Source organism: Carcharodon carcharias, chromosome 21 (assembly GCF_017639515.1).
Source record: "Carcharodon carcharias isolate sCarCar2 chromosome 21, sCarCar2.pri, whole genome shotgun sequence".
Lineage (NCBI taxonomy): Eukaryota > Metazoa > Chordata > Chondrichthyes > Lamniformes > Lamnidae > Carcharodon > Carcharodon carcharias.
In genome coordinates, this window is record NC_054487.1 from 50,341,822 (window position 1) to 50,486,000 (window position 144,179).

The 144,179-nt window shown below is 41.5% G+C and overlaps 3 protein-coding genes across 11 annotated transcripts; 1 reads left to right on the forward strand and 2 right to left on the reverse strand.

The window, feature by feature from the left end:
* Window positions 1-383: 383 nt before the first annotated feature.
* Window positions 384-80,699, reverse strand: ergic2 (ERGIC and golgi 2). 4 transcript variants are annotated; one of them, XM_041216134.1, is made up of 14 exons: window positions 80,543-80,699; window positions 70,437-70,591; window positions 70,229-70,337; window positions 69,319-69,365; window positions 63,570-63,640; window positions 63,123-63,163; window positions 51,816-51,917; window positions 47,526-47,621; window positions 41,686-41,741; window positions 40,013-40,111; window positions 20,925-21,022; window positions 17,357-17,519; window positions 14,846-14,925; window positions 384-4,885 (listed from the first exon to the last, which is right to left on the reverse strand). In XM_041216134.1, exons 2-14 carry the CDS (start codon window positions 70,540-70,542, stop codon window positions 4,820-4,822), a joined length of 1,134 nt encoding a protein of 377 aa, XP_041072068.1. In that variant the 5' UTR covers window positions 70,543-70,591; window positions 80,543-80,699; the 3' UTR covers window positions 384-4,819. The 4 variants fall into 4 exon arrangements, with proteins under 4 accessions (XP_041072068.1, XP_041072069.1, XP_041072070.1 ...); XM_041216135.1 differs by having other exon boundaries at window positions 80,549-80,692; XM_041216136.1 differs by having other exon boundaries at window positions 40,013-40,087; window positions 80,543-80,692.
* Window positions 80,700-97,014: 16,315 nt separating this feature from the next.
* Window positions 97,015-106,594, reverse strand: LOC121292969 (THAP domain-containing protein 5-like). 4 transcript variants are annotated; one of them, XM_041215473.1, is made up of 4 exons: window positions 106,441-106,594; window positions 102,986-103,178; window positions 102,384-102,890; window positions 97,015-97,335 (listed from the first exon to the last, which is right to left on the reverse strand). In XM_041215473.1, exons 1-4 carry the CDS (start codon window positions 106,521-106,523, stop codon window positions 97,303-97,305), a joined length of 816 nt encoding a protein of 271 aa, XP_041071407.1. In that variant the 5' UTR covers window positions 106,524-106,594; the 3' UTR covers window positions 97,015-97,302. The 4 variants fall into 4 exon arrangements, with proteins under 4 accessions (XP_041071407.1, XP_041071406.1, XP_041071408.1 ...); XM_041215472.1 differs by lacking the exon at window positions 97,015-97,335 and having other exon boundaries at window positions 102,162-102,890; XM_041215474.1 differs by lacking the exon at window positions 97,015-97,335 and having other exon boundaries at window positions 102,162-102,890; window positions 106,370-106,573.
* LOC121292970 (dnaJ homolog subfamily B member 9-like) lies at window positions 106,589-111,812 on the forward strand. 3 transcript variants are annotated; one of them, XM_041215477.1, is made up of 3 exons: window positions 106,589-106,736; window positions 108,883-109,111; window positions 109,981-111,812. In XM_041215477.1, the coding sequence occupies exons 2-3, from the start codon at window positions 108,895-108,897 to the stop codon at window positions 110,418-110,420; spliced, it is 657 nt and encodes a 218-aa protein (XP_041071411.1). In that variant the 5' UTR covers window positions 106,589-106,736; window positions 108,883-108,894; the 3' UTR covers window positions 110,421-111,812. The 3 variants fall into 3 exon arrangements, with proteins under 3 accessions (XP_041071411.1, XP_041071410.1, XP_041071412.1); XM_041215476.1 differs by lacking the exon at window positions 106,589-106,736 and adding an exon at window positions 106,888-106,908; XM_041215478.1 differs by lacking the exon at window positions 106,589-106,736 and adding an exon at window positions 107,876-107,894.
* Window positions 111,813-144,179: the final 32,367 nt, after the last annotated feature.

The following is a 144,179-nucleotide window of genomic DNA, read 5'->3' on the forward strand; positions in this document are numbered from 1 at the left end:
ACAATCCCCAGCAGTACACCAAGGGAGGTATCATTGAAATGTTATCGTTTTATTCCCAATTCTTCCACATTACATCTTCAGTTTAGTCCTTTAAATACTGGTATTGAGATGGTGTCATTTGGATCCTCATCACACCCGCTACACTAGGTGCCAAACTTGCAAGTAAAATGCTAATGACAGGCTGAGTTAAAATGCCAGAGGGACATACTGAACTTACTTCCGAAGTATGATATTCTTGTATGATATTGGAACTGCTCCACCTTACCCCAGCTTTACTGAGCATATGTTAGGGCTATTACTTCCAAACTTCATTGTGTACACTTAAAATGACTGGCAAAACATTTGCTATTTTGGCAGATTTTTCTTTAATTGTACTTAAGTTGAAACAGAAAATAAAGTATTTTCATTGTGATGATTATCAAACATCAGGGAACAGTCTCAAAAATTTTCATCACGTTAAACAAACCCAAGCAATTATGCCAACCACCTACCAAATTTTTAGTAAAACACCACTGCCATCATCGAAGAGATTCTTCCACCCAAAATCATAATCTTTTGCAATGTATGTGGTCAGCAGGGATATAGTATAAAATGTGTGCAATCAATTTCATCTCATTGACAGAGGTTACAAACTACTGACTACAAAAAATTAAACTATAAATTGCAGTTCAAGCTAATAATGTTAACAACCAATAAAGTTAGTACTAAATAATTAACATGCTATAAAATGAGGTAGCACTGTGGTGGTGAAAGGTTGGATTCCACAGAGTTGTATGATGTGGGATTATGCCTACAAGTCTTCATGAGGTACAAGCCTACACATATCGTACAGCCATTTTGAGAAAACCATTGGTTAAATCTGAAGAGTGTGCCTGTCATCTGGTCACCCAACCAGATGGAAAAAGAAAATCAAGTAAAGTCTCTCTAGCTTACCCACAGAATAACCCAGGAAGTAGATTTTAACTTTAAGCAGATTTCTGGAAACCACCCCAGTGAGCAGGATTTCCCACCCAGTTTAAGAAATAGGGTGCCCCACAGATTTTAAATGTTGAGCCTCATTTAAGAGCCATTGTTCCACTTCCCAACAGAACAGGTATGAAAATAGCTCCAGGTGAGTGACGGCAAAGATTGTGTATACTTGTGCCACCTTCCAAATTAGTGGCAGTGATGCAAGGGGAAAGCCTAGGTCAAGGGACGATGCACCTGTCCTCATGGGGCCTACTCCTCCTAGCCTCCACAAATGAGTGTTTTGGACTTAGTTTTTTTTCTGTATTCAGCTCGGTTTCCCAGCTCCAACACCAGTTAAAATTTTATTGGGATCCTACATTTATTCTTGGAGTATGCGCGTCACTGGTAAAGCTGTCATTTATTATTGCCATTCCTAGTTGCTCTATAAAAGATGATGGTGGACCATCTTCTTGAACTGCTGCAGTCTGAGTGGTGAAGGTGTTCCTATAGTAATGAGGCAGGGAGATTCAGGATTTTAAGCAAGTGACAGTGAAGGAATGGCAGTATGTTTCCAAGTTAGGATTGTGTGGGTTTGGCAAATGAATTAGAGGTGATGGTGTTTCCATCTACTTGCTGCCTTGTCCTTCCAAGTGGTAGCCATGGGTTCGGGAAGTGGCAAGTTGTTGCAGTGCATCCTGTAAATAGTACATCTGCAGCCATGGTATACACATCTTGGATGTTTAGCAGATGAGGTGCCATTAAGCAGACTCCTTTGTCCTGGATTGTGTAAAGCTTCTTAAATGTTATTCACATATGCATTCGGGCAAGTGAAAAGTATTCCAAGCTTGTGCCTTTTACGTGGTGGAAAACCTTTGGGAATTAGGTGGTGAGCCACTCACTGCAGATTATTCAGCCTCTGAGCTGGTCTAGTAGCCTTAGCATTTATATGCTGGGTACATTCATATAGAGTTTCTGGTTAATCTAACCTCAGAATGTGGATAGGTAGAAGGTAAGTTGATGGTAATGTATTAGGCTCTCTTGTTACAGTCATTTCCAATATTTGCATTACATGAATGCCACTGGCCACTTGTCAGCTTGAGCCTGAATGTTGTTCAGGCTTTGCTGCACGTGGGTATGGGTTCTTTAATTATCTGCGGAGTTGCAAATATACCTGAGTGCTCTGCAGTCATCAGAGAATAGTTCCACTTCTAAGTTGGAGGAAAAGTCTTTGATAAAGCAATGGGAGATAGTTGAACCTAGGACACTGTCCTAGGGAATCCCTACAGCAATGCTGAGATGATTGGCTTCCAAAAACTAAAACCATTTTCCACTATGCCAGGCATGGCACTTGCCAGTGAAAGATTTTCCCCTGATCATCAAGGACTTCAGTTCTACTAGGGCTTCTTAGAGTCATACACGACTAGTGCCTTAAGGTCAAGAGTAGACATTCTCACTTCACCTTCTGTATCCCACTGATCTGATAGGAACAGAAATTCTAGAATTTACATAAATTTTGAAATGTCTATCTGTTTAAGTAAGCACCTCATGCACCTATTGAACTCTGTAAGGTTAACATCACAAAGTCAGCAATGGTAGGGTTAAAAATTGATCCAGTAATTGTTTTGCCATCCCAAACTCACTTAGATATCAAGGCTAGAATTAAAGTATTCTGTTATTTTCAGCATACTAAAATACAACATTATTAAAATTACTGCCTTGTTTTGTGTCTTATGGTATATATTAAAACTATGCAGCTCTTCTCTGACTCAACTTCATGCACAAATTAAGAGCAAAATTTTTCTCAAAAGTTATATTATTGTATGCTGTTAACAGAAGTAAAAAAAAACTTAATTAGAAATACCAGCACAAAAAATATCTTGTGCAACCGAAGGTTGTGGGTACTTTCTTGTAAAACAGATATAATCAAGACACATTTGATTCAGCACTGAAATAGCATCAAAAATAAACTGTTGTTGAACAACATTTCTTATCTCAAACAGGAAAAATAGCACCAAATCAGGGTGTGTTTGCATCAAGAGTGATCAGTTCAGCCTACACTTCATGAAGAGCAGAATAAAGGGGCTTTAAAATTTATTATATAAAGCACAGCTCAACAGAAATTCTATAGATACTCCTGCTCTGTGTTATTAACTTGCAGGATTTAAGAATGACAAAATCCACAAGCCAACATATCCTGTATGAATATAACAACTATTTCTTGATTTATAGTAGATTGTTGAAGGTTGCGCTGTACTAACCTGGAATGGGATCACACATGTACAAAATCTATGCAGACTTTAGAAAAGACACACAATGAACATTGCTGAATGAAAATGTACAACTCCTCATTATTTTTAGACTTCTCCCATGACAAATCATTTAATACTAAAATGAAAAACATTTTTTAAACCTCCACCAAAATTAATCTTGCAGTTGTATTAATAATGAGATATCACTAAAACCTGCAGTACAGTCACTTTATCTCTGTGCAAAACTTGTAACAATTTAATCGATCTGCGGTATCAGAAAGTAGAATTAAAAGCATGTATAATCATAAACTGCATAGTTGAGCAGGTTTGTCTTTTTAGGTGCACAGTGAAAAGAATGACTATTTCCATGATGAACATGGAGTTTAAAAAATATAATCATTAAGACAGTGTTACCAGCCAGTTTTTTTGTCAAGAGGGCAAGTGGTGCTAAACTGACTATCAAAGTCCAGTGACAGGTTGATCTTCGATTTCAATTAAAAAACAATTATGATTATAAAATCAGAAGGCTAACCCATTATGCAGAATACAATGGATCTACCTCGTTATCCAGTCTCTCAGATTTCACACTCCTAACGGCACAGCATGCTATGCTCAATTTACTAACATATATTGTTCAGTTTATGTATCAAATACGCTGCCTCCTAACTCTGACTGAAGGGATGCTATATTGGTGTGAATGCAAATGCTTATGCATCTGAATCATGACTACTTCCAAGGTTCACATATATAAAGGTCTAGAACCCTGACAGAACTTTCATGCATTGTTAGATCACCAACCTACTATTTTTTAATAAAGAACATTAGAAACATTTAGAAAAAAAATTCTATAATTGAGAGGCAGCTGTTCTAATTCAACTTAATGAAGAGAACAAGATGCTTTTAGCAGCGATAACCAGAGAATAGGTCAGTGATAGACCAATGCACCTGTAATTTTCAATTTCTGTGATTCAGAGACTAATTTACAGACAATTTTTTGCCAATAAAAGAGAAAAATATTTTACAGGAAGGGAGATTGGGAGCATGATGAACTCTTAATATCATGGTTATTCTTGCTATTAACATTATTGCCTTTAAGCAGATAGACTTTAGGGTGTCTTCTATATTTTATTCTTAACAGATGATTCAGTAACAGGATTATCCTGCGCAGTACAACTCCCTGTATTAAATTATTCCTACTATGCTTACACCAAAAAATCTGATACAAACCTGCCTGTGTACACATTTCAGCAATTCACATAAAAATGTAAAAACAAATTCTTAGTCGATTTGTAACATTACAAATTGAATTGTACTGTGTAAATAAATCAGGAGTCAGACTTCCAGTCATCTCATTTGCTGATGTATGACCACAAAATACTGATTGCTTTCCCTTTTTATTTTAAGTGAAGACACTGAATTATTTCAGAACCAGTCCGTCATATGGCAATAATGGTATGACATGTAATGTCTAGACTGGTATTGAATTTGTAAAGAGACTAGAATGTAACTAACGATTTATTTAAACAAAGGCTGTGCAACCCAAAAATGTTTTATTGCACACATTTAAAATTGAGGGAAAATCTAACAGATAGCTTTTATTCCCTAATCATCTCTGCTTGATGTTAATGATCAAAGTCATCTGAAATCGGGAGGGAGTGATTATTCATGTGGCCATCAAGTACTGGGACCTGAAAAACAAAAAAAAACAGTAAAAGAAAACTTTTGACAACCAAGAATTTTTTTCATTTAAAAACAGGAAAGTTAAATATGATTATACAAATATACAAAATTAGGTTGACAGGAAAGTTGTTAACTGTGTTTTAAAATTGGGCCCAGAGCTGTTTCTCCCCCATATGGGCAGTGAAGTTAACTCTGCATTAATAAGCCTTACTCCTTAAATAAATGATATTAATTTTACAGATAGTACTACTTGGCAGGGGGCTTTTCTTCAAACTTTATATTTGTGTATGCAAGTCAACATGAATCAAAGGGATCATTTTGTACAGCTCTAATTATACTCAAATACAAGACAAATGAATTTAGTGGAATTTACCACATGACAGATCAATGCGATAAGAAATCTGTTTAACTATAGCATAATGTGTATATGGATAATGGATCATCTATTTTAGACCTTTAATTTTAGAAAACAAAAAGCTGCATAGTTGCGATATGCTGCATTAAATAACATGGAACCAACTGTAACAGCATTTCCACTCAACTGTTTAAACATTATAAAATTTTAAATTATTAAACCTCTAAGTAGAAGAAAGAAAGACAAAGCTGTGATGTTGGTCTTCAATGGAGTTTATCCTGTAGCTGAAAATTTTGTAATTCCTAAATTACCACACCATTTAATATATATATATGTTTTCTTTTAAGCTTCTTTTAAGAGACATCAAAGAGGGAAACAATGGAAACTGCCTTTCTTTCAGATTAACACCCTTGCTGTTTGAACATGCAATAACAGAATAGCAAATAAATGGCAAGTGCAAATTTAAGAATGTAAAGGCTATAATTTTTTTCAGGGAACAGGGGAGGGGATAAAAACTATTTTCCACTCAAGTTATGTTAATATGCCTCATTCTAATTATCATTGCTTTTTATAAATCTATATCGTTCATTTTGTTTTGCTAAGTGTCATATTCCTAACCAATATTATGCTCAAGATCCACGTTTAGACCCAAACATGCTGTATCAATGAAAATTTCAACTTTGATTGATTTTTGTTAGGTAAGGCTGTTAAGGAATGTGGAAGCAAGATGGGTAAATGGAGTTAAGATACAACTGAGCCATGACTTGATTGAATGGTAGAACATGCACGAGGAGCTGAATGGCCAATTTTGCTCCAATGGAGTAATGCGGTGTGGTTAAACGATTCCCAACAAAGGAGACTATTGATTTCAATCATTTTACCGTGGATAGTTGCTAAGTGGATACTTGGCACTTATGTGTAGAAGTGTGGGAAGGGAATCAATAGTTTCCTTAAAATATGGATCTTAAAGTTAAAAAAAGCTACTTAACCTCTAGGTAATGGTATACTAGTCGTTATTTTCTGTTTGAATCCCTCCTCTGTCAACATCCTAGGATAGGTGAATTATCAATGGTATAATGACTAAGGAGTTACGTTAAGAGTCACAGGTCATGTACATTAGTGACCTTGGAAGCTACGAAGACATTGTGGGCAGAATTTTCCCAGAATTGCACTAAGTGTGGTAGTGGGCGGGTAAAATGGAGTCCTACCTACCAGCAAAAATGGCAGGTTTTCACGCTGTAACTTCCCGAGCCAGCCCTATTATTTATTTACTCCAGGAAAATGCGCAGTTTCCATGGCAAGCGCGCTCTCATTCACCCGCTCGCCATCACCCCGCTGTTGCATCATGCTGGCCACCATCTTTAAAAGGCATCCAGCAGCGAAGTGCTCATCGCCACCAGCTCACCGCTGCTTGGGAGACATGGTCAGCAAAGGAAAAAAGACTGCAGCCCCCCTCTTCAACAACGGGTCCTTTGAGCAACTGCTAGATGCTGTGGAGGCCCAACGGGATGTGCTCTACCCCCACTCTGGCCGCAGGAAGGGCGGCAAAGTCACCAACCCGGTTTGGGAGGCGGTGGCAGCAGTTGTCAATGCAAATGCCCTGCAGAGGAGAACAGCTACTCAGTGCTGCAAAAGGATGAATGATCTCCTCTGTTCTGCCAGGGTAAGTCACTCTTTTCATCACTCCCAACTCTCCCACTCTCAAAACCATCACACATCCACAGGGCCCTCACTCACTGCCAGTGCAAGGGACATCACCATTCACTCTTTCACACACACCTGCATTGTCCTCAGCCCATCCACGGGATCACTCACCACCCGCACAGGCCAGGCATATTTGTCATCTGGCCTGGCAGGCATCCTGATACACACTCCTCACCTCTATCCATGCAGGACAAACTGGCTCACAACAGAAGGGAAAGGTCACAGACAGGTGGAGGAATGTCAGAGATCAAAGTTCTGACAGAATTCGAAAACAGAGCCATCCAGCTGGCTGGCAATGACCAGGACCAGTCCTGTGCTGATGATGAGGTTGGTGCTGCTCTACCAAGTAAGGATCCAGCAGTGCAACATCCATCAGACAACAATGCCGTGAGTGATATGTCCTCTTTCACAGGCCATTGCCATGCACTAATTATCTCCCCCTCCTTTCACAGGCACATCTGCCAAACAGCCAACAGTGTCCATGAGCCAGGGCCTCCAATCAAGCCCTGAAAAGACCTCTGAAGAGGAATCTGAAGGTACCCTCCTGAAGTCATCACAGCTCCCATCCACACCCTCCACCAGCGCAGAGACACACACCTTGGCGGGTCCTAGCTTTAGAGTAGCCTCGGGATCACAATCTGGTGAGCACATTGCACTTGCTGATTCACAGCAGGCAGAGGCAGGGACTTCCCAGATCCCCGGCACTCAGTGGGCTGCTGGAGACCAGACCATTGCTGCGTGCGAGTCAGATGACAAGTTTCTGGATTTGGTCATCACAGTTGGTGGAGCTGCAAAGGCAAGCTAGGGAACAACAGGAAGGGATGGCCGCTGCATTTCTCACATTGTAAAATACGATAGAGGAGTCCCTTCAGGCTGAGGTGATAGCGCCGGCATTGCAATGTATCGAGGTCAACACTGGCAGGGTGGCGGCTACCATGGAGACGTTGGCCCAGGACTTCACTCCTGCACTGCAGAGCGAGCTTAACTCCATCATTGATGCTATAATTGGCCTCCAATAATGTGTATGCGAGAGGGGTGCTGGGCAGCTCAATTTCATGCTAGCTGCCCCTTCCACTCTCAGAGTCAGCCTGGGGCCCTAGGGCACCCACAGGGAGGTGGATTAGCAGGTGCACACGTCGGGGCCATCCACCCAGGTGACTCTGGGAGTGACCGGCCCATCCGAATCCCGTCCTCCTATGACCTCTGTAGTTCCAGCTTCACAGGGAGAGGAGGGTGCCACTGCCTCACTGCAGGTCCCTCAAAAGCAGGCCGGGGCCCACCAGGTCTCAGCCCTCCAGACGACACCCGCCAAAGTCATCACAGACAGGGCATCACAGTCAGCAGGCTGCCTCCACTTCTGCTGTGGATGCCTGGGGAGCACCAAGACCTAGTGGCAGGGTTAGGAAAGTTAGGTAAAAGTAGTTGCACATCCATGACCTCATGGATGCATTTGTGGGTGGCAGATTGTGAAATCCCACAGAGGTCATCAGTGGAGCCCTGAAAGGAGCATAGAAATTGAGCGCCGGGATGCTGAGATTGAAAGCAGCTGTGAGCACCTCCAGCAATGACTGCTACATGGCCAGTGTTGGCGAGGAGATTGCACAATGTGTGCAGTCCAACGGTCTGGTGGCGGACTCAAAGTCTGTGCCGGGAGGGGTGAGATATGGGGCACTTGCTGGCTCTTTGGTACCTACACATTGCTTGCATGAGTAAGCAGGCTAGGAGCCCGGCCCCAAATCATATCACTGAGCTGTGCCTGATCTGTCTCAGTTGCAGAGGGTTGGTCAGTTTATACAGGTATCCCTAAGGCGTGGCCACTTCCCTTGCTTATCCTTTCCCCCACCTCAATAGCCAGCGTGCGGGATGCAGTGCCAGGGCAGCACTTGATGCCCCCACCCCCCTACCGACATCCATCGCTTCTGAGGCTGGCCAGCACTTGCCTCCCTCGTGAAGCAGGTCACGCTATATTTTCTGCATACGCCACCTATCACGCAGGCTGCCAGTAGGCTTGGAAAATCCCGCCCTGTAACTCAATCCAATCCAATGTGTGATCCTTCTTGGAGTTGCAGCCAGAAGGCCACAAATTTTTGACCCCACATCTTATTTTCAGGCTAGATGTTTGCTTTCCAATGAAGGCATTTTTTGGCTACTTCAATAACTCAGACTTAAGAGAGTAGAGTCATTTCTGTTGACCTTAGAATCCTTTCTAAAACCCAAATCGCTTAAAGTATTGCAATCAAAACAATGCTTCAGTATTTTTTCCAATCCTCAATGCTTTCTTAGATTGTCAGCATCACTTTTACTATTACACTCAATGGATCTACTCGTATAGTTTAGCATCCATTCGTTTTGAGAAAGCAAATCCTCAACTTTCTGGCCTCATTTATAATGTACTTTATAATAGCAGTTTTTGGCTTGGAAAGCACACTTTTTCTTTTAGTGACTCGGTATTCGCCATCCCTTTCTTCAATTGCTGCATCTGTAGATCTTTGAATTATAGCCCTATCATAAGGCTACCCTAGTTTTAAAGCAATTTGATATAGTTCATATTCTATCCACTGGTTCAGTCAGTTAGAGTACATCCTTTATATTCACTTGAATACATTTGATACTGGTTTCATAATTCCTTTGATGTTATCATGAAACACTGTGGTGGTGCTTTGTTTGGTCTTTCCTTTGCCTGTGCCAAACTGATGTGATGGCAGTTTCCTCTCTTTAGCAGTTATGAAGATTCAGAACAACCTTATTAACTGAGAGCTGCATTAAGTCCAGAGCATAAAAATTCCAAGATTCAGCACTGGTTGGCAGCTTAATCAGAAAATCCCAAGGACAGATAGTATTAGAAATTATTCTTCTGAAGCTAGAATTGAAGCGTATTACCCTAGATTTTCCAAATAAAACTATCTGTTCTGGCATTGTAAATTGGGCAGCCTGGATCGTAAAACGTGGAGTTCTGTTCCATTAGAACTCGGCCAAAATTAGTACCAGCCTCATTTCCCACCTTCACTCAGTGGCTGGGGGAAGTACCTATCCACTTTTAGATCAGCTGGGTACATGGAAATTAGGTGAAAATGACATCAAATGGCCCATTTTTTGTCAGTTCTGCTTTATCTTCCTTAGTTTTTTGCCAGTATAAGACAAACATCCTGGATTACCAGGTGCTGTAGAGGAGGTGTGAATTTAAAAAATCTAGTGGCTATAATTACAGGATTTGATGAAACCTTATTTTTGACTCATTTTTTAGTGCTTCTTTAAAAAAAAAGTCAGTTAAGTTAGCTCTATCACAGGCCACTGTCAATTACCTTTTTAAATAAGGACTCTCTCCAGATTGGCATTCAGACATTAATAGCATAAATCTATCAGTTGTGAACAGATGCATTGTATTTGTTATGGATGCCAATGTTTGCTGGAGAAAGCAATTTAATTACTTTCCCAAAAAACAATCAGCACCACAATGACAGGTCACTGCTTTTTTAGTGTGACAGGATTCCTAAAGGTATAAGATTTATTAATGTGTTCCCCTTTCTCAATTACACCACCTACATTTAATAATAAAGGATTCTATTCTCTCAATTTACATCTCATTTTCAACCAGCAGAACCAAACACACATAACACCATCATCAAGATTTATTCCTATCAAACCACTAATATTGGACACTGACTCAGCATTAGCACTGAACATCAGGAAAGCAGACCTAACTTCACCAGTGAGCCAGAAAGCCTGGTCTCTCAGTTATCTGTAACCAGCTGCAAAGCCTGCAGCTGCCAGAAGAGGCAAATCTCTCAAATCTAGGGCCACCATGGCAGGAATCTGAGCATATGAAGGAGATAGTCAGATAGCTCTAGTGGTCACTATCATAAGATCTACCACTACCGATGCCTCTGGAGTTGCCACACAATCCAACGTGGCTTGCAACATGTTGCTCATAACATTGATACAGTGCTCCACTTGAGTTGCCGTTAACAGGTCAAATGTGGGCAAAGAAATCTCCTACCACTCTTCCTCAGCTGATGAATAATCATTGCTCCCTGTTGAACATCATTTTGAAAGAAGCATCGAGGGTAGGAAGGGCAAAGAACTTCATTAAGAACTTCAATCGCCATCACCAAGTGGCTTGGTAGCACCACTACTTGCCAAGCCCTGAAGGACAAAGTTGAAAGACTGGGCCTGCAGCAAATGATGAAAGAACTAGCACAAGGGGGAAACCCTACTTGATCTTAGCCTCACCAATCTACCCGTCACAGATGCACCTGCAGCCTGTGTGGTGAAGATAAACCCAACAATGCTGTTAGGGAGGGAAGTCTGGGATTTTGACCCAACAACGATAAAGGAACGGTGATTATTTCCAAGTCAGGATGGTGTCTGACATGGAGGGAACTTGCAAGACATGGTGTTGCCATATTCACCTTCTGCCCATATTTAAAAATGCTACAAGTTGCATGTTTAGAAGGTGCTGTTGAAGAAAACTCAGCCAGTTGCTTCCATTGTGCATTGGAGGTGGAGAAAGTGAATGCTTAAGGTGGAAGATGATGTGCCAATCAAGCAGCTTCTTTGACCTGGATGATTTCAAACTTCGAGAAGTTTATTGTAAGTTCGAAGTGAACTCATCCAAGCAAGTGGGGAGTATTTTATCACACTCTGACTTGTGCCTTGCAGATGATGGAAAGGCTTTGGAGAATCAAGAGGTTAGCCACTCACCACAGAATTCCCAGTCTCTGACCTGCTCTTGTAGCCACAGTATTTATGTGACTTGTCCAGTTAAGCTTCTGATCAATGGTGGCACCCAGGATGTTGTTGATGAGGGATTCAGCAATGCTAATGCTACTAAGTGTCAGGAGACATGATTAGGCTCTTGTGGGAGATGTTTATTGCCTGGCACTTGTACGGCACAAAATGTTAACACTGCATTCAACAAGTGGTAGACTCTATGCCCTGCAAGCGGCCCTACGAGGCTATTTATTTGACAACATTGTTTGGGTCTCCAAAACTGATCATGATGGTATCTCGCAAACTGTCATTAAATGATGCAGCAACACTATTTCCCATTCCTCCACTGACCAGCTCCTGAATAGTGCTGTTCTAAACACTTGGAGTCGACCCTAAGTATTAAAATGATTTTGATCTTGAAAATTATGGTGAGGGCTTTGCTCTCATGGTTCTTACTACTCCCAGTCAGGATAACACTGGTCCAGGAATTTGGGCTAATTTAACAGAATGTATCCAACTCTGCCACACCTGACATTACATTTGGTACTAACACCAGGTGCAAACTACAGAAAGGCGCTCCACTGCCCATCACAGCATACTTTATTTTGATCAACACAAAAACAAATGATGTAAGGAAAAAAATTAGTTACAAGGCAATGTGTGGTGTCATTGATTGGCTTTTCAATTCTGAAATATAAATTCAAATCCAGCCTAGGTTAAAGCGATAGAAGTCAAACATCTGTTGGTTGCAAGGGTCCCACATCTCCTCAGCCCATTTCCTTGAACATGTGGACTCACATCATAAAGTGTTCTTAATTTTGCACATTGGGATTGATTTGATAATCACAAAAGAGGACCACAGGATGGTTTGGTGTAGATAACTGAATCCATCAAGTTGTGCAAATGCAGTGCTGATCACAGACTGGGCAGGATAGAGTGAGCTTTACTGTACATTTAATTGTGCTGCACATGATCTAGGAGTGCTTGATATACCAAGTGCCTGAAATGGGAAGTGTTTAATTTCCTAATACTAATACAAACCTAAAAACAATTCACAGAAACCTAAAATAAGTCATAAAAAATTAAAAAGATGATAATGATGATAGCTTGTAATTATTTACCAAATCTGCTCTTCCTGCAATGTCTCTGTAAATTCACTGGGGTAACCACAAGTTATGCACTTATCTTGGGCTGGATTTTTAGTTTGTTAAATTTGCTCAAGTGTGAGTCTATCATAAGTATGCTCCCAATATAAAATTCAACATACAGACCTGAAATTTTCTTAACATTTCTTATGATGTTTTTAATGAAAATTATACTCAGATTAGTTACTTTTCAAATTTCAGCTCAACAAGCAGTATTTTGTTAAACCACTTTAGTGCAACTTGCAGCTTATACAGTAGGCCACCACCGTAAAAAGTACAAAATCTGCATCCTACTCAGTTTCTTAAATTACTACCTATAATATGGGACTGCAGGGCCCAACTTATTCAAATTTACCAACCAATGAAAATAATTTAGATCTGGTTATTACACTTTTGAGTAAAAAGTGTCCTTTGTGGCTTTCAAATGTAAATATGGAGTCCTGTCATTGATGCCTGCTTTTCTCTATCTTGAATTTTTAAGTAGTATTTTTGTCTGATCTGCAAGCATTCAAACAGCAGTGGATCAGCCTTATAGGATTCACTGCACATAGTAGTGCAAGCTAGGTGAACTAACTCTGCTAATTACAGCTTTTTGCTATGGATTCTTTAAAACATTTGCTTTTTCAGCAGTGTACAAAACTGTGTTCTTTCCTCCACTTCACAGAATACCTGCAAATGAAGAGGATCAATATGCAGCCTGCTGCTCCTTGTATAGGCTGCTAGGGGGTAGTAATGAATATGGCTTCAAAGCTCTCCCACCCTTTCTTCCCCTTGGCGGGAGAAAGCGCAATCTCCACATTTTGGAGTGCTGATAGAATGGCAAAATATATCTAAAGAGCTAGAAGACAAGGCAGTAGAAGTCATGCTTTAGCTATACAAAGCCCTTGATGGGCCGTACCTGGAGTACTGCAAGCAGTCTGGGCACCACATCTTAGGAAGGATATATTGGCCTTGGAGGGAGCAGAGTGTGGGATTTACCTGGGCTTCAAAAAGTTTAAATTACAAGGACAGTTTACACAAACTAGGGCTGTATTCCCTGGAACTTAACGTTAAGGGGTGATTTGAGTGAAATTTGCAAGGTATCAAGAAGAACGGATAGGATAGATAGTGAGAAAATATTTCTGGGAGTCTCAGACATGGAGGTCACAGTCCAAAAATTAGACAGACCTTTCAGGGTGAAATTAGGAATCACTTCTACATAGAAAGGGTGGTGAAGTTTGGAACTTTTTTCTGAAAATGGTAAATGAAGCTGGATTAATTGTTAATTTTAGAACCAAGATTGATCATTTTTGTTACTCAAAACTATTAAGGGATATGGGGAAAAGGCAAGGATATGGAATTAGGAGCATGATCTCATTGAATGCTGGACAGGCTTAAGGAGCTAAATGGCCTACTCCTATCCCTATGTTCGTAATGAAAAAAAAGATTAATTTTACTTAGAATATTTGAAAGAGCAGGAAAAAGACTGCACCCTGAAAGGCTGAAAAATAATTTGCTACATATTTTTAATACCGAATACTGTAAGAATGCTGAGTCAAAGGAAATTCCTTGCATCACATATTCTGAGAATAAACACAATTGAAAATATGCTTGGTGGTGAAACCTTTTATGCAGAAAGGGTCACTTTCTGTGTCTGCTTTGTGATTCTTGTGACTAGTCTTTTATTATAATCCCTATGATTTAGAATTGCACGCTTCCAAATGGTTAGAAAGTTTTTCATAGGATATCTTGAATAATAAAAAAAAGCTTATGAAATCAAACCCTGGTGACATCATTGCCTTAAAAATAAATTGTTTTTACAACTCATGAAATGGGATACACTTTGTGAAAGGGCTCCAGTCTTTTTCAAAGCAAAGGACTCATTCCTGGTGGTGCAGAATGAAGATCACTAAGAACAGCCAACTTAAGTACAGGTGTACCTGGGATTTAAACCAAGAATCTCCGATTTGGCAGTGAGCAATTTGTTACTAGCACACTCTGGACATAAAGTTTAAAAATGGGCCAATAGTTTTAATTGGTGATGAAAATACACAAGACAAATAAAGTCAACTTACAAATTTAGGTTTATAAGCTCCAAGTTTGAAACGACAACAGATGACATCAACTAAAAAACCCACAAGTCCATGTAGCATGCCTAAAGAAGAATAGATCAAGCATGTAAGCTCCATGTTACTACACTAATGCAATAATGCTGAGTTAGCATGTCAAGCAAAATACTACACATTATCCTTTTTCAGTTTATGACCGTAAATTGAAAAGTAATATGCAATTATTTTCCAAAGAAAAAAAGCATTTTTGAACTTTGAACAGGTTCAACTGTCTGCCATATATAAAAAATAATTAACAAGTCAACAATACATGCCAGATTTGAATACACTAAAAAGTCAGCAGCAGAAAATGTAGTATAATTCGTCACAAAGCGACGAAGATTATAAGATTGGCATTTCACCCAAAAGAAAATAGTTTAACAACTCTATAGTCAAACACAAAATACTGCCAATATTTTCAGGACCCAAAGATTAAAAAATAATTTTTGATTATTTAGTTTCATTACTACTTTTTACTAATAGATTTTACATAGTTGACACCTATTAGGAGTATTAAGGTTAACAAGACATATGTGATGGTTTTATCTGCACACAAAAGAATACTAGCTAGAATTTCTGCCATTTTGACATCAGGTTCATTGAGAAGTTTCACCTCAGTTCATGCACACTGTATTTTGACATAAACTAATGCAAATTCCACACCATTACCAAATGTGTCCAGTGAGTGCAGATGAATCTTTCATTTTTGACAACCAGCACAATCATCAAGCAAAAATTAGCTGAAGTCTCTGGACGTGGAGCTCGCTAGAAAAGCTGACATTTATTGCCCATTTATTGCTCGTCCTTGAGGTAGTAGTACTGAGCCTTCTTCCTGAACTGCTCTAATTTGTGTAGTGAAGGTACTCCAATAATGTTAAGTAAGGAGTTTGAGGATTTTAAAACAGCAACAACGAAGGAATGGCAATAGATGCCCAAGGTAGGATGGTGTGCGACTTAGAGGAAAATTTGGAGGTTGTGCTGTTCTAAGCACTTGTTGCCTTTGTCCTTCTAGGTGGTGGTCACGGGTGTGTTTCAGAAGCCGCCTGGGCGAGTTGCTGCAATGCGTCTTGTAGATGGCACACACTGCATTCACAGTACTCTGTTGGTGGAAGGCATGATGCTCAAACAAACTGTTTTGGCCTGGATGGTGTTGAGTTTCTTGAGATTTGTTGCAGGTGCACCCATCTAAGCAATGGAGAGAATTCCATCACATTCCTGACTTCTGCCTTACAAGTGGTAGGAAGGCTTTGGGAAGTCAAGAGGGGAGACATTTGTCATAAAACATTCAGTCTCTGAGCTGTTCTGGCAGCCACAGAACTATTGTGGGTGGTTCAGTTCAGTTTCTGTTGATGGTTGGCAATGCAGTGATTGACTAATACCAATTCCTGCTGCAGACAGACATGAACTGCTTCACTATCTGAGAAATTGCAAAAGGAACTGAACACTGTATAAGTTTCAGCAAACATCCCCACTTCTGACCTCCTGATGGAGGAAAGGATACTGATGAAGTCATTGGAGATAGTTGTGCCCAGGGCACATTCCTAGGAACTCCTGCACCAATGCCCTGTGGTCGAGATGATTGGCTTCAAATGATCACTCTGGTCTGGTTTTGTGGCAGGCATGGCTCCAGCCAGTAGAGAGCTTTTACCTTAATTCCCATTGACTTCAGTTTTATTAGTGCTCTTTGATGCCACACACAAAGTCCAGTATTGCCTTGATGTCAAGGGCAGTGACAGTCAACTCAATTTCTGAAACCTAACTAAGGTTAATATTTGGACCAAGGCTGTAATGAGGTCTGCAACTGAATGATTCTGACAGAATCCGAACCACTTCGGTGAGCAGATTATTGGTGACTATGTAGCACTTCTTTCACCGTTTTGCTGATGATTGGGTGCAGGTTAAAGGGGGAGTAATTGGTTGGATTGGATTTGTCCTGTTGTTGTGGATAAAACTTACCTGTGCAATGTCTCACATTGTTGGGTTAATACCAGTGTTGTAGCTCTACTGGAACAACTTAGTTAAGGGAATAGCTAGTTCTGGAGCACAGTTTTTTAGCACTGCAACCAGAACCCTGTGGTCATTGTTGTGTCTTGTGCACTTAGCCATTTCTTGATGTCACATGGAGTGAATCAGATTGGCTGAAGATTGGCATCTGTGAAGGTGGCATCTCAGGAGCACTCATCCACTCATCACTTCTGACTGAATTTGATTGCAAACACTTCAGCCTCATCTTTTGTACTTGATTGCTGGGGGTGGAGATGCTCGTGGAGCCTGCTATTGTTGAAGGTTATGTATTTCTAAACTTTCTGGTTGTATTAACTAAAATGTGCTGACTTTAAGGCTCCAGGTGTCTATTATGCCTACAGCCTTGAAAATTTAAGACAAAACATTTTTCTGTAAATTGGGAACATTAAAGCAGTAGACTCCAATTGTAGTCAAAATTCTTGCTGTTAATACAAAGGAAGCTATGGTACTTGCCTGTTGTTGAGAATATTCCTCCAACAATTCCACACAATCTCACTAAGAATTGCCCTAAAGGCATGTGCTGCTCAGTCACTGTAACCATCAAGGAACTGATGTCATATTTTATGAAAATACCCGAAACGCCGTGGCTGCCTGCTGCATGGTTTATCACACGTTCCTAGAAAAGAAAAAAGCTCACTGAACGAACAATCTTGATACAATGTAGCGATATAAAAAAATCACATTTAAGTTATCTCTCCCATTGTAATGATTTTTAAATCAGATTATGAGCCACAAAATGTATGAAAACCCTCCACTTAGTTTAGTTTTGAATCAGGTCATTTTCAGCTTCCTTACAAAATTATGACTGAGCCTGTGGAGGAAGCAAGTAGTCACCAACTTAATCAAAGAGATTAGAAGCTCCCAGGCTCAGTCACTGGTAAATGTTGAATTTATTGGTCTTAACCAGGGATCATGTTAGGGCACCACAATGACTTCAGTTTTCCTGGGGTAAAGAGGAAAATCAGTCAGAACTCCCATTCTTGATCACTATCTAGTTGACCCCTGCTAGATAAGGCAGGATTGGTCTCAACTGTCATATTGCCCATACCAGCAATGGTCACAGGCAAAAGCTCTCGCATAAATACTCACATAGGAAATAGGAGCAGGAGAAGACCATTCGGCCCATTCGAGCCTGCTCCACCAGTCAACTACATCACGGCTGATCTTCTACTTCAACGCCATTTTCCTGCACTATCCCCATATTCTATGATGTCTTTAATATCTAGTAATCTATCGATCTCTGTCTCGAACTCAATGACTGAGCTTCTACAGACGTCTGGGGTAGAGAGTTTCAAATATTCACTGCCCTCAGTGAAAAAATTCCTCGTCATCTCAGTCCTACATGGTCTACCCCTTATTCTGAGACTGTGACCCCAAATTCCCCAGCCAAGGGAAAGATCCTTCCTGCATCCACCCGTCAAGCCCTGAAGAATTTTGAAAGTTTCAATGAGATCACCTCTCATTCTTCCAAACTAGAGAATATAGGCTCAGTCACCCCAGTCTTTCCTCATAGGACAATCCCGCCATCTCAGGGATCAGTCTGGTGAACCTTTGTTGCACTTCCTCTATGGTAAGTACATACTTCCTTCAGTAAGACAACAAAACTGTACATAATACTCCAGGTGCAATCTCACCAAGGCTCTACAATTGCAGCAAGACATCTTTACCCCTGTACTGTACTCAAATCCTCTTGCAATAAAGGTCAACATATCACGTGCCTTCCTAATTGCTTGCTCACCTGCACGTTAGCTTCCAGTAACTCATGAACAAGGACACCCAGGTCCCTTTGGATATTGACGCTTCTCAATCTCTCACCATTTAAGGAACACTCTGCATTTCTGGTTTTCCTACCAAAGTGGATAACTTTACATTGTTCCACATTATATTCCATCTGCCATGTTCTTGCCCACTCACTTAGCTTGTCTAAATCCTCATCTACAAGGCGTAAGTCAGGAGCGTTAGCAAATCTCCCTGTAAGGATATTGGTCCTGGTCCTGCTAAGGTGTAGTCCGTCCTCCTTGTACAGGTCCCACCTGCCACAGAAATGGTCACAATGCCTCAGAAATCTAAAGCCCTCCCTCCTACACCATCTCTCCAGCCATTTGCCATATCCTCCTTGTTGTTCTTACTGGCACATGACACTGGGAATTTCTGAGATTACTGCATTTGAAGTCCTGCTTTTTAATCACTTTCCTAGCTCTCTCAAATCTGCTTTCAGGACCTCAGTCCTCTTTCTACCTATGCTGTTGGTACCACCATAGACTATGACCTCTGGCTGTTCACCCTCCCCCATAAGAATATCTTGCAGCTGCTCAGTTACATCCTTCACCCTGGCACCATGGGGGCAACATACCCCATCCTGGAGTTACGCCTATGGCCACAGAAATGCTCATCTGTCCCACTTGAATAAGGTACCAGAGCACAACTAGTAACTGGAAATGTACCACAGGGGGCCAATGCTTTCCAAAATGGAGAAATGGGGCAAATGTTGACAGCAATGAATCCTCAGCTTAACGCTTAAACTCTCTGGGCTTTTACTAACTCATTCTTATTTGAAGAACTAACTGGAGAATATTTATGAAAAGGCTAATCTTAATTTTATTTTCACTTTCTGAGACTAAAAGCCAACAAGCTCCCCGGACCTGATTGGCTACATCCTAAAGTTTTAAAGGAGGCAGCTAGAGAGATGGTGGATGCATTGGTTTCAATCTTCCAGAATCCCCTAGATTTTAGAACGGTCCCTACGGATTAGATAGTAGAAAACATAACTCTAACATTAAAACAAGGGAGAGAAAACGAGGAGCTATAGGCCAAATATCCTGACATCAATTGTAGGAACAATGCTAGAAACTATTATTAGGAACATGACAACGGGACATTAAGAAAATCCTAAATATGATTGGGCACAGCCAACATGTTTGGCAAATCAGTTGCAATTTTTTTTTGAGGACATAACAAGCAGGGGATAAGGGAAACCACTGGATTTGGTTAGCGTATTTGAACTTTCAAAAGGCATTTAATAAGGTGCCACGCAAGAGATTATTGCACAAAATTAGAGCCCAAGGGATGGGTGAATTATATTAGCTTGGACTGAGGAATGGTTGAAGGACAGAAATCAGAGGGTAGGAGCAAAAATAATGTTTTTTGGTTGAAGGCTGTAAATATTAGGGAACCACAAGGATCTGTTGGTTGGCCTCATCTATTTATAATCCATATCAATGATGTAGATGTGGAGTCTGGATAGTGTGTCCAAGTCTGTTGTTGATGCAAAATCAGGTGGGAAAGGAAGCTGTTAGAAGCACATATGAAGGCTGCAAAATGATTTAGACAGGTTAAGTGATTGGGCAAGAACATAGTAGATGGAGCATAACATGGAGAAGTATGAAGTTTTCCATTTTGATAGAAAAAATAGGAAAGAAGAATATTTTCTAAATGGCGAAGAGAGTGGGAATGTTAGTATTCAGAAGGGCCATGGTGTCCTTGTAAATGAATCATAGAAATTTGATATTTAAGTACAGCAAGCTTCCACGCAGAAGCAAAATAAATGTAGACTTCAGAAAGAGAAACTTAACTGTACTAGGGGGGTGGACAGGCTTTATTGCACCAATGGTGGGGTGACAGACAGCCATTATAGGTCAATGGAGCTATTGATATTGGAATTCTCAGTAAAGCACAAGGTGCTCATTACAACTAAAAGTAACAGGTAAGTTAATATTAACATTGAAATTCCAATTAGAAATAACTAAATAGCAGTTTACAAGGAGCTGGCAAATTGTTATCCATGTTTTAAGCTCCATTAAAATGCTAACTTAGCACTTGTTCCCATGCAATTAGTCAAGTACACACCAATAATTGCGTGCGTACCTGAAGTATCTCAAAAAATGAATTCGCACCATGAAAGGGAACAACAGGAAACATCACCCACTGTAGTGATTGCAAAGCAGTTGAAACATGTGTGATCCAGTTTAAGTGGCATACCTGAATGATGAGATAAACCAAACAACTTCATTAATTGACTTACCCTTTCTGTGACTGAATACTGATGAGTGTCTGCTGAGAATTTGTAGGTATTAAGTTTTGTTGGCACAATTGTGATGAAGTATTGAAACATCTGATTATCTAAAATACAAACAATGCATTTGAAAGAACTGCATACACAAAAAATCTCACAACAGGTATCTATCACAAAACTATAAAAAAGTACAAATGTCCATAAACAATTCAAGAGAATAGAAAAGTGGCATGTTCTCACATAGTAACATGCCAATATCAATCCGCATCTGATCAGTGAGATACATGACAATGAGCATGGGTAATTTTCCTCTGAGTTTTTTTTTCCTCGTGGGCAACAGTTAGTATCTCAACTATATAGTCAAGATCAGATCACAAAATTACTGAGTTGAGCCATGGACAAATCACATCCTACCATTCGGTGGCACAGCGTGCTGATAACACTTACACAGTTACTAATTTGGCGTATTACTGTTAGTTACAGATTAAATGTCTAATTCAAGCACAGATTATGCATGTGGTATGCTTGACGTGGGCCTTCCTCTACTCAGGACATCCAGGAAGCAACACATGCATGAAGTGTTGGAAGGTTGTATTGCTTGAGCACAAAAATGCTGAGCTTCAGCTGAATGCAATTTGCACCATATAACAACTTGTATTGATATAGTGTCTTTAACGTGATAAAATGTCCCAAGGCATTTCACAGAGGCATTATGAAATAAAATATGATGCCAAGCCAAAAGTACAGAGGACCAAAAGCTTGGTCAAAGAGGTGGGCTTTAAGGAGCAATTTAAAGGAGGAAATTGAGCTCAAGCGGTGAAGAGGTTTAGGGAGGGAATTAAAATCAGGAATGCTGAAGAGGTCAGAATTCAAAGAATGCAGATATCTCAGGTCAATTGCAGGGGAGAGACAGGTCATAGAGAAATTTGAAAACAAGGGAGGAAATTTTAAAATCAAGGCACTGTTGAGCCAGGAGTCAAAATAGTTTAACGAGCACAGAGGTGATGTGTGAATGCGATTTATTGCAAACCAGGGCACGTCAAGTTTACAGATGGTAGAATGTGGGAGGTCAGCCAGGAGAGCGTTGGAACAATAAAGTCTGGAGGTAACATGCATGGAAGATGATTTCAGCAGTACAAGAGCAGGGGCAGGGGCAGAGTTGGGCAATGTTACAAATGTAGAAATACATAATCCTATTGATGGCACAGATATGTGGTTGAAAGCTCATCTCGATATCAACTATGACACTCAAGTTGCGAATAGTCAGGTTCAGCCTCAGACCGTTGCCAAGGAAAGGAATTGAGTAAGAAGCAGGTGCCGTCAGCATACATGAGGAAAATGACATTTGTTTTCAAACCAAGGGATAGCATCTAGGTGAGAAATAGGAGGGGGCGAAGGAGAGACCCTTCAGAGCACACTAGAGGTAATGGTGCAGGAGTTGGAAGAAGAGCACTGATAATGATTCTCTGGCAACTATTAGATAAGAATGGAACTAGGTGAGTGCAGTTCTACACAGCTGGATGACAATGGAGAGGTGTTAGGAGGAGGATGGTGTGATCAACTGTGTCAAAGGCTCCAAGGAGGGGGAAAATTTACCTTTGTCACAGTCACATGGCTTTTTAAAAAAAATTCTTTCCCAGGATATGGGCACTGATGAGGTCAGCATTTGTTGCCCATCCCTAATCGCCCTTGAGATAGTGGAGGTGAGCCGCCTTTTCGAACTTCTGGAGTCCATGTGGTATAGATACACTCTCAGTGCTGTTAGAGAGGGAATTCCAGGATTTTGACCCAACAACAGTGAAGGAACAGTGATATATTTCCAAATCAGGATGGTGGGTGGCCTGGAGAGAACTTGCAAGTGGTGGTGTTCCCATGCATCTACTGGCCTTGTCCTTCTGGGTAGTAAAAGCTATGGATTTAGAAGCACTGTAACTTGTATTTGGTACTCACTGCTGCCACTGTGCTTCAGGGGTGGAGTGACTGATTGCTTAAAGTGGTGGAGGGGGTGCCATCAAGCTGGCTGCTTTGTCCTGGGTGGTGTTGAGCTTCTCGTGTTGTTGGAGCTGTACTCATCCAGGCAAGTGGAGAGTGTTTCATCACACTTCTGACTTGTGCCTTGTAGATGAAGAGGCATTGGGGAGAATTACTTGCTGCAGAATTCCCAGCCTCTAATCTATTCTTGTAGCTAGTCTAATTCAATTTCTAATCAATGGTAACGGCTCAGGATGTTGATAGTGGAGGATTCAACGATGATAATGCCATTGACTGTCATGGGGAGATGGTTAACTTCTCTTGTTGGAGGAGGTCATTTCCTGACACTTGGGTGGTACAAATGTTACTTGGCACTTGTAAGCTCACATCCGAATGTTGTTCAGATCTTGCAGCACATGGACACGGACTGCTTCAGTATCTGAAGAGTCGTGAATGGTACCGAAAATTGTGGAATCAGCAGCAAACATCCCCACCCTGGATCTTATGATGGAAGATAGGCTATTGATTAAGCAACTAAAGATGGTTGGGCCTAGAATCCTGAAGAACTCCTACAGCAATGTTCTAGGACAGATGATTGACCTCCAACAACCACAACCATCTTCCTTTGTGCCAGATATGACTGCAACCAGTGGGCAGCTTTTCCCTGATTCCCACTGACTCCAGTTTTGCAAAGGCTCCTCAATGCTACACTTGATCAAATGTTGCCTTGATATCAAGGGAACTCACTCTCCCCTTGCCTCTTGAGTTCAACACTTTTGGCCATCTTTGGATCAAGACTGTAATAAGGTCAGGAGCTGAGTGGTCCTGGCAGAATCCAATCTGAGTGTCAGGGAGCAGGTTATTGCTGTGTAAGTGCCACTTGATAGCACTGTTGATGACCCCGTCCATCACTTTACCAATGACCAAAAGTAGATAGTGGCAGGTTGGATTTGTCCTGATTTGTGTACACAAGACTTACCAGGGCAATTTTCTACATTGCCAGCTAGATGCCAGTTTTGTAGCTATTCTGGAACAACTTGGCTAGGGGTGTGACAAGTTCTAGAGCACAAGTCTTCAGTGCTACTGCTGGATGTTGTCAGGGCCTTTGCAGTATCCAGTGTCTTCAGCCATTTCTTGATATCACGTGGAGTGAATTGAATTGGCTGAAGTCTGGCATTTGAGATGCTGGAGACCTCAGCAGAAGGGCGAGATAGATCACCCACTCGGCACTTCTGGCTGAAGATGGTTGCAAATGCTCCAGCCTCGTCTTTTGCTTTGACATGCTAGACTCTTCCATCATTGTGGATGGGGATACTTGTGGAGCCTCCTTCTCCGGTTAGTTATTTAATTTTCCACCACTATTCATGGCTGGATGCAGCAGGACTGCAGAGCTTAGTTGATTTGTTGGCTGTTGGAGCACTTAGCTCTGCCTATCGCATGCAGCTTCCACTCTATGGCATGCAAGTAGTCCTGTGTTGTAGCTTCATCAGGTTGTCCCCTCATTTTTAGGTATGCCTTGGAATGCCCTCCCCCACTCTTCACTAAACCAGCGTGGATCGCCCTGCTTGAGTGATGGTAGAATGTGGCATTTGCTGGGTTGCAGGTTGACACTGAATACAATTCTGCTGCTTCTGATGGCCCACAGCACTTCATGGATGCCCAGTTTTACGTTGCTAGATTTGTTTGAAATCTACTCCATTTAGCATGCTAGTAATGCTATGCAACATAATGGAGGGTATCCTCAATGAGAAGGCAGGATTATGCCTCCACAAGGAATGTGCAGTGGTCACTTCATCAATACTATCATGGACAGGTGCACCTGCTATTGGTGATTAGGTTTTTTCTTCTTGTTGGTTCCCTCACCACCTGCCGCAGAGCCTGTCTAACAGCCATGTCCGTTAGGGCTCAGTGGTGTCAGTAGTGGTGCTACCAAGCCACTCGGTGATAGACATTGAAGTACCCCGCCCAGAGAGCATTCTGTCACCCTCAGTGCTTCTTCCAAGCGGTACTCAACATAGAGTACTGATTCATCAGCTTAGGCCCGGGGGTGGTGGGGGGGGCGGGGGGGGGGTTGAGGTGGTGGATGGTGGTGGTAGGTGGTAATCAGCAGGTTTTATACTTGTGTTTCACCTGATGTCATGAGACTTCATGGCGTCTAGAGTCAATGTTGATGACTCCCAGGAAATTCCTTCCTGATCGTATACCACTGTTCTGCTGGTGGGTCTGTCCTCCCATGCTCACTGAATCATATCTTACAGACAATCTCAGGCTTCACTAGCCTGCGGGACAGCTCTCCCAATTTTGTCACAAGCCTCAAATGTTGGGAGGGCTTTGCAGGGTTGACAGTGCTTTTTAAAAAAAAATTCACTTCTGGGATCTGGGTGTCGCTGGCTTGGACAGCACTTACTGCCCAATCCTAATTGCCTCTGAGGTGGTGGTGATGGTGAGCTGCCCTTCTTTAACTGATGCAGTCCATTGGTGTAGGTACTCACAGTGCTGATGGGGAGGAGTTCCAGGATTGGACCCAGTGACAGTGCTGTTGCCATTTCTGGTGACTAAATTGATGCCAAGTGGTTTGTCTGGCTCATTCTTTTTTGATTTTGTATTGGTTTGGTACAAGTGAGTGGCTTGCTAGGCCACTTCAGAGGACATTTAAGAGCCAACCACATTGATGTGAGTCTGAACTCACACGTAAGCCAGACTGGGTGAGGATGAACAGCTTTCCTTCCCTGTAGGAACTTAGTGAACCAGATGGGATTTTACAACATTCAACAATGATTTTAATTCTAGATTAACCAAATTTAAATTTGAACCCATGGCCCTACAGCATTCGCCTGGGCCTCTGGATTACTAAAGCAGTGTCATTACCACTACCTAACCACCTGCCATTTGTGGCTTTGGTACTGCTGCAGGGGCGGAAACTTGATTGAGGGATTAAAAGATTGAGTTCTGGGAAAGATGGGCACAGATTTGGGAGGCGACAATTCATTCAAGGACTTTAGACAGGAAATGGACATTAGAGTTGGGATGGTAGTTCGCAAAGGCTAGCTGGCAGATTTGAAGGAGAGCGCGTGTGTGCACGAGAGAGAGAGAGAACGAGAGAGAGAGAGCGTGAGAGAGAGAGCGTGAGAGAGAGATAGCGTGAGAGAGAGATAGCGTGAGAGAGAGATAGCGTGAGAGAGAGAGATAGCGTGAGAGAGAGAGATAGCGTGAGAGAGAGAGATAGCGTGAGAGAGAGAGATAGCGTGAGAGAGAGAGATAGCGTGAGAGAGAGAGATAGCGTGAGAGAGAGAGATAGCGTGAGAGAGAGATAGCGTGAGAGAGAGATAGCGTGAGAGAGAGCGTGAGAGAGAGAGCGAGGGGTTTCCAGTGGTTTGGTGTGAATAGGGTAGGGGGGAGCTGGAGTTGAATCCCAAGGACTAGATGAGCTTGGAAAGGGCATAACGGGAATTCGCACTTGGGCAATAAGGAACTTTAGAGGATGCCTGGCCCAGCGGACTAGGGGAAGAGAGAGAAAAGGCTGATCAGATGGTCTCAACTTGATGACAAAGAAATCCATGTGTTTTTCACTCATGTTGGAGGTGAGGGTGGAGAAAACTGGGGAGAGTGGTTTAAGAAGATGGCTTGCAGTAGAGAAAGGAAGCCGAGGTACTTTTGCATTCCAGGATGATTAAGGAGTAATAAAAAGTTTTCATAGACAAGAGCACTACCCAATAATGCTTCGTATGGTTCAGCCAGATCTGGCAGTGAATGACTAAACCAGTTGTCCACCATATCTATTGTCTGCATCCCTTGGACTTAAGGGAGTAACAATGACGGCTGTAACGGGGGGATGACCAGGGTGTAAGAGAATAATTATTTTAATGGGCATGAGGGCACCGTAGGTGGAGGTGAGGTTGTGGCAGATTGGTAGCTGCAAAATGTGAGAAGAATGGAAGGCCAAAGGCTCGACAGTTGGGACTTTGAGAATGTTACTCTAAGCAAAATGGGGAATTATTATTTCCAGGGGAGGATACAGGAAGAAGTAGAGGGGGGAAATGGGATGTGGGTGGAGAGCGCTATACAGGAGGAGGAAAGGTTAATGAACAATTTCTAGGAAGCAGTCACACCAGAAACAGAGGCGTCAGGAGCAAGGTAAATGGGTGTCCATACATATAAAGCAGGGGAAAAAAGGTAACATAGTAGAAAGCCTCTGTGCATTTGAAACTGTTCAAGTGTTGTTCTGTGCTGAATGCATGTAATGAGGACCAGATCAGAGATACTATATGGTGAGAACCATAAGCATTACCACAGAAATTTGGAGCATGGGGTTACCCAGGGGGAACAGAAAGAAAGAGGAAACAAGTTAAGTGGTAAGGGGTTCAACTATTAAATGGAAAGACAACCTATATAGTAGCTGTGACCTTGTAGGGCAAGTGGAAAAACTTTTGGAAAGCGAGATAAAAGCCAAAAGGTGTGGTCAATGTAGGAACAATGATATAGAAAGGACCAGTATGGAGGTCTTTCAAAGGCAGCATGAGGAATTTGGGGTAAGGCTAAAAAGAAATGGCCAAAGCTGAGCAGCAAGACCTCAAGGATAGTAAATACAAAATGGCTTGCTGTGGGCACTCTGGGAAGTTTAGGCAATGGCATATTAGAATCATCAACATGTGGCTAGTGAGATGATGCAGGAGGGAGGGTTTTAATTCCTGGGACATTGGGGCCTATTCTGGGACAAAGGGAAACTGTTCAATGACAGGTTTCATCTAATATAGAGAGGTACCAAAGCGTTTTCAAAAACGATCAGTAAGGCAGTTGAGTGGGTTTAAATTAGTCTAGCAAATGTGGAGGTAGGTGGGTGGGTGGGGGAAGGAAATCAAAAATAACTAGGTTAAGAAAAATTAGAAAAGAGCAAGAATATTAAACAATAACTATAATTGTGCTTATATGAATGGAAATATAAGGAATAAGTGTGAGCTAAAAGTGCTTTTATAAAAGGGAAGAAATAGATCTTGTAGGAATGGCTGCATCCTGACTGTGGAATTAACTTGCAAAGTTTTAGGAAGGACTAGGGAGGTGCATAGCATTTCGTCAGTAAGGATCTAAGTTACAAGAGAGTTGGATGATGGAAGTGGTACTGGATAGAATTAAAGGTCAGCAAAGAGAAAATGTTAAAAGTAATATATTACAGGCTACCAAATAATTTCAATTTTGTGGGAGAGAATATGAGAGATGAGCACCAAGTCATCCGGTATAATCCTAGGAGATTTCAATCTTCCTCATGTTGACACGAGTACACAATGGGACAAGTCTGCATGCAAACACGAATTTACTAAAATTGTGAGGGTCTAGTTTCTATGACAGTGTGTTAAGGAACCTACAAGGGTTATTATAGTATTGGTTTTAGATCTGGTGAATGAGTTGGAAATAATAAGCCAAGTAGAAGTTTGAGCACCTTTAAGATCTAATGGCATAATGTTCTGACATTCTTCTTAGTCACAAGGGTAGAAAACAAAAGGAGGCCAATTAAAAAGCATAATTTTAAACAAGTCGATTTTAAGGGTATTGCAGAATACATGGGAATGGTAAAATTGGAAGATACTGGAAGTAAAAGATGTGGAAAGGAAGTGGAATATTTTAAAAAGGGATAGCTGTCAAGATGTAAAAGAAATTTATACTTAAGTAAGTAGGAACAGGATGAAGAGAAAGTCTAGTTTGGCTTTCTAACAAAGTTGTGAAAGGGATTAGGGTGAAAGGAAGATAAAACGCACATTTTTAACTTTAACTGTGGAGAGTGGTGAGGCAAGGGGCTTTCCACTGACCACAAATAAAGCCTCGCTGAAGGATCTAGCAACCTCTGTGGCAGGAGCTTTAATTCTCTTGATATGCAGTGGATTGTAGCGTTCTTTAATGAGGAGTCCCAGCATCGAATTGCAGAGATGTTATCAAGCTGATCAAGTAGCCAATCAAATTAAAGAACGGTCATAGACAGCAAACATGGAAATGAAAAGCGTTAATAATCACAGAAAATGTTGGAGATCCTCAGCAGGTCAGGCAGTATCTGTGGAATGAGGAAGAGGGATAATATTTCAGATCTGTGACCTTTGTACTGATGATAGGTGACAGGCCTGAACCATTAACTCGGTTCTCTCTCCACAGATGCTACCAGATCTGCCGAGTATCACCAAGATTTTCTGTTTTTGTTTCAGATTTTCAGCATTTGCAATAGTGTACTTTTCTTCTAGCATTAATAATCAAATCACTTTTTAAAAAAATTACACAATGTAAGAGAATTGGGACATACAAATGGGGTGAAGGTAGAAGCTGAAATATCATGAAAAGGCTTCAGATTTTAAAAAATTAACTCCAGTTTTAAAAAAAATCTAGTAATTAAATCATAATTGAGACAGTTAACAACATTTCACATTTCTTCAGGGTCAGTTAACTACTTAGCTAGCTATTAATCAGACTGCTGTTAAAAACAATAACACCACATTGAACATGGCTTGACTTAAGGGGTTTCTAACAGACCTCCAAGAGCAGAAAAGGGGAAATTCCAGCCACCACAATTGCTACAGCTGTTTGCCAGTTCTGTTTTGGGTGAGGGGTCGGGGCACATGGGTACAGAGTGCAGTTTGCACAGACTGCAATTTCAGGACTTCTGTGTTCCTATGTGCTTTCGCTAAATCCTTAAGTTGCAGTCAGATTCATAGGGATATTATCAGTGAATGTTTGCCATAAACCCCAACCGCCCCCCCAACACCCTCACAAATTCCAGGTACAAATGATCAGCAAAATAACAGGACAGGGAGATCTAAAAAGATATGCTGAGGATTAGAGCAAGAAACTGAGAAAGCCTGCAATGAGGGGTCACAACAAAAACATAGCTGAAAACAAAGCCGGACAATAAAGCATTTTTCAAGTATACCAGCAGTAAACAAAGGGTGCAAAGAGACACTGTGCCACTAAAAATGACAAGTGGAAGTGGTTCACAAACAAGATGGAGGAGGGAATACCAGAATTGAGGTTATATCTTATGGGTGAATGCAAAATCACAAGAAAGGGTATATTGGGGAAGCTTAGGTACAGTAATATAGTCATTGTGTTAATGGACTAGTATTCCAGAGGTCTGTACTAATGATCCAATGACATGAGTTCAAATCCCACCAAAGGAGCTGGAAAACTTAATTAATTAAATAACAATCTGGAATAAAAAGCTAGTATTAATAATGCTGACCATGTATCTAGTGGAGGACTGTAGTAAAATCCCATTTAAAAAAATACCATCATTCTTGGGATGTGGGAATTGCTGGCAAGGCCAACATTTATTGCCCATTCTCAATTGCCCTTGAGAAGGTCATGGTTAGCCGTTTTCTTGAACCACTGCATCCATGTGGTATCAGTTCACGTGACAGCCTTTGACCCGGAAACAGTACAGTAAGGAAAATTTATAATTTCTTTAAAATGTCTGTGGTATATGTAATTGTTTTTAAGAATGTTTGAAAAGGATTTTTAAAGGGTTTGCATCAATTGTAAAGGGATCAGTAGTAAAGGGATAATGGCCTATGTGACCTGGCGGCCCTTGATCTAGAAGCAGTACCAACACAAAGGAAGTTAAGATAGAAGTCGTGTGGCCAGACACAAAGGAGAGCTGCAAACACAAAGGAGAGCTACAAGCAAAGGAACTGGAGGGTGAAGGCCCAGATGCAGACACAGAGAAAGGAGATAGAAAGGGAGAGAAAGAGGAACATATACCAAATTCGAGCGAGAAGTAAATCACTCTCAGGAAGAGCCAGTTTTTCTTTGACAGAAAAGGAGGCAGGAGCTTTTAGAGGCAATGTGTGAACTGGCAAAAAAAGGTCTAAAACCTGGAAAGCAATGTGAATAGCTTGGAAGTGCTAAACAGCTGGGTGTTTGCCCCAGAAATGGCCAAACCATGAACTAGGCAGTGATTGGTTAGTCATCTAAAAAGGAACTCTGGAACCCTACATCATCAGGATTGTAGTGACCTGAGGGAGAGGGGATTCCCAGACCCTGGCTGATAATTATTGTAACTGTGAAACTCAGAAGTGAAAACTGTTGTCAGATAGGACTCCTGAGTTACACTGCATGAATAGAGAACAGCATATTATGGAACTATATAGCTACATAATGCCATGCATGCTGAAGGGAATGCTTGTGGTTGTGTAAGAAATATCATGTATAGACCATAAGGTGAAAGCATTATTTGCCTGTTAATTCAGGTTAAAGCAAAAGGCACAAAAAGTGAAATCTTATTGGCAATTTCTTAATTTGCAGGTTGTCTGGTAATATTTGGTTTACGGTTTCCCCACAGGGATTGTAACAACACCCACAGTGCTATAGCAGTTTGATAAAACTGAGCGGCTTCCTGAAGCATTTTAGAGGGCAGTTAAGAGTCAACCACATTTCTGAGAGTCTGGAGTTTCACGTAGGCCAGACCAGGCAAGGGCAGCAGATTTTCTCCCCTGAAGGACGTTAGTGATGAGTTTTTAAGACAAATCTGTGCATCTGGCTCACCAATATCTGAGTGAAGGAATCCACAGTCTTTACCTGGTCTGCGTCTAAATGCGACTCATCTTCCCCTCCATCCTAATTTATGCTGTCTTCCTTCCATTCACTAATTCACTCACCTATCAATTATCTGTATCAATCAACCCTCACACTTACATATGCTTCACTGTCATGAAGCTATTAATGTATATATTATTGGAAAATATTTTTAAAAATAGTCTGTGGGTGTATCTTACCTGGATTACAGACAGCTGGTTTGGGTGCTTTGATGTGTACTAGTTTTGATATGTAAGAGAGATAGCGTGTATTTGCATTTTTTGAATAGAGCATTCAAGAAGTGGGGTGAAAACTTGACACCTATCTAGTGCTACCAAGCAATAGGTCTGTATTACTAATAAAATTGGTACTATGAAAGAGGTTTCATTGTTAAAAGGTGAAGTTCAAAGAGGCTGGTGACACAATGAGAATTTGAATCCAATCAGTGGTGGTAGGTAGGTAGGAGTAGTTTTCGGGTGTACAGAGCAGAGGCAATGTAGGATCAAAAGGCAGCTGGCAAGCCTCCAACTGGCTCCACAGGAACCAAGTGAAAAGAACCTCATTTTGAATTCATAAGATGAAAATGCTTTGCCTGGTGTCTGGTTAAGTTGCTGTTGCCTTAATGGAGATTAGTTTGGGAATGTGTTAAAAACGATAGTAGTAATTTGAAGCCATGTGTACATATATATTTTTAACCTGTGTAAATTATTAAAATGTTTCATTTAGTTTAATGTAAAACCTTGAGAACTGATGTTCTGATTGCTGAATTTAGTCACATCTCAAACATAATACTTAAAATTATCAGTTATGACAGTTGTTTAAAGTTTCCCTCTGGGATTTTTAAATAACTCCGCTTCATCAACTGCATCGGTCATAATATTCACCCTCATGCATTTTAGCACTGCTGCAAGCCTTACAGCTGCAAAATAAAGACATCATGACTGCTGCCAGGATACCAGGCATTGACCTTTTATGATACACTGCCTATGGTCACATACCAGCTGGATATTCGGGGAATGAAACCCCTTTCAGTTCCAGCTGAAAGCAAAGTTAACAGGCAGCACCTGGAAAAGTGATTTGCATACAGTCAATGGCACCCATTGATGGGATTTACTTGTGCTCCTTAAAGAAGCAGACTGAAACTGAGTTGATTGGGTTCTAGAGGTGCATGTTTGCAATGTGCATCTGTAAATAAAAGCTTATAAATGTGTAAAAACTCAGCTCCAGTTCTATTCTTCACCACCTAATTATCTAGAGCGTAGCACTTACTGAAACACAGACATCTCACACACATTTTCCTATCTGAACCTTAGTTAGTAAAATGATTCCCTGAGCACCCTGAGTGGATATGGGCTTCTACTGAAAGCCCTTCTCCCCCTTCCACTTCCAGTAGCTGGTCCTGTGCTGTGGGGCCTCTGTCATTCCCCAGACTTTGCAGTATTACAAGGGGAAATGACTACTCTTGCACCCATGTCTGGGAGCAATCAATTTATGCAGAAGCAGTGAAGGTAACAAGTCTTTTAGCACCTGCTGCACTACTCCTTGTAGACTTTAGCAACTTGAAACAACTATAGAATGAATAAAATGCTTGTAGACTTGTAGCAATGGCCAAAATTATTGAGAATCATTTTAGATAGCGTTGGGAAGGAATCCTTCTGAGTGCAGAGTCTGTGTTCAGCCATGTTAAGTTAAGAGGGGGCATTGACAGAAGCATTGAGCTCCAAAGTGGAACTGGTGAGGTCAAATCAGCAATACATTTTGATTGACGTCCTGATCTGGCCTCACTGCATACCTCGGGTAGATGTTCACTGTGTGCATTAACAGTTGCACCAATATGACAGCACACAATTCACCCCACAAATTGGTGCATGGCATGGATGCTATTTTGGAGCGCTAAGGGCACTCACCTCTCTATCATTGTTGCCATCAAAATCATGGAACTCCCTTCCTAACAGCACTGCAGGTGTACATACACCACATGGGCTGCAGTGGTTCAAGGCTGCAGCTCACCACCACTTTCTGAAGGGCAGTTAGGGATGGGCAATAAATGCTGGTCTAGCCAGCGATGCCCACATCCCATGAACCCAAAAAAATAGGCACCAACAAGCGCAACTTTGTGTCCAGACCTGGCATACCCTGTGAATGATATTACTTAACTTCTGGTATTAAATGCAGGTACATTCCAGGAACTTTAGGTTCACTCTATGGCAAGTCCTTTGCTGATAGTGATAAAGGAATAGGCCTTTGAAAGAAAGTAAAGCAATTTGTAACACAGAAAAGTGTTGAATAGATAGATTTAATAACTTGGTGAGTTTTGTATTATTTTAATGAATTAATAATGTAACATACCTCAATTCCAGCACTAAATCTTCAGCTTTGTTAAGAAGCTAAGTTGACATCTATTATAGAATTATTACAGTACAGGGGGCCATTCAGCCCACTGTGTCCATGTTGGCTCTCAGAAAGAGCATCTCATCTAGTCCCACTCCACCACTTTTTCCCCAGAGCCCTACAGTTCTTCTCTATCTTCAAGTAATTATCCAATTCTTTTTCAAAGGTTTTGAAGAATCTGCCTCCACCACACTCTTGAGCAATGCATCCCAGATCATCTGCACTAGCTGCATTAAAAAAAGCTTTTCCTCACATCACCATTGCTTCTTTTGCCAGTCTCCTTAAATTGGTGCCCTCTGGTGCTCGATCCTTCAGTTTCTTCCCATCAACTTTGTCCAGACTCCTCAACTTTGAGCCCCTCTATCGAATCTTCTCCAAAGAGGACAGCCCCACCTTCTCCAATCTATTATATAACTGAAGTTCCTGATGCCTAGAACCATTCCTGTGAATCTTTTTTGCATCCTCTCTAATGCCTCCTGAAGTGTAGTGCCCAGAGCTGGACACAGTACTTCAACTGAGGCTGAACCAGAGTTTTGTACAGATTTATCAGAACTTCCTTACTGTACCCCCATTTATAAAGCCCAAGATCCTGTATGCTTTATTAACCACTTTCTCAACCTGCCCAGCCATCTTCAATGATTGGTGCACATATACCCACATGTCTCTCTGTTCCTGCATCGCTTCTAAAATTGTGTCCTTTATTTTATACTGTCTCTCCTCATTCTTCCTACAAAAATGAATCACTTCATTTCAAAAACTATTTTATTACTTTAAAAAATATTTATTACTTGCTGACTGGGTATTTTGCCTTTTGATTCGTGGTATCATTCCCACTTGCTATTGTCCAGTTATGATTTGCATGCTGTCAAATAAATATTAAATTTGAGCCAAACAAGTACATGTTTATAAATGTGATAGTATGATGGGCAAAGACATGCAGTCAAAGCAACTGCATCTACAATTGGAGGTATTGTTGATAATTTCTGGCACCTTGTGAACTCCCCCTTTTTTCAGCCCATCATTCCTTCAACCATCATGCTCTGGAATTTCCTCCCTTAAATCGCCTACACCCACCACCACCAGCCTCCCAACACTCACTTTGCTTTTCCGCCTCACTCTATTTTCCTGAACACCTATTTCCTTTACCAAGCTTTTGGTAACATTTCCTATTATCTTCCCCTTTGGCTTGGGATCCATTTTTTTTAAATTTTGCCTCTTTGAAGCTTTTTGGAATGATTTTGTATGTTAAAAGCATTATATAAATTGCTTCTTGTTGTTAGACTGGAGTATTGAATCTCTCACTTACATGTTTCTACTGAATATGCATGCCTGTTTCTCTTGACTTCTCTGCTTCTAGACATCTGTTTCAATGTTGCTCATTGCTATTTCTCGTTTCTGCTTCTTTCCTTTCAGGTGAGGGATGATGGGTTAAGTCACTGGGGAGAGCTCCCTACAGTCTTTCTGGGGGTGATTCTGGGTAAAATGCAGCTTTTCCACTTCATCCTGTCTCTCTTGCTTTCATGCCACCCACTTACAACCACTGCCTTCCCTATCACTTTCCTTTTCTATATCCACCTTCCCCCTCTCATTATAGTATGCCAACATTTTCCCCTTTGTGGTACTCTACCTCACAGCTTGCTGCCCAGTTGCCATTTGCCCCTGCCATCATCTGTGTTACTTTCCCATCTCTAATTTGTCCTATGTTCTTCCCCTCATCAACATACATCACTTCCCTACTGCCACATCTCCTCTCAGTCACATCTTCCTCCCCCCTAGCTTGATGCCAAGCCCTGGTTTCCTATCCATCTAAATTGCCCCAATCTCTACTCACTCAGTCACCCCTCCAGCTGGATGCCAAAGTCAATTTTCCAGGAATAAACTTGGCCATCAAGTTAATGGTTCTCAAAGAATTTATAGCATTACTATCAGAACATAATATTTTAATAAAAGTGATTAGTGCTGGGTTACTGGCAAAAAGAAAGACGTGAGGGTGAGGCAGGAGAGTCAGATGACTAAACAGGGTGGCATATAAAGGCCAGTTAACAGGAGCTAGAGGCAAGCATTGTGGCCCAAACAAATTAATGAAATAGAAGTTGCTTACAACAGTCAAGCAAGACTCTCCAAGCACAGTTAAATGAAATTGCTTTTGGTAGGTGCAGACTTGGCTTCCAATTAATTGATTAAATAAAACAAACAGTTCAGAGATCAATGTTTAAAAGAGTAGAAAATAGTTTGAGAGAGGGGTGACCACAGATAAGTCTGGAAGATTGAATTTGAGATGCTGCGGCGACATCTATCAAAAGGATTGAAAGGCGAGCATAGAGGTAAGGGTACATACCATACAATTAAAAATAACACCAAGCTGTCGATAGTGCAACAAATTTGTGATGTGGGGAAGTAATTAGTAGTACAAAACTGTTGGGCAGACAGATATATAAACAGAGATTTAATGCTTTAAAGTGAGGGAAAGAATTATATTATTTGCCAATGTTTATTCTTTACATTTTTTTTTACAATTTTGAATTGGGTACTTCAGATATCTTAACGTTAATTGTATCAGCAAGGAAAGCGCCCCAGTATTCAGAAAATTTGACTAACATTTGAGCTGCATGAGTTCTATATAAAATAGCCTTCAATCATCTTTCTATGCAGATGTTTAAATTTCTTTCTTTGAGGGCTCTTTTTGAGATTTTCTCAAAAGCTACCTTTGGATTTTCGGGAGCTACTTTTAGCTTTCAAGGGCTCTCTCTTCATCCTCACCAACTCCTTTATTCGATGTTGCACTCACAGTGACATTACCTTCTGTAATAGTGTTGATTTTTTTTTTTACAGCTTCCCTTTTCAGATAAGATAGCACAAATATCAAAGACTGTGAGACAAATGAATAGTTAATCTATTTTAAGTCATTTTGATTGAGGGATAAGTATTGGCCAGGACACCCAGGGAAGTTCCTTACTCTTCCCTGAAAACTGCCGTGGGTTCATTAAGGTCCACTTGAGCAAGTAGATCAGGTTTTGGTTCAACATCTCATCTGAAAAACAGTTTCTAGAATGCTGAACTTCATCAGTATTGCACTAAAGTGTCAGCCTAGATTACGTACTCTCAAGTCTCTGGAGTGAGATTTTAATACAGAACCTTCTCAGTCAGAAGCAAAAAAGTGTCATCAGAAGAGTTAAGTATGTTCCCTTAGAAACATTGTTCCTAACTGATATTGTAATGAAAACAAATGTAAGCACATGAAATTTGTTGACAACATGAAATTGGGAGCAATAGTAGAGGAAAATTGTGTAGAAAAGCTTTAGAGAATTACTTGGGCTTATTTTGAAAATGGGCAAAGTTACATTAAACACAAAGTCTGAAGCTCTATAAACTTGAAGAACAATATCTCATCACTCTGCCAGGCGTCCTGCAAACATTTGGTTTAAATAACTTTAACAATATTCTCATTCCCAAATCCATTTCAACTCGCATTTGATCCCCAGGGTTTAAAATTTTTTAACGTCTTAATATTTCTGTTCATTATTTAACTGAGATTGTCTGTTACATCATTCCACTGCTAAGTGCCTTCTGATTGCGGCATTTATATATATTACTTCTCCATATATTTGCCTGAATGTTTCTTTTTCTCCCTCCACCTTCCCTTTCACTCTGATTCTGTTAATATGCTTGCTTGTCTCTTATTCTCTGTTGCGAAGTAAGACCCAGTGTGAAAAGTTACTTGTTTGTTCTCTTCACATATCCTAATTGACTGGTTGTATGCTTCCAGTCTCTTTTTGGTTTTGTTTCTGTTCTCCCATTGCAATGATCACGCTGAATCAAAGGATGGCTGTTTTAAAGAAATAGGGCTATTATCTAGAAAGCATGATGGGGGATCCTTTCCAGGCATAACGGCAGCGACTTAAGCATGGACTCATGGCAGCTGCCATGACGTCACTACAAGCACCGGGAGCTGGGCCTCACGCACGAGCCGTCCTTGTACTCTTTGTCCTAAGTCTGGGGGTGACTTTTCTCTTAACCCCATCATGGGCTTTTTGGGTGCATCGGAGGGTGAATTTCTTTGCTGCCCCCATGTATTTTGAACTCTGTTCCTATGGTTCTATGATAATATCCAGTGTTCCCAGAGGTTACTTACTTTTCCCATTCCTTCCAATGGCTTCTTCTGTAGACGTTTTAACAAACAAAACAATGCAATTGTGGTATTTTGCCGAATTTATTATTTTAAAAAATACAATGAATCGGGTTACCTTATTTACACAAAGATGCCTCATCTACAATGCACCGAAGGTTGTTGATTTGGTAATACCACATTAGAATTCCGAGGAGGATGCATGTATCTATTGATTTGACTTGACAAATCCAGTAACATCCCAGTCTTGGCATCCACACAACTACTAAAGGGCTTTTAGCAGGATATTAGGACAAATCCTCTCCCCCTCTATACTTCTCAATTTTCTGCAGACTGCCAGCTTTTCCTACAGTAAGTCTTTGCTTTATATCACCTACTTAATGTTGTTCATTATAACGATGATTGTTCTTTACAACCTTTTTTTCTGATTTGTGTTGCCAGTTTCGCTTTTACATTGCTTGCACCCGGGCCCCAAACCCGTGCGGCACACTCAGCCAGCTGCCGGCATGTTCATGCTGAAGACGCGCTGCCATCATCAGAGGCTGAGGCCACAGGGAGAGAGTGAGGCACGAGATCCCGGAGCAGGAGCGCAGGGAAAATGCTTGACCCAGAGGCTTGGCCAGGACAGTCCACCACTACTCAGGTGCCATGACGGCTCGGGATGGGAAGCTGCTGACCAAATGGTGAAGAGCGAGTAACCGCCCCCCCTGGTTCAATGTGCAGCCCCTGCAGACTATCAGGAAGCCGTCCATGCTCTGGAGAGAGGGTGGAAATGGGGGGCAGGTAGGAAGGTGAGAAAGGCAGAGTCTGAAAGGTAAGAGAGAGAGATGGGAGGGGGAAAGTAGGTGTGAGAGAGAGAGAGAAAAGAGAGGAGAGAGGCACACATGTTGGGAAAAGAAAGCATGCAAAAAGTTGAGCCGGGTTTCACGAGTACCCTGTGTGACACAGAAGCTGTGCTGCTCGGGGCGATTTGATGCTCTCTAATTTCAATGTATATAGTATTTCAGTTATATTCAGTGATTAATTTTATTTTGCAAGTTATTCCAGCTAGTAATGCACAGTGCCGCACTCGTATGGTGCAGTACCTCAACTTGTACATTGGTCCATTTGATGCCCAGAGAAACCAAAAAACATAAATGGAGAAAAGTTAAGTGCCTTGTGAAGTTCGCACATAATCAGATTTTGCATCCACCTGGCATGTCAATGAAAACATCAGAGCTGCAAAGTTTTCTTGCACTTTAATGTAATCGATATTCTCATAATAGTCCTGATGTTTTATTCTCGACACTGCAAATCAGTTTTGAATGTCTTATTTGGGCACACGTAACAAAAAAAATAGACAGTTGATGGCAAGTGGGGTAACATTCAGGAAACCGAGATAATATGAAAAATAGCTGTTTCCTTATATGTAAGTGAACTTTTCATAGCTTCCACTTACAGAGTTCTTTCACATAAAATTTCAAACATACACTTTTGCAAAAATGCTCCACCACCATGATACAAAAGTGCTCCTCCGCAAGTATCAGATTCAAGTAATATTTAAGCCTTTCTTTCCAAAATAATAAAAATATTTTTATAAATGAAAGGTAACAAAATGCAGGTTACTCTACACTATATAGAGATATTAAAACGTAACAAGTAACAGAATATTTCCCAACCATCTTGTCACATCCTGTTCTCCTTTATTTAAGGTCAATGGGCTGTCATAGCTTCCCTGGTGCTACATTCATGGATTGATTAGTTCCTGCTATCAACTTCCCATTTCATGCAAAAAAATGCAAGTGCAATATTCTCATCAAATCAGTACAACTGATGTCACAGAAAGGCAAGATATACATTCAAGCTGTGAGTTCTCAACTAAATTGCTGACCTGAATTTCTCAGCTGAAATTATGGCAAAGTGAGAGAGCAGTGAAACCACAAATGGCCGAGCAAGAGTCAGGATAGAGTAGTGAAGAGCACACAGACTAATAAAATGAATGGAAGAATTTCTCCGCTTGCTTCTTACACGCAACATAAAAACAATATTTGCTTGTTAAACAAAAATAGTAAAAGAAACTCACGATCTATGGCAATTTTTTCTGTTCCATCCAGTGGATTGATAAGACCAGGAATTGGTTCTCCAAATGAGTAATGATCTATTCGGTGTGAAAAATTGTACACTAAAGACAAATACAGGAACTTGTTATACAGTCAGGCTGTCCTTCACAACAATTAAACAAGCAACTTTTCAAAAATCTGTCGCTCTTGCTTTCTATATACAAGTGCTTCTTCAAAAATAAATCTACCCAAGTAGGAACAAAACAGAACTAGGAGAAAGCAAATATTTACAGCATTAAGAGGAGAAAATCTTAATGGACTTCAAAATAAATAGAGCATTTGATATTTTTTTCTCCTTGCTATCCCTTTCCCCAACATATTAGTGCAAAAACTTTTTTAAATCCTGGCCAAAATTAAACCCATGAAAAACTAATTTTGATATGTAGCAAGTTCAATTGCAATTTTAAACCCTAAAAATATGCTGAGGCAGAGCGTTTGTGAAGAACAAGCAGTATTTAGGCTAAAGAGCACCTCCATGTGGTTAAAAGCAGTACCTCAGTAATATTGTCCAATTTATTTTAACCTACAATTACAGCTTACAGAACATATAGTTTTAGATCTTAAATATTGTAAAAGTAAAATAAGGAAAACCTAAATAATTCCCTTTAAGCCATTAAGATCAGCAAAATTATAACATTATAGTACATTAAAAGCATCCTTCAATACAAGTGTGAATAGCTCTTATTTTCATTCAAACCTTTGTTATAAAGGCAGCAAAGCGGTACACAATCCTACAGTTCAGCAAACACCCAGGCTTGATAATGTTGAATTTACTGGTCTCAGTGGTAGGGGTGAATATTTGGCCTTAATGCCTTTGGCTTGGGGGAAGGGGAGAGGGCAATCAGTCAAGTTCCCATATGAGATGGCTATCCAATGGTTGCTGTTAGAAAGTGCGTGTAGATTTCCACTAGTCTAGCTATGATGCTTCCCGTGATGAATAGACAAGCAATGCTTAATTCTTATGCTCATATATGAAGGATCATATATTAACTAACTTTCGTTAGTTATGACGGACAGCCAGCAGCAGTGCAACTGCGCCCAGATTGATTCTGTCTTTGAGAGGAAAGTCAGACTTTCTTTTATATAGTGCCTTTCATGATCTCATGTTGTCCCAAAGCACTTTACAGTCAAATGAACAATTATTTGAAGTGTAGTCACTGTGGTGGAAAATGCAGCAGCTAATATGTGCACAGAAAGCTCCCACAAACAGCAGTGTGATCATGATCAGATAATTTGTTTTTATGATGTTAGTAGAGTGATAAATATTGACCAGAGCTCTCCTGCTCTCTTCAAATAGTGCCATGGGATCTTTTACATCCATCTGAGAAGGCGGGGAAAGACTTTGGTTAAATCTCATTTAAAAGGCAGCGGTTCCAAAAGTGCAGCATCCTCAGTATTTCACTAGGGTGTCAGATTAGATTTTATGCTCAAATCTTTGGCGGGATACTTGAACCAACTTTCTAACTCAGAAGTGAGTGTTAATAATTGAGTCAGAGCTGAAAGGAGCAAAAAGCATCCCAGTATCTTGTAGCCTAATTATATGATGTCTTTTAATCAGCATTGTGCATTTAGTCAAATTTCACTGAATTACATGAATCCACCTGCAACATATTAATAAGAATCTGCAAGCACTTACCATCATGACTAATGAGAGCTGCCATATGTGCATGACCTCGAGGGTGAGGAATTGCCCTGATAGTGTAGAGAAAATGTTTATTACAAATTATGAAAGTATTTTTAAGGCATAACCCATTTATAATCTACAGATCCTCAAGATCCAGTTCTTTTACCATTGTACTATGTGAAAGTCCATCAAAATATTAATACAATTATTGATAGAACTGGTAGCCAAGGCAATCTGCAAAAGGATTTGCTATTCATTTCCCATGCACACTCGTAAGTTTACTTAGATAATCAGGGCAAGGGACGCAGGTTGTGGAGGAGACACCTGATCACAGATTGGGGCATGGGAGGGTAGTAGGACGAAGAGAGGAAGAACCCGCACTTTGAATGGGGGGTTGGTTGAGGGATTTTTTTTTTGGGGGGGGGGGTACATGGGGATGGGGAATGTATTGAGTGGATTTGGTTAGTAATAGCGGCTAGAAATGCTGTAGGTGATAGGGGAAGCAATAGTGAGAGCAGCTGACAATCTTTTGCAATCCAGAACAACAGTGGTGGTAGTTTCATTGCCTCACCCATTGATTAAGGTTGGCAAGATCCTGCAAAGAGTGAACCATCTTCCATATCTTGGGGGTCTCTTCTTGACAAAAGCAGTCATTGCCTCCAATGTGCCAGCCCAGCCTTTAGCCAACTGAAGTAAAAAATATTTAAGGACCAGGATTTCAAGTCTGAGACTAAGGTCATAGTTTACTGGGCAGCAGTGATCACCACACTCCTATATGCTTCAGAGACTTGGATAGCCAACAACAGGCACTCCAAAACACTGGGAAAATACCACCAATGGTGCCTTCATAAGATCCTCCAAATCTGGTGGCAAGAAAGGCAGTTTAACAGCAGTGTCCTCTCCCAAACTAATATGGCCAGCAACAAGATACTACTCACTCGAGTCCAGTTCAGCTGGGCAGGACAGGTCACCCATCTGCTTGACACCAGACTCCTGAAACAAAAATTCTTCTTGAACGCAGCTTGGCAGGATACACCCAAGGGGACAGTGGAAACGCTTTAGGGATACATTCAAAGCATCCCTGAAGAGGTCAAACATCCTGACTGACTCATGGGAGTCCCAGGCTTGAGACCGGACAAAATGGAGAAGGTTCATTCAGGAAGGCACCGAATACAGAGACTTCGTCAGGAACAGAGGCAAAGTCGAGGCTCCGGAGAGATTGCAAAAACCTCCAAACAACTCATCTACCAAACCCTTCAAGTACCATCTACCCCGCATTTGGTAGAGTCTGCGCATAGGGCTTATCAGCCATCTCAGTACTCAGTGAACTGAGTGGAAGTAAGTCACCCTCAATCCCAAGGAGGGGGAGGAAGAAGAGGAAGAAGAAGAAAAGGGGAGGAAGAAGATGAAGAAAAAAGGGTCTGAAATTATCTCCTAAATTCATTTTACATAAAGAAACAAATTTGGGAGCAAGACTCTATAGGTGGTAATCTCAATTTTACTTTTCCAGTCATTCACTATAAGTGAAAAGAACAGGAAGATTAGGGATATCATTGTATGGTTAAAGGTGTGGTGTCACCTTCTTGGGCACAAGTACCAGTTCTGGTAAAGATGGGAGCTATTCTGCAAGTAACATTTCAGGTCTGTTACTGTTCTGCAGATGAAAGGCCACAGACCAGAAACATTAACTCTGCTTCACTGCCAGACCTCCTGAGTATTTCCAGCACTTTCTGTTTTTATTTCAGGTTTCCAGCATCTTCAGCCTTTTGCTTTTGTGTTAAGCTATTCTGCAAGGCTAGGCTATATCTGAACAGAGATAGAGATAATGTATGGGAAAACAAAAAAACAAATAAATAAAAATCGAGAAATGACAAGGTGGAAGAACTGAGAACTCAAAATCAACCACAACCGCCCAATAGTAAAAAAGAGATATAGATAGGGATAGTATTCACACAGGAAACAGTTTAGCAAGAGAAATAAGCAGTTTTCAACTCCCTAGGGGTCTTCCAAAATAACCAATAGAAACCCTTGTTTCATCTGTCGTATAAACCCACTGCCCCCTTGATTAATAATCTTTGCCCAACTCCCACTTTGTGTGGCCAAACTGATTGTTCAGTTTATTCAGCGCTTTGAACAGGCAACGCAAAGCTAAATCAGCACAATGATTACAGGTGGGATCAGGTCAGGGTACAATGTAATGCTTCAGACAGGCCAATTCACTGCAGAGAGAAATACACTAGGACTGGGCTAACAGGAGTAACATTGAGGTCTATAAGCAGCATCATCAAAAAGACTACAGATTTTCTACATTCATCTGGTCAGGAGCAATAGCCAGTGAATAAAAAATAACCAAACAACAGAGTCACCAAAGGAAGCTTCCTCTTTACACCCACTCAATCCAGTGTGTGCCAGTAATACTGGGGTTTAGGGCCTTGTTCAGTTTGTCTCCCACTTAACAGAGTTGAAAAAGTAAATTTGCATCTAAGTTGCAGTTACCAATTAAAGGGTTGGGGCAGAATGATAAAGTCCAACAGACTGCTGGGTGGCATACCAATGGCTACTGGTTTCAACTTTGCCAGAATATACAGATATTTTTTGACAAAGGGAATGTTAGGGGCATGAATGAAGGGATCAAAAAGGCAATAGGTCGTTTAGCAAAGAAAACAGCTCGACAGAAAACAATGGCAGAGGTGGTCACCACCAACCACAATATACATTTGGAGCAGTAGGTGAAATATTACCTTGACTTGTACTTCAGGGAGAACACTGTCACTGAGGAAGCTCCTGATACCATAAAAAGCCTGCCTAACATGGCAGAGTTGGACACTGGGCCCACAGTGGAGGAGCTTAGCAAAGCTATTGACTCGTGTGCCATGGACAATGCTGCAGGTGCTAATGCTATATCCCCTGAATTCGTCAAGCACGGGAAGCCTATACTCCTGCAGCATCTGCACAACCTTCTTGGTCTCTGCTGGAGTGAGGGGGCAGTGCCCCAGGATATGTGATGCAAAGATTGTGACCCTGTACAAGAACAAGGTAACCACATCAATTGCAACAACTAACGAGACATCACCCTGCTGAGCATCATGGGAAAAGTACTCACCCGTGTTGCTCTTGACAGACTGCAGACCCTGCTGAACTCATCTACCCCGAAATCTAGTGTGGTTTTAGAACTGGAATATCTACAATTAACATAATCATCTCAGTCTGACAGCTGCAAGAGAAATGGCGTGAACAAAGGAGACCACTGTACATAGTCTTCACCGATCGCACCAAGGCATAAACCATGTGGGCACAGGCAGTCTATTTAAACATCTGGAGAAAATTGGCTGCCCACTGAAGCTGCTCAATGTGATCTCCTTTTTCCATGACAACATGGTGGCTAAGGTCAACTATGACAGGGCAGCATCACAACCCTTTGAGATCCACAGTGGGGTCAAATAAGCTTGTTACACGGTACTGATACTCTTTTGTATATTCTTCTCTTTGCTGCTGTTATGTGTCTTCAGGTCATCTATTGAGGGTTTCTACTTACATACCAGAACTGATGGAGAGCAATTCAGCCTAGCTCACCCAAGATCAAACGCAAAGTTGCACCAAGTCCTCATCAGAAAGTTGCTCTATGCTTACGATACTGCAATCAACAAGTTTTGTGAAACCGCTTTTCAAAATTTTCTGGTGGCAGCTCAAAAAAAAAGCACACACTAGGGACAGATCATCTGGCCATCCTTTAAAGCCACAGAACATTCTGATTTGAGACTATAAAATGATTTTTTTTTAAAGTTTGGGGAGAATGTAAAAAATCCAAAGGAACATTATTAAATCTGCAGATACTCATTAAGCAAATGCTTTAGCTGCAAGATCTATATAGATAGGACTTTTAAATACTAATCAAACTAACTAACACACCTTCTTTTCAAGCTGCATCTTCAATAAATTGTGCTCTGCCAGCAAGATGTCAAAGCAACACCCAACCAACTTCTGAGATGTCTGTGGTCCAACACCGCAAAATTCAATAAGGTAGAAGAATTACCAAAGGAAATCACTGGTCAAAGAAAGACAGACTTGCATTCATACAGCTCCTTTTATGGCTACAAGGCCAACCCAAAGCAATTTACTGCCAATTAGGTACTTTCTGAAGTGTAGCCACTGTTGTAATGTAGCAACCATGGAACTAATTTGCGCACAGCAAACTCTCACAAACAGCAACATGAGAAGGATCAGATAATACATTTTTGTGGTGATTCAGAGGCAAATATTGTCCAGGACACCAGCGAAAACTTCCCCGCTCTTCTCTGAAATCCAGCCGAGGGGTGATAGACAGAGCCTTGGTTTAACAACTCATCCAAAGATGCCACCTCTGACAGTGCAGCACACTCTTGGTATTGCACTGGAGTGTCAGCCTAGATTGTAGTTTTGAAGTCCTGGAGTGGGCCTTAAACCAACAACCTTCTCACTCACAGGTGATGTAATGTATCTAAGTTTGCTGACATTACAAGGCTAAGAGGGAATGTAGGTCGTGAGGAAGACACACAGAGGCTGCAAACTGACATAGATAAGCTAAGCGAATGGGCAACAAGGTGGCAGATTGAGTATAATGCGGGGCAAGTGTGAGGTCATTCACTTTGATCATAAGAACAGAAAAGCAGAATAATATTTAAAAGGTGTGAAACTTGTAAATGCCGATGTTCAAAGAGACTTGGGTGTACAAGAAACAAAGTTAGCATGCAAATACAGTACGCAATTAGGAAGGCAAATTGCATGCTGGCCTTTACTGAACGGGGATAGGAATACAAGAATAATAAGGCCTTGCTACAATTGTAAAAGGCTTTTGTGAGACCTGCACCTGATGTATTGAGTGCAGATTTGATCTCCATATTTAAGAAAAAATAGACTTGCAATGGAGGCAGTAAAACAAAGGTTCACTAGATTGGTTCCTGGGATGGGAAGGTAGGCTTATGATGTGAGGCTGAGTAAATTGGGCCTATACTTGAGTTTAGGAGAATGAGAGCTGATCTCAATTAATTAATCTCAAACAAGATTCTGGAGGGGCTTGACAGGGTAGAAACTGAGGTTGTTTCCCCTGGCTGGGAAATCTGGAACATGGGACACAGTCTCAGGATAATGGATTGATCATTTAGGACTGAGATGAGGAGCAACATCTTCACTTCTTCAAGAGGAGATGGTATGGTGATAATGTCACTGGACTAGTAATCCAAAGAGCTAGCTAATACTCAGGGCACATGGGTTCAAATCCCACCTTGGCTGGTTAATTAAATTCAATTAATAAATCTGGAATATAAAGATGGTTTCATGGTCAGCATTACTGAGGCTATCACTGATTGTTGTAAAAACCCATCTGGTTCATCTATGGCCTTTACGCAAGAAAATCTACTTGTAGGTCTGGCCTACATGTGACACCAGACAAACAGCAATGTGGTTGACTCTTAACTGCCCCCTGAAATGGCTTAGCAAACCACTCGGTTCAAGGGCAATTAGGGATGGGCAACAAATGCTGGCCTTCCCAGCGAAAAGAATGAAAGAATAAAAAAAAACACAAGGGGTTGTAAATATATGGAATTCTCTACCCCAGAGGGTCGTGGATGCGCCATTGTTGAACTTGTTTGAGGTTGAGGGAATGATGGGATATAGGGAATGGGCAGGAAAGTGGAGTTGAGGTCAAAGATCAATGTTGATCCTATCGAATGGCAGGGCAGATTTGAGAGTTGTATGATCTACTATTTCTTTATGTTTTTATGTGAATGTGTTAACAATGAGGCCATGGCTGACACCAGTCAAAGCTCAGCCACTTGTTTCATTAAAAGTGTTAATAACAAGATGAATACACATACTTGCCCACAGTTATGTGAAAATTTCCTGCTACTTTGTTGACATATAAGTGTCCATGTATCCTGCAGGCATCATGTGGGTGGGATAATCTGTCTTCCCTGAGAAAAATAAGTAAGTTATTTTCATTGTGGTCACTAAATTTGTAGCAATCACAACCCACTTAGTTGGGCATAAAGCCAGAGCACAAAATCTAACTATGATGTTACACTAATCAGCAATCTCACAGAGCAGTTGGCTGTGGGAACTGAAAGCGTTTCAATGTTGTACCAGGATATGACAGGTCATGCATGTCAATCTGTAATCACGTTAAATCAATGCTAAATATAAACTTTTTGTAACCAAAATCTCAATTACCATTAAATCTGCTATTTATTGCCTCTATATATGTTAAACATCCAAGATTAATTTTGATCTACTTGTCAGTTATATTCATTTAGATTGCTGGCCAACCAAACAAGCATAACCCAATGGAAACAGAATACACATTAGGAGCTTCATGGGAGTTTCTGGACATACCCATATAACTTTAATCCACTTCTAGGAAGTTTATTTAAAAGTCCAGAAAAAAAAAGTAACTATCCAAGTCATTTTTTATCATCAGGGATAATTCAGAGGTACTAACAAACATTTAGTCAATTGCCACACTCAAGCAGCAACTTGTTGAAGGGCCACTCTCACAACCCAGACATAAAGCAACTTAATTGTTTACTTTTAACAACAGAATTTTTGTGTCACATACATTTACTTAAAAAGGTCAAATTATGAACTAGATTAGCATCTGGTTCCGTAAATTAGTTGTGTATCAGCTATGCAAGTATCAACAGCCCTACAACCATTAATCTTCTCCATCCAAGTGCCATGGGGACAGGATGGGCATCTGTCTTCAATGAGACATACTTGAACTATTGGCTTCTGGTAGCTACAGATTCCATAACATCCTGATAATTTAGTACTGCATTTCTTTTCTCACTATGAACAAAGCACTGAAGAGCTGGCTTAGTTACACATTTTTACAGCACCAGCATTGTTTCATACTTTGCCATTGTGAGATTTGAACTTTTGATCTTGGGGTTACAAACCCAGTACCATAACCACTTGGCTATTTAGGCCAAGCTTGCTGGCTTAGTTACATGTCAACAGAGTTGCTTACTGTCTCAATGGCCTCGTTTAGTAGGTGACGTTAATGTTAATTGTATTATCAACAGTAAGGATACACAGGTGAAGGGCACTGATTAAGCACTTTGAGCACATAGGCCTTGTGGTGCAGTAGGTAGCATCTGTGTCTCTGAGCCAGAAACTTGGGTTTGAGTCCCACCCCAGGGCTTGATAGCGAGTAAATCCTTCCAACAACATGCCAATGGTAGAGTGGGAGAGATTACTGGTCAGCTATGTGATGGAAAGGACTTTGGAGCTTCTACCATTACTATCCATAGCTTCAGACAACAATATGCATATAAAAATGTATAAAAGACTGTTAAGAGAAGTGACAGTCCTGTTAATTGTTATTTTATTGGTTTATTGCTTATTTAAAAGAGTATAAAAGATTTGTTCCGGCTGTTTCGCTCAGACAGAGCGTGGTGTTAATGATGCCAAGGTCGCAGGATCAATCCCTGTACTGCCCAGTGTGCCTGTTTCAAAAGAAATCAAATAAAAGGCTTATTCCCTGGAGAGGGAGCACGCAGTGTTTGCCAGTGTGCTAAAGGCCTTCCGCCACCAATGGGTACACAGGGGCGAGAGTACATCATCAGCCCCACAAATTACATTTTAATTTAATTTAAGTTTCCTTCAAAATGTTGTCTTTTTGTTATGGTGCCCTTTCAACTAATCTCAACTAGTTAATTTATTTTATTGGTTTTTTAAAAAAAGTGTAAAAGACTTGCTCCCTGAAGATGGAGAATGCGGCATCTGCCACTGCACTAAAGGCCTTCCGCCACCAGGGGGCACTGCACCACACAGGCTGGAGGACATCATCAACCCCAGAAATTTAAGTTTCCTTTGAATGTTTTATTTTTTTTGTTACAGTGCCTTTGATTTATTAGTTTATATTTCACAGAATCACAGGGCAGAAAAGGCCCTTCGGCCCATCGAGTCTGCACCGACACGTGAGAAACACCTGACCTACCTATCTAATCCCATTTACCAGCGCTTGGCCCAAACCTTGAATGTTATGATATGCCAAGTGCTCATCCAGGTACTTTTTAAAAGGATGTGAGGCAACCTGCCTCCACCACCCTCCCAGGCAGTGCATTCCAGACTGTCACCACCCTCTGGGTAAAAAAGCTTTTCCTCTCATCCCCCCCAAACCTCCTGCCCCTCACCTTGAACTTATGTCACCTCGCCCCTCAGTCTTCTCTGCTCCAACAACCCAAGTCTATCCAACCTCTCTTCATAACTTAAATGTTTCATCCCAGGCAACATCCTGGTGAATCTCCTCTGCACCCCTTCCAATGCAATCACAAACCTTCTATAATGTGGTGACCAGAACTGCACACAGTGCTCCAGCTGTGGCCTCACCAAGGTTCTATACAACTCCAACATGATCTCCCTACTTTTATAATCTATGCCTCAATTGATAAAGTGTTGCATATGCCTTTTTCACCACCCCACTAACATGCCCTTCCACCTTCAGAGATCTATGGACACACACGCCAAGGTCCCTTTGTTCCGCAGAACTTCCTAGTGTCATGCCGTTCATTGAATACTTCCTTGTCAAATTTTTCCTTCCAATGTGTATCACCTCACACTTTTCAGGGTTAAATTACATCTGCCAATTATCTGCCCATTTGACCATCCCGTCTATTTCTTCCTGTAGCTCAAGACACTCAACCTCAGTTAACCACCCGGCCAATCTTTGTGTCATCCGCAAACTTACTAATCCTACCCCCCACATAGTCATTTACGTCATTTATATAAATGACGAATAATAGGGGACCCAGCACAGATCCCTGTGGTACGCCACTGGACACTTACGTCACTAAAGCAGCCTTCTGTCGTCACTCTCTGTCTCCTACAACAATTTTGAATCCATCTTATCAAATTACCCCGTATCCCAAATGTATTTGCCTTCTTTATAAGTCTCCCATGTGGGACCTTGTCAAAGGCTTTGCTGAAATCCATATAAACTACATCAACTGCACTACCCTCATCTACACACCTGGTCACCTCCTCAAAAAATTCAATCAAATTTGTTAGGCATGACCTCCCTCTGATAAAGCCATGCTGACTATCCTTGATCAAACCTTGCCTCTACAAGTGGAGACAGATTCTCTCTTTCAGAATTTTCTCCAATAGTTTCCCTACCACTGACATGAGACTCACTGGTCTGTAGTTCCGTGGCTTATCTCTACAACCCTTCTTAAATAGCGGAACCACATTAGCTGTTCTCCAGTCCTCTGGCACCTCTCCCATTGCCAGAGAGGAATTAAAAATTTGGTTCAGAGCCCCTGTGATCTCCTCCCTTGCCTCCCTCAGCAGTCTGGGACACAAATCATCCGGACCTGGAGATTTGTCCACTTTTAAGTCTGCCAACACCTCCAATACCTTGTCACTCCCCATATCAATTTGCTCAAGAACCTCGCAGTCTCTCTCCCCAAGTTCGATACCTTCATCCTCATTCTCTTGGGTGAAGACGGATGTGAAGTATTCGTTCTTCACTCTACCAATGTCCTCTGGCTCCACCCATAGATTTCCCCCTTGGTCCCTAATGGGCCCTATTCTTTCCCTGGTTATCCTCTTCCCATTGATATACTTATAGAATATCTTGGGATTTTCCCTACTTTCACCAGCCAGAGCTTTCTCATATCCCCTCGTTGCTCTCCTAATTGCTTTCTTAAGCAACACCCTTCACTGTTTTATAAAAGAATATAAAAGACTTGTGTGCCCCTTTAAGGGTCTGTTAGCATCTTAGTTTATTGGTTAATTTGTTAAAAGTTTATGCGCTTTTATTGGCATACTCAAAAGAGTACAACAGAATTGTGCATTTGTTTTTAGTTTACTCAAGAGTATAAAAGACTTGCACTCCTTTAAGAGGCTGCCAATTTGATATTTGCTTTATGCAAAAGAGGACTTGTGGAGCACTGTTAGTAGGTATGGGGCAGATGTATGTAATGCCACATTTTGTAGATAAATCAACTATCGAGAAGAGGATTCACATCTAATTTCATACTTCCCACCTGGCTTGGGATTCAATTAACAGGTGATTCTAAAAACCATCCACCAATGAAATAAAGAAGTGTGGGCATATCCTGTAGGGTCCACTACAGAACTATTTCTGATTTTGTTAGATTAGATACCTGGGTGGCAATACAGTAGGAGAGCCTTTAAAAGCACTTTTGAATAAAAGATCTTGAAGAGAATGTTCCTCTTGCACTTTTCTGCGAATCTTCTGAAGTGTTCTAAAGAAATATTGGGGGGAAAAGCAAATCAGAAATAATTTTTGCACCTAAAAGTTATCGATCATTTTGATCAAGACATCAATGTAGAACCTACCAAGCTCATCTACCAACAGTTTTCACAGTTCAGCAATTGATCTAATGAAATTAGATTCTGATGACCAAGAACACCCCAGAATAAAGTTTGCTGGCATAACTGGCATCAGTAAACAACTATTTTGGATTGTGACACTTCCCATTTGGTGAAGTGTCAATCTGACCAACAAGGTGTCCTTAAAATGCTTCCACTGAAGGAGAAGATGAAAATAACAAGGCAATGGATGTTGTTTTGCACATTCTCTTAATCAGTCAGTTATAAATAGCTATTGACAGAACATTTCTAAAAGGTTCAGCAGGTCTGGCAGCATGTTTTTGTTTTGGATTTCCAGCATCCGCAGATTTTTGCTTTATTTCTAAAAGAAATTGTAACAGAAGGGAACAAAAAATACTGGCAAGCTTTAAATGAGAATTATATTCCATTTAATTGTGACATGATAAAAGCTGGCAGCTGTGTCTAACTTCACATCAAGATTCAAGGCAAATGTTGCAGGGTGGAGGGAGTAATGGAAGGGATCATTGTGCATGTTCTAATGTTTACTTTGCCGCAAATGAAATTTTCATGAACGGCTTAATGACAAACAGCTCCACATCATGAGCACAGGAATAAATGGGGGAAAAAAATTGAAGATTCATTTTAAAAATTAGATACTTGATGTCTGAATTTATACTGGAAATTCCAGCTACACCACTCAAAAACTGCGTTATCTATTCCAAAACCAGGTCTACGGTATGTTGCAAAAATTTTACTCATTCACGGGATGTGGGCTTCGCTCCCTAGCTGCCTTTGAGAAGGTGGTGGTGAGCTGCATTCTTGAACTGCTGCTGTCCATGTGGTGTGGGTGCACACACAGTGCTGTTAGAAAGGGAGTTCTAGGATTTTGACCCAGCAACAGTGAAGGAATGCGATATATTTTCAGGTTAGGATGGTGAATGGCTTAGAGGGGAACATCTAGGTGGTGGTGTTTTCATCTATCTGCTGCTCTTGTCCTTCTAGATGGTAGTGGTCGTGGGTTTGGAAGGTGCTGTCAAAGGAGTCTTGATGAATTGCAGTGAATGCATCTTGTAGATGGTACATGCTGCTGCTTTTGTGCAATGGTGGTGAATGAAGTGAATGTTTGTAGATGTGCCAATCAAGCGGGCTGCTTTGTCCTGGATGGTGTCATGCTTCGAGTGTTGTGGGAGCTGCACTCATCCAGGCAAGTGGGGAGTATTCCATCACACTCCTACTTGTGCCTTGTCGATAGTGGACAGGCTTTGGGGAGTCAGGAGGTGGGTTACTTATCACACTATTTCTAGCTTCTGACCTGCTCTTATAGCCACAGTATTTATATGGCTAATCCAGTTCAGTTTCTCCCAGGTAACTCCCAGGATGTTGATAGTGGGGGATTCAGTGATGGTAATGCCACTGATCATCAAGGGGCGTTGTTTGGATTCTTTCTTGTTGGAGATGGTTATTGCTTGACACTTGTGTGGTGCGAACATTACTTGCTACTTGTCAGCCCAAGCCTGCATATTGTCCAGGTCTTGCTGCATTTGGATGCGGACTGCTTTGGTATCTGAGTCGTCACGAATGGTGCTGAACACTGTTCAATCATCAGTGAAGAACCTAGTTCATGCTTCATATATTTTAAGAATATAAGCTATAGTTTTAGGAATTAAAGTTTTAACTAACTGTAGAAAAATGGGGCATCCGATTGATAAATTGAAACAACCCTGAAGTAAATGCAATTCAAACAAGCTTGGAGTTAATTAGAGTTAAAAGGTAGCCCATGTTTGTCCTGAAGGTCAGAGTTGATGGTGAAAAATCTTGAGCAATGAATGATCTATCTCTAAGCTTGTAATGGAGCTAGGGAATCTGGTGAGAGGACAATTACATCCATTAGATATATAAATTATTCCTAGGGTTACAGAATCAGAGTTGTGTTGAAGATAAAATAGTTTGTTTACATTTCTGTTTGAATCATCCCAACGCATGCCACATTGTGACAGAGATAATGATTCAGGGCGATGCCTTGTTAGACAGTTCTTTTGTTTAATTTATCTGTATGTGTTTGCTGGCAGAAACAAGCCATTCAGTTTGGGAACAGAAGAGGCAGTTACAGTTTTGTTCTTGTGTTGATTGCAATTCAGTGGGGAGATCCATAGGAAATGAATGTTAGTCAGTTAGACCTGCACTCCCAAGCAGAGAAAATATTAATTTCATCATTCAGCGCATGAAATGCAGGTGGAACTCTCAATTTGGAACTTGGGGGAAAAGCGGCTGCAAGATTTGCTCTAGCTTGCAGCTGGTGGAATAAATCTATAGCAGTCCTCACAGAGCCTTGTGGCAGAAAGCAGTCAGCAGAGTTAACTTGGAAAGCTGTGAGAAGCCAGTTCGGTATCCACTGGCAACCGAAACAAGGAGCTGAGGTCTATAAAGAAAAGGTGGAGGGTCACGTAGCCAAAAAGCTAGTGGAAGGGCCCCCATTGAATCTTACCTCGGAGAACAGCTGTAACACTGAAGAAAAATTAAAGTGACTTTCCAAGGGCTGTGGCATACCTTTGGGTTGGTCCCAGAAGTGAATGAACCTTCAAGATTTCGTAAGGTAAGGAAACTCGTGGGGTAAGTAACAAATAGAACTGAGTTTATAACATAAATCTTTATAAGCTATAGTGTTAAGGTAGTGCTGCTTACTTTGTTTAATGTCTTTTTGTATAATGTTTGTTTTTTGTTTTAAAAATGTAAAATCTTGTGGCATAGTTCTGTCGTTTAATTACTGGGAGTACGGATTTCTTCTTTAAACAATAACAGCCCCTCATAAAGGTGTGACAGGTACTCCTCCTGCACAGCAATAATGGAGCAAGAGATCTCAATAATTATATATTAGAATCATTAGCAGCCACAAGGAGATTTTAGAATAGCCCTTTATTATGCATTGGAGGGTAACAAAAAGTACATCTGAGAGGGGCTGGTGAGCTCATTGTTCCATAAAAACCTACAATCCCTGATCACAGCATCTAACTGTTTGTTAAATGTTTTCAGAGATTTTGCCTCCATTACCTGACTGAGGAAGACCGGAGGCAGGAAATAAGCTGCAACCTGCCAAAGAAAGGGAACCTCAGTGACGACAACAACTGGAGAGGCATAACACTGCTGTCAGTACCTGGCAAGATCTTCAGCACGGTGCTCCTCAATAGATTGAAAACAGAAATAGACCGTACCCTTCATGAAGAACAGGCAGATTCCAGAGTGGCAGATTATGCTGCAAGGCCTCTACGCTCAGGAACATCACAGAGTGGAGCCTAGCGTATCAGAAACCATTCATCAACTTCATTCATTTCAAAAAGGCTTTTGATAACGTCCATCACCAGTCACTTTGGTACACTGCAAGAATATATGGCGTCCTGATGCAATATATCAACATCTTCAAAGCCTTATACCATGACTCCAGCTGCTGTGCCAAGGTCAGCTCAGCACCATGGACTCTATCATTACACGAGTATAGCAAGGCTGCATACTCTCCCCATTCCTTTTCTTCATGATGAAAATCTGTAACCAAGAGGAAGGCAATGGTGAGTGCAGATTTTGGGCATCTTGTGGCAACATCACTGCTTGACAGACCTGGATTTCACAGATGACATTGCCTTGCTGGCCGGAGAATCACACACACTCAAAGATGTGATCACCAGTCCTGAAAGTAGCAGTGCTAAGGTTGATCTACTCATCAGCTGCGAGAAGACAAAGACAAACAATGATGACTGGACAAGGCCTCCCATCACCATCGGGCAACAGAACATAGAGGGCATCGACCACATCCCCTAACTAGGAAGGGACATCTCCAGGGAGGGTGATTATAGGGATCGATGTCCACACCAGGTCATAGTCATGCTGCCCATTGTCCTGCATGGGGGCAGAGGAATTAAGTCTAAGACCCTACCTCAGCAGATATTACCAGTCTCTACCAGTGTCCTCTTTTGTCCTGCAGTCATGAGTTAATCCTTTCTATTCCACCTTTTATGACTCCATAATATTGCCTTTTATTCTCTCCTTTGAAGACAGAAGGATCTAAGATTTTCTAGCTTTTCCTCATAACAGAATCCTTTAACCAATTTAATATTGATATCTTACCTCCGCAACCAGCCAAAATAAAATACATAAAAGCCAGAAGGCCCCAGGTTTCACCCCTGCTCTGTGATGAATTAGCTAATCTCAGACAGAGTGATAGCTACATCTGACTCAAGCTCCAGCCCCATCTATTTCTTTCATCTGATGGTGTTCGTTCTACTGCCACTCTGGCAGGGCGTACATCTGGGGGGCATAAGTGTGCTGCCAGCCTCAGTCATGTCTCTGCCACAATGCCCTGCAGATGCCTCTGACCAGTCCTCTGTAGTACTTCTTCACTGGTGATGTCGCCTCTTCATGTGATGCCCAGGATCTGACACAGACAGCACTGGTGAAAAGACATCAAGCTTACTTATGTAAGTTCTGCAGTTCTCTTCCGTGTCTCACCAGCATAGATTGTAGCTGGTACTACGGTGGACATGTACAGTCACAACTTCACAGCTGTGTTGATGCTATTGGCTGCCCAGACCATGTTGAGCCACTGGAAGGCTAATGCTGCTTTGCTGATAAAGGAAGTTAAAGGAAAGAAAATGCACTATAATTTTTGTTCCAAAGGTCTATTCAGTGAGCTTTGCTGAAAATGCAATGTGTAGATAATGAACGGGGACAGGATTAAACATGACAAAATAGTCCACTGACATTCATGAGCCAGACTCTCACAATTGAAGAACCATACTTGAGCATAAGTAAGTGCCTCCACGAGAGGAGGAAACAGGATTTGCAGAAAACTATAAGAAACAACCTACCTATAAGAATAAGTCCAAGAGTGCCCACTATAAATTACATAGTGATTACTTTTCCACAAACTGAACATGATAAACAGATACATATATTTGTTTACACCCAATTTGTGAAACTACTCATTTCATGAAAGGGGCATTGTTTTTTTTTAATGCACTCATGGGACGTGGCCGTTGCTGGCTAGGCCAGCATTTACTGCCCATCCCTAATTGCCCTTGAGAAGGTGTTGGTGAGCTGCCATCTTGAACCGCAGCAGTCCATGTGGCCTAGGTACACCCACAGTGCTGTCAGGGAGGGAGTTCCAGGATTTTGACCCAGCAACAGTGAAGGAACGGTGATATATTTCCAAGTCAGGGTGGTGTGGGACTTGGTGGAACCCATTTCATGAACTGGGCAAACCTATTGCACAGATCATGAAATAGGCAGTTTGACTCATCATTTCATGAAACGTTCAGTGTTGTGCATGAGTTTTAAAATCTTATTCATGGAATTGTTCCTCAAGCCTGTTGCAGTGTACAAGCTTAACATCATGTACTAAGTTGCTCAATGCGTGCACACTGCAAATGTGGGAAAGGAAGTTTGTCTACAAAAGGCACAAATGGTGGTTGGTGGTAGGTGTAAAGTTTAATATATGTTTCAAAAGGACCAGGTCACATCCGCCTACTTGGCTTTGATAGCTCACACAGCAGGTGATAAAAGGTGTGAAATACCATGTGTGGAATTCCATGCTGGAAATGAAAATTACATGGTGTTGATTTCAAAGGCTCATATGGCAAGGATGACTGTCTTGAGAGCTATGCTATTTTGTGGTCTGCTGACTATGAACAGAAGGTTATTCTGTCCTCAAGTGTGGGAAAACTGGACAGAAACTCCTAAGAGTTGAATATCACATCCTGAAAACTTTAGTGCTTGCATCTCTAGGTCACGTGGACAAGGTTACCAAGAGCAATGGTGAGTACATGGCTACCAAGAAAGCAGTCCTAGACATCATGTGACAAGCTCATATTGAAACTGCCATGATGGTGAAAGGAAGACTAACAAGAAACTTTCTGAAAAGTATGCACACGTCCCACAATCTCTTATAGGGCTGTACATCAGTTGCTGTGTGAGATGTATGGAAAAGCATTGCTTTTTTTCCCCAGCCCCTGGACAGTCCTGAGCTGACCTCAGAACGATCCACCACAGGCGACTGTGAGCCAGTTGCTGGACCATCCAACATGGAAGATGCTGAGAGAGTCCCAGAGCCATCCACCATAGATGACCCCGAGTTGGCCCCTGGACCACCCAACATGGGCATCCCTGAGCCAGCCCCTGGATCATTCAACATGAACAATCCTGAGGCATCCCCAGGACCATCCTCCATGAATGATCCTGAGCAGGCCTCTGGACCACCCACTACAGATGACCCTAAATCTAATGAAAAACTTCATCCTGCCAGACATGCAAGGAAGGTGGCACGCCAGGGCATTATACAGCAAGCCAAGTGGATAATGCATGCACCACAAGGGGGTTGTGAAAGGCAAACTCGCCAAGGATCAGTTTGAATTTGTACAGTACAGTGGACTGGGTGCAGAAGACATTCCACCAAAACAACTCAGCCTTTGTGAGATTGTATGTGATCAAAGTATTTGTGGTGGGCAAGGTTTCCAGAGATGTCACTGCAGGAGTAACTGCTTATCAAGATGATGTTCCTGCTTAAAAGCAGGTCTCTGTTGCAACAGTGCCAGTCACAGCCAAAAGTCCCATGACAACTTTGACCTGTGCTGACAGTGCTGGCATATTAAATATGTATGAAATGTATTTATGCTGTTTTTGTTAATATTGATGTACAAGCCATTTGAATGATTTGGGTGTGATCCTGAATGAAATATAACAGGATATAAACCAGTGAATTTGAAATGTTTAGATGTCACAATGAGTCTGAAATGTACATTGAATAAAGGCACATTATGTATGTATGAATTGTTTCTTTAATTGCTTTTGCTGTATTGTAATAATTGATGAATACAAGCTATATCTAAATGGGCGGGCGCCTCCTCGTAGCAGACGTAATGTACAAGAACGCTCCACTCCGGTTAATTAACGTGAATGCCCCATCACAAGGGGCCGAGCGGTTGGAGGTTTTTCAGCAGCTCCCACTGCTGCTGGCGACCTCCAGGCCAGTCATTCTGGGCAATGACTTCAACTGCATCATCGATGCGGCTGGACGATCCGGCAGGGCCGAAAGCAGATTGGACACTTCGTCCAGATCCCTGATGGAAACAGTTAAGCTGCACGACGTCTTCAGCAACCCTGCAGAAGGAGCGCAGTGTCAATACACCTGGTCGCGGCCAGACGGGTCCATACGTTCCAGGAAAGACTTCCTGTTTGTGTCCCGTGCATTCGCAGTCAGATCCACCGACGTCAAGCCGGTGTTTTTCTCTGACCACTGCCTCCTACTGGCTGACTGCCACTTAGAGAGGGACCAGAGGGTGGGCAGGGGGGCATGGAAGCTAAACGTGCACCTGCTGACTCCAGAGAACATTGAGGAGCTCAAGAGGGATTACAAAGGTTGGAGATCTGTGAAACCCCTCTTTGAGCCCCTGACACACTGGTGGGAAGCGATCAAGAGAAACATCAAGAGGTTTTTCATTCTCAAAGGCACCCAGAAAGCTAGAAAGGAACAGAGGGAAATGTCCCAACTCCAAAAAAACATGCAGAATCTGCTTCGGCTGCAGTCGATGGGGGTCGATGTCAAGGAGGAACTCCAAGAGGTGAAGAGCCAGCAAGCCTCGATCTTTGCCTCGGAGGCCTCCAAGATCATCTTCCGTTCCAGAGTCCTCTCCGTGGAGCAGGATGAGACGTGCTCACGTTTCTTCTTCCAAAAGGTACACAGAGAGAGCTCTGTGATCAGCAGCCTGAAGGAAGAAGACGGCTCAGTAAAGTCATCGCAGTCCGACATTTTGAGGATCAGCAAATCCTTTTATGGTGGATTGTATGACGTGAAGCCCACAGACAACATGGCCTCCTAGTCGTTCCTGTCCTCTATCACGGAGGTCTTAGACGACAGTACACGGGAGAGCCTGGACAAACCGCTAACTCCTGACGAACTGACTAAGGCCCTTGAGTCCTTAGAGAACAGTAAAACTCCTGGAAGCTACAGCTTGCCGGCGGAGTTGTATTCGGCTCTGTGGGACTGGATCGGCCCAGACCTGCTAGAAGTGTACAAGAGTATGCTCCAGGCCAGCAGTATGTCAGAATCCATGAGGAAAGGCATTATCACCCTCATCTACAAGCACAAGGGGGGGAAGGGAAGAAATTAGAAATTGGCGACCCATTTCACTGTTGAATGTGGACTATAAGATTCTGTCCAAGGTCATCGCCAGTCAGGTCAAATCCGCTCTGGAATTGGTGATCCACTCTGACCAGACCTGCACTAAGGCGGTCAGGAAGATTTCTGACAGCCTTGCGCTGCTCAGAGATACGATTGCCTATGTACAGGACAGGGGTGTGGATACCTGCCTCATCAGCCTGGATCAGGAGAAGGCCTTTGACAGAATATCGCACACCTACATGGTGGATGTGCTCTCCAAAATGGGGTTTAGGGAGGGAATTCGCAAGTGGAAACAACTGCTCTACACTAACATCAGTGGTGCAGTCTCAATCAATGGGTGGGAATCAGATAGCTTTCCGATTAATTCTGGAGTCAGGCAGGGCTGTCCTCTCTCGCCTGTTCTTTTCGTGTGTTGCATAGAACCCTTTGCTGAGTCCATCAGGAAGGATCCGGGCATAAGAGGAGTGACAATCCCAGGCAGTGGAGGCACTCAGATCAAAGCCTCCCTGTACATGGATGATGTCGCTGTCTTCTGCTCGAATCCGCTGTCGGTGCGCAGACTGATCCACACCTGCGACCAGTTCGAACTGGTCTCGGGAGCCTAGGTAAATCGTGGGAAGAGTGAGGCCATGTTATTTGGGAACTGGGCTGACCGATCCTTTGTCCCCTTCACTGTAAGGGCTGACTGCCTGAAGGTGCTGGGGATATGGTTCAGAGGGATCAGGGCATGCGTTAGAAACTGGAAGGAGTGAGTGTCTATGGTGAAAAGGAAACTGGGCATGTGGGAGCGACGCTCCCTCTCCATTGCGGGCAAGAACCTTGTCATCAGGTGTGAGGCACTCTCGCTGTTGCTGTACGTGGCACAGGTCTGGCCCATTCCACACTCCTGCGTGGTGGTGATCACCTGAGCCATCTTCCGCTTTATCTGGAGGTCGAAAATGGATCGTGTCCGCAGGGACGCAATGTACAAGCCTCTAGATAAAGGGGGAAAAAACGTGCCCAACATCGCCCTCATACTGATGGCCACCTTTGTGTGTGGCTGCATCAAGCGGTGCGTAGACCCTCAGTATGCAAACACCAAGTGTCAGTACGTGCTGAGTTTCTACCTGTCCCCGGTGTTGTGAAGGATGGGTCTGGCCACGCTGCCGCGGAACGCTCCAAGTAATTAGACTGTGCCGTACCACCTGTTCCTCATGGAAAAATTTATGCAGAGAAACACCTTTGACCACAAGTCCATCAGACAGTGATTGGCACATAACGTCTTAGAGGCCCTGAGGGAAAAGGAGAGGGTAGATCCGGTGGGATGGTTCCCCGAGCAGATTGTCAAAGTCATTTGGTAGAATGCCTCATTGCCAGAACTTTCCAACAAGCACCAAGATGTAGCTTGGCTGGTGGTGAGAAAGGCCCTTCCCGTCCAATCCTTCCTACACGTCAGGAGTCTCACCCCCTCGGCACATTGCCCTCGAGGTGGCTGTGGTGAAGAGACCGTTGTTCACCTCCTTGTGGATTGTGCCTTTGCAAAGAAGGTCTGGAGAGAGATGCAGTGGTTTCTGTCGAGGTTCATCCCGAGCAGTTCTATGACACAGGACTCTGTGCTCTACAGGCTGTTCCCAGGGACACACACCGAGACAAACATCAACTGCAGCTGGAGGATCATCAACTCGGTGACAGACGTTCTTTGGTCTGCCCGAAACTTGCTGGTCTTCCAGCGCAAAGAGTTGTCCCCGACCGAGTGTTGCAGACTGGCACATTCCAAGATCCAGGACTACATGCTGAGAGACGCACTTAAAGCTTGGGGCAGCCAACGCAAAGGCGCAATGGGGAAGGGTCGCCGCCTAAGACCTTTCTGCCACAGTGCACCGAGGGGCTGGGAACTACGTAGAGCCCCTCAGGATGTACAGCTCAAAATGAATGTCCGCAAATGATTGTAAAATTGATTGTACTGATGCACCTTGTGATACATGTTGTAAAAGTTGAACCTGATTGTATTTTTGATGATTTTGTATTTTTGGTGAGTTTGAAATGGTTTGAAATGTTGTTGAAGATTTTTTTATGAATAAAGTATATTTTTGCAAAAAAAAAAACAAGCTATATCTGAATGGTTTGGACATAATGCTGGATGAAACATAAGAGGGCATTAAACAAAATTAAGCAGATTATACATGTGAATGAAATTTTATTTTTCATTCACAAAAGTTGGCCGTTTCATGAACTGAGCAAGTTTTCCAATGCCTATTTCGTGAACTGGGGAGTCAAACTGCCTTGTTTCATGAACTGTGCAAGTAGGCTGCCCGTTTCAAGAAATGGGCAATTTGACTGGCCATTTCATGAAATGGGCAGTTTCAAAAACTGGGTGTAACATATACACATATTCACTATCATAGCATTAGATTTCATAGGTCATTAAAAGTTTAAAAAATTTCCTCCATTTTTAAAGAATTAAATCACAGAGTTTAAATTTATGACAATCCGTAACACCAGCAGTAAGTAGAATTCATAGGCACAGGAATTCAGCAAACACATTTAGAAAACTACTTTCCACATTCTGAATTATTAAACTAAATGGTTTCCACACGGTCAATGACTATATTGATTACTACTTTGAATCAATTAAAAATAGAAAGGCATGCTGATTTTCGCTGTAAAATTTTACCTACCCTAGCTTAATTTAGCCTTTATAAAGTTCCAGAGAATTTCAAAATATTTGAAATACAAGGCCTTGGCTTGCTTATTATTGACCATTATTATTTACTGAGTTGGAATCTATTTAAATAATATAAAAATGATTACAAAACCTTCAAAAGAACTTAGCCATTTGCTAGCATAATAATTGAAAGAAACTGCTCTAGTCATAGGCAGGTATTTTATATTACTGATGTTACCCTTACCAGGGATACTACTTTCAAATACAAATATGTCAGAGCAGCAGTAATTTAGTATCTGTATATCTTACCTTTGCCACATTCTTTGACGTGAAGATAATTCAAAAACGGTCTGCAATTTTTTAAGAAAACACAAAACTGTCAATTATGTAGAACTGTATTATTGTTCCTGAAGACAAGCTGTATGTCATTTAAAAACTGTGAGGGGACAAAATAGTGTCACAAAAATATTTTATAAGGCTCTATAAATTCTGACAAAAATAGCCACGATAAAAAATTGTTTGTAAGACATTCCTATAAGACTGCAAAAAAATATTCTGATAATTGAATACTCAAATCAATTACTGGAATGAAATACTGAGCAGTGTATTATATCAAAATGCTGCACCATGGAGTGTGAAGACACACTGTTTCTGTATTCAGGAGTTCGTGAAGACAGACACTATCCCAACACAAAGAGACTGAAAATTAAATATCTCGCTGCTATTTTGTAAGTAATTTTAAAAACCGATACGTACTGGTTCATATTTCAACCCTTCTGAAGCTGCCACCATAGTTTCAGCTAAGTCTAGGACATCTGCACCAATATCTGTTTAAAAACAAAAGTATTATTTTAGTTATTATATACACAATCCAATATTGTAATCAGATGTAAATATTAACACTTTTTTAAAATGTATTCATTCATGGAATCTGAGCGTCGTTGGATAGGCCAGCATTTATTGCCATCCCTTATTGTCCTCGAGAAGGTGGTGGCGAGCTGCCTTCTTGAACCACTGCAGTCCATGTAGTGTGGTGCACCCAAAGTGCTATTAGAGAAGGATTTCCAGGAGTCTGACCCAAGCAACAGTGAAAGAACGGCGACATAATTCCCAAGTCAGGATGATGTGTGACTTGGAGGGGAACTTGCAAGTGGTGGAGTTCCCATACATCTGCTGCCCCTGTCCTTCTAGATGGTAGTGGTCGTGGGTTTGGAAGGTGCTGTCTGAGGAGCCTTGGTGAGCAGTTGCAATGTATCTTGTAGATAGATGGTACATACTGCTGCCACTGTGTGTTGATAGTGCAGGGTGTGAATGTTTAGGATGGTGGATGATTTGCCAATCAAGCAGGCTGCTTTGTCCTGTATGGTATCAAGCTTCTTGAGTGTTGTTGGATCTGCACTCATCCACGCAAGTGGAGGATATTCCAACAAGCTCCTGACTTCTGCCTTGCAGATGGTGGACAGGCTTTGGGGAGGCAGGTGGTGAGTTACTCACCGCAGAATTCCCAACCTCTGACCTGCTCTTTTGGCCAAAGTATTTACATGGCTAGTCCAGTTCAGTTTCTGGTCAATGGTAACCCTGAGGATGTTGATAGTGAGTGATTCAGTGATGTTAATGCCATTGAATGTCATGGGAAGATGGTTAGTTTCTCTCTTATTGGAGATGATCATTGCCTGGCACTTGTGTGGCGTGAATCTTACTTGCCACTCATCAGCCCAATTCAAAGTATTGTCCAGGTCTTGCTGCATATGGCCAAGGACTGCTTCAGTACCTGAGCAGTCATGAATGGTGCTGAACATTGCGCGGTCATCAGTGAACATCCCCACTTCTGTCCTTATGATGGAGGGAAGGTCATTGATGAAGCAGTTGAGGATGGTTGGGGCTAGGAAACTACCCTTAGGAACTCCTGCTGTGATATCCTGGAGCTGAGATGACCAGCCTCCAACAACCACAAGCATCTTCCTTTGTGCTAGGTATGACTCCACCCTGTGGAGAGTTTTCCCCCGATTCCCTTTGACTTCACTTTTACTAGGGCTCCTTGATACCACACACACTCAAATGCTGTCATGATGTCAGGAGAAGTCACTCTCAAATCAAGAGTTCATCTTTTTTGCCTATGTTTGGACCAAGGCTGTAACGAGGTCAGGGACTGAGCGGCCCTGGCAGAACCCAAACTGAGCGTCAGTGAGCAGGTTATTGCTGACTAAGTGCTTCTTGATAGCACTGTCAATGACACCTTCCATCACTTTGCTAATGAACAAGAATGGACTGATGGGGCAGTAACTGGCTGGGTTGGATTTGTCCTGCTTTTTGTGGACAGGACATAGCTGGGCAATTTTCCACAATGCCAGATAGATGCCAGTGTTGCAGCTGTACTGGGACAGCTTGACTAGGGGTGTGGCCAGTTCTGAAGCTAGTTCTGCAGTTAGTACTAATTGCCAGAAAGTTTTTGGGGTCCATAAATTTTGTAGTATCCAGTGCCTTCAGCTGTTTCTTGGTATCACGTGCAGTAAATCATATTGGTTGAAGACTAGCATCTATGATGCTGGGGACCTCAGGAGATGCCAAGATGGATCATCCACTCAGCACTTCTGCCTAAAGATGGTTGCAAATTCTTCAGCCTTACCTTTTACATTGATGTGCTGGTTTTCCCCCATCACTGAGGGCGGGGATATTTGTGGAGCCTCCTCCTCCTGTTAGTTGTTTAATTGTTCACCACCATTCACGACTGGATGTGGCAGGACTTCAGAGCTTAGATGTAATCTGTTGGTTCTAGGATTATTTATCTGCCAATCCATGCTGCTTCCATTCTTTGGCATGCAAATAGTCCTGTGTTATGGCTTCACCAGGTTAACACCTCATTTTTAGGTATGCCTGGTGCTGCTCCTGGCAAGCCCTCTTGTACTCTTCGTTGAACCAGGGTTGATCCCCAGCTTGATGGTACTGGTAGAGCGGGTATATACTGGGCCATGAATACAATTCTGCTGCTGCTGCTAATGCCCACAGCACCTCACGGATGCCCAGTTTTGAGTTGTGGGGTCTGTTTGAAATCTATCCCATATAGAATGGTAGTGGTGCCACACAACACGATACTGGGTATTTTCAACATGAAGGCAGGATTTAGTCTCTGCAAGGACTGTGCAGTGGTAACTCCTATCAATACTGTCATGGACAGATACATCTGTGATAAGTAGATTGATGAGGACAAGGTCAAAAATATTTTTTCCCTCTTGTTGGTTCCTTCACCACCTGTTGCGGACCCAGTCTTTTAGGGCTTGGCTAGCTCGGTCAGTAGTGGTGCTACCAAGCCACTCTTGGTGATAGAAATCCCCGACAGAGTACATTCTGTGCCCTTGCCATCCTCAGTAGTTACGACTGGTGTTCAATATAGAGGAGCACTGATTTTATCAGCTGGGGAGGTTTGGGGGGGTGGGCAGCAGTAAATGGTCATCAGCAGGTTTCCTTCACTGTGTTTGACCAGATGCCATGTGATTTCTGAACTAAGTTCCTGCTTTAATTATAAATAGTTATAATGGAGCATAATATTTTAATGTACTTGATGTCCTGAACACTGCAGCTTTGTTTGTACATTGTTAAAAGGTCTAGAGTTCATTTTTGGAAAATTATTGAGCTATGGAGTAGGATTTTACATTTTGGTTCAGGATCCCAAAATCAGGATTAAACGTGGGTCCTGACCCCGCAGGGTGTTGGGAGCAGGTACCTGACATGGATTTTGCCTGTATGGGCTAATTAATGGCATGCTCGTCGTCCATTTAAAGGTGATGGGTGGACTCTTGAAACTGGACAGCCAATAGGAGATGCCCTTTTAGCATGTAAAAGTTATGGAAACTCGGCATTCATCCTCCACAATGGTGGCCTGGCAACTGCAGCTGTGGTTAGGCAGGGGAGAGTCAAACCTCAGTCTTCCTGGAGTCCTGTTCTCCCCCCCACCCCGGCCTGGGAGGCTGCCTCCAGTCAGCTACCGTGCAGCCGATGCTGCAGGGCACCTGCAGGTCCAGTCAGCCTCTGATCAATAACCTTAATTGGCCGGCTAATTACCTTAACTAACTTTCCACCATTTGCAAGTGGATAGCCAATCCACCCTCAATCCAGCCTTCCTCAAAATGACTCGGGCACAGGATGGTGCCGGTGATCATTAATGTACATTAAAAAGTGCAACAAACTTATTATTGAACCCTGGGTAACATCACTGTATTCCTCCCTCTAGTCTGAAAGAGACATTCCCCAAAATTCTGTTTACTATCCTTTGGCTAATTTTGTGGAGGAGATCTTGTGGCACAGTGGGTAATGTCCCTGCCTCTGAGCCAGAAGCTCTGGGTTCAAGTCCCACCCCAGGACTGATGGCCAAGGGAAGTGAGCTCATAATGTGGCCAAAAAGGTTAAGTACCAACCTAAAAATCCTTCAACATATGTCAATGGCATGTGGTAGAGCAGGAGAGATTCCTGATCAGCTATATAATGGAAAGAGCCTCTACCATAACTATTCATAGCTCTGGACTACAACATAGATGTAAAAAAGCATGTTGCCATGGCAACCCAGTCCTCTTGGGTGGAGGGAGGCAGTTGACTGGATGGCTGGTGTGGATCGGATTGGTGCTAACAGCATGAGGTTTGATCCCTGTTCTGGTTGGAGTGGATTGGGACCTCCCTCCTTGCCCTACTCACGGAGGTGGTCACAGCACTGTAGGTTGGACTTGTCTCTAGTCAGAGAAGCAGCAGCAGCCTATTTTGTACCAATGCTGCTATTGCCCTATAATGCATGGATTTCAATTTTCCCAACAAGCCTAAAAAGTGGTACTTTATTAAATGCCTTTTGGAAATCCATACACACATCAACTGTATTGTCTCATCCAACCTCTCTGTTACCTCATTTGACTAACTTGATTGAGTTTTTAAATAAGATTTCCCTTTGACTTATCTGTGTAGGCTCTCCCCTATAAGTCAATGCAGATCGAATGGCAGTTAACTTTTGTTGAATTCTTGTTTCCAAAGGCTTCCCCACCACCAATGTTAAACTGACTGACGTATAATTGCCAGGTTTAGCCATCCCGAGGCATTCTCTAGGCATCACCCCCGTATTTCAGGAAGAATGAAAGATTGTGGCCAGCATCCCTACAAATTCTAACCTTACTTCCTTCAGCAATCAAGGATGCAACACCACTGAACCAAGTGACTTATCTACTTTCAGTGCTGCCAGCTTTCTGGCATTTAACTTTATTTCTATCACATCCAGTATCCTAACAACCTTCCTATTTACCGTGGTTTGGCAAAGTTCTCTTTCTTAGTAAACACTGATGCAAAGTACTCATTTAGTACTTCAAGCATGACTTTTGGAATCACACCCACCTTTCAAATTTTCTTAAATTACATGCCTTTTCATTCTTCCTTACAGCAGAAAGCACCAACTACAAGATGCATTGTTCAGGGACTCTTCAACAGCAGCTCCCAAACCCACAAGCTCTACCACCAAGAACAACAATGGCAGCAGGCAGCATTGGGAACAATACCATCTCCAAATCATACTTTATTTGGCATACATTAGCATTCCTTCATCATCCTTGGGTCAGCATCCTGGAATTCTCTACCTTACAGGACTGCATATATCATGGCTCTCACTTTGCACATTCTGGTATTTTACAGCTCCAAGGCACGAGTTTAAGCTTCAATCCACTACATCATTGCCCATACATAAGAAAATAAAACCCACCTATGACATACAGATGGTAAATTTATATAAATTATTTTAATCTGTTTAACAGTTAGACCTCCAATCTATAAAATCAGTGAAATATGCAAGTTACTATCGGTGCACAAATATCGCTTTTCTGGGTGAATATGAAACCATTACACTATGAGACATCTATTAGAAAACCACAGAAACTGGACCCTGTAGTGCTGAAATTGGAATTACACCTAGCTTTCAAATTTTAAGCAACACTGAAAGCACTGTACTTTCTTTAAATTTCTAATGAGCAAAACTTTATCCTATTACTTGATTTTGCTTTGACACTTGAGGCCATTCAGCAGAATTTCATGCATGGTTTTCTATGAACATGCACTGAGTTATGCTTTTCCCCATTTAGTGGTGTGTGAGTGGAAAGCAAGACTGTGCAATTTGTAACACAGCTAAAAACGTAACCTGCACTGCTTGCTGCAGGCAACTGGGACAGATCAATATAATTTAATGATTACTGCAGTTAAAATGTTTCTATATTTTGCTTTTCTTCTCCATTAATCCAGTACTCCACAGAGCATTACTCGAATTTTCTGGAGTATGCCGCTTATACAAGTACAGACCCATACACAAGACCAACAGGTTGTAATGGCGAATGCTCCAATGTCAGACATTTAAAAAAAATCAGAATACAACTGTAGTGTTGCCATCATACAAGCTATTTTGCATTCACAACTTATTTAAGATAATTAATTAGAATTACACCAATGAACGCAAGTTGTGAAAATATTGACAATAGTAAGTACTTACAATGACATTTCATTGAAACTGTAATATCTAAATTGATTCGCAGTTTGCTGCAAGATAAAAGAAGCATTTAGAATTATTGCACCAATAAAATTGTCATCATCTTCAAAAATCAAATAACCCTTCTGCAGCTTTCTTCTTAAAGAACCCCATTACCTGAGCAACGCCACAGAAGAGCCACCAATAAATAGTAATAATTTTGTACTTGTAAGAAGGGAACGATGTATGATTGCCATTTACTTCCGGGAATGCTGATTAACCAAAGTTAGCCATATCAAATTAAATTGGTCATAAAGTCAGCAAAGACAATATCTCAGAACGAAAAACAGGGACCAGCATTATAAACATCAATTTCACATTCAGTCTCTTAGTCTGCCTAGAAGCTTATTTAAAAAATGGTTGATTCCATGTATCAGCTCTGTCCAAATCCTCCATGATGTCAGCCATCCAACTTCAAAGTCTTCACTCCTCCCTGCTCATTTTGGGCTTTGTCTGGGTACCACCAAAACTCTCCAAACCCCAGCTTCACTCTTTCAGGGCCAGCAGAATGTTCAAGGCATTGTAGCTTGCTGCTACACTACAACAGGGCTGAAAGCTTTAAAGGCAATCATATAGTCACTCTTAATGGGAACTGACTTTCCAAAGGCTGGTTACTTCTTAATAAGAAAAACCAAAAGCAGCAATACTAGTGTTTTGCAATTTCAGTTGATCTGCTGGTCAATTCCCACCTCGAATCAGCTGTGTGGTCACTTAAAACTTACACTCCCCAATACTGTGGCATTAAATGGTGCCACAGAAAATTGACTAATTCCAGATCTGCATCCTGTGGAGTCACTGAACACTTCTGAATACACAGTTATTGTGGGAAGAGGACACATTAGAGCTCTGAAAAATAAACAAATCAAATAATTACCTGGCAAAATCTTTGTCTACTTCATAATCATATTTCATCCATGTGTCACAATACACAAAAAATTCCATAATGGACAATAGAGCTATGGTGGTAAAGGCAATTATGGAAACTGTAAAGAAATAATTTTCACAGTTAATGCATGTTAACAAATAAAATAAAACTATTTTAAATTTAATGAACACTAGCTAGGAAGCAAAATTTGAAGTACCCGTTCCGCCACTTGTGGAAGTTTCAATATAACTTTCAGGAATCTTTGGGAAGGCGTCAAGCTCCTTCACTAAATTCAGTGCTTTCTTCTTATTTAATCGCCTCATCTTCAAATATACATTCAGGAGCCTTCACTTTCAGCTTCATAAATTGAATCTGCAAACATGTTAAATTCCATTAATGCAATGTTGAAAATAAAGGAATAATATTGTAAATGTTATCTAATGCAGTACAATAAACTTCTGTTTTAAGCTCTACACACAGGGACACTGCATTGTGCTTTTAATTTATATATTGAATAGAGTTGTGAACTGCATGATGCATTGGCCCGGATTTTACAATAGTAATGATGGTGAAACTATTAGCTTTCGCGTCGTTACTTCTTTGAAACTGACAGCAACTTCTGGTGCCTGCATGTGTGCAGTTAAACACAGAAATCCAGAAGCTGTTGTCAGTGATTCTACACTTCCCTGGAGAGTGCACTATTGAAGTCTGCCCAGACTGCATTCAAGTAGAAATCACTGAACTGATGAGAATTTTCCTTTTACAGTATTATAGCCTCGATGCAAAAACCCTGAAAAAGTTACATATAGTTGAATGAGGTGTAACTAGGTTTTTAATGGCGTACTAAGTTCATAATTACTACTGAAGAGCCTCACTGCCCTGAAAAACAAATTTTCAATTTGTGGAATATCAAATTTCTCCATGATAAAAAAGTACACATTTTAAAAATAATTTAAGTTTTAAGCTTTTTCAGCTGCTACCTTAATCTCATGTGTGTGCCCCAATCATGTACTTTGCTCTCTGTAAAATTTATAAAAAGTGATGGACAATCAGTGAATTTTATTGCCTGGTTGGCTGTCTATGAGAGTACTTCAATGTAATTGGTTGCTTACCATGCTTGATGAGATCACTGCTGCTGTATGCCTGGAAACCCCTTGACCCGGCGCCAGAATCAAACAACAATATGAAAGAGGACTCATGTCATAGAGATCACTAGATTTTTTGTGCAAAGCTTTTATTTTTTGAGGTCAGCGGCGATTGCTGATGCTTCCCCACTGATTGCAAAGTCTGGGTCATTGCTTTATACTAAATATCACTCATCTATTGGTTTTACTCATTAACATCAAAAGGCACAGGTTACTGCCGCCTCAAAATGGGTGAAAATGTTTATATTTTAAATTCTAAGGCTTAAATGCACAAGTATGATTTAAAAACATTAATTTTAGGCAATAAGCTAAAGCCTATTGTGACCACGAGCATGATACAATGTGCTATGGCAATGATATTTGGATCAAGAGACAATTTTCCTCCAACTGCAATTAATATTTGCATAATAAAACAGAAATCTACTTTTTTTAAATTAAAATCTGAAACAAAAATTGCTGGAATTACATAACCAATCAGTCAGCATCTGTAAAGACAGGTTTTGATGTTTAGAGTGTATTTTACAAAAATTCTAACAACAGAAAACAAATGTGTTAACCCAGGTAACAAGAGCTGCTCACAGTTGGCACTACTTGGCACTACACAGCGAATCTCATAGGCAAAATTCCTCCACAACATAGCAATGAACAATTAAACCAATGATTCTAAATAAAACCATTAGTTACTCATACTTCCCTCTACTGCATTCTATATTCCTTTAAGACGCAATGTACGTATGGCCTATTCTTGGTTTGATATCCCAAGGCTCAATTATTGAGAAATTTCCCCACCCCAAATCTTTCACTTCAAAGTCACCAGACTCCATCCCATCCTCCTCCTTCCCTGTGCCTCCAGTTTCAGCAGGGAGCTCATCTAACTATATTTGTTAATTAAATTTACATACAAATTTTATTTTCTCCTCAGTTTATATATTCTTGTTCCAAATAGTAGCCCAAAGTTGCAGATATTGCTGTTTCTTTTCCTATGGCCACTCCTGGCTCTTTGCTCCAGTCTGTGCCTGGCCCTGTGCTCCTTACAGCAACCTAGTCTGAAGCCTTGGAGTTTTACTCTCCATTCCCCCAACCTATCTAGCTTTCGACTCCATTCCACTGCTTGTTCTGTTCTGACTCTCATATCCTTCCAGTTTACACTACTCCATTCTTTTGACTACTCCTGGTCCTCAACTACATTTTCTATACTTTGCTCCTGGGTTCCATCCTGACACCCTGAACCTTGCTACTCTAGGCTGCTCCTAGGTTCCATCCTGACACCCTGAACCTTGCTACTCCAGGCTGCTCCTGGATTCCATCCTGACACCCTGAACCTTGCTACTCGAGGCTGCTCCTGGGTTCCATCCTGAACCTTGCTACTCCAGGTTATCTGTGCTGTACTCCCAGAGTTGCCATCTATCGGTCCGTTCTATCCTGAAATTCCACTTCCTTTTCTGCCACTTGCGGTCCTCTATTCCAGGGACCCATCCTGAAATATAGGCTTAAACATTCCTGAAAACCTTCCAGAGTGTTCACTTTCACTCTCGTGTACTATTCCTCTCCCCCATTGCCTATCAACTGTTCCCTTTGCTCTGCACCCTGATCATGTCATCTATTGGGATTTGGATTTTCCCTAGGGGCTTCTGAACCCGTCCATCCCGCTCCAATGAGGAGTCAGAAGCCCACAGTTTATAGGAAACAGTCATTCAATGCAACTTTCCTCAGAACGGAAAATTAATGACCATGGAATGGGCCTGCTACCTTTAAGATGCTGAGATTGGAGCCAGAGACCTTGCACGTTGAAAGTTTGTGGAGGGGGGGCGGTGGAGAACCCACCTTCAGAGTAACCTGCTGTTGCTGTTGCACCTGGGCAGGGAGGAAAGTCTTCCAAGCCTGCCTGGAATGCTGTACCCCCTGGTCTGCTGCCAGAAGGCCACCACGAGGCAGCTAAACTAGCTCCTAAACAAAAACAGAATTACCTGGAAAAACTCAGCAGGTCTGGCAGCATCGGCGGAGAAGAAAAGAGTTGACGTTTCGAGTTAAACTAGCTCCTATCTCCACCAGGAATTGGAAAACTCCAGCCTCCCTCTGTTGCAGGTACCCCTCCCCAGGAAAGTGACCCAGGGATGGAATGGAGCTGGGAAACCAGAATGGAGGCAAGCATTGCTAGTTTTAGCACCTGCCCACCTCCATTGCTGGCTGGGGCTGAAAATCAAGGCCCATGTTTTACAAAAGCTCCCAAAATGTGTGTTGTCCCACCTCCCCAGAACTATTCATTGCTTTCCTTCCCATTGTGGTCATTGTCTCCTCTTTCCTTCGACAAAGGTAGCTCATCATCACACTGTCCAGTATATACTGCTTCTCATAATATGGGATAACCTACACGTCATCAAATATAACACAAATAAATTGATTACATCTGTAAAGGAACATGTTTTACAGTAGTTTATAGAAACAAATATAACACCAAACTTACTCAATAAGCATAGCAAGAATCAGAAGCTACATTTACACTACAACTGAATCACTTGTGCCAAGTAGGTTCAATTCACACTGATACTAAAACCTTAGTTGCCTATGTGGAGTCAGAGATCAAGGAAAAAAAATCAGAAACAAAATAGATTGAAACATGACAGACACAGAGAAAGAACTGCATAGGGGAAAAGTAAGAGGATAAAAAGGTCAATTTTTTTGGTTTAGTGGCAAAATAACAGAAGGTCAACTAATTATGGTAAAATATAAATACCAATTAACATTAGAAGCAGATAGCTCTGATCAAATTCAAGCTCTCACTTTTCAACCGAGCTTTGGTTAGTTTCAGCTATTTATTCCTGCACCACCTTTCCATTCAATTGAGGTTCAAAGTTGAAGCAGGATCTCAGGTAAACCTCAGCACATGTTCCTTTACAGATGTAATCAATTTATTTGCAACTTGGATGGGAAAGCTATGCATTTGGAGAAATTTCATGGATATCACCAAAGTAAATATTGGCATCACCAACAACATAAACAATAGCTATGTAAAACATTTTACAGAAGAATAGTACAAGGGATATTTGTGGGAATTATTTCCCACATTTAACTTCATGTTTGCATCTATTAATAGCTTTAAGCAGCCTGCTTTAATATTCAACTAGTTAAGTAATGGTAGTTTGGAGTAGCTTCAAAGCTGGAGGAACTGGGCTGGGTTGTGGGGGGAGCAGTGGGGCTGGATATATGCATGAGTTAACAAATTGGATGCATAGAACAACAAACTGTGAACCTCATACATTAAAAAAAAAGCCACTCGAGAAATGGAGCACCAACACAAATGTTCAAACTGCAAAAGATGCAAGGAATCAGCAGTGGTAACATGACTACGTAAAAAGAATTCACATGTTGCACAATCCTGGTTTATCCCAATTTCAGAACAACACTTCCTACCAGTGTGATAATTCACTACCTACAACATCAAATTGAATTCCTTAAAGCAAGGTTAATTTATACTTAGTCAAGTTATGTGATTAAAGTGAAAAAGAAATCTAACACCAAGTGGCAGTGGAATGTGTTGGATAGCTTTGAATGGAGTGGCATTCAATCTACCAATAAGAATTCGACATGAAACCTACTTAATACATGTTTGGACCTGTAGTTACACTATCAGTTCTCCAATTGACTCAAAATTTCAACAGTTTAATTGGTATTTGTAGTGTGATTTCTGATTGGTTCAGTGCTTGTACTATTTCTCATTAGTATCAAAAATTCTTAAACAATGCTTCAGATATGAGGGGGAAAAAATCCCTTTTACAACCATGGCAGTTCCTTAGTTCCTACCATCAAGTTCTCATCTACTGCTAATTTCTCTCTCAATCCCCTTTCTCTAGTGAAACTTGCTTCAGGGCTGAAAGTGGTCCTCCATCTGTCACTCTGCCATGGAGTTCAATCTGTTCCAAGCCTCCTAAATGTTAGCTTCCTACCAGCAGTCTTGACTGTCACTGCTGCTCACTCCCCAAGTCTCCTAATTGTTAATGAACTCCAGGCAATTTACACATGTTTGTTCCCTCATTCCCACCTTCACTTCACTCTCCCAGTGATGCATTGACACTTGGGTCTACAAAAAAAAAGTGTACAACCTCATTGACAACCTGCAAGCAATGACTTAAGAGATACATTAAAAGTACAATTGATTGCAGGTTTTCAGTGGTACTGTTCAACTGATATACAGTTTTAGAAGGATAAATATTACACAATGCCCAAACTTGCATAGTATAGCAGTTCACCAATACCATGGAAAAAATCTAACAGCAGCTTCTGCCATCGGCATTTACAAGAAAATCTGAAGTTTCTGTCAGAGATACAACATACTATGTAGAGGAGCAGTATAACAGTTCTCGCCAATAGGCTCAGCATTGAAATCATTGTAATGACGTGGACTTGTAATATTTGCACTTGTCCACTAATAACTCACTTAAAACACTAGAAAAAGTTAGGGATGGTGCATTCACATGCAAATGAATTTTTAAAACGATGGGACTAGTGACAATTACTACAAAAAACCCTCTCTAGTCCTAAAAAATAATTTTATAAGTGTGGAATCTCTTCCTTCAGAAATTAGCATTGGAGTTTAAAAAAGTATTTTTTTAAAAACGTTTTCTTTCTCTCTTTCATTTCCTTCTTAATTCCATCTGTATTTCTCAACCTTACTTCACTTTCTGTACATGATCTAAATCTGGTTCAGACTTGGCAGGATTTAGCAAGGATTCTTCATTATGATTGGTTGAAGAGCCATGCTTTTGCTTTTCCTGCTCAGACATCACAGAACCCCCATAGTGCGTGCCATGCTGAATCAGATACTTGATCAGAGGATGTCTAAACTCTAACTTATCTAAACTCTAACTTGGTTATGTGCTTAAATCCTTGGCTTGAGATAAAACGCTGCCACCAAGTCGACATTTAATTTAGATCATATTTTGATTATAAATTCAGTTTATATTTGCTTTCTTGACTTCATTTTCAGACTCAGGACACTCAGGTTGTATTATTTCCTGTTCAGAATTCTGAAAATAATCTTCAGCCAATATTGTGCATAAATATTTTGTCCTCAGATTTATTTGGGATAGTCAGCGGAGAAGGAACGGTGCTTGTTATTTACCTCTCTGACAGCTGCTCGCAGAATTTTCTCAGCCCCAGGGTTCCCATATCCCTGGATAAACTCAAAGTCCAAAAATCTATCCATCTCAGCCTTGAATATGCACAATGATGGAGCATCTACAGTCCTCTGGCATAGTAAATTCTATAAAAATCGTAACCTTCCGAATGAAGAATTCCTCCTCATCTCGCTCTCTATATAGTCAAACTTTTATCAGACTATTCTCCCCAGCTCTAGAATCTCCAGCCAGGGAATCAGCTTCTTCACACCTACCCTGTCAAACCCTCTTAGAATTTTACACATTTCAAGATATCATCTCTCATTCTTCTAAATTCCAGAAAGCACGTGCTGATTCTGCTCACTCTCTCCTCATGGGATAACACACTCAATCCAGGAATCAAACTGGTGGACCTTCATTTCACTGCCTCTAAGGCAAGTGTATCTCTCCTTAGGTATGGAAACCAAAACTATACACAGTGCTCCAGGTGTGAGCTCACTAAAGCCATGTACAATTGAAGCAAGACCTACACATTAACTTTGTGTTTTGTGTACAAGGATACGCAAATCCCTCTATATGCCAACATTTAATACTTTCTTACCATTTAAAAACTATTGTTTTTTCTATTCTTCATAACAAAGTGAATAACCTCATGTTTCCCCACATTATACTACATCTGCTGCCTCCTTGCCCACTTACTTAATATGTCTATATCCCTTTGAAGGCTTCTTGTGTCCTCCTCACATATTACTTTCTCACTTAGCTTTGTATTATCAGCAAACTTGACAACTTTACATTCATTCTCTTCATCTAAGTCACTAATGTGCGTTGTAAATAGCTGAGTCTCCAGCACTGATCCTTGCGGTACTCCACTAGTAACAGCCTGCCAACCTGAAAATGACCGATTATTTAACCAATCTTCTATTCAGGCTATTATATTACCCCCAACCCCATGAGCCCTTATCTTGTGCAACAACCTTTTGTGTGGCACCTTACTGAATGTTTTTTGAACATCCAAGTATGCATCCCTTGGTTCCCCTACTAGTTACAACTTCTCTTTCATAATACCATGCTGACTCTGCCTAATGGAATGGTTTTCTAATTACCTGATTATTAGCTCTTTAATAATGGAGTCCAGAATTCTTGTCCGGCAATGGAGGTCTGCACACCTCTTGGATCTTGATTCACATGGAAATGCCTCAATCAGTACCTCATCTAATGCTCTACCTTTCAAACAGCTCCTGGGCTTTGTTCAATCTCCACATCTGTCTCCTAACTTGGATGAAAGTTAGTCAATGCTCCATGATGATTCCACCTAACCAACATCAGCTTTATCTACCAAGGCATGAACTCTGGCCTCTCTCCTATTGTCTCCTCTCTATTTCCTGTTTACTACCAGAATATGTATATCCTAATAATTGCTATGTTACCAAGAAATAAGTAACCTGAGTTTTTACCTTGTGCTTTCATGTGCACATTTTGGCTGCCATCCCAGATCTGAGCCTAGCACTTCTATTCCATTTCTTTTTACTTTTTAAATTTACCATTCCAAGACTCCTTTCACCTGTCATGGTGCCTCCTTTCATTTCTCCCCTTTCGGGGACTCTGCTTTCTAAATCCCTACCCCAGCCTTTCAATACTCCTAGTCACTGCCTCCTTACGAACAGGAGCCCTGACTGCCCCATCCTACTCTCTTACTGATCTTCCCACCCACCACACATGCTGGAGGTTAATCCTGCCCACATTCTTCCTATCTCTTCCTAGTGTTGACTCTGTGGACCCTGCTAGTGGACCAGCTCTCACCACCCATCTCTGCACCTCCCTCCAGAACGTCTGTTCACTTGTGAACAAGGCCCTTGCCGTATACGAGTTCCTTGTGGCTGACTGAATTGACATCATGGCCTTGACAAATACCCAGCTTTGGAGTGATGACCAATGAGCCCTCTAATTTTTTTTAGCCTATTCATTTAAATGCATGTGCAATGGCTTCTCTTCCCACTCCTAAAAGTTATCTCTGGTGTGCGCCAAGGATCTATCTTTGGCCCCCTCTATTTCTCATCTATATACTGTCCCTAGGTAACATGATGCACAACTTTAATTTCCACACTTCTGCCAATGACACCTAGCTTTACCTCTTCAATTCTCTCAACCTCTCCACTGCCTCCATATTGTCAGACTGCTGGTCTGACATTCCTCCAACTAAACATTGCAAAGCCATTGCCTGCAGTAACCACATTTCAGTTCCTGCCACAAACTCTGTTCCTTAACCACCAACTCCACTCTTCTCCCTGGCATCAGTCCAAGTCTGGATCAGGCTATTCTCAACCTTGGTATCATACTTGACCCCAAGATGAGTTACTGACCACATATTTGCCCCATCACTAAGACCCCTCCCATTTTCACCTACTTATCATCTGACTCCTCTCTCCCGCAGTTCAGCTGCTATTGAATCCCTCATTTGTGCTTTTGTTACCCCTGGACTTGACTATTTTAATGCATGTCTGGTCAGCAACCCCATTTTACTTTGTGTAAGCCGGAGGTCATTAAAAAACTCTACTGCCCGCAATCAAACGCACAATAAGCTCTGTCCAACCATCAACCCCGTGCTTGTTAACTTAAGTTGGCTCCCAAGTAAGCAAAGGCTCAATTTTTTAATTCTCATCCTTGTTTTCAAATCTCTCCATGGCTTTGTCTCTCCCCATCTCTAATCTCCTCCAGCACTCAAATGTCTGCACTCCTGCAATTCTGGCCTCTTGAGCATCCCTGATTTTAACCACTCCATAATTGGCAGCTCCCAAGGCCCTACTCTCTGGAAATTCCCTCCCTAAAACTCTCTGCCTCTCTTCCCTCAATATGCTTCTTTAAACCTACCTCTGACCAAGCATCTGCCCTCATATCTCCTTATGATGTTTGTTGTTAAATTTTGTATGATAACAACCCTGTGACATGTCTTGAGGGCATATTACTATGTTAAAGCCACTACATAAATACACACCTTATAGAGTATAAAACAATTGAAATTTACTACAAATTCTATGCATATTGACATTGCCAGTAATTGTTATATCATAAAGCAAATACATGTTTGAACATTCTTTTTTAATACCAAATCCCTTATACTTTGAACTCTCTGGTCTGAATGGTTCTGTACCAATAATTGCATTTACTCATTAAGTCATCAGGGGAGCAAAAAGCACATCTGTCCACAATGTTCATATTTAGTGAAAAATAAGAAGGTGGAAAAAGGCTTCAAAAAGAGAACTTAAGAGACAAGACTAGATTCTATATTGCTTGTGAGGGCCGCCTGCAATTTTAAGAGACCAATAATAGACACGAAAACAGGAACTGTAATAAGATTGTGACAAATCGGCAATCCCCCCTCCCAACTGTTCAAATATTAACTTGGACTAACTCTCAAAAGATGAATGAGGAAAATATTAGGAGTGAGAGTTACGATTGAAGAAAAGCGGGACATCACATTTTAACACTCAAATGTGTGTGGGGGCAGTTTCAGGAACTATTTTCAAGTTCAACGTATACTAAAATCGAGCAAATATATAAAGAGCCTGATGACACCGTGACCTCGACATTCACTAAGCCTTCCCATTTTTTTGCCCGGAGGGAACCAAAACGTTTATGAAGAAAATCTAGGGGAAAATGACTGAGTGTTCATACTTTGGTTTCAGCAAACGTACGAAATGGGCGCTCAAACTGGGTGAGCAAAGACCCCACATGAAAACGAAAGCACTGTCACGACTCATTAGCACCAGGGAAATGTATATGAATAAAACTAACAAGGGCAATTGCAAGTAATTTAAACATATTTTTGTTTTTATCTTAATTTAAACATATGGTTGGCTTGCTCTGACCTCTTCCTCCACCCCCAGATTTGAAATATCCTCACACCAGGTGAGATTTTATTAAGCATCACCGTTCACTCCGGGTGATGGAGACACTTGCAAGAGTCCTGGGGCGAGTGAGTGCCAGTGACCAGTGGGGCTGGGGCAGGGGCTGGAAGGGTTCATAAACCCCGCAGTAAGTGTGGATAAAACAGTCGCTGCTACCTGTACCGCTAGGTCCGTGCCCACAGCTGCCGTCCCTTCTCTCTCTCTCTCACAGGCAGAGCCTATCAGTGGGCGCCATGTATAGCATCCCCGATTCCTCAATCTCCAGACTCGCTGAACAGATTCAGGGAGCGCGATCACCTCCTGACCTTTCACCTCCGACCCCTCCCCTCCCATAGCTGCTGCTTCCGGGAAGGCGACTTCCGGCCTGAAGCATTCCTGTTTCCATAGGAGCTGGGGACAACTGGACTTTGGACAGGGAGTGAAAATATCCCCCTGCACAGCATCGTAATCAAACTGACACTGAGCCAAAAACAAGGAGACATTAGGGTAGGTGCTTGGTCAAAGAGGGAGGTGTTAAAGAGCGGGTTTCAGCAGCGGATAAGCAGAGACAAAGACTGGTGATATGTTGTGGAGCTGGACTCCACCATGAGAGCTGGTGCTCTTAGTGATGGAAAAGCAATGGGATATGAAACCTGGAAATGGTCATTAATCTATTGGCACGGCCAGGCTCCTGACTTTGTAACTTTTAAGCAAATAGCCCAGATTTTATGGTTAGAATGGAAGGAACAGGTTAACAAAGTTATATTTGCAATTATATAGCAATCACGATCACAGGATGTACCAAAGTGTTTGACAGCCAATGAAGTACTTTTTGAAGTGTAGTCACTATTATAACATGGCAGCCAATTTCTGTACAGCAAACTGACTGCCAGTACCCCGACAGTGTACAGCATTTTAAGCAGAGACTTCTGTCATTAGGGATCCGATCCAGCGCGGCACCCTCAACAGGGAATCTGTGATGTGTGAGAGCAGAGAAAGAAACAGACAATCAGATTTATGGATCTTTACTGAGACTAAACCAGGATGTATAAAAAGATTTAAATCATATACACAAAGGAAAGATTGGGAATGTAAAATGGGATTGAGAGAGAGATATGAAAGAGATCGACAGAAAAAGTTTTTTAAAAATCCAATCATAATTAACTTCTGAAGGAATGAGACTCCGCACCCTTAAAATTAAATTTTCACTTCCAGAGATGTTGTTAATGAGTATTTATGACTTGTCATGCCACGAAAAATGATTTAAAATTGAATTTGCCAGCGCTAACTTCTTCTGCATTGTATAGTGGGCAACGAATAGGTAAGCGCTGCAACTTCATGCACTTACACAAATTTCAATGTTGAATGTATCAGCAAGGTACAACTATAGCACATTCTGTGGAAGAACAGTGTAACTTGGACCTCAACTTATGGATTTTAACTGTGCATGTGTATACTCTGGAGGTTCCTGTCCAATTCACTCCATGATAACGGTGAACACCATTATTTTGTTCGGTGCAAAACCCAGGCCAGTAACTTTTATTTCTTTAAAAAACTCTGTTGTTCTACTTACTTCTACAGCATTGTAATGGCTTGGATCTCAAAGTAATGTAGAATGTAGGTACAGTGGTAGACCATTTAGCCCCTTGAGCCTGTTTCACCATTCAGTGAGATCATTGTGATCTGCAACCCAACTGTATATACCTGCCCTTGCCCCATATTCCTACCTTTGGTTAACAAGAATCTATCAATCGCCTTTTAAATTTAACAATTGATCTGGCATTATTTGCAGAAGAGAGTTCCAGAATTCTACCACCCTTTGTATGTATAGATATTTCCTTGGCCAGGATTTTGCCCTCATAGGGCGGGGGCGAAGGGGAGTGGTTGGGAAGCTGACCGCTGCCCGTGATTGGGCCGCTACTGTGATTTCACACTGGTGGGCCTATTAAGGCTCACCCAGCCTGATCCACGTGCTGCAGCAATCAGCGCTGCCTGTGTTGGTGGGAGGAGGGACAAGCATGGAAGTTTACTCATGCACGCAGGAAAAGCTGCCTCAGGGAGATGAAAATTTATGAAAATAAAAAGGAAAGAATTTAAAAATGTTAAAAACATATCCCCTCATGTGACTCTGTCACATGAGGGGACATGTTAGAAATTAGTTTGAAATTTAAAAATTTTTTTTAAACGATGGATCAAAACCTTATCCTGCCCGTGGATGAGGTTTCACAGAAAATCCAAAGGCTGCTTGGCCTTTTCGTCTGCCCACGAACCATAAAGTTGAACAGGCAGCGAAAAATGTAATTCAATCTTTAGATCTTTAATGGCCTTAATAGGCCTGTTAAATGTCAGCAGGCGAACTGCCAACTCCTGCGTGCGCCTGCTGACCAAAATATCGCCCGAGCGCGGATTGATGTCTGGACATTCGCCCAACATCATCACGCATCATTTTACGCTAGTTTGGGTCGTGCCCTCCCGATGAGTGCAATATTCTGGCCCTTATTTCACTCCAGAAAGGCCTGTCTCGTGCACCCAGTTCTAGACTTTCCAATCAAATAGTTATTTGGTAGTGCAGAACTTGAGTATTGCGAAAAATACTTTTTGTCGAAGCTTTTTTCTTGTTGCAAGAATACCAATGTATTTCAGTATCAGTGCGAAGCTAGGTATGTAGGCCGTACGTCCCAAAGGCTAGAGGACTGTATCGAACAACATGTCACTTCCATTGTTTGCAACAAGCAAGGTCCAGAGCGTATCCAACCAGCCTGTGCTTGCAAAACTCAAAACACAGTGTCCAACATTAGATGTGCTTGCAAAACTCAAAACACAGTGTCCAACAATTGGACATTTGGTAAATAATCCTCAGCGTGCTAAAAATTACATTGACAACCAATTTAAGATTGTCAGTCGGGCTTGCAGTGTGGTGCTTTTGTGTGTACTGGAAGCTACATATATTGTCTTTGGACTAATAATCCAGAGACCCACAGTAATGGTCTGGAGACCCGGGTTCGAATCCCACCTCACAGATGGTGAAATTTAAATCCAATAAAAAAAATAATCTGGAATTAAAAAGCCGAATGATGACCATGAAACCATTGTCAATTGTTGTAAAAACTAATGTCCTTTAGGAAAAGGAAATTTGCCATCCTTACTTGGTCTGGCCTACATGTGACTCCAGACCCACAGCAATGTGATTGACTCTTAACTGCCCTCTGAAATGGCAAGCCACTCAGTTGTATCAAACCATTACAAAGTCTCTAAGGAATGAAACCAGATGGATTCAGCATATTGACCCTGCAAAGTCCTCCTTATTAACATCTGGGGGCTAGTGCCAAGATTGGGAGAGCTGTCTCACAGACTAGTCAAGCAACAGCATGACATAGTCATACTCACTGAATCATACCTTAAAGAAAATCCCTGACACCACCATCACCATCCCATCAGCAGGACAGACGCAGTAAAGGTGGCGGCACAATGGTATACAGTCGGGAGGGAATTGCCCTGGGAGCCCTCAACATCGACCCCATGAAGTCTTATGGCATCAGGTCAAACATGGGGAAGGAAACATCTTGCTGATTACCATGTACCGTCCCGTCCCGTCCCGTCCGTCCCCCCCCCCCCCCCCGTCCCCCCCCCGGCAGCTGATGAATCAGTACTTTTCCATGTTAAACGCCACTTGGAGGAAGCACTGAGGATGGCAAGGGTGCAGAACATACTCTGGGTGGGAGACTTCAATGTCCGTCACCAAGAGTAGCTCGGTAGCACCAGTACAGACTGAGCTGCTTGGGTCCCAAAGGACGTAGCTGCTAGACTGGGTCTGCAGCGGGTGGTAAGGGAACCAAAAAGAGGGAAAGGCATAGTTGACCTCAGCCTCACCAACCTGCCTGCCGCAAATGCACTTGTCCGTGACAGTATCGGTAGGAGTGACCATCGCACAGTCCTTGAGGAGATGAAGCGCCATCTTCACGTTGGCGATACCCTCCATCGTGTTGTGTGGAACTACCACCGTGCTAAATGGGATAGCTTTCAAACACATATAGCAGCTCAAAACACATGAGGCGCTGTGGGCCATCAGCAGCAGCGGAATTGTACTCACCTCATGGCCCAGCATAACCCCTACTCTATCATTACCACCAAGCCAGGGGATCAACCCAGGTTTGGGGCAACACTGGACATACCTAAAAATGAGGTGTCAACCTGGTGAAGCTATAACGCAGGACTACTTGCGTGCCAAACTGCATAAGAAGCAAGCGATCGACAGGGCAAAGTTAATCCCACAAGCAAAAGATCAGATCCAAGCTCTGCCATCCTGCCACATCCAGTCGTGAATGGTGGTGGACAATTAAACAACTCATTGGAGGAGGAGGTTCCACAAATTTCCCCAGGGGGGAGCCCAAGACATCAGTGCAAAAGATAAGGCCAAAACATTTGCAACAATCTTCACCAGAAGTGCTGAGTGGATGATCCATCTCGGACTCCTCTGGGCGTCCCCAGCATCACAGATGCAGGTCTTCAGCCAATTCGATTCATTGCACGTGATATTAAGAAATGGCTGAAGGACTGGATGCTGCAAAGGCTGTGGGCTATAACAGTATTCCAGCAATAGTACTGAAGACTTGTGCTCCAGAACTTGCCGCACCCCTAGCCAATCTGTTCCAGTACAGCTACAACACTGGCAGCTACCCGGCTATGTGGAAAATTGCCTAGGCATGTCCTGTACATAAAAAGCAGGACAAATCCAACCCAGGCAATTACGGCCCTTTCAGTCTATTCTCGATAGTAAAGTGATGGAAGTCATCAACAGTGCTATCAAGCAACACTTGCTTAGCAATAACCTGCTCACTGACGCTCCTCACCTCATTTCAGCTTTGGTTCAAATGTGGATAATAGAGCTGAACTCCAGAGGGAAGGTGAGAGTGACTGCCCTTGACATCAAAGCAATATTTGACTGAGTGTGGCATCAAGGAGACCTATCAAAACTGGAGTCAATGGGAATCATGGGGAAAACTCTTCGCTTGCTGGAGTTGTACCTAGCACAAAGGAAGATGGTTGTGGTTGCTGGAGGTCAATCATCTCAGTTCCAGGACATTACTGCTGGAGTTCCTCAGGGTAGTGTCCTCGGCCCGACCATCTTCAGTTGCTTCATCAATATCCTTGCTCCCATCATAAGGTCAGAAGTGGGGATGTTTGCTGATGGTTGCACAATGTTCAGCAATATTCACGATTCCTCAGATACTAAAGCAGTCCATGTCCAAATCCAGGCTTCGGCTGACAAGTAACATTTGCGCCACACAAGTGCCAGTCAATGACCATGTCCAGCAAGAGAGAATCGAGCCATCTCCCTTTGACATTCAATGGCATTACCATCGTTGAATCCCCCACTATCAACATCCTGGGGGTTACCATTGACCAGAAATTGAACTGGATTATCCAGTTAAATACTGTGACTACAAGAGCAGGTCAAAGGCTAGGAATCCTAGCCTCCTGACTCCCCAAAGCCTATCCACCATCTACAAGGCACGAGTCAGAAGTGTGATGGAATACTCTCCACTTGCCTGGATGAGTGCACCTCCAACAACACTGAAGATGCTTAATACCATCCAGGACAAAGCAGCCTGCTTAATAGGCACCCCATCCACAAGCATTCACCCCCTCCACCACCAATGCACAGTAGCAGCAGCGTGTACCACCTACAAGATGCACTGCAGGAACTCACCAAAGCTCCTTAGACGCATCTTCCAAAATCCATGACCACTACCATCTAAAAGGACAAGGGCAGCAGACACATGGGAATACCACAACCTGGAAGTTCCCCTCCAAGCCTCTCACCATCCTGACTTGGAAATGGATTGCTGTTCCTTCACGGTTGCTGGGTCAAAATCCAGGAACTCCCTCCCTAACAACACTGTGGGTGTACCTACACCACATGGACTGGAACAGTTGAAGACAGCAGCTCCACCACCTTCTCAAGGGCAATTAGGGAAGGACGATAAATACTGCCTTAGCCAACAACACCCATATCCCATGAATGAATAAAAAAATTAATACACCGGGCCCATTCTCTTTGCAGACAGAACTTGATTGCACTTGTTTCAGCTAAACAAAAATAAGTGATAGCCATTCGCTGGTTCATTCCTCAGGGCAATACCTTGACCAGTCAGAGACAAGCTACCTGGTTTCAATTTCAAACAATGCTTGACAGTTAACTGTCAGTCACCATTAACTGATGTATTCTCCATGGCAACACATCTACCAATCAGAGTCCACTTACCAACCAATCAGCACAGTCTTCTCATACGGAAAATGTTATTGTTTCCCCTGACATTGGTATTCTTGCGATTGTCCTGATGAGTGCAAGATGAAAAGCTTCGACAAAATGTCTTTTTTCAGTGATACTTTCCAATCAGTGAGAATAGTTTCTCTCTATCTATCCTTCTCTTCCCCTTAATATCTCAAAAACTTCAATCAAATTACCCCTTAACCATCTAAATTCCAGGGTATACAACCCTAGTTTGTGTAACCTCTCCCTCGAATTTAATTCTTGGAGTCCAGGTATCATTCACGCTACACTCCCTCCAAAACCAATATATCATTCCTAAGTTGTGGTGCTCAGAACTGTTCACAGTACCCTAGGTGTGGTCTAACCAGAGCTCTCCATGAAGCTGAAGCATGACTTCTATTTCCTTGTATCCTATTCCTCTAACTATAAAGGTCAGAATTCCATTTGTCTTACTCTTGACATTTTAATGATCTATCCACCTGAACCCCAAAGTCTCTTTGGACCTGTACTGTTTCTACCATTTCATCATTTAGAAAATACCTTGTCCTAACTTTTTTGGTCCAAAATGGATGACCTCACATTTGCCTACATTGAAATTCATTTGCCTCAGCCTTGTCCATTCACTTAATATATTAATATTTCTTGATAAAGTTATGCTTCATCGACACTGCTTACAATGCCAATTCTCGTGCTACCTTGAGTTATATTGTCATCCTAATGTCCTTGCATACTACAAAGATACAACCTGAAATCAGCCGCTACAGAATTAAAAATTTGAAGATTTTGCTGTAAAATTTTTCCATAGAAGATCCATGAAAAGTTTGACATTGGAGAGATTTCAGAATGGGACTTATACTTGGCAGGAGATAAAAACAGTAAAATCTGTCATCAAAATTACTGTTTAGATTCCTTATTGAGAAGTATTTCCCTGCAATTTGCTTTTCTTAATTTTGTAGAAATCCAGGGTACTTTAGGTCGTCTGTTTTATTTTTAGTGTGTCTATTTTAAAAGTTTTAAGGTCACAGCTTCTCTTACTTACCTGCGTTCAGTTTTGACATAAATATTACAAGTCCTGAAATGTAATTTAGTTAAGGTTTCAGAATAAAAATATTTGTTTCCCTTTGAGGACTTTCCTGAGTACAGGCACAAAGAAAAGTATAACACAACAAAAATTGAATTCAATCTTTCTTCGGCTTTGGAGTTGACAAAGAAACTTTGACAATAACCGGTTCTCAATGAGAATAACAGCTTCCCAATGCATGGTATCACAAAAAAAACTGGCAACTTTTCAGGTAGGTAAGAAACTGAAGTGTGGATAACAAAGATTCCATAACAGCACATCGTTTATTAAGGAAAAATCCAAACATTCAAATCCCCAAAACAATAACTTTGAAATTAGTCCAGATGAAAAGTTACTAATGCTAAATCATTGTATTTTTTGACAATAATTTACTTCCTTTTATCCAATTTCTTCTGCTTTGTGTTTCTTTTTTACTCATGTACAAATGTGAACATGTCAAGTGTTTCATGTGTTTCTATGGTTTGTTCTACTTAGGTACTACAAGTACAGTGTCTCAAAACCAATAACCTCGGGACTGAGTCCATGCTGGATTTTGGATCTTGCCTGTTTTCAGGTTGGGCAGTTTAGGCAATTCGGCTGGGTCGGGTTGGGCCAAGGGTCACTTGGAGCACAGGAAAAGATGAGCACACGAAGCCGGTAACTAGTCAGCACCATTGCAGCACTTAGCCCATCAAACCGTTAAGTTATTTTACTCATCTAATAATAACATAAATCCATGCATGGCACCTGAAGAAAATGTCTGGTTTTCAGCCTGTTTTTGGATAGTGTGAGACACTGTACCTGTAATTGCAATTACACTGTGATATGTATAATTGTGTGTGTTTGTGTGTGTGCTTCACTTCATAGCATCCTCCTTTCTGTAAACTATTTCAAGATTACAATTTGTTTTGTTGTTATTGTACTTCATTGCTTTTTTGATATTGCTACATTGCTTAAAAATAAATACATTAAACAAAACTGACAGTAAACACCAACTTAGTTTTCATTTAACTGACAAATAATATTGCTTTTATGCCCTTCTGTGGCTACAATGTGGTATTACAAGCCTAATGGCAGACATATTTCCCCAAGCTCTATCATTAATGGTGGAGGGCTGGTTATCTTGGATGGCTAGCGTATGGTTCAGAATAACACTAACAGAGTGGGTTCAGTTCCCGTTCTGGCTGAGGTAGATTTTGGACCTACCTCCTTGTCCCTGAGAGTGGAAGGCAATGGCAAACCACCACTGACAAAAACTGCCAAGAAAATGGTTCAGGGTGAAGCATCAGCAGATACTGAGAAAAGGACCTAACCTTGGGCAGAACACACATAATGACATGATTATTAATGGTAGGTGCCTTTAAAACTTTGGAAGGTTGCTTTGGATTGTTCCTTCAAAAAATGTGCCCTTTTTTGGAGGATTATTTTAAATACAGTATTTAGTTTTCACCTGACATAATGGTATCTATCCCCGATGTTACTTTTACAGTTAGTAAACGTTTCTCCATCTCTACTCGCAACTTTTCACAAGTTCACAGCTCTTCCAAGGATGACCTTCAGTATTTCACCTAATTGATCAGATAGCAGGTCTATTTTACTCCCACTGCTGGACCGGCTGCGCTGATGCAATTGTAGTGACTCCACCACTACCCGTTTTGGAAATTAAATAACTCAACATAGATCAGGAATCGAACCTGGAGTATTCCTAGATTGAAATAAAAACAGAAAATGCCTAATATACATGTTAGATCAGTCAACACCTATAAAGAGAAAGAAGAGATTACAGGCATTTGGGTGAGTAGCCAGTCATCAATTATGATCTTTGTTTACTATTGCTATCATTTCCTATTTTTATTTCAGATTGACATCATTTGTAGTTTTTTTTCTTTTTACTATTCTTGATTGTAAGACTCAGTTGTTTGCTTATGAACTAATTGAAGCACTGAGGAAGCATTTTTGATATTATCATTCATGTTGAGCAATCACTAGTCATTATGACATGTTTTTGGCTTCAGTATATTGCTGTTATGTTTAATGACTTTGTTTCGGTTCTTAAATTTACGAATTAAGAATCTACAGCAAATAACAAATGATGGAACACTTAATTACTAGTTACTTAAAGGTGAGAATCTGATCTTTCATCTTATTTTAGCACAGGGCATGATGCTTACATGCTCTTTGAATCTCAGTGGTCCAATCAGGTTTGTTGACATTTCAGGAATTTCTGTGTTGTGCTTTATCTAGAGGAACTGAAGAGAAAATGACCTCATAGGTCAATTCTGAGAAAACATGAGAGGTGACTGGCAAAGTTTTAATATCTTGGTATACTGTCATAAGCTGATGAGTAGCTTTGAAAGTCCCTTGGTGTAAGACTAAGATGCAGCAAACAATCGAAGCAGTCACTGATTTACAATTTGGCCTGTAGTTGGCAAATTGGTGTCCACAGTCAAATTGTATCTTCCAGAGGTGTAAGAAATTACCAGATCTGACATGTGGTGTACAGTGCAATATGGACCACTGTTTCTGGGGTAGGTTGAAGCTTGGGAGTTCTTTTGTGAGGTTGGCAATCAAGAGTTTCTTTGGGACATTAGCATTGCCCCAGAACTCCAGTGCTGGGACCACTGCTGTTCACAATTTACATTAATAAGTTGGACTTTGGAATCTGAAACAAAATTCTAAATTTGTAGGTGTGGATTTTGTGAGGGGTGGGCGGTTGGTAGTCAATACTGAGGAGGATTCCAACAAATTATAGGAAGAATACATACATTCATAGAATGGGCAAATAATTGGCAAATGAAGTTCAATGCAAATAAATATGAGGTAGTACATTTTGGGAGGAAGAATAGGGAGGTCACTTATTACATGGAAAATGCAAGTTTTGGTGGGGTAGAGGGACAAATGGATCTTGAAGTACAAACATATCAAAAACTAAAATTTGCACCACAGGTTATCAGGGCCATAAAAAAGCAAAAATGAAATAAAACACTAGGCTTTATTTCTAGATGGATAGAATTGAAGTGTAGGGAAGTTATGCTAAACCTGTATCAAACCTTGGTTATACCACACTTAGAGTACTGCATGCAGTTCTGCTTGCCATATTATAGAAAGGATTTAGAGGCACAGGAGAGGGTGCAGAGAACATTTCCAAGGATGATACCAGAAATGCATGGGTATATATATATATATCAGGAAATAATTGACAGGCCGGGTCTCTTTTCTCTTGAAAAAAGGCAGTTGAGGGCTGACCTAATATGGGTCTTCAAAATTATGAAAGGTTTTGATAGAGTGGATACTGACAGAATGTTTTCTTTTGCGGGGAAAAATATAACTAGTGGCCATCACTATAAGATAGTCACCAAGAAATCCACAAAGTCAACATGGTTTTACAAAAGGTAAATCATGTTTGTTAAATGTATTAAGATTGTTTTGAGGATGTAAGTAGCAAGGTAGATAAAGGAAACCAGTAGATGTAGTATACTTGGATTTCAAAAATGCATTTGATAAGGTACCACACAAAATGTTAATAAGCAAAATTAGGGCATGTGGAATTGGGGTAATATATTTGCATGGATAGAGAATTGGTTAATGGACAGAAAGCAAAGAGTAGAGAGAAATGGGACATTTTCCAGTTGGCAGGCTTTAACTGGTGGAGTGCTGCGAGCATCAGTGCTGGTGCCTCGACTGTTTAAAATTTATGTTAATAACTTAGATGAAGAGTCAGAGTAATGTATCCAAGTTACAGTGAAAGTAATATGGGGATATTAGCTGTTAGGAGGACAAAAGAGGCAGCAAAAAGATAGATAGGTTAAGTGTGTGGACAACAAGGTGGCAGATGAAGTATAGTGTGGGGTCATTCAATTTGGTACAGGACAAGTATCCTTTATCTGTAAATCTGAAAACCAAACATCCAAAATCCACGATTTTTTTGAACCTCATCAATTTTTAGTATGGACTGTCTAGTTGTTTGTCTGCACTGTTTACCTTGCGATTTTTGTGGTGAACATGTCAAAGGAAACTTATTACAGGGATCCTGTATTTATTATTTGATGATAACACCTTACTTTTCAAGCCATTTTATTTACTTTAGACTACACCTAGTCTAGGCTTAGGCTATTGTAATGTAAGTTTATATGCGGTATCCAAAAACATAAATTACCTGAAATCCGAAATGCAATCAGCCCCGACAGTTTCAGATAAAGGATACTTTACCTGTAGTAGGAATAAAAAAACAGGATTGTTTTTTACAGGATGGGAAACTTTTAAATGTTGTTCATAGGGATGAATGGGTACTCATACAAGGAACATACAGTAATTTAGCATGAATGTACAGCAAGCAATTAGGAAGGCAAGTTGCACGCGGGGCTTTATTGCAAGGGGAGTACAAGAGTAAGGCGCTCTTGCTACAAATGTTCAGGCTGTAGTGAGAACACACTTGAAATACTGGGGAGAATTTTCTCCCCATCGGGGAGGTTGTGTGGGGGTGGGTGGGATCGTGAGCAAACGCGATCACCGCCCTCGATCAGGGCCACACAGCCATTTTACGTGGGTGGACCAATTAAGGCCCGCCCAGTGTGACGCACACCTGGAAGCACTGAGCACTCACTGTGCGCGGCGGGGGGTGGGGTTCCCTGAGTTGAGGCCCTGCACTCTTTCACGTGCATGCGTGCGAAAGAGCGCAGAAATCTCCCTGAGGCAAGATTAATTTAAGTTTTAAATATCTAAGTAAAGAAATTTAAAACTTTTTAAAAAAAAATTTTATTGAATTTTTAAACACTTATGAAACCTCATCCCGCCTGTGGATGAGGTTCCGTGAAAAATGTGAAGGCCGCTTCGGCTCTTCGCCTGCCGCCAACCTTAAGGTTGGATGGGCAGCTCATTTTATTAATTCAATTAGTTTTTAACAGGCCTTAATAGGCCTTTGACATTTCGGTGGGCGCACAGCCGACTCGCTGTGCACCTGCCCAACTGAAAGGCTAAATGACACGTGGTGATGTCGGGACACCCGCCCAACGTCACTGCGCGTCATTTTTTGTGTCAGCATGCGGGCCCCACCCCCACTCGCCAACCCGAAAATTCTTCCCACTGTGTGTAGTTTTGAGCTCCGTTTTTAAGGAAGGATATTCTTGCATTGGAGGCGATACAGCGAAGGTTCACTAGATTGGTTCCTAGGATGAGAGGGTTATTTTATGAGGAGAGGTTGAGTAAATTGAGCCTATATTCGCTGGAGCTTAGAGGAACGAGAGCTGATCTCATTGAAACATTCAAGATTCTGAAGGAGCTTGTCAGGGTAGCCACTGAGAGGCTGCTTCCCTGGCTGAGAAATCTAGTTTGTCATAACATAATCATACTTATGTGAAGCAAGTTGACACTGTTGTAATTAAGTTAGTTGATCATCTAATGCTGCAAAAAAGCCATACAGTTAGATGCAGTTCTGAAATTTTCTCTGCATATTTATTTACACGTTACACATTACAGAGTAAAATACTTACATTGTCCATTTTGGACCAAATGTTTTTGACAAAAGTTAATATTTAAAAACATTTTATATTTAGATAGACATTTCTTTATCAAATTACAATTATTACAAGTACATTTTGAACATATAGTTCCCAACCATAGTTTTGGATCTCTGCCACCAATATACCCATACCCATTCTTTTACTTATAAGGTTTTTCATGCAATTAGGAGACAAATCTTTAGAATTTAACCTGACACCTTATCAGAATTATCAGATCAAACTTTCAGTAACAAAACACTAGAAAAAATAATGCATCAGCAGTCTAAGGGATTCTAACTGAAAAGGATGATCAGTGAAAGCCTATTTCAACAATGTGAAACTCAACTACTTATTAACCTTTAATACTGAGTCTTAAGATGCAAGTAGGTACTTCTGTATACTTTTAATAGTGGGTATTTTATTTTGTACTCAATGACAAATACTCCTGAGGACTTGAGGAAAGAGAAAGAGCCATTCTCAAAGAGCTAACCGAGTACATGAAACTGAGAAGCTGTTTTTATTTTGTTTCTAGTCATCCACTGAAAGAATCATTACTTTAGCAATACTGATGTACAGATTTTTTTCAATAAGTATGAGCTTTTAAGCAAAGGCTGCTCATGAATGACTCGAATGTAGAAATGTGAAATCTGCTTCTTCCCCCTCTGGTCTGCTACAAATTTAGGACAAACTGAATATAGAGAATCAAAATCATAAGCTTAAAGATGTGTATTAAGTAAACAAATTGTCATCCTGTCAGGTACTAGAAATTAAATGTTTTATCCTGTAAAATTGTAAACAAAGGGAATGGACTCACTTAAGATTAAATATTGTGCAGATTAATTTGGTTTTATAAGCAGTTAGAAAACTCAGAATATCTAATAATAAAAGGAGCTATGGTAAATGTAGGCTTATTTATGATGTGGAGTGTCATTAGTTGTAATCCATAGATGATAATTTTCACTCACATCAAGCTCCCTACTTGTCAGTCTTTTCACCCCTCCCCTACTTGTAGCAGAACTCTACTATTAATAATAATAGCTAGTTGGCCAATATGGTCCATTATATGATCTCTATTATTTTTGAGATATTCAGATCAACTTTGTTTTGTGCCTTGTGCTTTTCATTTTTGAAAAGCCCCTAGTACCTCTCAATCTCACTTTACATTCCTTATAAGAATTTACAGAAATTAAGTTATAGAATTAGCCATTTCTACCTTTGCATCATTGTCATTCACGCTGTCAGGATTTGGTATAGATTCATTCCACATTAAATATGGCAGCAAACTTACATGGTCATATTCTTTGAAGCTATTATTTAAAGCCAACAGAACGACCTTCTGATTAAAAATAAAATAAAGTAATAACCCAGGGGCTTTAATGGTATATAAAAAGATAAAGTTGTGGTTCTTCATCTTCACCATAAGATTAAATTAGCCTTTTAGTTACATTTCTGCACACATACCTTGGTCTTAATAAAAGTCCAACTGAGATTGTTTCTGCAGAACAACAAATTCTAATGTTATTATTATAGTATAACAAACTTGCATGCAGATAACACTTTTCATAATCTGAGCATGCCCCAAAATGTTTCACAGCTAATGAAATATTTTCTGAAGCGTAGTCATTGTCTTGTGTGGAAATGTGGCAGCCAATTTGCGTTCAGCAAGGTTCTACAACCAGCCATTGACAGAAGATAACCAAATGATTGGCCCATATAGTACTGGTTGAGGATTAACCTCAAACAGAGGTTGGCCAGAACACAGTGAGAGCTTATGTTACCTCTCCAGTCCGGAATGCTTGGGATCAAGTCATTTCTGGATTTTGTAATTTTCTGGATTATAGAATGATAATAGAATACCTAACCATAAATGTGTGAACCGGTGAACACCGTAGATCCATAAATATTTACCTGAAACATGAAACAGTGCTAAAACATAAGTTTTACTTATACAAATATTGTATGTTCCATGTACCCACTCGCAAAGTATTGCACTAAAATTATGCCAATGATCTCAAGGGAACAGGTGGTTCCATACACTGTTTTATTTATTTCACCAATGGAAGGGGCGTAGAAGAAAGTGGTTGATCATCAACAGCAACAGCAGCTAATTCTGGGTCCTATGTTCCGTCCAGTACGTCTGATGGGATTGGGTTCAATGATCCTGTTGATGTGCATGCACAGAATTTTCCAACTTCAAACATTTGCTGTAGCGTCATTCGTTTCATGTATTTTCGCTGCTCCTTTATTAATTTCTCTTGGATCCTGTACACATCCATTACATCTTGCTGGGTTGCAAAACTTTGTTGCTCAAGAAAGCGAACAAAGCTGGAGGCCAGGTTTATCCCCTCCTCTATGGTGGCTTTCTCCTCAGGAACATTATCTTCTTCATCTCTATTGTCACTTTCCATAGTCTTGAGGTGTAAAACTGCCTCACTTAACTCTGAATCTGTTACTTGTTGCACAACTGGAGCATCACCATCATAATTTAGCCATGTCACAATATCTTCCTCATCTAAGTCACTTTGCATTCACCTGGCATAACGCAAGAGATCAGCTGTCTTTGCCTGGCTTCACTTACATTAAAGCCCTCAGAGTTTTCCCCTCCATCCTCATCATAAGACATAGTAAAAGGACACAACTTCTGCCACGCATTTGGCAAGGCTCCCCTAGTGACACAGTCCCATGCATTTGCCAAGCACCAATTAACATCTTTGATACTGAAGGCCCTCCTAAAAGCATTGACACCATCAGTACTGCAGCTGTCCACAAGACAATGCCAAAAACTGTTCCTGTAGTGGCTTTTCGTTGCTTTAATAGCTCCCTGGTTCATTGGCTGAAATAAAGATGTGCAGTTGGGGAGTAAATATGTAGGGAAGACATTGTCAGCATTTAATTGTTCTCCAGGGGGGTGAGCTGAACAATTGTTCAAAAGCAGCACAGTTTTGCAGTCCACAGCCACCCAACCTTACGACAGTGTGCACAAGCCTCGGGGACAAAATGATTATGGAACCAGTTACTCATGATCTCCTGGGTGACCCACATATGTCTGGTGGCCTCGTAAAGCACTGGCATTATCTTTATTCCTTTAAAAGCATGAGGCTTAGCACTTCTACCAATAACCAAGTTTACACTTATGTGTTCCAACAGTATTTGCACAAGTGAGCACAGTGAGTCTTTCTTTCGACTGCAACCGTGCATCACCTTCTCCTCTGCACTAGAAAGTGTGTGTTGTGGCAAACACCTCCAGAAAACACCCGTCTCATCTGCATTATATATCTATCAAGGCTAAGTTCCTCATCCTTCATTAATTCCGCAAGTTCAGTTACATAACATTCGGCAGCCTCTCTATCAGCAGAAGTTTGTTCACTAGTAGCCTTTAAATGACAAATTCCATGCCTATGTTTGAACTTTTGCAACCAACCTTGGGTGTACTCACACACAACTAATTCTCAAAACAGTGTGATGTTGTTTCGCCTTTTCCATAAGCATTTTCCTTGAAACAGGAACACCTTCACTTTGACGTTATCGGAACTATTCATATAGTGCATTATCATAGTCAATAGACTTAGCACTATGCAGTGTTTTATGCTCACTAATTCCACTAACTGTGTCACTTTCTGCATAGAACTTAAATAGTTTTTTCATATTGCTTCTTGATGTCATAAACAGTGAACACCATACACCACACACAAATCTTTCACTGAAGCACCCTTATCTAGTTTCTTTATGATTTCCACTTTTTTCAATATTGTAGGTGTAAAATGCTTACGTTTTGCTGCCCTTTTCTTAGATGCCATAGTGAAGCTTAAAAAGGAAAACAAACTATACCATGAGAATGCTTTGGTCTGCTCAAAAGCAATGCCGTAAATGGACTGAAAGTAGAAAATGGCAGGTTTTGGGGTGATGCAAGCATGCAAAAACACAGCACAAGGTTAGAAAGCCACTCATTTCATAAAGTCCTGTGCTTCCATAGGTCAGGTAAGCCCTTGCCTTCTCAATTTGTTGCAGTGCCAGAACAGTCCAGTGGCGAGTCCGTTAGTTGCTTCAAAAAATTTCTGGACAACAGGTGTTTCCAAGCAATAGATTTCCAGATTGGAGAGAGGTTCTAATGCGGTGTCACAGAATCTTTTACACCCACCTGAGAGAGCAGACAGAATCTCGGTTTAACATCTCATCCAAAAAAATGCATTAGTACTGCACTGAAGTGTCAGCCTAGATTTAGTGCTCAAGTCTCTGAAATGGGGATTGGACCGACAACCTGAGTCAGCAGTAAGAATGCTACCAGTAAGCCAAGAGATTGCAATTATTACATGATTGAAAGAAATATCAGTTAAAAGTTTACAATTCTGAATAATAGAGAATGATAAGGAAATTCAGAATCTAGTACACGTTGTACAGAGGGTATATGTAGTAATGGATCAGAAAGCAGATCATTGTTATTCATTATTAAAAACACCTTCACCCAACTAACTTAACCATTTTGAGGACTTTTAGATAATCTTTTAGCCCATTAAAAATAACAGTAATTTACCAGTTGTTTTGACAAATAACAGACGCACACAATATTAGATTCATCAGCTGTTGATGACTTCGGCATTCTAACTCCTGAAACAAACCTACACAGGAACCCATTACTCTTGCAAGCATTGTATAAGTTTTGTCCAGTTTATTGTTGAATTTTCCTCCTATAGCATCACAGTTCAATGATCACTCAGCACACTAATATCAACAATTAATTGCAGTGTGATCAACTTTTAAACATTTGACAAGTTTCATGACCTCCTTTACGACTGTGATTTTTCTATTAATTTCCCATGCTTTGTCTAGCTGAAGATAGAAAGGATAAAATCTTATAGAGGCACTATGCCAGTGTGAAAGTACTCTATTAAAGCTATAAGCTGCATACAAGAATTTGCATTTATACAGGATTGTTTACACAGTAAACATCCCAAGGTGTTTTACAGGAGAGGAAAAAATAGGCAAGTTAAAGAATGGACAACTGGCTATGTGCATAAGTTAGGTAAAATTACAAAAAGCCTGTCTAGAAATATAGATTTGGAGGAAGGTTTTAAAAGAAGACAGAAATGGAGAGACAGACAAGTATAGAGGGAGTTAAGATGCCTCAAGGTCCTGCAGTATTGGTGAGACAAGGGAAGGATGTGATGAACAGAAGACAAGCACTGGAAAGATAAAGAATGGAGGTGGAAACATTAAGCTGACGAAGTTGCAAAAATAAATTGGGATGAAGTCATGGAGAATGCTGAGGTGCGAGTGATGGTGGAATTTATGCAAGACATTGTGGAAGTAGCAGATTTTGAAATAAAAACAGAAAATGCTGGCAATACTCAGCAGGTCAGATAGCATCTAAGGAGAGAAAAACAGAGTTAACATTTCAGGAGGATAACCTTTCATCAGCAGGTTTTGAAGTTTATGAGGATGACAGATAGGCTGATAAAGATGATGGAGAAATTGTGTCTAAAAGTGAGGTGATAAAAGTGTGATAGAGTTTCAGGAGCAGTGGGGATAATCTACTGGAAGCTGCAGGCTCTATTTTAAGATGGAAATTAGCAGTCTTAGTAAACGGATAGGATGTTGGGTTTGAAGCTCAGCTTTAGATTGAAAAGAATGCTAAGGGTTTATGTGGTCTAGTTCAGCCTGAGAAACCGAACCAGCACAAGGGATAGATGGGTAGTGTGAGCAGAATAGAGTTAGTTATAAGACAGAAGAAAGACTTACATTCATTCAGTGCCTTTTACAAACGGAGGATCTTCCAAAGTGCTTTCCAGCTGAACTAGTTTTAAAATGTATTTACCATTGTAATGCAGGAACTGCTGCTGCAAAATTACACACAGCAAAGTCGACACAAATAGCAATTAGATAAGTGACCAGATGTCTATTTTGCTAATGCTGATTAAAGGAAAAATATTGACCAGGACAAGGGAGTGAAGTCAGGCAATGCCAAAAACACTGGTCTTTCTGATATTTAGTTGAAGAAAAGTTTTAACAAATAGCTAACTCCCAGAGTTAGGCAGGATGTAAAAAGGATAAGAAAGTAAATAGAAAAATACAAGACAAAAAAGGAAATGTGTTCAAATGATTATGTATCAATGCCACCATTACAATATATTAAAGTAATACATTTTTAATCCATTTTGCAGTAGTGAAACCCATGTTTTGACTGATGCTTACATCAAGTTAGACAAAGCTTCACACATGGACTCAAATCCGTGAAATTAGAAAAGCTCAAAGTGGTAATTTAATTGACTAAAGAGTGCTGACCCTGTCATGAACTACTTTATAGTATTAAAGTATGGATTGTGCTACAGCTAAGCACTGCAGTTTTGAACTTTATATACTTTTTTTTCAAAGAATGTGCACCATTTTTTTTTCTATTGTAGATAATGCCAAGTCTTTCTGGTACAAGACCAATTTTTCCACATTTCTGATAACATAATTGGCTCAAATCATTTTTTTCTTTAATTGCCAGGAGATCAAATTTGGTTAATCGAGTAACAGGAGAAAAGTACTGGCTTGAAGTGGCTGTATCAGCAAACTCAGATTAAAACTTAAACATGCCCTCTGTGGCAAATAGAACCTGTCACTTTAAACATGTTTGTTTTTAGTGCAAGTTAATACTTCAGGTCTATACTCTCACCTGACTGAAAAGCACAGACAGTAGGATCTGTCCAGTTTTGAGAGCTTGGGATATGCTATTTCACCACCTTACTAAAATCCTTTCTAAATTATGTAGTATGAGAATGTAATATAATCTATGTTTCAAAGACTACTTCAAGAGGTTTAATACAAGGATCAATTTTGTAATTGTCCCGACTTTTTTAAACTGGTCAGTTAGTGTGGTTAATATGCATTTTATTAGTTTGACAGTATGATAACTGTTACACATGCCTAATGGCATAATTCATATGTTTAGGAAGTATACATTTTTAGTTTTAGAAATTGGATTTTAAATGTAAATTCAGTGGGAGAAAACCCTGGTAAACATATAAAGACTTGCAAACCACAGAGACTGAAAATAATTACAATTCAAAAGGTAACTTGTGTTTTCTGGATAAGGTCAGAGTAAAATGGTGAGAGTCGTAAAACAGCAGGTGGCCTTACTTAATTAAAGAACTGGAGACTTGATGTCTGCAGGTATTCCGATAAAGGATTTGTATTCCAGTGGTTTCCCAGAATTAAGGAAAGCTTTGAAATTAAACGGTATCTAATTTGTAGTTCTACCTGAGATAGGCCTTGAAGCCAGACCTACACCTCAAGTACGTGAGATCTATCATCATGATGTAGCCTGCAATTAGGAGCTGATACTCAGTATAAGATAAAGTTGGTAAAGGTGAAGCTTAGTGAGATTCTTTGCTTTGAGTTTATCTCTGTGAATTCAGTTAGTGCAGAGCCACCAGGCAAGACTGGTTGACAGAAGCAGCTAAGAGGAGATAGCCAAAGATTGATTGATGTTTGGAAAGCATCCAAAGCATGTTTTATGTAGGTTGTAGCTCCTTGGAAGTTAACAGATAAAGCCAGACCTACACCTCAAGTATGTGAGATCTATCATCATGATGTAGCCTGCAATTAGGAGCTGATACTCAGTATAAGACAAAAGTTGGTAAAGGAGAAAAACAACTGGAAGATTTGTTTAACTGGAATATAAGGGAAGAAATCCAAAGTAATCAACTCAGTGAAAGGCAATTAACCTTGTCGCAGTTGGGAGTTCAGGAATTAATCAGTTTGGTTGCCGTTTTAAATCATAGTAGTGGGCTATTGGAAACCAAGGGTGTTTTCTGATGTTTGAAGCCACTGTGCCAGAGTTGCAAGGAGGCAAGTGATTGAGCAATGGAATCTAGATTCATGGGCCTGAATTTTTCCCTCGTCAGGCACACACGATCAGCGGGCCTGGGAGCAGTTGGCCACGGACCGCAATTTCACACTGTTTGGCCAATTGATGACCAGCCAACATGAAACACACGCTGAAAAGCTCATCTGCCAGTTTGGGGGTGGGAAGAGGGTGGGCGACAACATCACCACGGGCATGGGTGAGTGCTTCGAAAGAGCTCATTGAAGGCAGACAGCTGCCTTGGAGCTGCAGACCTGCAAATAGTAAAATAAAGTACTAAAAGGCTGCAAAAAATGTCCATGCAGCACAATCAAGCACCTGAAATCATACCTCATAAAAATGCTGTCCCCAGATATTTCTTTTTATTTTATTTCCTAAAAAAGATTTCATTCCGTCCTTGGATGAGATTTCATCAAAAATGTAAAGGCCGCCTGGCCGATTCACCTGTTCGCCAACCGTAAGATTGGATAGACCACGAAAAATCACAGACAATTGCGCTGTTAATGGGCTTAATTGCCACGAAATATCGCGCAAAGACGTCAGGACACTAGCCCGTCATCTTGCGCAATTTTACGCCCGATCGGGTCAGGTGCACATCCGCCCGCGGAACGTCAAATTCTGCCCGTGAGGTTTTAAAGGAAAGTTCGAGGGTCGCTTGGCCAAAAGCTAATGGAAAGATCCCCATATAATCTTGTACCTTGGAGAAAAGCTAGAACACCGAAGAGAAATCAGAGTGAATCCCAGAGAGCTGTGACATACATTTTGGGTTGGTCCCAGTAAAAATGCATGGACCTTCAAGACTTCGTAAAATATGAGAACTAGAAGGGGAAGTAAAAAGTAGAACTGAGTTTATAACTTAAGGCTTTATAATCTATAGTGTTAGTTACTAGTGCTTATTTTGTTTAATTCTTTTTGATATACAATAAAGTTTTTTTGTTTAAAAGCATGAAATCTTGTGGCGTAGTTCTGTTGCTTAATTGCTGGGTGTTTGGATTTCTTCTTTAAACATTAATGGTCCTAACAGGATGATGATAAAATCAAGAAGGACTGCATGAAGATTACTTTAAAGTTTTGTCAGCATTGCATTAGTTATTGGTGATCCTTAATACCTCTGAATATTTCTGGAGATCAAATTCTTTATTGAATAGTGCACTGTAATCTAAGCAGTAGCAAGTTTTAGGAATATTTTAAAGACTATGAAAGGTATTACATTTTCAAGGTAGATTTTTGCTGTCCAGAAGTACACAATTCCCATGAAAAGACTTTTACTTTAAAAGAATCAATTATTACATTCATTATAACACAGTTAACTCAAATGCTGTGAAACAGTTTTCCATAACCTTTATTTTTACTTCAGAAGTAAGATTCTCTGTTTTTAGCTGCTCAATCAGGTTTTCCATTCTCCTCAGCTTTGCTGCAGTCCCTTGTTCTTGTTGCTGCAGTTTTTTTAACTTCTTCTGTAATCTGAAAATCTTTTCCCAAAGCTGGGCCTTGCCAGTATCCTGTCTACAATACGAATGTTCAACTTGTAGGACCTCAGTGACAATGGACTGTTGATCATTCAACAATTGGTTCATTTCAAACTCTTTTAGCATTGTGAAGGGCTCAGCTGATGTGTCTTGAAAATTTTGTTCTGGATTTCCAACAGACTGAGATGGTGCAATGTTACCTTCTGAATTCCTTTGCAATTGCTCATCACACTCTGCATTAGGAACTGACAATTCTAATCTTTCACTGGTTGTTATTTCTTCTGTTGCAGCAGGACCAAAAATTTCCAGATTTATTTCTGATGCTCTTCTAGGCAAAATATTTTTGCTACGAATATATCGAGAACACAGTTGCTTCTTCTGAAAGATAAAGTTTTGTTCTTTTGATTTGATAAACTGGACGTTTATTCATTATAATGTCCTTAAAACTATTTTAAAATAAGGTTTAACCTTACCTGTTGATGATTTGGAAATGAGAAAACAGTTGGTATAGCATGCGGCTTCAAATAACGGATACCCCAGCGCCATTCAAATGAATCTGCAGTAAAATGGTCACTACATATGCATTGATGCTTAGTAGGGAACCAGTTGTCCCGTTTCATATTTTTGATCCATTTGTGAAGTCTTTCCTTGTTTTGGAGTGGAAACCTTTATTAAAGAGAAAATAAAATATGTTTGCTACATTAACGGTACTGTATTGTGAAGCTTACTCCTGAACTGCACCTCATGCCGAAGGGTAACAGTCTCATGGGTTACTTAGTCTTAATATTAATCCATATCTAAATAGGTAATCTTAAATCTGCTCTTTTTGTCTCTTGTATGTTATGGTTCAGCATTAGGGCTGTTAAATAGTTAATTAACACATTTGTATTCGTAAAAGATTGAATTTGTAAATCAGTATCACTGAAATATGAATTCTACTTTGATGTATACGAATTTAAGGCTGGTTAAATTTTCCAATATATATCCTGGTTGTGCCTCATTCCGGTGAATCATAACATAAGGCAGTAAATAATGGAAATATGCTTTTGGGTATGTTTGGTAAATCACACAAAATGGAGTCCACTGAAATAAATACTTTTTAAAACTTGTAATCATAAGCATATACATTTCTTAATGCAATCTTTTATGTTTGTCATGTAAATTGTATATTTTTTACTTTTCCAACAGATGGTCCTCATCTCCCAAACCTTCTGCCACTCCTGTCCTTGCTGACTTTTGGAGTACCATTGTGCTCAAATATGATAATGGAATGAACAACTTCAGCAGCACACCACTCTCTGCTTGTCCCACTTCAATGCTGCATCTAGTTGACCTTTGCAATTAAATCTAATATTAATCTTACATTCTCCATACTATTTACTATTCAGTTTCATTCTTCAAAGGTCTAAGATAGTCTATGGATGGGTGTGCGCGTGAATGATAGGTCACAAGAAAACCACTTGTCTCAACAATGTCACTTGTTTCTCTTTCTACATAAGAACATAAGAAATAGGAGCAGGAGTAGGCCATTTGGCCCCTCAAGTCTGCCCCACCATTCAATAAGATCATGGCTGATCTGCCCCAGGCCTTAATTCCTCTTTCGTGCCAGCTCCTCATAGCCCTCAACTCCCCAATATTTGAAAAATCTGTCTAACTCCTCTTTAAATAGCCTCCACAACTCACTGGGGTAGAGAATTCCAGACATTCACTACCCTCAGGGAAGAAATTCTTACCTCATTGGAAGAATACTTGGGTAAGCCAATGAGATACAAGAAAGCTGCTAACATCTGTGTAATACTATCCCAGTTTGAGCTACTGCCTTCTGTAAATGGGGATGTAGAAGAAATGACAAGTGGTGTACAAGCGGAACATTAGATTTTATTAAGAAATGTACAATGATTTTTTATTACAATGAATCATGGCAAATAAAGTTAAGATCACAATGTTTTACCCATCCAAGTTCTATTAGATTTGACTCAAGTAAAAGCTCCTTTTCTGTACATTTAAGATTTTGGACATAGGAAGGGAAAGATTTAAGACTGTTTCTGAACTTAGACTGAGACCAAACAGCAGCAGCCAGAATAGACAATTAACACAGTGAATGGATAACTATAAAAAGAGGAATACAAAAAGGTGGTGTTCTGTCTTCACATCTTTTCAATCTTTACAGTGAAATGATTATAAGACATCTATCAGAGTTACCAAGAATTTCAGAAGGTGAACAGAATATAAATAATCTCTGATATGCGGATGACACAGTAATGATGGCAGATACAAAGGAAAATCCACAGTTTCTAGGTACAATTGTAACAAACAGTAACAGATATGGATTATCATTAAACTGCAGCAAAGCAGTATCCATGGTAGTATCAAAGAGAGAGATTACACCCAAATGCAAAATAACAGTGAAATCAAAAGAAATAAAACAATTTTCCTATCGGGGTAGCCTAATAACATCTGATGGGAAAGTGACCAAGACATCAAGAAACGCATAAAGCTTCCAAAACAAACCTTCACAAAAATGTCAGGTCTTTTTAGAAATAAGAACATCTTTATGGAAAGCAGAATGAGATTACTAAATTGCTACATCTGGTCAATGTTACTAGATGGATATGAAAGTTGGAATATAAGCAAAACAATGGAAGATAAAGGTAACAGAGATATGGTTTCTAAGATGCTTGATGAGGATCAGTTGGACAACACACATAACTAATGAGGAAGATTTGAGGAAAGCACACATGAGAATAACTTGGAGATGATCAAAAGACAACCAAAATTCTTTGGGCACATACTTAGGAGAGAAAAACTACAACATCTGGTTGGTACTGGTAAAATTTATGGTAGCAGAGCAAGAGGGAGACAAAGGAGGAAGACAGTTTATGAAGCAGAACATGTTGGCTGCTGCAAGGACTGAAAGTTGGAGAGCCATGATAATTGATGTTGTAAAACATGGCACCTGAAGAGGAGGATTTTAGACATTGGAGGAAAACATATTCTGTGAAAATATTCACTGAGGTGTACGTTTTTATATTTTGCTTTCTGACAAACCATTGAACTCAATCTACTAAGAGCTGAAAGGATTTCATTAATGAATGGCCAGTCTTTATTGGAAAGTCTTCAGAGGGATCACATTCAGCTTTGAAACAATTTTTTAACGGTCCTGTGAAGCATCTTGAGATGTTCTACAAGTTAAATGTGCCCTGTAAATAAAAGCTGCTGTTGTGGGAAAGTTAGCGGGATTTTGGAGCATGACACTGCCCTCCTTCTGCTCCTTCCTTTGCCCTTTCACTCTTTCCCACACATTACTTCCTCACCCGTGTGCTCGTACCTTTCTTTATGCTCCTACCCCCTGTGCTGTTCCTACCTTCAACACCTATTCCTTCACATTAGTGCTCTCCTACCAGCTTTCCTCCTCTTGACCTGAATACCTATTCCTCCTATGTAAACATGCACGTGTAGAACTCCAGGCCCCAATCCCACCAGTACTCTATAATAAAAACAATTTGACATTCACTCACTATTAATTAATGATCCCAATAATAATTATATAGTTCATCAAGTAGCATGAGACAATGACTGACTCACTTGTCAGCAATGCCACAAACTATCCGCTAGTGTATTGTAATATTTCGGATTGAACTGCAGACCTGAATTCATTGGGATTCAGGTTTACCTTGCAATTTCCACTATTCCAATGCCATGCGTATTGGTAGCATATTGGAGTTGCCATTCCTTCCTCCTGTCTTGTTTAAAATTTAATAAAACAAAGTTGGTGTCTCCTGATTATTGCTTCCTGATTGTCCTCTTCTGAACCTTGGTGTTATTCCTGTATTTATGTAACCCGGCCGGGCCTTTACCTAGGTTCCTCGACAATGAACATGATCACATCAGTGCAATCATGGGTGTTGTTTCTGCCTTTTCTACTTACGGGTAGAAACCCAACTTCTGATTATCGGATGACAACTGGCCACTTCGATTAGAGCAGCTGACGGCCGCACAATATCTGGGCATTTCCTTGAAAGCAACCAAAAGCAATAGCGAGGAGAAGGCCGCGCAGGCGCCCTGAATGCGGAAATGAAATCACAAAAGGTATCAGGCTGGGGTGGTGACATGTACCTTGCAGGCGGCCAATGAGTGAGTGATTCGTGGTGAAGGGTTCTAGAACGCGGTGTAATAGTTCAGGGTGGTTCTTGTATCTCGGCGGAGTGGGAAACGCTGGCAACGGTGAGTTTTAGTGGGGAATGTCCATTAGTGCCGGGGTCTGGGGACGGGCTAGGGCCTTGTTTCAGATTATTCTCTCCTACTAACCTGCCACAATGTAACCTGGTGGTATCTCCGTTCTAAGATCACGATCTGGATCTTTGAGTGTTTTGCTGTGGGCGCTTTGATGTTGTTTGTAAGAAGCCGAAGTGTTTTATTTTCGTGTGATGTCTTATATGTAAGGCTGTCGTGAGAAAGCAGGCATTGTACTGCACCGAGTTTGCTCGGCCAGCATTCACGTTTCAGTTTTGTAGTAAAGGGCTGGTGTTCAAAGCGGCCGCATCAGCTGAGTAATAAACCGGGATCCATGGCATCTCCCAGGCTGTGCTGCTGAAGGTTTTCCGTCTGGGTAATTTTCACCGCATGAAATCTTTTGAAGAAAATCGTCAACTCTAAAATCACTTACTATCTCCTCCTTTGATCAAAATAATTTCGTGTCTCCAAGCTAATGTGAATTATTGGAATTCCTTTTCAACAGTATGTTGTGGAGTCTTGTAGAAAATACGGGCCCACCTTTATGGAAGTCCCAAACAAAATGTGTGGTGCGTTTACTGGCCTTTGGTTCAAGGATTGAAATGTGATCTTTATGCAGTTCATGGGTGTTGTATTGCGTTCAACAGTCTTTGTTTTTGCAAAATGGACCCTGTTGCAGGCAGTTATCAGTTACACTAAAAAAGAAGCACATGCTGAGATTTTAACAGCGGAAAAAATATTAATTTTAAATTGTGCTCTTGTACAATCGTTGAAAGGTTAACAAAGGTCACCCTACTTTTTTAAAAACCATACGTCTGCCCATGATCTAAGCTGGCTGCTTTGAATCACCACTGTTGTGTTCTGCGAATGTTGTATGGAAATAAAACGCTTTGGGTGAGAGTATGCTGAGTTTTACCTCCCTCTTAGGAGCATCCTAGGGTGAGCTGTGTGATCGTTGAAGAAGAGTCTGTGGAGAGGATTCTGGAACTAATGTTGCTGTGAACAACTTTTACTGAACACTGCTGTAGAAGCATTGTCGGGCCCATGACAACCTTCTCAGGACATGTAGGGATGGGCAACAAATGTGGCCTTGTAAGCATCTCCCACAACATGACACTGATTTGGAGTATGAAAAACAGAAAATGAGTGGTGAGACTTTTCCCTTTGTAGAGAGAGACACCACCGATCTCTGTTCCACAATCTCTTCCCATCAGAGCTTTTCAGTTATACTTTTAAAAACATTTGGTAGTACCAATCTCAATTGAAAATGCCATTGTACCAGAGATTGCTCCAGAAATGCTAATAGTTAGACAGGAAAGAGAAATCTGAGACTAGTGATAATACACAAGTTCTTTCCCAGATGTTGATATTTCCCACTTGTTGTTATTGAGTATTTTTTCCACTTATTAGGCTAGTGGCTTTTGGAGCTCTGTAGGTTTGATACATTTACAAATAGATACACTATTCAGTATAGTTGATTATATTATCAACATCATTAAGACTTTCTGACCGCAAATGAATGCAGGAAATCTACAGGTGTCTATTGCTAGTTATGTCTTCATATTTCTGACACATCATCCCTGGAATTTCTTGGTGGTGTAAGTGACATGTTTGAAAGGCAACTTGAGTAATTGGTTTAAGCTGAACCTCAGTATGTGTGAATTTTCTTGATCTCTTGAACACTACCAAGATGCTTTCTGTCAAAACTTTTATAGTGCCTATTTGCACAGCTCCATCCCTCCCACGCGCAAATGGCTAAATTTATACCTAAAATCGTAGGCTGATGTATACCTGATATTGGTATTATTGAAGTTTCAGGAGTCTGATAGCAATTTTCCTTTATATTTTTCACAGATCTACACCAAACTTAACCAAAGTCTGGTCCCATTGTGCAGCCCACTTCCCCTCCCATCTCTGCCTTGTTTCATGCTGGTTTTCACATTTCAAGAGATGAGCTTCCCAGGAAGTTGGAGCATACATTCACATTACATTGCCTTCTATGCCAGTCTGGATAAATAAGATTGAGAAAATTACTGGTCTTATTGAAGATCTGTGTTTAAAATTGTGTGCTTGAAATATTGAAATACATATTTTTTAAAAGCCTACTATTAACATATATCTTATTTGTGTTTCCTAGAAAATCTCGATAATGGCAGCAGCACATTCTGTTTTTGCTTTTGCTGTCTGTTTTCTAATGATATCTGAATTTATACTGGCAAAGAAGGATTATTATGAAATTTTGGGTGTGCCAAAAAATTCATCTGACCGTCAAATCAAGAAGGCGTTTCACAAGCTTGCAATGAAATACCATCCAGATAAAAATAAAAGTCCAGATGCAGAGGCAAAGTTCAGAGAAATTGCTGAAGGTAGGGGTGTTAAACAGCTCTCCTACATGTGTTTTTTAAATGTACTTTCATCTTTTTATTGGTCTTTCTATACTTTTGTCGTTTCTGGTCATTGAAAACACTACAACCATCGTCTTTAGCTCTTACCAGAAACTCTGTGCCTTTGCCATCAAATCTATCCCCTTCTCTGGCCACTATTTCAAGCCGCATCAGACTTTTCTCAACTTCAGTATCTTTCTTAATCCTTAGCTGAGCTTCTGACTCCATTAGAAAAGCAGCTGGCTTCGACGTTTGTAATATCGCCCATCATTACCCTGTCTTGCCTCTCTGCTGCTGAACACTTCTTCCAGGCCTTAGGCATCTCTAGGTTCGAATATGCTCCTGACCTGTTTTTTATTCCTTCTTTCTTTGTCTGCTGCTTGTATCTACACCAGGGCCTGATTACCTTTCATTTCTGTCCTTGTTGACCTACATTCACTTCTGGTCCCTCAGTATTTCCAGTTTAAAATTATCATCCTTGTGTCAGAATTCAAATCTTTTTGTAGCCTTTCCCCATATTATCTCCAGCCTCTGTCAGCTATCCCTCAACCCCATTCACCTACAAAAAGTTTGATTCCCCTGGGCTCTTGTGCAGTCCCTTCGCTTTGTCATTGTTAACTGTGCCTTTGGCAGCTTAGTCTCATGCTTTTAAAGTCCATTGCTAGATTTCTCTACTTCCGTCTCTTCCTTTTTAACAACCTCCTTAAAACCCACATCTTTGAGCAATACTTTAGTCACCCTTCCTATTATTGTTTCCTTTGGTGCATTGCCTTTTTTCTATGTTATTGGAGTTATATAAACGCAACTTGTCATTTTCTGCTTTATAAAAGATTGTGGGGTTTTTTTTGCAGCCTACGAAGTCCTTTCAGATGAGAAGAAAAGGAAAGAATATGATCACATAGGTCATCAGTTTTTCAATGCAGGCAGTGGTGGCCATCACACCCGTTCTTTCAATTTCAACTTTGATGACTTCCTTAAGGATTTTGACTTTGATTTTGGTCACAGAGCACATCAGAAGAAACATTTTGATAGTCATTTCAGGGCACACCAGGAGGCGCACAATGCACACAGATTTTCCTTTGGAGATAGACAATTTCCATTTGGAGGAGGGTTGTTTGATGATGTATTTGAAGACATGGAAAAGATGTTCTCATTCAGCAGTTTTGGCAGCACACACAAACACACAGTGAGAACTGAGAAGTTTCAAAGCTCCGGGAAGCAGCACTGTAAGACTGTTACACAGCGCAGAGGAAACATGGTAACTACATATACAGACTGTTCAGTGCCGTAAACTTGCTGAATATACATAATGGTAATGGCATGGTTTACTTGACATCTTTTACGTCATGGTCTGTTTCCCAGGCAGAAGTGTCAAGAAAGGCAATATCTGAGCTGACTTGCACAAAAGTAATGCTTTTCTATTAGTGTTTGTGAACCTTCTGGAAATTTATTGAGTGCAATGCGCTAATTCCAGCTAGAAACTGTACTTAGCCTTCGCAGTAACTATTTTCTAGCTTAGCATTTCCAAGCATATGTTTAATAAATATAAAGCAATAGTAAGAATAATTGATGTACAAGCTAGCACAGGAGGCAACAGGTTTAAATGAAATAATGGTGAAACAGGTTATTCTGTAACATGACTGCATTTGTTTAATCCCAATGTATGAAATGGTTTTAATTTCATTTGAGACAGATCTTGTATCTTGCATTGGCTAATGAAGGCAGAGTGCTGTGCTCTAATAGCTTAACCTTGTTACTAGCTTATCTGTCATTTTCTTAATAGGATCTATGTGGTATCCTAGAATCCACAATTTGATTTCTACAGTATCAGTGCTGAGCACATGCCTTATTTATTGTTTTTGTTTGTTTAAATGTCTTTATAGTCACATTTAATTTTGGCTTTGTTGTGTTGCTCTGACATTTTGGGCTTTGATTTTTAAAAAGAAATGTAGTGAAAAGGCACATACTATAAAGATTGGCCTCCAGTTTGAATCTGAATCGTAAACTTGTATATCTTGTGTTGGTGTGGAGAATCACAACATTGAATTAAAATTTGTTAACTTCAATGTACATAGTGTGATATAGTTTGAAAATAAATATATAAAAGCCTAATTCCTGCAAAGCTCATCCAAGTGCAGGCCAATAATTCTTTTTGGTGCTAACTAAAGTTGATTTTTACAAAATGCTTTGTGTAATTACAAAAACCTACTTTTGGAAAGTGTGATGGGAGAGGAAAAACCATACTCACTCAGTTCCTTTTAGGCGTATGTAGTATTCAGTAGCTAACATTGAAAAGCTAACAAAATGAAGTAATTTCTAAATGATAATGATTTACTGTTCTTCGCTAACCTGTAGTCGTGATATTCAGCAAACTTGTATCTTTAATATGCCATGTGGTACATATTTTTGTTGTATTCAGATCATTTTTTCTTGCCATATGCCTCCCCATTGTCTTTTGGTAAGTGTGCAGAATTTATAAAATCTGATTACCTCATTTCATTGTCTTGAAAATCGCAGATACAAAACTGCGTACTGTCAAATGTGCAATATTATTGTACATATTTTTCTCTACATTGCAGATGTTGTGTAGACTCCATTAGTTTATTAAAATTTGTGAAACCTGTTTCCAAAATGTCTTGCACTTTTCCAAAAAACATTTGTTAAATAAATCCAGTTGCTAAAACTTCGTTGTATTAAAATGAACGCTTTTCCCTTAGTTTTTAACAAAGTCAAAATATGTTTTAAAAAATGTTTCTTCCTACAGTTGTTCACATTATGTGCCAGGGAGTTTTTTTTGTGACCTGTGCTTTGCCAAACCTTTAGTAGGCCAGTGTGCAGCATTTGCTCTTGGCATTGTTTGCACATGTTTCAACATGTTAATAGTTCCCTCTGTACTATTCAGACTTACAGACCATAGAATGGTTACAGGGACAGAAGGAGGCCATTTGGCCTGTGTGCTAGCTCACATTTTTTCTATTTGGGTGCTTATCCAATTCCCTTTTGATTGAGTCTGCCTCTGCCACACTCTCAATGCATTCCAAATCTTAACCTGATGGTGCATTTAAAAAAAAAAATCCTCCTTTTGCCATTTGTAATCACCTTAAATTGGTGCCTCTGACCCTCCTGCCAGCAGGATGAGTTTCAGGCTAGCTACTGTGTCTAGATCCCTTCACGATTTTAAACACTTATATCAAATCTCCTCTTAACCTCTTCTTGAAGAAGAACAACCCCAGCTTCTCCAATTGATCCACGTAACTGAACTACCTCATCGGTGGAACCATTTTTGTGAATCTTTTCTGCACCCTTTCTAAAGTCTTCACATCCTTCTTAAAGTATGGGGCCAAAAATTGAACACACTCCTCCAGTTGAGGCCAAGTCAGTGTTTTACAAAGGTTCGTTATAACTTTGTTACCTTTGTATGCTACACTTTATAAAGTCCAGATTCCATATGCCTTTTTGCCCTCTTCAATGATTTATGCATGTAAACCCCCGATCTTTATTCTTGCAGACCCATAAGAATTGTATCCTGTTTTATATTGCCTCCTCATCCTTCCTACCAAAGTGTATCACTTCACACTTCTCTGCATTAAATTTCATCTGCCACAGGTCTGCCAATTCCACCAGCCTAGGTACTCTTGAAGTCCACCACTATCCTCAGAATCCACAGTAATTTCAAGCTTTGTGTCATCTGCAAGTTTTGAAATTGTGCCTTGTGTATCAAAATTTAGGTCATATCAAGAAGAGCAGTGGTCCTAGTACCGACCCCTGAAAATCCCCACTTGCATAACTTTTTCCACTTCAATTAAACAATCATCACTGCTGTTTCCTGTCACTCAGCCAACTATGTTTCAATCCGGCTGCCACTGTCCCTTTTATCCCAATGGACTTCAACTTTGTTGGAAAGCCTATTACATGGCACTTTATCGAACACTTTTTGGAAGTCCACCTACATCACATCAACTACATTACACTCATCAACCCCTGCTGTCACGTTTTTTAAAAAAACATTATTAGTGAAACAAGATTTGCCCTTAATGAATTTTTGCTGGATTTCCTTAATTAATCTACACTTTGCCAAGTAACTTAATTTTGTCCCAGTTTATTCTTTCTAGAAGCTTTCCAACCACCAAAGTTAGTTATTGACCTGTAGTTGTCAAATTTATCCTTATAACCATTTTTCAGCACGGGTGTAATATCTGTAGTTCTCCAGTCCTCTGGCACCACCCCTGTATTCAAGGAGGATTGGAAGATTATGGCCAGTAGCACTGAAATTTCTACCCTTGCTTTCCTCAGCATCTTGAATACATCCCATCTGTTTTTGGTGACTTATCAACTTTAAGTATAGCCAACCTTTCTAATAACTCTATCAATTTTCACCTTATCCAGTATCTCAGCTACCTCTTTTTTCACAATGATTTTGGCAGCATCTTCCCTGGTAAAGACATACAAATATTCATTTAGTACCACTGCCATGCTCTTTTTCTCCATGTGTAGATCCCCTTCTTGGTCCCTACCCACCTCGCCTCTTGTTACTCTTTATTCATATGCCTATGGAAAACTTTTGGATTTTGATTTATGAAATATGAAATAGAAGCAGAAGTAGGCCATTCGGTCCCTCGAACTTGCTCTGCCATTCAATAAGATCATGGGCTGATCTGTTTGTTTCAAATTCCACATTCCTATCTACCCTCGATAACCTTTGATTCCCATTTCAGCTGCCAGTTTCTTCTTGAACTCTCCTTCCCCATTGTTTTCTTTTTCCGCTCCCCTCTGAACTTTTTATGTTCAGCATGGTTCTTCCTTGTATTATCAGCGCAACATCTGTCAAATACACCCATTTTCTGCTTTATCTTACTCGATTACTTACGTCATCCAAGGCACTCTGGCCTTAGCTGCCCTATCTTTCCCCTGGTGGAAATGTACCTTGACTGTAAATGAGTTCTGTCTTTAAATGCAACCCATAGTTCCATTAATTTGCCCGCCAATCTTTGATCCCAGTTTATCTGGGACGGATCCATTCTCTTCCCACTAAAAATTCTCTTTGTCCAATTAATTATCTTATTCCAGGTAGCTCGTCTTTTTCCATCGCTAACGCAAGACCATTTGACATAGGAGCAGAAGTAGGCCATTCAGCCCATCACGTCTTCTCAACCATTCAACCGTGGCTGATCTGAAAATTCTCAACTCCACTTTCTTGCCTTTACCCCACAACCCTTGATTCCCTTACTGATTAAAATCAGTCTATCTCAGCCTTGAATATACTTAACGACCCAGCCTGTACATCCCTCTGTGGTAACGAATTCCACAGATTGACTACCCTCAGAGAAGAAATTCCTCCTCATCTGTTTTAAATGGGCGCCCTCTTACTCTGAGATTATGCCTGCTAGTCCTAGAATCCCACAAGGGTAAACAACCTCTCAGCATCTACCCTGTCAAGTCCCCAAAGAATTTTATATGTTTCAATGAGGTCACCTATCATTTTTCTAAACTCCAATGAGTATAGGCCCAACCTACTCAACCCCTCATAAAATCTGTCCACACCCGGGATCAACCTAGTGAACCTTCTCTGGACTGTCTCCAATGCCAATATATCTTTCCTGAGATAAGGGGACCAAAATTGTTCACAGTATTCTACGTGGGATCTAATGAGTGCCTTGATTACAGTTTTAAGAAGGCTTCCCTATTTTAATACTCCATTCCCTTTGAAATAAAGGCCAACATTCCATTTGCCTTCCCTATTACCTGTTGAACTTGTATATTAGCTTTTTGGGATTCATGCACAAGGACTCCCAAATTCACTGTGCTGCAGCCTTCTGCAGTGTTTCTCCATTTAAATATTCAACTCCTCTATTCTTCCTGCCAAAGTGCATAATCTCACATTTTCCCACCTTATATTCCATCTGCCTGCCAAGTTTTTGCCCACTCACTTAACCTGTCAATATCCCTCTGTAGACTCCTTGTGTCATCCTCACCACATGCCTTCCCACCTAGTTTTGTGTCATCCACAAACTTGGCAATAGTACATTCACTTCCCTCATCTAGGTCATTAATTTATATTGTAAATAATGGAGAGCCCAGCACTGATCCCTGTGGCATTCCACTAGTTACAGGTTGCCATCCTTATCCTAAGCCTTTTGATACAATAACTATTCCCTAAATGTTCTGATACTTGTGGGGTAACCAACTCTGGGGAAAAAAAGGCACACTTCACTGTGGGGGTATATGGGGGGGGTGGGGGGGAGGAGTTGTGGGGTGGTGCTGGCAAGACCTTGGGAGTCCTGGTCCAAGCATGCACAGACATAAAGCCTGCAGAGATGGAGGAAATACAGGTCGATATACATCCCAGGGTCGGACCCAGAACATGGGACGAAAAGCCTATTTACTGGACAGTCTCACAACATCCAGGATAGTTGGTCACCCAGGATACTTGATCCACATTATTCCCCAGAAACAGATCCAACATTGCCTCCTCTCTCGTTGGGCCATTAAAGTCCCCCATTGTCACCAGTCTATAGTTTTTGCACCTCTGCAATTTCCCTGTAAGTTTGCTCCTCCATCTTTCCCACTAGTTGGTGGCCTATAGAACACAACTTGAGGTGTAATGGTACCATTGTTTCTTAACTCGCTTCAAATAGATTTTGTCCCTGACCCCGCCAGAACATCACCTCTCTCCAACAAGGCGTATCATTAATATTGCTGTCCTTCACACGTTTCGCCCCTGGGAATCTCCATTTATTCTCCTTTGAAGCTTGCTTTGGTCAAGATTGGCAACCTAATCTAAAGTGGGTCCACCTGCTTTTGATATTGCCTCTGCTGCAGAATCTGCAAGAAATCCTCAGTAAACTGAGCATTCTCAAATTTCTGTCTAGATTTTCTCCCCACCACCCCCCTCTCCCTCATTTTTTTGTATAGCCCCTGTCCCTTAGAAGCACTACCTAAACCACAGTTAAAAAAAAAACTCTCCTCCCTTTAACTGAGCGATACTTTCGATGCTACATCTTGAATGGTGCGTTAGGACAAAATGTGTGACTGTTGGCAATCAACCTGCAACCTCGGAATGATTCACACGCTGAAAGAAAATCCCTGCATGTCTAAACTACATCAAGCTTCGTGTGTGTAGAGGGAAAGACTGCAGGAGCCGGATAACAGACATCCGCTACTCACTCTTTAATAGGCTCCAGTAAGTGACACCGACATAAAGTAACTACCGGGTCAATAGGGATCATGTGACAATTCGACTCTCTTTCCAGCAATATCATTGGCTGCAGCGGCTTAAGGACAATTCAGGGTGGAAGGGAATAGATCAATTTGCGGTAATTTCATTGGTCGCTAAGAACCACGTGATGATCAGCAGCGTCGCGCCGGCCATTACCTTAGCGTGCTATGATTGGCCCACGTGAACAATGGGACCTGTGATGTGATTGGTCCGCGCTAATTTGTTACAATCATTGCGTCCTGTCCTACCAATCAAAGAGATAAAGCTCAGCAGTTTTCTGGGCAATGATTGGACTTTAGGAACAAAGCGACTGAAATTTGTCATCTGCCCTGGGTCAGTAATAGCAGCAGCTCACTGGTAATCAAAACAGCTGGAAAAACTCAGCAGGTCTGACAGCATCTGTGGAGAGGAGGACAGAGTTAAACGTTTCGAGTCCGTTCATCAGTTCTGGTGAAGAGTCACACGAACTCGACACGTTAATTATGTCTTCCTCTCCACAGATGCTGTCAGACCTGCTGAGTTTTTCCAGCTATTTTTGCTTTTGTTTCAGATTTCTAGCATCCGCAGTATTTTGCTTTTAGCTAACTGATAACCAGGTGTTAACAGAATGATATGATAATTAGTGACAAGGCTGAGTAATGTAAACATCTTGGCCCATCAATAGCAATCACAATGGAGAGGAGGTCTTGTGGCAGCCCTACCTTCTAGCCTGGAAATCCTGGTTTCAAGTCCCACTTTAGGACTTGATGGCTATGGAAGGTGTCTGTGACCCCCAAAAAAAGTCATTGTCTTGTGTTTTTTTTACCAGTAGGACAATCTGTTGGCAGCTGGTGACTATGTGATTGTTTTATGGTTCTGGCATTGACACGTACTTATTTATGAACCTTCCCCCAGACACTGATTTCAATTGTCTACTGTTTCACAGAATCACAGAATTGTTATGGTGTAGAAGGAGGCCATTTGCCCCATCGTGTCTGCACCAGTTCTCTGAGCATTTTAACAGTGCCAATCTCCAGCATTTTCCCCGTAACCCTGCATGTTGCTTCTATTTAAATAGTCATCCAATGCGCCCTTGAATGCCTCAATTGAACCTGCCTCCACCTATTATTATCTTTATGTTTGGCAATTCGCAATGCTGATTAATGGGATTGTTTCTGGTTAATCATAATAAATCAGAATTTTTACAGCTACTTGGTAAAATTTAGCTTATCCAAAATTCTGTTGCCTGTATCCTAACTCACGATGAGTCCTGTTCATCCATCACCTCCTGACCCGCATTGGCTCCATGTCGAGAAACGTCACAATTTTAAAATTCTCATCCTTCTATTCATATCCCTCCATGGCCTAGCCTCTTCCTATCTCTGGGACCTCCTCCCACCCTACAATACTCCAAATCTCTGCACTCCTTCAACTCTGGTCTCTTGCATATCCCTGGTTTTTATCATCCCATCATTGGCGGTTGGCCTTCAGCTATTGAGACTCTAAGCTCTGGAATTTTCTCCCTAAATGTCTTTGCCCTTCTACCTTTCCTCCTTTGAATTACTTAAGAACGTTTTTGACCAACATTTTGGTGGCCTTTCCTTAATATCTCTCCATATGGCCCGACAATTTTACATTTTGTCTGCTAAAGCTCATGTGAATTGTCATGGGACACTTTTATAGATGTTGTATAAAAGTAAGTTGTCTTTGCTGGAGCAGGCATAACTCAATTAATTGCTTTAAATGCAAAAAGGCTATTATAAGGAAAGGTAGAACTTGCATTTACCTCACAACCTCATTTTGCAGCCCATGAAGATCTTACTGAAAGGTAATCACTGTTGTATTGCTGCAGTTGTGCATTGCATCAGCACCCAAAATTTAAAAACATGCTTGTTCATTACACAGAATCATGTAGATGTATTTTGACTGTAATCAAGGAACAATAAAATTGTATTCACTCAGCTGTTCTGCACATTTCTGGCAGTGACAATATATCAGCCAATTGCTGATGAAGTAAATCACAGTGAGAATACTTCTTGTCAATGTTGTCATTCAGCCTTTCACGTCAGCATTTTGCTGCATATATAACATTTAACCAATGTTGAAGTATAAAGTTAATGCAGACAATATTGTTGGCTGCTCCTACGATATTGTGAATAAAACAAGTTTGATTTTGCCTTTCATTATAGAAACTATCTTTATGTGACATAGCAATAATACAAAGCTTAACTGTAGCTACTGTAACATGAAATGGGCTAGATAAGCATGTCTACTCCAATGTTATTCTATTCCAAACTTTGCCAGGAAGGCATTGTGCAGAAAATTTTGCATTTCTATAGCAGAGTGTCTTGTGAAGCAGAAACAGCAACAACTGGTCTCCTTGGACATGCTCAGATTCACGTGGAGGGATCATGAGCTACGGGCAGAATGGCTGAGGCTTTGTTGGCTCTATATTTTTTGGTCCATCTGGAACTGAAGCATCCAGCATGTTAACCTGGTAAGGGATACTTATGCTTAGCACTTTGTTTGTTGCCATATAAATGCCTACAGCAATTAAGAATATTGAAGGAAATCATTACCAGCAAAAAGCCCCAAAATTTAAAAGTGACACTGAACCAAAGGAATATAGCATAAAAACCCAAACATCTATCAAGTGGGTGTGCTACATTATTCAAATGGATGAATTCTTTTCACATCATACTTTTTCCTAGCCTTTCCCACAGTCTTTCATGGAGTTTTCAATTTCCAAGTCAGGCTGTATCCCTTAATTCAATACTTTGACTATTAACTGATGGTTAGGGACATTGCTTGCTCTACTCAGAAAGGGAGGCAGATGATCAAGCCTCAACATACATGTGCACAACATCACATTTTACAATATGGAGTATGTGACTCCCCAAGATTTATTGGATAAGGATCAGGTGCTGTAGTTCATGAAGAATGTATAGTCAAAGAACGAAGGAATTTAACTCCTCTACAGTAGGTAGTGAATTAATGAATATAGTAAGAATATACTGATCAGACAGCATTCTGTTACTGATAATACACAGTAGTATTTAACTGTAAGATATAAAATTCACCAATTTATCATTATGGAGTCAACAGTCCTTGACACATCCCACAATATGCCAAAGCTGCATTATGATGGTCATGTGTGTGACATACAAAAACATCAAAATATACAATGTAGGAAGTTGTATTTAATAACATGGAACTAGAGGTATTTTATACTTTGTTTCAGGAATCTTATGTCCATCATCAACATACCTATCTAAAAGAATTACTTTGAATGAATGTTTCAACTCTTACAATATCAGTCTGTTTAAAACATAGACAATGCTTTTAACGTCCACCATGACCACAAGATGGCAGTCATATACTATAGAACCGGACATCAATTGGCATCCATGTAAGAAAATAAATATGATGCACTGACATTTTTTTAAACCATTGATCATCTCCTCTTTACTTTCTAACAAACAATGGGGCAGATTTGAAGTACTAAACAGCTAACCAGCAAAGCGCTCTGGCCAGCTGCATGATCCATCTTGAGACTGAGTACTCATTAAGATGCCACCAATTAGTCACAGATACCAAAGGAGTTTATCAGCTCTCATTGGGCCAACGCAATATCAGGCAGCCTGGAAGGCAACCCAACCAAAAGCAGGTAGGTCCTTGGGACAGGCGCAAGAATGGTAAGACAGCAGGAGCCCACATTGTTCGTTTGGAGCCTAGAGGACCACTCACTCCTCTTCCTGCTAGACCCAACAAAATACTTGCACTTCTTTCCTTTCTCGGTTTCCTTTGCTCCACTGATAGATTTTACTGAGTGGTGTGTAAACGGCTTATGGTCAGTATACTGTTAAAGTTGCACTGGTGTTCTGTATACTTGATAGGATTCCAATTTCCATAGGTTAATGAGACTCCTGTTTAATTCAACAATCAGCACAGCCATCCAGCAAAATTGCCCAGGAAAAATGGCTTTGAAACGATAATTGGGTGGAAAATTCACCACCATTTTAATTCTGTTACTTCCCACTTTTTGCTGGGCAAAGGGAAAGTTATAATCTCCTTCAATGTCTATTGCTAAGAATCAGTCATGGTATCTCATCTAAGTGCTCATTCTTCCTCCATAAGGCTTAAAGTCATAAGGCCAATCTAGATGACCATGTGGTTGGGGAACCATAGCTGACGTTGATCCCATTCACACATCCACAATTTCCAGCAGGATTCGCTGGATGCCACTGTCTTTTAAGGTATCCTGGATAATTTTGCTGAATGATAAAATAGAGTACTAAAAGGCAAACACATTCTAGACTGTAGGCTGAGTTACTGGCCTAAGTAGACTCTTCCCCACAGGAAACGCAGCAGTTGCCATCAACTGCTCTTATACACCAAAGAGCTGGATACAGAGCAACACTGGCAGAGGCCTGCGTGTGGCTTATCTCAATGTCCTTTTGATCAGAAAACAAGAAAAAAAATTAACAAATTGGATAGGAAAATGAAAATAGGTTAATAAACAAACATTTCCAGTGAATGAACATCGCATTAATCGGGTAGCCTTTACTATAGTCACATTCTTTTAAATTTATTTAATATTATAATTTCATAAAATATCCCCAAGCTGAGAATGAGAATCAAACCTTGTTGCTGGCAGAGAGACTGGAACAGTCAGGATAATGAGGAAGCTCTTAATTTGCAAGCTAGAATTTATTTTGTAAACTGGAGTTGCAAGCATTCAAAGATTCAGGGAAGTTTTGTCGTGTGTCTACTGTCAGAATAATAATTATAGAATTTTGCTTCACTGAATTGAGTGAATTTTAAATTGCTCTGCATTTTTAAGAGAACAGTCATTGCATGCTAACCTAACTTCCAATTCTGTTAATGTGTGCTGGTATAAAGTAATCTTGCAGGATTGTGTTAATCATTGCAGAGGCTTCTGCACTAAAATCAATGGGAAATACAGCAAGCATCTAGTTTTACGGACAATAACTTAATATCATGACTCTTGAACATATTTCATTGTTTTATGATATAAAGATATTAAAATAATGGGTATTTAACTGAAACCAGCTAAAAGCCTGGGGAAATTTTAAAATTTTATGGTCACCAAAAAAAGCAATTTCACAGTTTTGTTAAGAAGTATATATTTCAGTGAAAGGTTCTCTTTTGACCAACAAATTATTTGATTTAAATATTTTGACTTAGATTTACACAGTGACATGGAAAACATTGATTCTCACTTATTTCTAAGTAACAGTGACAAAGCAAAATATCTCATAAAGATATCTTCATAGACTAAGTGAATGGACAAAACTGTTAAGAGTGGAATCAAGTGAGGGCAGTTCCAGTCAGCTAGATAATGGAGTAAATGAGTTGGAGGAGAATGGAGTGGCTGAACGTATCAAAGACTAAAAGAGAAGTCAAGGAGGGATACTGCGATAGGTTTACAATTACATAGAATGTCATTTGTGACTTTAATTAGGATTGCTTCAGTGCTGTGACAGAAACAGAAATCTGATTGCAAGGATTCAAACATGGAGTTGTGTGAAGATGGACATCTTCATTTGTGAGTCAATAACAATTCAAGGCCTTTGGAAAGGAGGTCAGAGGGATTGAGGGTTAATTTTTTGAGATGTTGATGACACCAGTTTTGAAGGAAGGGAAATAATGTGAGGTGAATGAGTTATTTACAATACCAATTAACATTAGAACCAGGAAAATAAGTTGTGTGATCATCAGTTTGGTGGGAATGTGGTCGCAGGAGGAGGAAGGTCTCATGGACAAGATAAATTTGGAGAGGTCATGGGGAATGCAGTGTTGTAACAGAGGCAGCTGAAAGAATGGTCTCAATCCTAGCAACAAAGTCCATGAGCTTCTTAAACTTGTGTCTGGATGGGCCAGAGGAGCAAGGTTTAAGGAGATAGTGGTAGTTAAGAAAAGAAGCCAGGAGAGTCATTTGTCTTCCAGGATGATCTACTGAGGGCTTTCTGCAGAGAGAAGCAAGGTCCAATAGTGCTGGATATAGTTCATAGCCAAATATAGTGATAGTATGCTAAACCAGCTATATATTCATGAAAGTTCTGATGAAGAGTCATATGAACTCAAAACATTAACTCTGTCTTCCTTTCCACAGATGCTGTCAGACCTGCTGAGTTTTTCCAGCAATTTTTGTTTTTGCTGTATATATTCATGTCTATTACTTGGACTTGAGTAAGTATTGGAGAAAATACCAGGGAAATAGGAGAAAGTAAAGGTTTTACTGGGGACGAGACATCAAAGGTAGAGATGAGGGTGTGATTGAATAGATCAGCAGCTTCAGACTTATTGGGTAGGATTTTTCTGCGGGCTTCAGAACACTGATGTCAAGACCAAATAGGGGTCCCAAACCAGCACTTACCATCAGAGAGATTAGTGGCACAATCTTCCCAAAGGTCACCTCTGTGCCCACTGTTGGCGGCATCTTGATGTCAATCAGTGGGCCGGCAACTCTAGAGCATTGGCAGCCTCACTATGAGAGGCAGTGCTGAGGCAGGTCCAAGCCCGCCACAGAGCCTAAACATGGAGGAACGTTTGGAAGTGTAAAGTTAAGTAAATAATTCTGAGGGTGAAGCCAGTAGGCCCTTGGAGCATTGCGGAAAGGCCTCCGAGTGAATCATTTGGGCCTTTGCTGCCCATGGTCCTATTGTTTGGGCATAGAACCTTCAGAGGGCCATGGTCATTGAGTTGACATGCTCCACACATGACAGGGAGCTGCTCCACCACTGGAAAAGTGCTGGTGAGGCTACAAAATCACCTCTGATTATATTAGATTCTATATATTATATTCAAGGATTTAAAAGGAGAGGAGTGGAATGTGGTGGAGCGAAGGAAAGAGTAATTGGTAGCAAAGGAGTACAGGGAGAGACCTAGGTGTATTTGATGATAAAGGCCACACTGCCACTGTTGGGCAAATGGTGGAATGTGTAGCCAGACAGGGAGACTTCTGTAAGGGGCTAAATGTTTCCATCTTTGAGTCAAGTTTTCGAGAGCTCGATTTTAACTCTGTGTAAGTGAATGGGATTTGAAAATCGCATCCATGATGCCAAAACAAATATCCACAATAAGGTTATGGATGGCAAGGGGCTTGGTCATGAGTGAATGGAAATTCTGGGAGGAAATTCAGAGGCACAGTGACTGTTGATCAATCACAGTGATTGTTAAACAATAAGTTACAGGCAGAGTCCAAGATGGTATTGGTGGATGGAGTCAGCAGGATGGGAAGAAATTTGGCAGGATTAACCCACAGAGGGCATGTGGTTGGGATGGTCCGTGAGAGAAGAGAATGGGGGAACATGGGATTTATGTCTATATGGAGGCACCAATAGACAGACCCTTTAAAAAAAGACTAAGAGAGATATAAAAGGTAGCGCATATTCAAGTGGGATTCAAGCCTGGCACGCTGGCTGGACAATCAGAAAGCGGAGTAGTAATCAGGTTGGAGAAGGGGTTAGAGGAGGGCAGAGACAGAGGCAAAACATCCTAGAAAGGAAATGAAAAATGGTAGAATGAATGACAGAAAGAGGAGAAGACAGGAAAGAATGTCCCAAGTTAAAAAAGTGTGATGGAAATCTGGAGCAACAACCACAAAGTGTTACAAATGGACAGATATTAGGATAAATATGTCCTGGTCATAAACAGAGGACTAGAACAATATGGGAGTGTCCAAAGTCTGAGCCCATACCTAACTGTATGGCACGTTCTTCATACAGCAATGAAAATATGACCATGCAAACGTCTTTGTTTTCCAAACACAAATGGAAGATATGGCTACTCACACACCCAATCCTGCAAGTTCAGGAATGAGGCCATTAATACAAAATACAAATTGGTGCACTTAGATTCATTTAGATGGTAGATTGGTAAAATGATTTCATTTATTTGCTGGCCACAGAATCAGACTCCACAGTCTTCAGTTTGTGTGATTTAGCAACTGTAGGAAGTTAGCCAAGAAAGCACAGTTTTAAAGAACCTCCAGTGGTGAAGGTAAATAACCTTGTACTTTTGTGAATTACAGAACATTTTTAATTTTGCTAGTCCAGGTGTCTAAATAGAAAGCTGGCTTCTTATCTACTCCCTTTGCAATTAATTAGTTTATGAAGTCATGGTGTCATTAGTGAGCAGGGTTGCCTGAGGGATAAGGTAAAGGGAATGTTGGAAACTCATTGGCCCTGGTAGTTGGCCTGGGGGTTTGTCAGCATTGATCACTAATATATCTATGCTTAGGAATATTGTAGTCACCTTATAGTCACCTTCTATATAACAATAGAACCATAAGAGGAAGCTGTAAGCCAGAATGACAAGTGAGTACATTCAAATAATGTATAAATTGCCACATTTTTTGAAGCAATTTAATTTCCCACTGTCGATCAAGGGTGAGAACCTTGCTGCAGTAATGTCAGAGCACATTACTCATTCCCCATGTTTATAAAATTGCCAATGCACTATTTTGCAACATAGGATTCAGTTAGGGAGCTAAGTTGATGGATATGGTTGCCTCAATCAGCATTATTTTCATATGGTTTAGGTTTAATCCAGGGAATGAAAGTGTTGGAAAGTAGATTTCATATTCTGAGTCTTTTATACTAATGTTTCAAATTTGGCACTAACATTGTATTCTCAACTCTGAAAGAGACAGCATTAGGAACGGCAGAAAATAGTAAGCCTACTTTGTGGTGGAAATTAAAAGCTACATTTAATGATCTGGCTATCTGGAATATTTTGATAAAATCATTAACTTAGAAATGCACAGGGTCGGAAAAGACCATCATGGCCTATCTGACCAGTTTTATGACTTTGTTTAAAGAGAGCACAAATGTGCTAATTAAATCATTAACATCATGCTTGGAGTAATTTCTACTTCATAAAGTGCCATGAACGTCCTTGTGAGACTGGTGTTAAGTTAAGTGACCATTTGAGCTCCCTAAGGAGACCCTGTAGCTTTCCAAATAAACTATTGCTATTTCATAAAATGTGATTCTTCTGTTAATATTTGACACTGACTGTCACTGGTGGCCCAGTGGTGTGCTGCACTGATACACAACACAGTGAACTGCTGCAAAAAAATGTCCTTCTAAGACCCCACATTGGTAGCAAGAGAGCATATACTTTATGTAAGGGCTGTCTATAGGCCTAGTGAGACACACAAGGCCATGTAGTGGTCTCTTGTTCTGCAATCTGATTGGTCAAATAAGGTCTATTCATTTCAAAACTCAGCACCACAATCACACAAACAGAAGGTATTAATTAATATCGGTATACTGTTTTGGTTATATATTATTTATTCCACAGAAGGATTTCAAAATTGTAAATTTTTCTATACTTAATAAGAAATCATGTTAGCCCAAATTATAATTACAATACTTCATCCTTTTTCCTTACTCAGTTGTGGCTCTTGAGAATCTATAGCATTCAAATGAGTAAATGCATCAATTGATCTCATTGATTAAGCAGTTAATGAACTAATTGCTTTGAATGTGCCTCAGTGCCTGTCCACAAACTGGCTGTATCAAAACATTTTATTTTTGGAACCTTCTTTAAGTATAAATTAGACGATGCTCCTTGCCACTGCTTTAAATGACAGTCTTATTCCTATGAAATTTTCACACACAATGCATGTATTCCAAAGCTGCATATTTCATAGATGCATTTAAAAAGTAGGAATTTTTTTCTGTCACGACGGCCAAATGTAATTATTCAAAGGTAAAATAACTCAGACATATTTCTGCTTTAGATTGCATGATGTTGAATCTTTATTTTGATTGACGTACATCATCAGGTGATGATGAGGGCTGAATGTCTTGGGAGCTGTGATGCTTTTCCAATGTAACTGTGGTGGGGGAATGGCGCAACCGCAATGGTGGATAAGCAGTTGTGCCACTGTTCCTCAGAGCTCTTGTGGGGCCTGGAAAGTGCTGAACCTCTGTTCATCCTTTATCTGGTCACTGGCATTAAAGCGGGTGTGGTCAAGGGCTGAGTTTCATTTTCTTAGGAGTTCTTGTGCCAGTGCACTATACAATATAATTTTCACTTTATGTGCCAGCATGCTGGAGAAGTGGAGGGACACGGGCCTCCATTCCTGGCATGCGGACACGACCTGGAGTAGGTTAGGGCTCTAGGCCAGGATTGAGACCTAGATCCCTGAAGATAAAAGAAATATTTTATTTTTAATTAGAAGAAGCCTGTTTAGAATTTGCTTTGGGCAGGGGAGGCTCCAGCATGTCCAGCTGGACAATCATGCTGCAATATGTGACCGCTTTTGGTGCAGCAGCTCCCTGTTGCATCCCCATGTGCCAACAGCCTGCTCCTCATAACCTTGCCCCCTAATCTCATAAACATTATTGGTTTGTCAGTGTTTATTTGCCAAATGGCATGTCTCAGAGCTTGCCATGTGTAGCGATTGAAGGTGTAGCTTTTCCCACTGCCCAATAGGGATCTTGTGATTGTTCTTGACGTATGAGCCCTAAGCGTGGGTAATCCAAGGGGCAGAGCTTCCTAGTCGTGGACCTGGTTCAAGCATGTAGCTTCTAAAAGAGCTCTGTAATAAAGTTATCTGTTTCAAGTAGAAACCTGTCCAGTACGTCAAGTCATTACATTTGGCGACGAGAGTAAAATAGCTCCGATACTGCACCTTGCCTCGTGAATGTGAGTACATCAGTTCTTAAGAAAAAAGAAAAGTATACTCACCATTCATGCCACTCTTCAGCAGAATCGACCCTTATGATGAGTCCATGGAAGACTGGAGCCAGTTCATAGAGCGCCTAGGTTTTTAGTTCATGGCGAATGAAATAACTGTGGAATAGCAGAAAGCAATGCTTTTGATTGTCTGTGGGTAGCAAGACATGTAACCTCATCTGCAGGCTGAACATGCCAAATTCTAAATCTTTGAACGAATTGGTAGAGCTTGTGAAGATGCATTTTCAGTCAAAGCCATCGATAATAATGCAGAGGTTTAAGTTTAACTCCAGAGTAAGGGCCCTGGGAAAGTCCATAGCAACTTACATAGCAAAGTTGAAGCAGTTGACCGAACATTGTGACTTTGGAGATACACTCAATGACATGTTGCGGGACCAGTTAGTTTGTGGCATTCACGATGACCATTTACTCGCAGAAGTTAACATCGATTTGAAGAGTGCCATGGAAAGTGCTGCGAGGGACTCACAGGCTTTACAGAATGTGCAACATGGTGTCGTTCTTCAGTTGGGGCTGAAACCTACCACTGGGCCTCATAACCATGTACCGACCACCTGCAGATTCGAGCAGGCAGAATGCCATTACTGCCATAAGAAAGGGCATGTAGAAAAGCAATGCAGGGTGAAATCGAGACAGCCCATAAGGTAGCAGATCAAAATGATTGAAGTGAATAATATAATAGAATCTAAATTCCATTCAGATTCCCTGTACAATGTGAAAGCAGTAAAAACTGAACCAGTAACTGTTACCATTCAAGTGAATGGATGTAGATACAGAAGCCTCAACCACAGTGGTGGGAAAGCACACATTTTAATACCTAAATGAAGGTACCCAGCCACTGAATCTGGAGCAAACCACGGCTCAATTGAAGACATACACTAGAGAGTCCAAACAGGTAAAGGGTATCACCACAGTATCTGTGATCCATAGGCAACAGACAGCTTAACTTCCAGCGATCACAGTGACAGGTGAAGGACCTAGACTTTTGGGCCAAGACTGGTTACAAAAAATCAAGCTCAACTGGTCTGAAATATTTCAAGTGAGAACAGGAGGAGTTCCTGAGCTGTTAAGGAAATATGACAGTATAGTTCGTGACGAATTGGGAAAGTTAAAAGGCTTATGAGCAAAAATATATGTAGATTCGCAGGCGACAACCTGTTTCTTTAAGGCCGGATCTGTGCCTTATGCCTTGAAGAAGATGGTGGATGCAGAATTGTGCCGCTTAGAAAAGCGAGGCCTCATCTAGCCAGTCCAATTTCAGGAATGGGCAGTGCCCATAGTCCCTGTGATGAAACCTGATCAAACTATCCGCATTTGTGGGGACTATAAATTGACCATGAATAAGGCAGCCAAACTAGATAAATATCCTATCCCAAGGATAGACAACTTGTACGCAAAGCTAGCTAGAGGCAAATCCTATACAAAACTGGACATGAGCCATGCATACCAACAGTTAGAGAGGATAGCACGTCGAGAGGGTATGTAACCATCAACAGGCACAAGGGCCAGTATCAATATTGGCGCCTACCCTTGGAGCATTATCTCCATGTGCAACCTTCCAAAGGCCCATGGAAAGCCATTTGCAAGGACTTCCCCGAGTAGTAACATACGTAGAGGATGTTCTGATCACAAGGTCAACAGAAGCTGAACATTTGGCCAACCTGGAAGAAGTTTTAAGAAGATTTTTGGAAGCCAGTGTATGACTAAAGAATATGACATGTACATTTCAGGTGCCAGAAGTCGCTTACCTGGGTCACCAGGTGGATCCAATAGAGGGGAAAGTCAGGGCAATCAAAGAAGTGCCCTCTCCTTTCAGTGTAACTGAACTCAAGTCTTTTTTGGACATGATTAATTATTATAGCTGCTTTTTGCCAAACTTGTCAGCCGCGTTAGCACCATTACACTTGTTATTGAAAAAGAATCATCATTGGTCATAGACTTCATAACAAGAAGGCGCCTTTGTGATAGTTAAGAAGCTATTAGGTTCATCACGTCTACTGGTACATTATGACCCATCAAAAGAATTAATATTAACCTGATGCATCTCCTTATGGTGTGGGACCTGTGTTATCACACAGGGTGGGAAATGGTTTTGAAAGACCAATTGGCTATGTCTCCAGAACCCTCTCTGCAGCCAAGAAGGGTTATTCACAATGAGAAATGGAAGGTTTAACAATCATATCTGGAGCGAAGAAATTCCACCAGTATCTGTATGGACAACATTTCACCATTGTGTCTGACCATAAACCATTAATGGGTTTATTCAGTGAGGATAAAGCCATTCCTCAGCAAGAATTCAACCTAGGGCTTTGATATTATCTGCGTATGAGTATACCTTTATACACCATCCTGGAATGCATATTGCAAATGCGGATGGACTCAGTTGTCTCCCGTTACCAGATAGCATTATACATGCTCCACTGCCACAAGAAGTTGTGCTTGTACTGAATTTCTTTGACTCTTTGCCTGTGTGTGCAAAGCAAAAAGGAATTGGATGAACACAGATCCAATTTTGCAAAAGTCTGAGACCTTGTATTGCAATGGCGGTCAAATTCACCAGTGTCTGAAGAAATAAGATCATTCCATGCAGGTAAAACAGAGTTAAGTTATCAAGATGGAATCTTGTTTTGGGGATCAAGAGTCATCATCCCTTCACAAGGAAGAGAACCACTCTTGACAGAGCTTCACAGTGCACATCCAGGCATATCGAAGATGAAAATGCTTGCACGAAGCTATGTCTGGTGCTCAGGCATAGGCAGTGACATTAAAAGCATGGTCAAGCACTGTCTCCAATGTGAGCAACAACAGAAGTTGCCAGTTTCAGCTCCACTGCATCTGTGGGAGTGGCCTGGTCCACCCTGGGTCAGACGACATATAATGTAGGTCCATTCTTAGGTACCATGTTTTTAATGATCATAGATGTGCATTCTAAGTGGGTGGATGTGTATGGAGTTAGATCACTCACATTGAGTGCAACTGTTGAAAAGCTGTGTCAATGCTTTATTATACTTGGCCTACTGGAAGTCATTGTTTCGGATAACAGTACAGTTTTTACCAGTACAGAATTTCAGAGGTTCATGAGTTTGAATGGAATCAAACATATTAAAACAGCACCATATAATTCCTCATCAAATGAGTTAGCTGAAAGAGCAGAGCAAACTTTCAAATCAGTGATGAAGAGGTTATCAGAAGGTACTCTAGAAACTCAACTTTCAGGTTTTCTTCTCAATTATTGTACGGCGCCTCATTCAATTGCGGGTTCAACACCATCTGAATTACTGCTGAAACGCCGCCTACATACAAGGTTAAGTTTGGTGTTTCCAAATTTAGATGGGAAAGTAGAGAAGAATCAGAGTAATCAAAAACTGAATCACAATATTCATATCATAGCTCGAAGATTTACTGTAGGAGATCCAGTTTTTGTGTGGAATTTTGGAAGTGGACCTTGTTGGGTTCCTGTCTCAGAAACTGGACTCTTGTCATTCCAAGTGGAAGTGGAAGACCGAATTGCTGAAAAACATGTGAATCATCCACAGAATAGAGAGACATTGCAACAACCAGTTATTCCGCTTGTAATTAACATAAAACCATTAATCCCTGAGATAATATTTCAACCTACAATAGACACACCTGTTGTCTCTGCAGAATCGCCTAACCCTTTTTAATGATGTACCCGACGCTGCAGTTCCTAATCATGTCGACCAGTGGGAGAACCTAAAGTGGTAGAGCTATGCAGCTCTAACCGTATAAGAAAACCACCCCAAAGACTTAATCTTTAATCACCTGACCTGTATATGTATATGTTGTGGATTAAAATGTTCTTTGTAAATAGGAAATGTAAAAAAAACTAAAGGGGGAGGAAATGGGATTGAAGGTAAAGCTTTTCCTACTGCCTATTGGGGTCATATGATTGTTCTTGATGGATGAGCCCTAAGTGCAGGTAATCTGAAGGGTGGACCTTTCTAGTCGTGGACCTGGTTCAAGCATGTAGCATCTAAAAGAGCTCTGTAATAAATTTATCTCTTTCAAGTAGAAATCTGTCCAGTACATCAAGTCATTACACCCTGGGATGCACATAACTACATAGAAAAAGGGAGCAGGAGTAGGCCATTCAGCCCTTTGAGCCTTCTCTTCCATTCACTATGATTGAAGCTAATCCTTTACCTAACTCCACTTTCCCTCGCTATCCTCATACACCCTGATTCCCCTAAATGGCCGATGCCTTATTCTGAGACTGTGCACCTGATTTTTAGGTCCTGCCTGTGGCGGGAATGGAGTGGCAGGCGCTCAGAAGTGTGGCACTGGCCAGCAAGCTGGTTTTTCCTCACCATTCCTGTCACCAGCATGTTTCATCAGATTGGATGAAGGTGGGCCTGGAAAACTGCCCAATCCAGCAATAAAGTCAATTAAACTGGTTAAAGATCTCGTTGAGAGCTCTTGGAGGGCCAAATTGGGATTTTGGGATTTTGGGGGGGGTGCCCAGGTTGCACCCTGGATCAGATAAGACCAGGTGTGTGGAGGCAGCATCACAGCAAGGAGCCAGTCATGGCCACCCAAGAGTTAAATAGGCTCATAAAAGGGACCACCACTGTAAAGTGTACTCAGTCATTGGCATAGAGGTGCCAATGTGCATAGATTACAAGAAAAGCATTGGGCAAAGCAGGAGGGAGGCACCTTCCTACAGGGCCAGGGAGAGAAATCATGAGCCCTGGTACTTCTCCTATTTCCAGGTCCCTTTTCAATGCCGCCTCCCCCCCACCCCTGCACTCCCCACACATCCTTTGGATTCACGGAATTGGGAACAAGTCACAATGGGATCAAATTGTTTTGTATATCTTTAGCAAAACTTCTTTTCTTTTGTACTCTATGCTTCTATTTATAAAGCCCATCGAAAGCTTAGGTTTCAGTATGATACAGTTTGCAACCATGGCTTTGTCAGGCAATTACACACAACTTGGTCATTCGTGTTATGCAACCAGCTCTGGTTGTTTGAACCTGACCCTATGCAATATCTGGACAGCAACATCCAAAAGACTTGAACCTCACAAGCACAGCAAACAACAATCCTATATACAAATGAGATTATCTTGAGCCAGCAGTGATATATTCTATTGGCACATAACTTGCTTTCAAGTTTAAAAATGGCAAAACATTCCAGTATATTAGCACAAATCAATTCACCTGCAATAATGTGCTATCTTTATCCACACAAGTGAGCTTTGTTAACAGAAAAGTTACATTTCTCATTGAGTGATAAACATTTTCTCATTTTAAGTTGAAACTAACCACATTTACAAATGCCCAACAAATTACTGCAGATGCTGGAAGTTTGAAATATAAATAGAAAATGCAGGAAATACTCAGCAGGCCAGACAGCATCTGTAGAGAGAGAAATAGAGTTAATTCTTCAGGTCCACTAGTTCTGAAAAAGGGTCACTGACCTCCATTTCTCTTTGCAAAGATGCTGCCAGACATGCTGAGCATTTCCAATACTTCCCATTCATATTAAAGCAAAAATAAACCCCTTTTGCCAGCTCTCCAAACAGCAGTCAGACTTCTTGTGACCTTCTCATCCCCCTTCAGCAAGAAACCGAGCAGCAGCTGAATGGCACAACATTAAAAATGGATTTCAAAAAATAAGAAGGTATGAGGAAAATATATATGTCTTGCTGAGCCAAAAAAAAATCATTGTCAAAGCAATAAATTGATCATTTAACAATGGGTAATTAATAAAAATGACCCTTAAAAAGTGCCAAGCAGCAGAGCTAACTAATAAAAACTTTTTTGTCTTTTCACTTAAGAAGCAAATCTAGACAGACGATCAAATTTGGCCCCAAGATTTGGTCATTATGGAATGGGACCAAGCTAGGGAGTTGGGTTTAACTAACACCAACCGTGCATTTGCCTTTGGTGGTGCAGACTCCAAACAGCCTCGGTGGAATTCATATGCAAGTGGGGGTCAGCTATCATGTTAGCTTTTTTTTTCCTCTCCCTGCCCGATATGTGTCTCGGTATTTGGGGAATGAGGAGGGGGAGGGTGTATTTTCCTACATCAAGGTGTTTGGCTGTGTGGTGTGTGTATGTGTGTGTGTGTGTGTGTGTGTGTGTGTGTGTGGGGGGGGGGGGGGGTTCATTCCCGGTCTCAGGGTTCTCACTCTCTCATTCACTCTCTTGCTCACTATTAAAGGAGGACTGAGGTCAGGAAGGAACATAAGAATATAGAGCCCTTAGAAGAACACATTCAGAACCAGAATCAGAGCCGCCAGTGGAGGAAGTAAAGGCTGAGCCTGTATTTGAGGTTAAAGTTGCTGAGAACCCTGTGGTAAAATGTCCATTTCCTCCAGCTGCTGATCCAGCACCCATTCTGGTTGAGGATTCCAGGATGTTCTCCTGGGCTTCAGTAACAAACAAGAATCTGCTCACTGATGGCATTTTCCCCACTAGGATTACACCTCGTGTTGTCAAAGCCCCAACACCACAGTCCTGATTGCAGACAAAACCAGAAATACGGATTCCATCCCCAAGGCCTTGTGATCAGTGAATTAGGGAATGGCAGGGTGTGCCACCATAGGGCTCTGGGCCATGTCACAGTGAAAATAGACCGGGGGATACAGAACACTGCGCACAACCTAATATCCAAAACCTGCCTCATGACATTGATGTGAATGCGCAGAAAGAACTTTTCATGGGATATGGCAATGTGATGGAACTCTGTACTAACACCAAGAGCAGTGGCTGGATGGGGTCAGGAAGGGCCTGGCCCAGGGGCCAAGGCCCACACACCATCGAGGGAGGAGTGTCAGGAAGGGCCGGAGAGGTGAGGTACCAGACACTTTACCTCTTACATAATCACAAGCTTTCCTCTGTTCCTTGACATGTTCTTTACCATTTCTGACTTGAAGAACAGCCACAGCTTCTTTGGCAATCCTGTGTAATGGTTAATGTGTTTTAACAAATGCCCCACTCCGATTGTACCCAGGCCTGCACATTTGCATATGTACTTTTTTTCCCAAAATCCTGCTGGAATGTACTGTATTGAAATTTTATTCAGCTTCTCGGTAGTTATGTCAACAGCCTTGGCTTCCAGGCCTTTCTCTTGCATGCAAAATACATGTGGTAGATTCTGTGCCAAATTAAATTGTCATTAGATACCTGGTAGAAATACTGACACAGCCTGCACACAGCAAGGATGATATATCTAAGTAGGAAAAGATTTGCAGTAGAACTTCCCATGGTAAGCTCTCAATGGTGATCAGATATCCAGAATTCAATTTACTAGCTTATGCTTCATCTAACTGGAAGGACCTTGAAGGCAGATTCAAATTCCATTTATGTCCAAATCTGGCGGCCTTGAGCTGCTCCGGCTGGGTGCCTCGCTCAGTCACCGCTCTCTTGCCTGGCATTGCCCAACCGCCATCTGTTGCCATTGAAACCAGCCAGACGCAGGGCCGGGAGAAAGAGAGGCAGAAGGAGCCAGGTGCAAATCACAAAATGCCCCAGGAATTAATTGCAGTGAATCAATGTTTTGAAATAGAGAAGTTGACTCTGAGGAGGAGCCCACCTGCTTGCAATTTACAGGGGAAAGAGGTGGGGATGGCGGGGTGGGGTGAAGGGAACCTGCTTAGAAACAACTGTCATCAAACTTACTTTGTGATCCAGCAGAGTTCAACCAGGTTTGAAGAAATAAGAGTGAAGATGAAGGAAGCAGCCCTCCACGATGAAGAGGCCCAAACTGAAGTCCACAAAGTAAGAAAGGAGGGACTGGTGAATCTGGAACAAAAACAAAAATTGCTGGAAAAACTCCAGGTCTGACAACATCTGTGGAGAGGAAGACAGAGTCAACGTTTCGAGTCCGTATGACTCTTCACCACGACTGGTGAATCTGGTGCATCCCACTGTTCGACCAATGATTTGCTGTTGTTCAAAACACCAGTAATCATTGGCTGATTAGCCTGTCAATCAAGATGGTCTACATCCCAGATTAGCTGCTCTGGACACTGGCCATCCAGTTTGACAGGCTACTTGACCAATGAGCCCGGGCCCCCCTAGAGGCACAGGCCCCATTGATTAGTACGGTCAGCACTCCGATCTCCCTGGCTCTGCCCTCCTGGCATTGGACAAGCATAAGAGGAGGGGAAAAGATTTCCACAAATTATTAGATGTTCAGCTGAGTGAAAGGAAGGCAGTAGCTAGTAAACGGAGCTTGAATCTCAGATTTTGGGTCTAGTGGTGAGGAGGAATAACATCTTCCAGCAAGCCCTGGACATGAGGAGGGGGAAGAGGGGCAGGAAGACAACAGAGGCCATACTCTCAAATAGGATCTACTGCCGAAGATGGAATTACCTTGTGATGTAGGAGAACCAGTGCCACAGGAGACTGTGGCCTTCAGCTTGGAGAGTCACAGGGATTTGTACCCTCATGGAGAAAGACCTCCCACCTCGGAGCTCTGCTCGCTGTGCCCTGCCAGTAGCTGTCAAAGTTACTTTGGCCTTGAACTCCTCACCACTGACTCCTTCCAAAGATCAGCTGTGGATCTTGGTGGTGTCTTGCAGGTAGCAACACACCATTGTATCTCACAGGTAACTACTGCCCTTCTTTTGAGAGCTAGGTAGTACATTCAATTCCAGAGGGCTTTATATGCACAAAGGGCAGTGGATTCTGCCTCCATCGTTGGATTCCCACAGGTGCAGGGCATAATCGACTGCCATGTGGCTGTGGAAAGGATCATAGCAGGACCAGAATATAGCCAGCAGGAATATTGTCATGGGAACTCAAGAACAGAGTGTAGGTCAAAATGATTAACTTGGTGGGAAAATAGGCTTTGTGCTGCATGAAGAGAGCAGTTCCTTTATGCACAACCATACAAGTTTATGACATATTTATTCAGAGTGCCAAATAAAGTCCTGATGGTGTTCAATTGAAGTCTGTGCCCTGTCTGGTAGATGGATAGTGCCAAAACGAATGATTAGGGCCCAGGCCTTAGCTGGTGCTTGGATGAGATCTGAGATCTTGAAAGTTGGTGATTACTTATACAAATGTAGGAAAAGAATATAAAAGCAAAATACTGTGGAAGCTGGAAATCTGTAATGAAAAACATATTTTCAAGCTGAAAATACTCAAGTAGGTCCCACAGAATCTGTGGTAAGAGAAACCACCAATTGACCATTTTAGGCCTGTGACCTATCGTTAGAACTGGAGAAAAGTTAGAAATTTAATAGTTTTGAGTAAATTAAAGAGGAGAGAGTTAGAATAAGATGGGATGGAGGGCAGAAGAGACATCTTTTGACTGAGCCCTTGGACTCAGCATTGAATTCAACAATTTTAGACCGTAACCTCTGTGCCCAACTTTATTCCTTCTTTTTGTTGCTGGTTTGGTTTTGTCTCTTGTTTCTTTCTTAATTCCTTTACTTTGTTTTCAGATGGCAGCTATTCAGGAGCCTGCCATTCACACCGCCTCTAGATACATCTTATGTTTTATTTATTTGTCTCATTACCACTGCATTTTGGCTTTTCACCATGAAACCTTTGTCATTTAATCTCTCCTGCCCTTCACTCTTTCACAGATAGGCAAAAGCTGGCAGGTGCCTGGAGGCGGTATGCCAGAAGCAGACTGGAGGAGGAGGGGGGTGTAGTCTGCGTGGCCTCTCAATGCTGACCCCTCTCTCCCTCATCACAATCCTCCCCCGCACTGGAGAAACAGGGGTCAATGGAATACAGATGTGGCCTCAGGCCATCCTGTGGTGGGGTTTCGCAGCTGACTCCTCTTCAGAGGGTGCCTCAAGATGGAGGTGCCCTTGCATTCCCCTCATACAGTAGCAATGCATCTCAAACTTCCAGGGCAGCTGCAGCCTCAGGAACTCACCCCACCAATTCTTAATTGGACGGTGTTCCTGAAGGTGGCCTCTTAATTGGCTGCCTCTGGGAAGATCCCACAGGCAGATGAGCTGCTATCAAATTTGGGGTCGGGAACCAGAAATGGTCCTAGCCTGTGATTATTCTTAAAGGGGATAAGATTTCACCTGTAACTTTGTTTTGCTCTCCACAGACCTGCCGCAACTGCTGAGTATTTCCAGCTTTTCTGTTTTTATTTTAGATTTCCAGCAACAGCATTATTTTGCTTTTGACTAGCTGTTCATTTGACTGAAAACCAACAGTTGTGTGAAGCCTCAGTCTAGAAAGTGACAGAGTCCATGACAGTGAACAACAAGAAAATGGAAATAACTGGGGGCAAATATTAGGGAAGAGCATTCAAAAATGAAGTTGTGAGACTTTGTGTGGGTTGTAGGTTCAGCCAAAGGACACAGAACTGTATTAAATATGAATAATTGCTAACTTGCTCCTTGGCTTTCCATCAGAATATTTACTGTATAACAAAGTCTGACCCTTCTTTTTAAGGGGATTAATTCCCTCAGTGTTTTCAGCATGTTTAACATGCAGAAACAGTGCAGGAAATATTCCTAGTGAACAAATTTGAGTGGAAGAGGTTTCCACGGTTGGTGCATCTTTATAGCTTCTTCCAAGTGCCTTTTAATTTTCCTACAATCTGTCCACTGAGCCCCCACCATATACCGGACTAGGGGCAGAATTTTTTGTCCCGTGGGCGGACGTGCGCCTGACCCAATTGGGAGTAAAATAGTGCGCGATATTTCACTCAGTGGGCGCGCACGGGTGCCAGAGTGGCACCCACCATTAATTAAGCGGCCACTTAACAGACCAATTAACTGATTTTTCTTTGTCCGTGTAATTTTCTGCCCGTTGCATGGGCAAAACGGGCAGGCAGCCAGCCGACATTTTCACAAACCTCATCCAAGTGCAGAATAGAAAAGATCAGCAGCATTGCCAGTGTGAGTAGTGAGGAGGTTTTGGAGATAGTTTGCAGCTGGTTGCTTATTGGTACTTGGCAGCTTCCTCTCTGTTTGGGGCTTCATTCTTAGCATTGCTAGGCTTCAGTTCAGGACTCATTGCTGTCTACCTGGCCCCCCCGTGCGATTCAGACCATGTGATCCCTTCCAGGTGTCAGACAGCCTTCTATAACCCTGGTAATGGGGATTGCGGTCTCCACTGGAGGCACCTCCTCTGCGGAGGAAGAGAGGGGCAGAAGGGAGAGGAGGCCAGGTGTCCCAATACAGCTTCCAGGGGAGGGGCTTGTGGGAAGAGAGGCGCAGGCATGAGGGGCGCAGAGCCAGCAGGTAGTCCAAGGCTGAAGGGGCCGCAGAAGACGCCACTATCCTGCTGCCAGGTTTACAGGCTGCAATGCAGCCTCAATTATGTCTGAGATGCAATGCCAAAGGAGGCTCCGCTTCTCAAGGGAGATAGTGAATTCCATTTGCCAGGTGATTGGGCCTCAGATCAGCTCCGACTGTCCGGGTGGACATCCCATGCCAGAGGCTCTGAAGGTCACAGCAGCCTTCAACTTCTATGCGTCCTGCTCTTTCCGGGGGTCAGTGAGGGATCTGTGTGGAGTCTCCCACAGTTGTGTTAAGCTGGTGACAGAAGCTCTATTCAGGTGGTACTGACCTTTATTCTTTACCATACGGAGGAGGCCAGCCAGGCTGAGCGAGCCAGAGGCTTTGCAGCAATTGCTGGGTTCCCGTGTCCAGGGTGCCATCGACAGCACACATGTTGCCATCAAGGTGCCAGCGGGTTAGCTGGGTGCCTTCGTCAGCAGGAAGGGATTCCATTGGATGCATATTCTGCAAGCCTGTGCAAGGTACCCTGGCAGCTCCCATGACGCTTACATCCTGAGACACTCCCAGGTGCCAAGGCTCTTCAGTGCCCCAGCCCGACTGGAAAGATGGCTGCTGGGTGACAAGGGCTATCAGCTGAAGAGGTGGCTCATGAAGCCTCTCTGCTACCCAAGAACGGAGACAGAGCAGCGTTATGAGTCATGCCTCCACAAGGGTGGTGGTAGAGAGGACTATAGGTCTTTTGAAGATGCGCTTCCAATGCCTGGACCATTCAGGGGGAGCACTACAATACAATATCCCTGATAGTAATTGCATGCTGCGCTCTCCACAATCTGGCACTGGCAAGGGGGGACCCACTGGAGGAAGAGGATCTTGACGCAGCTCCACGGGCCACAGATGATAAGTCCAAAGTGAGTCCAAAGAGGAGCACGGTGAAGAGCTTGCTGAAGACATGGAGCCAGACCTCGGTAACTTGCAGGGAGGCAGGGACACCGGGGACGCTTTGATCCAATGCTCCTTCAGTTGGGCTACCAAAGATCAGCTTCAAATGCATGCCAGGGCTGCCGCCTCCATCCTGGATGTCTGAAAGGACCCTTTAATTTGAACACAAAGAACAAAGAATGCCTGTACGATAAAGTTCAGAGCCACCTACGTCCAGCATCACATACAGTTCTGCACCAATGAAATAAAAAAGTGAAGCATCCTCAGGCCATGACAACAAAAACACAATTCATGTCATTCTGACAGTTCAATAATCTTAACAGAAATGTTTCTGGTAATCAACATCAGACCAGTATGCATCAAGTAAACAAAAATTAACATAAAATCACTTGTGACCCGTCCCTCTTGTGCTCATGATGCCTTTAACTTACGTTTGCCAGTGCTAGGTCTAGGTGCTCCCCCCTCGCTGGCACTGGCATTGGAGGCAGCCTGCTAACTCTGCCGTCTTGTTGGCCTTGTTGACCTTGGTGGTCGTCCTCTCGCCAGTGGAGCCTGTGCTGCTTCAGCCCTGGAGGGAGTGGCCAGTGCCACAGCTGGCATCTCCCCAGTCATCGCAGCCTCATCAGATGCTACGGTCACTGGTGGAGGAGCGGCTGTCTGCTGCCGTCATTCAGAGCACCCTGGGAGGAGCCCACAGGCACGACAGGCAGCTCATGCGCCAACGTGAGGTCACTCTGGACCTCCCTGCACACTATTGATGGACGGGCATCTAGCTGGGATACTGGATGCCTCATCCATCTCCTACACTGACACTGACTAGCTGTCGTCAATGCCTGTGTGAGGGCTTGCAGGTCCCAGGAATTCTTCATTCCATCTTTGGACTGCTTCTCCATTAGAGTCGCCAATCTCTCAATGGAGGAGGCAGTGTGCTCAGCCATGCTCACGCTCTGCATGTACTCCTCCATCATGGAGCCTATGGCACACACACATCCTCATGGATATCCGTCAGATCCTCCCACACATCTCGCTGGACATCCAGCATCTGCCACCCAAAGGATAACTCCAGAGGCTCATCATCAGCCTTTGACTGAGCATCGTCCTGGTCACCAGCAGTCCTCCAACTGCCAGCACCCTGGGCACTCTCTGCCTCCGCCTGCACCTCAAGCGATTGTGAAGTGCCCTCACCAATGCGCACTGAGATACTAGCCACGGCTCTAATGCCCACCGAGGTGCTGGTATCTGCACTGGTACCTGCTTCAGCGAGAAGGTATGACTTAGGTGCAAATGACGCCCAGTGGTCCTCCAATATCGGGGTGGCCCTACGGGGCCTGGAGAGCGAATGCCTGCTGGTGAACCTGAAAGGGAGAAGAAGTACATGCCATTAGTTAAAGTCATCACGCTGTCACTATGCATGCCAGGCACCCTGGTGAGACAACAGAGCATCATTGTGCCCTTGCCTTTCAATGATCAATGGGGACTCCATGTTCGAGGCTCACATCAATGAAGAGACTGCACTGGAATGGTTGCACAAGCTGAAAGTCTCACCTCTGTGCACTGCACTCTTAATTTTGCCTGGCACCCCCGCCTCTCCAAGCCCGGTTGCACATGGGGTGTGCCGATTCTCAAGTTCTAGGGTGTTTTGCTCATAGCTCGAGAGGATTAAGAGGCTAGCGGGGCCTCCGACGGTCTGTGGCCTTTTATATTGTTGTCAGCCATCTTCTCTTGGAACAACAGAGGATCATTGATTAGTTCACTCTATATATGCAGCCTGGCCAATCGTAGCTGAGGAGCACCTGGCAGGGTGCATCAGAGTTGTGGCCCTCGAGCCACAAGGCTCTCAGTCCAAGCAGCCAGGGTTCACCCCCTTGGCCATCTTCGGCATGATTGACAGTTGGCACTCAGACTCTAGCACCCCTGAGGTCCATGGGGGGATGGCCACACCTTAACACTTCTGCTCACTGACCCATGCCAATAAGGTACTCACTTTTCCTGAGCACAGCAGGTCGTTGAAGCACTTCTGACACTGCACCCAACAGTTCCGCATCATGTCACAGCTGCTGACCAGCTCTGCCACTTCCTCCTATACCCTCTTGGTGAGGTATGGTGGCCTCCTCCTCCTCTCCTGGGAACAAGGGTGTTCCTTCTGGCAGCTGCCTCCTCCAGGAGAACAGTGAGGCACTCATCAGAGAAGCAGGAGGTCGAGTACCCACCCAACCTGCCTTCCTGCCTGCCGTGACCAGCTGCACTCAGGTCCATAGTGTCGGCTCAGGGAACATCTTCCAGGGGCTGCCTGGGCTGCTTTAAAACTGACCGCCAGGCTGCCATTGGATCCAGTGGCCGACAGGCATCTGCCCCCACTTAGCCCTTTTTGGCTAGTGCGGAGCCACATTTCACATTGGACAGGCCTTAATTGACCTGCCAGTGTGAAATTGCAGTTGGGGCCCGATCGTGGGTGGTGGTCCGTTTGTGGCCGCTCCAGCCCGCCCAACAAGGGAAAATCCTGCGCTAGGAGTCAGTGGTGTGGCAGCGCCAGGTTTCTTGGGTTTAGACTGCTGAAGTATAGTGGTAATTTGTGTGTGGAGCCAGAAGACGTGGGGTTCTAAATGAATACTTTGTGTCAGTGTTCACAAGTGAGAGGGATGATGTGGGTATGGAAATCAGGCAGAAGGACTGTGATATAATCAAAGAAATTAGCATAGAAAGGGAGGAGGTTCTAAGTGGTCTGGCAGGCATAAAATTTCCAGGCTTGGATGAAATGTATCCCAGGCTGTTGAGTGAGGCAAGGGAGGAGATAGCAGGGACGCTGGCTATAATTTTCAATACCTCTCTGGCCACAGGAGAGGTGCCAGAGAATAGGAGGACAGCCAATATTGTACTGTTATTCAAGAAGGGAGGAAGGGATAAACCAGGGAACTACAGGTCAGTCAGTCTAACCTCAGTGCTGGGGAAACTATTAGAAGCAATTCTGAGGGACAGAATTAATCTACACCTGGAGAGGCAGGGTTTAATCAAGGACATCAGCATGGTTTTGTTGAGGGGAGATCAAGTCTGACCAATTTGATTGAATTTTTCGAAGAGGTGACTAGGTGTGTAGATGAGGGCAGTGCATTTGACGTAGTCTACTTGGACTTCAGCAAGGCTTTTGTTTTAAGGTCCCACATGGGAGACTGATAATGAAGGTAAGAGCCCATGGGATCCAAGGCAATTTGGCAAAATTGGATCCAGAATTGGCTGTGCCAGGAATCAGAGGGTGATGGTCGAGGGGTGTTTTTGTGACTGGATGCCTATGTTCAGTGGGGTTCACAGGGATCGGTGTTTGGTTCCTTGCTGTTTGTGATATATATAAATGATTTAGACATTGAATGTAGGAGGTGTTGATCAGTGAGTTCGCGGATGTCATGAAAATCGGTGTGGTAAATAGTGATGAGGATAGCCTTAGATTACAGAAGGATATAGACGGGCTGGTCAGATGGGCTGATCAGTGGCAAATGGAATTTAATCCAGTAAGTGTGAGGTGACGCAGTTGGGCAGGACAAACAAGGCACGGAAATACACGATGAAAGGAAGTACCGAGGATCAGAGGGACCTTGGTGTGCATGTCTACCAGTCCCTTAAGGTAGAGGGACAGGTAGATAAGGTGGTTAAGAAGGTATTTGGGATACTTGCTTTTATTAGCCAAGGCATAGAATATAAGAGCAGGGAGGTTATGCTGGAACTGTATAGAACACTGGTTAGGCCACAGCTAGAGTATTGCGTGCAGTTCTGGAATCCACATTAAGGATTGTGTTTGCACTAGAGAGAGTGCAAAGGAGATTTACCAGGATGTTGCCTGGGCTGGAGAGTTTTAGTTATGAGGAGAGATTGGATAGACAGGGGTTATTTTTCCTGGAGCAGAGGTGATTGAGGTATATCAAATTATGAGGGGTATAGATAGGGTAGACAGGAAGGAACATTTCCCCTAGATGGAGGGGTCAATAATCAGGAGGCATAGATTTAAGATAAGGGGAAGGAGGTTTAGAGGGGACGTGGGAAGAATTTTAGAGGGTGATGGGAATCTGGAACTCACTGCCTGAAAGGGTGGTAGAGGCAGAAACCCTCATAATATTTAAGAAGTATTTGGATGTGCACTTGCAATGCCATGGCATACAAGGCTATGGGCCTAGTGCTGGAAAATGGGATTAGAATAGTTAGGTATTTGTTTGACCGGCGCAGAGTCGATGGGCCGAAGGGCCTTTTTCTGTGCTGCAGACCTTTATGACTCTATATATAAGCAGATAACTGAGGTGCAGCAGCTGCCAGGGTTACCTGATCCAGTTTCATCAAATTGAAGAAGTTGAAACTTCTGAAAAAAGTTGATTTGCATTTGTGATAAAGTGTTCCAGTTTGAAGTGTGAGGTCTGATGTGTGACATCTCGTGTGAAGTCTGGAGTGTGTCACCTAGAGTGTGATCTGAAGTGTTATAGATGCATATTATATGCAGGACTTTTTTCATTTACGCGAGTAATGTCCAATGGTGAATAAGAAGATGTGTAATTTTACTGTTATTTGTGGCTGTGTAAAAAGCATCCCTGTGCTGGTCTTGTGTCAATCACAATGCTGCAGAAGATACATTTTTTTAAAAAAAACCTCCTAAAAACTAGTGAGACAAGAAAAGAAGCTCAGTTCAAGTATTTGAAAGTGAATACTATATAATTCAATAGTATAAATCAATTTAAGCTTGTGGTGAAATTTGTTGTGTCACCCATTTTCATGAAGGATAATTGAAAAAAAACTAAAGGCTTCTTTTATATAACTGGAGTAAAAATAGACTCCCCATTTTAAAGGCACTTAAGAGTCAATACAATGTAATCCTATAGTATAATGAAACCAATTATGTGTTTGTAAAGGACTCAGCTTGTTTTAACCTTTGCTGGTGGATAAACACACTTGGAGAAATCCTCAAAGGAATAAAATAAGCTGTGGGTGATGTCATGACGAATGCAATGTCGTGTGTGAT

Coding starts and splice junctions, on each gene's coding strand:
- ergic2 (XM_041216134.1), bottom strand. CDS start 70,542: ATGAGGCGATTAAATAAGAAGAAAGCACTGAATTTAGTGAAGGAGCTT. Junction 70,338..70,436: donor TTCCACAAGTGGCGGAACGG/GTACTTCAAATT, acceptor ATTTCTTTACAG/TTTCCATAATTGCCTTTACC. Junction 51,918..63,122: donor CGTCAAAGAATGTGGCAAAG/GTAAGATATACA, acceptor ATATTTCTTTAG/AACACTTCAGAAGATTCGCA.
- LOC121292969 (XM_041215472.1), bottom strand. CDS start 106,523: ATGCCCAGATATTGTGCGGCCGTCAGCTGCTCTAATCGAAGTGGCCAG. Junction 103,179..106,440: donor CAGAAGTTGGGTTTCTACCC/GTAAGTAGAAAA, acceptor TCTTTAATAAAG/GTTTCCACTCCAAAACAAGG. Junction 102,891..102,985: donor CATTTCCAAATCATCAACAG/GTAAGGTTAAAC, acceptor TTTATCTTTCAG/AAGAAGCAACTGTGTTCTCG.
- LOC121292970 (XM_041215476.1), top strand. Junction 109,112..109,980: donor GTTCAGAGAAATTGCTGAAG/GTAGGGGTGTTA, acceptor TTTTTTTTGCAG/CCTACGAAGTCCTTTCAGAT.